Below are 144,179 nucleotides of genomic sequence, written 5' to 3'. Positions count from 1 at the left end.
ATCTCACAGCTTCTTTAAATGGGGGACAGACCATTTCACAGTTGGCTGGGTCAATCGGCAAAGGGGTTCTCCCCAAATCTATCGGAGTCTATGCATGCACAGATAACCTGGAACTGTTTAGGTGATTTATGACTGCTCTGTGAGCTGGTCTCCATTGCCAGTGCTGTTCAACCTGCCAGAAGCTTCTGCTTTGAGGAACTGAGGCACAGTAATGAGCAAGTTGCAATGTGTTTTGAGTAAAGCTGTACCAACTTGCTCACAGACTGTACGAGAAAAGCTTTCCAGGATTCACATGTCTACTGAACCAGTTCAAACATGAATCCTTAGTGTGTTTTCACAATGTATTTTCATACCATAGCATGCTATGATGCTATCACTAAGTGTATTGGAAACAAGTTTTGTCTATGAGGAAGGCTCTTGCTTATCCACCCCAAAACAGGTTACAAAGATAAAATAAAAGATCATTGTCTAGAAAGGATCTCTCTGAAACACAGATTTGGTTCAGAATTGCAACAGTAACCTAGAAGAATAATTCTGAAGACAGCATTTTTACAGCATTGTTTCAGCATGGCTCAGAAGGTAGAATAGAAGCCAGCCACAGAGGAGCAGTTCAATGGAGTTTATGAATCTGAATTAAAACAGCAGAAAACATAGACCTCTAGTAGCCTCTGGGCCAGGCCATCCTGAAAGCTAACCAACTGTATAACCATATAACTGTATAACCAACCATCAGTATACTGTATTCTGAGCTCTCCTATCCCTGATTCATCTTACTGTATGCTATATTTAGACTATATACTAACAAACAATGACAGTATGTCAGCCAAAGCTTAGGAATCCCCTCATATAAATATGGTGCTCTATAGAGAAAAGGAACTGTCCATCACTATCTGCATTAAGAAAACACTAACAGAAGCAAGTTCTGAATCACAACGTGATGTTCAGAAACTTTCATGTGTAGAAACTGCATGTGCTGTTCTTTTGTAACTCTGTTTCTAGGTAGGAAAATAATTTACTGGAATTTTTAGTTAGCAGAACAGGATAACTGTTCCAGAAAAACAGAGTTTGTCTTTTCCTCACTCCTTGTTTATTGATAAATCTAATCACTAGACAATCACTAATAACTAGGATTGAGAAGAGTATCAGTAAGTACTAAGTATCTCCAAGTACATTCTGTACACCAAGCAGGGTCATACAGAAAAATCTTTGCCCCTGCCACTAATCTATGAAAAATGTAAGTGTATATTTTTATAGTGGTTTCACCCTGGTCAATGACTAAGCACACACTGAGCAGCATATAGGAAGAATGCAAAAAGACTCATGAATCAAGATAAATACACTGAAATAGATATGTTAACACACTTGGAAAATGAGGAGAAGGTTAGAGACAGCCAACATGTTTTTATGATGGGAAAATCATGACTAAGCTAATGGCATCTTACAATGGAATGACTGCATCAATGGAGAAGGGAAGAAGGCTGTCATGAAGAGCTAAGACTTCTGTAAGGCCTTTGGTAAGAAGTCCTCCACAGTATTCTTGCTACTAAATTGAAAAGATGTGAGTTTGACGAATGGACTGTTAGATGGCCAAAGAGTTGGTTGGAGGGCCCCATCTAAGAATTGATCTAAAGAGTTGCAGTCCTCATATGGCTTGATGTGCCAGGTAACAAATGGTTACTGCCAGACCTCAAGGGTCTGGACCAGGACAAATTGTATTTAATATCTACGTCAACAACACAGACAGTGGGATCAAATGCACTCTCAGCAGCTTCCAGGTGACACCAACCTGAGCAGTGCAGTAGACTCACTGGAGGGAAGGGGTGCCATTCAGAATAGTGACCTTGTCATGCTTGAGAGGTGGGCCTGTGCAAACCTCATGAAATTCAAAAAAGACAAGTGCAAGGTACTGTACCTGGGTCATGACAATCCCAAGTGCATAAGTACAGGCTGGGCAGAGAATGGATCGAGAGCAGCCCTGAGAAGGGGTTAGGGATATCAGGAGACAAAGAGGCAGATGTGGCCTGGCAATGTGTGTTTGCAGCCCAGAAACCCAACTGCATTCTGGGTTGCATCACAAGTAGCATGGCCAGCAGGTTGAGGGAGATGATTCTGCCCCTCTACTCTGTTCTGGTGAGACCCCACCTGGAGTGCTGCATCTAGCTTTGGAGCCCTCAGTACAAGACACTGATGCTGATCTCTTAGAACAGGTCTAGAGAGGGTCATGAAGAAAAAACTATGCACAAAAGCAGAGCAAAATAAGGAATTAATTAGCTGCTTTAATTAGCAAAATAAGGAATTAATTAGTGACTGGCAGATGTTAGCCAACTCCAGGAAAGCAGGGCTCTATCAAGTGCCATGGTTACGGGGGATGAAAAATACCACAACCAGTGGAAGACCGACAATTTGTGCAAAATAAAATCAAAACACTATTTGGCAGTGGCCCAATGAAATGTTTCTGAATCATGTTTGTCCAGGAAATGCCAACAAGACCGTTAGAAAGAAACACTTTAAAAGAACATTTTTCACTATGATAGAATCACAGAATACCAACTTGGAGGAGAACCTCTAGGATCATCTGGTGCAACCTTACTTGGCAAAAGTATAGTTCAGACAATATGGCCCAGCACTCTGTCTAGATGAATCTCAAAAGTGTTCAGTGTTGGAGAATCCACCACTTCCATGGGGAGATTATTCCAATAGTTGATTGCTATCACCGTGAAAAAATTTTCTCTTGTGTCTGATAAGAGTCACCCCAAAAGAAACTTGTACCCATTGCCCCTCATCTTTTCTATGTGACTCTTTGTAAAAAGGGAATCTCCATCATCTTTGTAACCACCCTTTAAATACTGGTACATGGTGATAAGGGCTTATTAAAATTTCTTTTCTCTAGCTTTCTTTTCCCAAGAAAGCAAGAAAAGCTAGATATAGCGTATATCAATACCAGGGAGTAGCCTTTCATTCTGCTCAGGGCACCCAAACACCATGCCCTCCCTTTCCTCCCTCCCTGACTCTGAAGTCAGCAGGCTTGTCTATGGTCAAATAGACATCGAGCAGGTTGCTCTGCAGGACCTGCAGAAGAAAAACAGCCCCCCATGTGCTCCTCAGGCAGCCAGCTAAGGTCCAAGGTTACTTGGGAAGGGACAGTCTTTTGAGGGCTAAGGGGCAGAATTTGCCAAAAATGGTCATCTCAGGTCAGTTAAAGTTTTGGCCTGGTTTTGAACTGAAGCTCCCAGGGGAGCATGAAAACAGAGTTGCAAGCCAAGCCTTAATTCACTGTTTGGAAAGGCAAATAGTGACTTAGTCCTAATCAGATATTGTGAGCCCCTTTTAATGACCTGCCCATATGCTGCTGCACAGATCGTCTATTATTAAGTAAATATGCTCTCTGGGATTTGAGCTCAAAAAACAACACCAGGTAGCTATTTACTAATGAAGGGAAGTCGTACAGTCAAAATTTACTGAAGTCAGGTCATATAAGGTAAAAGCCATGATTAATTTGCTGTTTAGATAACAGTGGAGTGAAACTGTTACTTTTACTAAAGGGGATGTGCTCAGAGGATTCATCTGTAGTCACGAATGACATTACTGTTAGAGGGTAAGAGTAGCGGAAGAAAAGCACTATTCACTTCTGTAAAGCATGTTCTAGCTCTTTCAGTCTTCACCAGCATTGTAGGGGGGGATAATCTGCAAAACATAATTCGATTCCCAACTCAGAGCCACATCAGGACAACTGAAAACACAGGTGCAGCTGAAAGTAATCACATGAAGGCTACTCAGACTGTACATTGGATGACATGAATTAAACCTAATTTACTACTAGATGATGGAAGAGTCATCTGAGGTCAAACACAAGCCTTCAGTTTTATTAGAAGTCTTATGAACTCAACAGCACTTCTCTTTCGGTGAGACTCTTCCAAGTGAAACAGTACCAGAAGCTGCTGAAGAGATGTGGGCCATGTGTTGTGTTTGTGGCTGCATTTGATTTGGAACACCCTTCGTCCTGTGTATTAGAGCTCAGTGCTCACACCTGAGCCTTCTGAACAGTCCTGGTTCCTTGCAGAATTTCTTTGTATTGCTACGGACAGCCACACACACCAAATATAGACTCAGTATTTCAGGTCAAACACAAACCTTAGCTTCTTCAGGATTCACTGTCAGCAGACCAGGTGCCCCTGAGCGAATTGCATACTGACCTTCCTTTTTCAGCCACAGGACTGTATCTGAAGTTACACATCCCCCTACCTCCTGACTGTTGCATAGCAGACACCTAGACCAAGAAAAACCCTCTGTCAGAAACTAAGTATGGCCAGTCTTCGCGAATGAAGATTTAGGAAAGGTCATTACCCTTCTAGTCTGCGCAGTGGATTTTTTAGGTGAGACACAGTGTGCGCTGAACTGAGCCCACCCTTTAATCCTGAGGTTCAACTGCCGGGGCCAAGCAAGCTTGGACAGTGACAGTGAGGTCCTCTGTCCTCTGTCCAAACCAGTAGGTTTGTTCAGAGTGACCTACTCTTAGATGGATTGCCTTACAGGGCTGACAAGCTCCATCTGCCCGGGGGATTTTCCCTTGACCGGGAATCGAACCCGGGCCTCGGTGGTGAGAGCGCTGCATCCTAACCACTGGACCACCAGGGGTCAGAAACTATAATCCATGAAAAACCATCGAGGTATAGAGACTGAGCTGCACCCCAGAGCCTGCAGCCCAGGGGAGGGGTGGACTCAACTTGGAGGGGTCCCCTGAGAATTTATTTTTGTGGGAGGGACCCCACGGAGCAGGGGAAGGACTCAGAGCTTTGGCTCCCTTGTAATCCATGGTGAAGATCATGGTGAGGCGGGTTGTCCTCCTACAGTACATGAAGGACCATTGGGGTGCAGAGAACCCCCTCATCCCATAGAAGAGAGACCTTCAAGTGAGAGTAAAGAAGGGACTTCTCCTCCTGCACTGATGAAGTGGGAGAAGGGGTGGTCAGAAAGTGTGTTTAAGACTGTTTATTTTATTACTCTTTAGTTTCTATCCTGTTAGCAATACATTTTAATATTATCCTCATGTCGAGTCTGTCTTGCCTGTGTGACCTCTGCCAACTTTTAGCAATTTTGTTAGGTTTGAAATCTGGCCAGAGTAAACCCACGACACCCTTCACAGTCCTTAGCACCCTGTGAAGAAGCCTCAGTGCTCCCACATTCCTTTCCCCCCCCCTCCAGCCTTTCTCCCTTCTTTTTCGGGAATACATTGACTTGCCATCTTTGAAGAATATGTACTGAGGTGTTATTGGTAACATCAATATTCACATTTTGAGGGTCACTGAAAATTCCTGTGTAATTTAGAAAGACACAAACCAGCTTTAAACGGAGTAGGAATGCTAATGGCTTTATAACTAATGACTACTGAGCAAAGCTCTTCTTGGGAGAACCTACTTCTGCTTTGCAGAGCTATATTGCAGAAAAAACATAACTTCTGTGCAATTTCTCAGACAGCATTTGCAATTTTATGCTCCCTTTTGCAGTAATTCTGATGGTTGGTAAGTTTCTAGTAGAAAGAGAAATATTCCTCCAAAGAAGCAGTACAGTGACACAGCGCTGATGACAGCGAAGAAATATCCCTATTGCTAACAAAACATCTTCTTTACTCAGGTCAGTCATGCTTTTATGTCTGGAGGAATGGAAAATTAAAAATCCTTGCACGTGCGCTGTTGGCAAAAGCATCTGAGATGAGAACTTTCATTTTAGACCCTGCACCAAATTCAGGACCCTTCTTAAACTCCTACTGCTGCTGCCAGTAATGAGTGCTGTCACCTGCATGCCCACTGGTCACACAGATGTTCAGTAATAGCACAGCATAACCAAAAGGTTAAAATAAATTTTCCATCTATATTGAAAACCTTCTTCATCTGATAGGTTCCCACACCATCAGCAGGGAGACAGATACCTTTAGAAATATCTACACCATCCTAGAAGATTAAACACGTGGTCTTGCCACTATCAGGAGAATAAGGTTATTCCTCTTATAGCAACTGAGGCAGAGAAGATCCCTGTTTGCAGTCTTTTGTCATGACTTAAATGGAAAAGGAAGGCTGGGAAGAAAAGAGATCGTTGAAGCATATTTCACCACAGTCTGTTGCTGCTGTACTGCTGTTAAGAGTCCTGCTCTAGTCACAGAAGAAGGGAGGTTTCTATCAAGCTGGTTTGAGTATGTACAGTGTACATGTGTTTATGTTACCTTATACTCAGTAGGGAATGAATGATTTACTTTGACTCAATGTTTTTTCAGTCATTGAAGAGAGGTATTGTGTATTTCTCTTCTGTGCCAAACACCAATGTTTAAGAGTTGTTATGGAACAGTTTGTGCCTTGTTTAGAGATTGTGAGATGTTAAAGAAAGTGAGAGGGTACATTTAGTACTTTACAATGTACATACACAAAGTAGAAATGCTGTGACTACACTGGCTGTCAGCCCAAAGCAATAAGACGGAAATTTGAAAAACTAAGATCAAAGTCCTAAAGTTCCTATTTCATTATGTCAAAAAGCTAAAGGTGCTTCAGAAACGCCCATTCTGTAGTTCATCATACAGAAAATAGGACACAGAGAGTCTGCTCACAATTGTAACAGGATAATCCATCAATTCATCTTGAGTGTTGCTCCTGAATCTGTCTGACAGTGGCAGAAAATAGATAGACTTTTATATTACGTTATGTTTTTACTATTCGGAGAGAATTTAAACCATGTCTTTAGGCCTGTTGAAATTTCCTAATCCTGCAGTCTGTGCTGAATACCGGTTACACTTCTTCTCAAATGCCTCTTCATTCAAAAGTTATGGTACAGGGCTGTGAAGGATCAATATTTTCAAACTTCATTTCTATTATATTTTAAAAGCAATCCCTGATGCCCTCAAAAAGGGAGACAAAGGTTGTAAAGAAGAAACATTCGAAAAAATTGAAAAGCTTTTAACTTCACCACACAACTGAAACAGTCTGGAAAATACATTGTATTCTTATTAAATACCAGGATTTAGTCAGGGGAAATCTATTGGAAAAACAAAGTAAAAGACGCTCTTCTGCCATTCTTCTTCTCCCAATAAATCAACATTGGCATTTATAAAAAGAGAAAGTCTATTAACCACATGCTAATAATTCTGCCTTCATTTGGAATGGAAATTAGTCCCATTCATAGGAAGATTTTCATACAGATTGCCCATGTTCACAAGTGGGAATTAAACCCTGGTGAACTTTCCCTGGAGAAATGTCTTTAACCTGAAGGGCAGAAGCCACTGCGTGTTCAATCTGTTTCACCACAGCATTCCTACATTTTTCTCTTGCACAACACCCAACTGTCTAGCATCCGTGGCATTAAACCACTCCAAACTGTGGAGCTGCTTTTTGTACTCTATTCTTCTGCAGAAAGGGAAGATATTCCCGTAGGATTGTTATGGTGCAGTGCTTACAGTGTGTCAATGCTCTGAACAAAAAGGTAAGCTCAGCAGAAGTTGTTCTGCTCTTTTTGTGTCAAGAGGTTTTCTGGAAAAGGGCAACAGTATTTTACAGCCCACTCTGTAGACCTCGTTATCTACCTCAAAACCCCAGCTGTTTGTTTTTTTTTAAAGTAGTTCATGAAGCCATGATGACCTTGAAATAATTTTGTCTGAGTTCCACAAAACCATGTAAAAAATGGCCATAAGTCACAAGACTGAGTACAACATTTAGTCTTAGTTTATTTGACTATTTGGAAACAGCTGCTACAACAAAGTGTGAAATAACAGAGCTAACAATAGCTCCATGTTTAGCCATTACACATTGACAGTAGCACTGTAGTTAGCCTGTTAACAAATCCGCAGTTACAGATGTATTAACTTAAACCTCCAAGATCAGGCCTTCGCGCAGCAGCACTGCATCGGCATTAGACACTGGTCGCTTGAATAGCTTCTTCTTAATTTCCAGCACCAGCAGCATACTTTTATTGACTTGGTTATGTTACAGGAATTAAATTATAGACTAAATCAGCTAATGTGTGACATGCACTCTCTGTTTAACAGGAGTGAAATTGCTTGTAATATACAGGCCAAACCTTCCACAGCAGGGGCTACTGACTGTGTCTTATTTATTTGTATGGTTTTCACATGAAGCTGCAGATACGTTTCAGGGCTGCTGTGCTGATGCACTAAAAACTGATGCTAAATACCCTGACTATATCCTGTCCATCACCATACAGTTTGCATGCCTGTGCAAAGGAAGAAAATAAGGGGTTGCTGTTGTCAATCACAGAAATCAATGTGCACATATTAGGAGAGAATCTGATTCAGACTAATGTGGCACTAATTTTTGAGATTTTCACCATATTTCCCTGTGCAAAGCAGTATTGTACTTCATACAATAGTGCAACTGAAACACCAGTATTAAAACAGCCTTGCCCTTTGTGCAGCCCCCTCACTTCCAGCTGGAGCGATTTTCCCTCATAACTCTTCACCCACACAACAAATTATTGTCACGGAAGGCCAGAAGAAATGAGATGCCCCCATGGTATCCAGGATGGTGTCCTTTGTATTGATTTTAAGTGTTTATTTCACATACAAAGCTTTTGGCTGCATCCTGCAGAAATCCTTGACATTATTAATTTAGTTTAGTTCATCTACCCAATTTCCTTTTTGCTTTGATTCTACAGTCTGCAGTATGGTACTTAAATGCTCATTCTTCTGTCAGTTTATTTCAGTTTCACGTTTGTGTTTTATGTGAAAATAAAGATGCTCATTACAGTAGCTGAAAAGGAAGCCTTTTTATCATCCAGGCTTTCATACAGAACAGGGCTCTAGCTAAACAGGGTTCTCATTTCCATAGATCTGCAGTAATAGAGTTTTTATCAATCAGTGAGGCATATACCACCACAACTCTCCACCTGACAAAGTAAACTGGTAAACTGGCTAGTGAGGAACTTCTAAACTTGTTAGCAGTAAAATATCATTTCTGCACACAATCTGATATTTCAGAAAAGAAATAAGTTGAAGACTAGCTATTCGCTCTGCTTAAAATATTTAAAAAACCTGATTATTTTTTAATTCCTGACAAGAGGTATCTTTAAGAATGTTGTGTCTGAGATAAAGTCAGCAGACCTGAGATGCAAATCCAAACACATTTCTCCATTCTCCTTTTCTCTCCCATAGAAAGCTTTTTTTTTTTATCTTAACCCACATAAAATTATTGCATTTTAATATCAAGAAAATACTTCATTTTCAATGAAGCAGGGCATTGTGTTTCATTATACCAGTCTGCAACCAAAACTTTACATCGAGGTCATCAGCAGAAAAAGGAGATATATATAGATATATATAGATATATATATATATATAACAGAACCATAAAAATACAACTTGCTGTTGCTGTAGTGACAAGACAAACAAAAACGAGGCACTGAGAAACACTTTCAGACTGAGATTTCTTTCTGTCCAAAGTACACAGGAGGTTATTTGGCAGCTGTCTTATCAGCTGGGGTGTTCTGAGTGAGATGGGAGCCTGAGCAGCCACTGCTCACTGTGGTCACACAACAAATTGCTGCAGCCAGCAGCCTCAGTGTCTTACAGTCAACAGCTGCAGGTAGCTAGGGAATGAAATCTGTGCACAATTGAGAATCAGTTTGGATTTTGGCATGTAATAAGGAAAAGGAAGCTAAGGTGGAGTCCTGAAGCACTTTGCCTTGCAGTCAAAATGGTTCACCTAGTGTAAATATCTCTGGGAAATCAGTTTCCCCTCTCTTCTCTATTTATTTGATTAATTTTTTTTTTAAATCTTTTTTAACAATTTTAATATCAGTGATGTCATTTTGTCCTAATTTGAAATAAGTCCACCTTATGACAAAGACAGCATTTAAGTCAAATTTTCACTGTATGCCTTACTACCTAACAGAGAATTTGCAGCGAGTACCTGATGGGGGTTTTTTAAATACTAGTCACATGATCTGTTATCATTTAGCCCAATTAAGTCATACTAAAATTAAATCTTGTCATTTTACTGCATGCAAACTATTTCAATTTGACTTTATTTTTATTAATTTATATTTGTTTCTGCACTTTCAGAAGATTTATCATGGCATGCTTGCCTTACTCTGGCACAGATGTCATTACAGACATTATTTTAAGAATAACTAGGCTTCACTTACACTTAACACTAACTTAAAGATAGCCTGATTTAAACAGAAAAAATATGTAAATCATCCTGGCTCAAAAAATAAAACTTGAACAAACTAGACAACTTACAATAGAGAGAATATGACTAACAAGTAACATTTGTTTGCTAAACCTTTATGTCTAACTTAATGAACATAAAAAGTTTAGGATTTATGCTATCAAGGTTCTTCCATTTAGCAAAAAAGGCTCTAATTAAGACATTTCAGGCTTTCACAGGTCTTCATATTCCTCCATATGCTATTTAATTTTTCAAAAGTAAAAGAAGCTCCTTCTATTATCAGAGTTTAAGAAGAAAAATGCACAATAAGGTATATATTGCACAATTAATGTGAAGAAAATGCACATAAAATGTGAGGCTATTCAGGAAGTAGGTGTATATGTGAACTTTCCTGAAATTACATCATAAAAAACCTGAAAGTTGGTCATTCTTCTTTTCTCTCATCTCTGTAATATTGCTGTTCTAAAGTTTCATGGTCAATTGCTATTTAAAAAATGTGAGGCAACAGATCTTCCTACTAATACATTCACTGAATTACCTGTTTCCAAGCAGTAATACAAAAAAGTACTACCAAAAAACAGCACTTTAAAAATTTAAAACCTCATAAATTTAAATACAATCTTTAGCATGTTCTAAGTTATAGACACATTTTAGTATCTTGTAATCCTTTCCAAATATTTCTAGAATTCAGGCCAGGCAACTTTAAAAGCATACTTCATCTAGCAGACATCTTAAAAAAATTATGGAAAGATAGAAGTGAGCTATAAAAACTAATAGGAAAAAATTCAACAGTTCTGGTCTCTCAACTCAGAGCAGATTATGGTGTCAGACAGACCTAACAAAATGAGTGGGATGGAGTACTAGTACCAGGTCCACTAAAAAAAAAACCTCAAAAGAAACAAAACAAGAGAGAGGGGCATACCATTGATCTGGTGGCAGAACAGGTAGCATAGACTGTCAGTAAGTGCAGCTGGTCAGGACCTAGCAGAATGCATCTCAACAGCCAGCATGTACCAACAGTTTTCTGTTTACCATTTTATGGGGATCTTGCCCCCCATTCTTTCGCCTGTGGGCAGATGGAGTGCATTTCAACCACTTCGTCCATTTGGATCCTTACTTGATCTACACATGTGTCTTCTTCTCCAGATCATCACTCCATGACCAAAAGAGTAAAGAATTTTGTCTCTTGAAGCCCCGAGTGTGCTCACTGTATTTGCACGGAGACAAACTATGTAAACTATCCCCAACACTGATCTAACAAAAAGACTTAAATGTAGCTGTCCTAAAGTCCTATAGATTCAAGAGACCACCGTTGTTTTAAAGTATTTGTTCCAGCGCTCATAATACGAAAGTCAGAGATGGGACTCTAAATAGTTTTTGCTACTAAGAAAACCATCTATTCTAAGATCTAAGAAAGAGTATATAAATACCCCAAACAAAAACACACCTTTCTTTTATATGTCAAGTATGCCATAATTTTTCCTGGCATGAGAGAAAATGAAATAGTTAGAGTTGATTAAATTGCTCACAGTCCCTACCTACAAAACTGTGTTGTGTTTATCTCATAGATGTTGTCACCGATTAAATGGATTCTATCAGCAAACTGGTCAGGACCTCACAAATAATTTAAAAAAATTATCTGGTTTGTCTTTAATTCGTATTACTTAAACATCCCTCCCGTGTTTTGCTCCTGATTTTTCATTTTGGTTCTGTTCCTCAAAACATGGGTTCCAGTGACAAGTCACCCAATGTACAATTCATAAAGCCTGTCATAAGAGCACAATATAAAGAAAGTACCTTGGAAGTATTCTTTGTCAATGTTTACAAGTGAAGTTTTCCATTTGGGTAACAACAGATCATTTTTTTGAATACTTGTCAGCTTTCTATAGTAAATCTACAAAAGTTAAAGTGGACTCCAAAGAGAATGAAAAAAATAAAAACAAAAATAAACCAAACAAACTCATGTGAGATATTCAAACCAAACATTTATCTTTACCCCATTTTTTCACCAAGCCCATGTACCACTGTTCTTATGCTACTGTTATTTTTCAGTCCAATCTATGTCCTCTTTGTCATCTCTCAACATTCTATTTTCCTGTGCACAACCTATTCTGAAAATGCTTCCTGTTTTCACCAAGCCATACTTGTGCTAAAAAGAGCTGCTAAATTTTTCTGCAGTACCTCTCACCAACCTTCCATTTTATTTAAACTTTTTTATAAAATTATCAACTCAGAATTAGTCACAAGTTTTATAGCTATCAAATAAATTTATAAGCAACTCCTATTGCAATATAATACACAGGAAAGCAGAAATCTAGATTTCCTGCATTAATTTCTATGGAATTACTTTTGGATCTGCTCCTGTCTCACAGACATTTTATGTTGTATTTAAATGACACACCAGACTGCATTGGCTGTTGCAGGTGATATGTCTATCTATCTACAGATATATATACATAGACAGGTATGTGCGTATATACATACATATATATATCAACTTAAGAATATTTTCAGATGATTATCCAAAAGTTTCTTTTAATGTGATGATGCTTAACTAGACCTGGATCACTAAGATCCAAGTACTTTCATAAATTTATATGCCATGGAAATAAGAAGGGCAGGAGGGAAAGATACAGCGGAGTAAGAGATACAGTGGAGCAAAATAGGTCCACCAGTCAAAGGTCCATCCAGGCAAAATTTTAAGCATTGTTAAGCTGTTGTGACCATTTTCAGACATAGTTGTATTGAAAAAAAGTTACTGAGCTTTCTACTCAAAACTTGCATCTGCCCTAACATTCAGGCAGCCTTGATGGTCCCACATGTATATTTCATTCATTTCCCTTCACCACACACTCTAAATTAAGAAAACGACACAAACTCTGACAGTCTTTCATAATCCTTACTTGGTCTGTATTGTCTAAAGGAATTAATAAATTTAATTAATTAATAAGATTAGTATGTATAAGCAGAGACTAACTAAATTAAATAGGCTGTGAACTCACACAGACAATCCTGCCTTCCAATGAATTATTTTCTGCTTGACATAATTTTTCCCCTTTGATTTGAAAGTCTTCCTAATGTCTGCTTTTATATATTTTTATTTTGTATAAAAATCTGCCATCTTATTTTGCCCTTTCATTTACTTACACTAAGAACTTTGAATGACTCATGCTTATGCTAGTACATATTGAATCCAAAGGGTCTGGCAAGTTATGCTACTGATATATTGTGTACATCTTCCAGTTCATTTTTCCATAGAAGTCAGTTGCTGCCACCAGCATCTCCTGGGAAACAGCAAAAGCCAGCAGGTGCTCCTTTTCTGTATTCTGTGCAGAGCACTGGGAGTGGGAGAGTCTGTACTGCCTCACTCCACACAGATATTAACTCCCCTCTACAGAGTTTCCCATTAATGACATCCTGTACTCTTGAAACCAAGAATGAAAATGACATTTCTCCTTCATACAATACATTCAATGAATTTTTGAAAGGTGTATACGTGAATCATACAGAGATAAAACTACTAATACTACATAAAACTACTCAAACAGAGCACACAGAGAGTTGCACCTTAACAAGTGAAGGTCTTGGGAGATGTTCTGATTTAGGAAAGCATAGCATAACAACCCATTTTGGAAGGACATTAAGACAGAGCCTTGACTATGTCCACTTCCACAATGACAAGCCCCTTACAGGATGATTTCAGAGAATCTCTGAGATCACAGTATATGATCCATGAAGGATTTTTTGTGATGTTGTTCTCAATCTTCTCTGTGATTTGATATCCCCTTACCGTAACAGGACCTAAATTTGTTTGCAAGGACAAGGCTGTCATGTCACAGAAAGCAGAACTCAGGAGCAGAGGAACACAGGGGGTGAGAGAAGTGTTAGTACATATAAGCACAGAATCATCAAGGTTGGAAGACCTTCAAGGTCATTGAGTCCAACCGTCAACCCAGCACCACCATAATCACCCTGAAACCATATTCCTAAGTGTGACATCCAGATGCCTCCTGAACACTTCAAGAGATGGTGAATCCATCACCTCCCTAGGCAACTTATTCCAATGCCTAACAACTCTTTCAGTAAAAAAATAAATTCTAATATCTAACCTGAACCTTCCCTGGTACAACTTTAGGCCATTTCCTTTCACCCTTTCACTTGAAACATGGCTAAAGAGACGACCCCCTTTCTGGCTACAACCTTCTTTCATGTAGTTGTAGGGATCAATAAGGTCATCTTCTCCAGACTACAGAACCCCAGTTGCCTCAGACACTCATCACAGGACATGTGCTCCAGACCCTTTGTTGCACTTCTCTGGACTTGCTCCAGCAGCTCAATGTCTTTCTTGTAGTGAGGGGCCCAGAACTGGACACAGGATTTGAGGTTCAGCCTCCCCAGTGATGAGTACAGGAGGACAATCACTTCCCTGGTCCTGTCGGCCGCCCTGTTTTTTATAGTGGACAGGATGCTTTGGCCTTCTTGCCCACCTGGGCACATAGCCAGCCAGCTGTCAAACAGCACCCACAAATCCCTTTCTGCTGAGCATCTCTCAAGTCATTCTGCCCCAGGCCTGTAGCACTGCCTTGGCTTGTGACACCTGACAGGTGACACAAGTGCAGATCCAGCAGGGACTAACTAAATGAAACAGGTCGTTGCATAAAACTACAATAATAGAAGGGGTTTACAAATTCTGTTTTTATTGACAATTAAGTCTAGAGCACAGCAGAAGTTCTGGTAAATACTCTCTCAAGGTAGTGTGGGCTTTCACAACATGTCTACTTCATTCCTCTGTGTGTTTGTTACTAATTAGTAGCTGCCTAAAATCAACATTAATAGAATAATGTCCAACCATTAAGACATTTAGAAGTTTCTCCACATTTGTAGCCAAAAGATGATTCCAACAGATTCCCACATTACACTGCTCAAGAGTATCTTTAAGGCACCATTGCCCTTGGAGACAGCCATTTTCTGTTGTTATTTTGAATACACATTGTGATCTCAGCTCTTGGCTCAAAGATTTCTTCATTCTTCCATAACCTCCCGCACAAAGGTTTTTGTGCTTTAAAACAGAAGCCTAAGGGACTGTGTCATTGTCTCTGGATTCTGGGCTAGAGAAAGACAGAACCTCGCAGAGAGACTGAGCTCCTGGTGCTAAGTATGGAGGTTGTGTCCCCACTCTTCCGGGAGACTGTGGGGAGTGTCTTCCCAGGAGCTACTGGCTGGGTAGTAAGTTTTCACACAGGCTGTCTCCACTGCCAAGAACAAGTCAGGCAGGCTCCTCGTCAAAGGATGCTTTCATGCATGCCCTTTCCTAGCCAGCAATCCCACATACTAGCAAATAGAGCAAATCTTCCAAATTAGTAGCCATCTGAACAAGCTAGGTATCCAATTCTCTTCAATCTAACAAGGGAGAAACTATTCATCTGTTTCAGATAAACACATCACATCTATACCAAGTAGATGAATGCTGGCTGGACAGAGCAAAAAAGAGTCAAATACTGCCAGGCCATGGACTAGAAAGTCTTTTGGTACGGCCAAAATGGAGAGTTTCTCTGGAGATGATTCAGGATCATGTTACTGCTTTCACCATGGAATTGTCACTCCCAATTAATGACATTTATGGAGCCCCTTCCAGTAGAGTTGTCCAAGACAAATAAAAATTTATCTTGAGGATGGTAGAGGAAGATGGTCACAATCAGTTTTAAGAACTGATGGATAGTGACAGGGCATCCACAACACTTCTCCCTCCTCCCACCACCTCATACTTTACAATAAGTGGCAAATCTGGTCTCTTGGTGAGTTTATACCTACATCTGGAGTTTCACCACAGTAAGTCTATATCTGCTCTTTCAAGATTTGTTCACATGAGTAACACGAGTAACAGTGTTTCCAGCAAGCCCATTAATACATAAAAGCATTACTCACACATACAAGGTGTGCTGGATTAGATTCTTAATGACATAACCATGGAAACTCCAGTCTGGATTTGCCCAGATAAACACACTAAGGAAACAAAAGCTAGACAGCTGGCACGAAGAAAAGAAATGAAATAGAAAAAACAAAAATATCACTCCATATTAAGTAGTGCTGGTAGGATGTTCCATACCAGCTATTTCATAACCCACTTTCACAGTCCTGCAAATATTCAGCACCCTTCCCAAACCAAATTCAAACAATTAATGCTGAACAGTTAAGGCACAAAAGCCAGTCATCACAGACCAAATGCCCCTATGGCACAGTTTTTACAAGTTCCAATAAAAAATGTGCACCATGGTCACCCCTGGTGGAATTTATGCAACAGCTTGTCTCTTTCCTCACACTGAAGAAAGCCTCATTTTGTACTCCATTTGTGGGAACAGTGAGAACCCAGGACTTTTTTCTCACACAATTTCTTTCTTTTTAGTTTTAAATATATTTTATGGTACCTAAGTTATTAAGCATGAATATATAATATGAATACAGTTATGTAGCATTCTGTCAGGAATCTTCAAATTTTTGGAGGGTATCATCATCAGATATAGGACAAACACAAGGTACTTGTTATTTCTTACCTATTCCTTCTATTTCTCATCAAAAGCAGCATCTGTCAACAACTCCTGAAGTCGTTTGCAGGAATTCTTCAGAAAGCATCCATTCACTGTCACCAGTGGGTAGTGATAAATCACAGAGCATCATTACTGACAACAACATCACCACTATATCTAATGTTAGAGAAGAGTATTTGTTTGGAATACCATGTAAAATGATCGGCCATGCCATGATCTGTATCATCGTGCAGTCTGGTAATTCTTATGCAATTTTATTAATTAATCATGAGTTGATGAATGACAAATTATGAGTTCTAATGACTTAGAAATTGAGGAGAAAAATAGCTTAAAATACTTTCGGTGAAATACGATTCCAGTTCAAGGCAAGAAGGTTCAAGTTTTTCCCAGTTTCCATAAAGAAGGATTCTCACAGTTGGAAAGCCAAGCCTTTATAGCGTGCCAGAATTAGCATCACCTGACTCATATCACTATAATTCACTAGTAAGGAGAATATGAATACATCCTTCAAGCATAAGATTAGCAAGCCAAATGGCAGGGCAAAGAAGCAGTATGCTCCATATCAACATTGGTAAAAAAAAGAACTCTCTTTCATGAGAAGATAGATTTTCATCTGAGTCCTGAATTCTGGTGCCACATTTGCTCAAATCATCTGTGTGAAATTAGAAGAAGAACAACAAACAAGCTCTCATCAGTTGGGTATCAGATCACTCCATGGCCATGAACTAATAACATACATCAACCAGATGCAGCGAAGGCCAGAAGAGAAAGTAGTTTGAAATTAATTCCTTTTCTGCCTTCAGCTTTGAATCTGGCTCCCAAATGCTATGGGCAACATTTGGAAACCCAAAACTGTTGCAAAACACAGTGAGTTATGAGATGTTCAAAGTACCTGTGGCATATATTTCTTCCACAGTGCAAAGCCTCACAGAAATACTGTATATTCTGGAATGAGTCACTGCCGTATTTGACCTAATAAGGAAAAACATCACCCTGAATCCAGAGTCTTGAGTATCATCTTCTCAACAGAACAACCCAGAACACAGATTAGGATAATACGTTGAATCACAGACTTTGTCCACCCAAATATTTTCATTGCAATATCTTTTCGTTTTGTGGGGTGGGATGGATGGGAGGGTAGGGGAGGGCTGTAGGGTGGGGAGAATACTTACGTCAGTGTGCAGGCATCTTATACACCCTACTGATTAAGAGGTGCTGTAAGAGAAATTCCCAGCAAATAAGAAAGAGTAAGAATGCCACAGCTCAAATACATAATGTCTGTAATGTGCACTGACAGCTTTCTACTATGGATTTACAACACATCTTTGTTGTTTCTAATTTACTAGTGTATTTTGAACTTCAGATTTTTAACATTTCTTCTAAGAGCATAGACATATTTTAAAAAATAATAATGTTGCTGGGGTATGCTGGAGCAGATGGTCTAGTCAATACAGCTACAGTAATTTATATTTAGGAACATCTATTTGTTTATGCCTATGCTGTAATATACTCTACCAGCTTTTTTATCATCAGTTTGTATTTCAATTCATTTGGTCACTGCCATTTTTATATTTGAGCAAATTTTTGAAAAATGGGCAATTTGATGCACAGAATTCAGCTGAAAATATTCCACACAAATGAAAAAAACAAGTGAACAGGAATGCATTGGGCATTACAACTTCATTTTAAATAAACAAATCGATGGTGTTCTGTCTGTAACCTCAGCATGAAAGGTAATTGATATAGAATAAAAAATCAATGTCCCATGAACTTTCTGAAAGTTTAACTGATGCTCTCAAGTGGGATCATTGGCATGGTTTTAATGGGAAGGATAACAATATCTTTGCTTCAATCAGTTGCAAAACAGGAGTGGAGCATTATTAGAATGCTTAGACTCAAGGAATATCCTAAAATAACTTTGAGAAGAGAATAACATATGCAGTTAGAAGAAGTTAAATTGAAATTAATATTTCATAGTACTGATACAAACAGGCATCCATAACCTTTCATAAGTAATTTTCACATATAATTTATGTGGTGGCCTTAAGCTGAAGTACAACAGTCACCACCAGTATGCTTGATTCTTTAAAAAATTCTTGTTTTGTGTGAAAAATGTCTTTTCTTCTCTGTTGACTTTGGCACTTAGTTCCTTTCAAAATCCATCAAGTGCAGTACCTGCAGGAAATAAATTCCATTCCTAGAACAGTGCTGTCTTACATGTGTATTACATGTGCATATTCACATGCAGATACAACCATGTTACACAGATAATCAGGCCATCTGGGAGTACAACATGGAAAAACTACTTCCATCAAGTTCTGAATACCTATGAACTGGCATATCCCAGCATTAGTTTTGTTGGCCCTACTAGAAGAAAAGCCTTTTCTTGCTCTGACCTGTGATATGTGACTGAGTCAAAGAAGGAAGACAATTTCTTAATGGAAACAAGTTACCAGAAAATTTAAAGGCAAATGAGAATCTTTTATTCCTGAAAACAAAACAAACAAAAAACCCCCCCAAAACAAAACCCCAAACCAAACCAACAAACAAACAAAAAAAAACCAAAACAAAGACAAAAAAGACAAAACCAAAACAACAAAAAGACAACAACCCTAAAGAAAACATCCATGTCATTCTTCTTAAATGTAATTTGTTTCTTTAAGAATCAAACACAACAAAAATAATTAGTTCAGATCGAGGGAAATGCATAGGTGCATATGGACATACATAGAAATGTTATGAAACAGACACAAATAAATATTTGTCTGCTTTTCATTACCCAAAAATGTCTGCTGGAGCTGAGCTGCAGTCTCATATTGAATTGAAGGTTGGGGAGCATTTACTATTGATTCTACAAATGACTCTCACTGATGACAGGAAAGGAAAAAGCAAGTTCATGTAATAGAATTCTGAAACAGATTATGTAGAGAGCCCAATAATACAAATATAAAAGGCAAACCATGTTGCTTGCTTGAGAAAATGCGCGCAACTTACACTAAAAAGAATAACTACCAAAAGTAATTACCTACAACAATCATTGCATAATGCAGGATGTAGGACAATGCCACGGTCCTGAAGAAAAGCATTGCCACTGAAATGGTCACCAAGTGGAAAGTCACTTTTGAGAATTTTAGCAGGGCTTTAGCACTAAATACCTCCCTGCTCCCTGCCATGTCTGTGCGAAGGCCTAGGGGGACACTTTCTGAGAAGTACTCCCATCTGTCACATATTACAGAGGTCATGCCTTGAGAGCGTAAGTGTGCAACTGAAGGCAATACATCTGAGTCACAACCATCACTGGAACTGTGTTTAGTGACACACCATATCAGTCAACACTGTGTTTGCCCAAACTGGTGGGGTACAGCTTCTCCGAATGGCCAGGTCGCTCCAGGCAACACTGAAAGTGCTGGAGCTGCACATTTAAATGAACAGACTGTGGGTCCAAATTAAAAGCTATCTCACTGAGTTGCTCTTTAACTTTTAGAATCTAAACCCAAGACCAGTAGCTCCTGTTTTCTTCTTCCTCAGCCTGTAGGAATGAAGGAAAAAAGGTTAGACACACAGCATTATGAATAGGTCACGCTGAATTCTGAGAAGCACCATACCAGAATTCATCTATGACTTCCTACCCATTAAATCCAAGCATGAAACCCCCTTTAGTGCAACATTTTGAACTCCTGAGTTTGTAAATGTAATTTGTTTGTCACAGATACCATAAATGCACCATTAGACAACTGTTACAAATTAAGTGATGGAAAAAAATCAAGCAGCATGGAAAGAAACTAAAAGTTATCATTTATAGCGGTAAATCACCAGGTTTCAAAAACATAATGAAGTCACACCAGCTGTTTTAAATACATGAAGCTGGGGAAGGCTTAGTTAATAATTGATGAAGTACTAACAAGGAGGAGAGAAGGAGACAAATCTGAAGAACTAAATAACCAAAGTAAAAAAATTGTAGAAAACAGAAAAAAAAAAGGGGGAGGCATCTATTTCTATAGAGCAATTTTCATGTAAAAAGGGCAGTGTTTGCCATTTGATCACAGAAATATGCCTATTAAGTCAGTCAGAGATAACAACTCCTTGCATATTTTTGCTGACCCACTTTGTCTGCTGTTATTTCCATCCTGGAAGCATGTATTACCGTCTTGCTTCAAGCAATGTGTTTTCAGCAGTCACTCAGTTTTCAGTTCAGGCATTCAGTGTGTTCACATTCAGTAAAATTTTGCAAATAAGTAATTATTACTTAAAAAAACAAACTCAAAAAACCTTCCATTTTACATAATCTTTTAATTACTTTCTAAATAACCTTCTGGGGGAATCCAGTTGGACCCCTTATCCATATGAAAAGACTTCAGGCAAGACAAGCACAAATAAAAAATATGAACCAGATGTCTCTACAATCACACAAAAAGATTCAGGTCTTCTTGCCACCATGATAATACACTTAAATAGTCTTTGCTGTTGATGAAAGCATCAGTGAACTGGGCAAGAAGAGCCACTGGCTGGAGGTCACCAGGTCAGCTCCTCTGCTGCTGATCTGCCCTCTGCCACCAGCTCCATTCACAGTTCTTACTGGTGACTTAGTGACATCAACCAGTCCTTAGATTAAGGTCTCTGCTTTCTTTCTTTAAACTTTGAAATTCTCATGTAGGTGTTTTTCCTCTTGGATCCTTTCACACCTGATGGTTTTGTTACAACCATGCTCCCTCTGTTTGTAATCTTATCATTTTTATCTGCAGACTTTCTTTCTGCTCACCTTCGCACGCTCTTAGTGCTCACACTTCTCTGAGACAGGGCTGTGCAGCTGGGTGTGATCCAAGCTGGATCCTTATCTGCTAAGGATCCCATCTCAACAGCAAGGGTTACTGCTGTGACCCAGGGCTTCTCGTTTGGAGCAGGCACCTCTCCCTGGAACAAAGATCACTTTTCTTATGAGTGTCACAATCTTCTTCCACTAGCTTAGGGGAACGTCAAAGTCTTGGGAACAAAAGAAGAATCCCTTGTTAAGAGAATATGAGTTGAACGAAACTGTCAACTTTACAGGCTGGCCTGTAAAATATTCTTACAGAGACAGGAGGATGATCCCAATGCTTGAATTCAAGTTTTAGGAACAGTAAAATGGTAAAATTTTTTGCATAACAAAATGTTATTATTTACCTTACTTGACAATGAAGACTATATTAAAAATTCAAATTAGTTGTTTCAGAGAGTTTAAATCCGTAAGAATAATACATAGTTGAAATGATGAGAGGTAGGAGTGGCTCTAGTTTTCTACTGATTCATTTGACCCTCTCAACTTCCTGATTCCTGATTTTTTTTTTTAGGCCTCCATTATGCTTTTTCATGCATTTTGTGTTCTTTTCCACATTAAGATTCACAAGAAACTTATGTAAGCCAAGAGGAGAGAAGAAAATTCATCACCTGCTACAGTTTAGATTTAAGAGCAATGAATGCAACAAGGCATATCAGTGTAAACCTAAGCGTGTAGAGCTCAGTGAAGCTAGAGACAAATTTCCAGAATCTCAGGATTTTATTTAGGCATCTTATTACTCTTGAAATTACTAGGAAATCAGGCTGTAAAAATCTGTTCTCTTCTTAAATAAATCTATACCAGGAAAGCAACTTGGGCATAAACAACAACCTAAACCCAGTATCATGTAGAAAATGTTCCTAGCATTCAACATGATCCCAGGTGCAAGCTGCTATTTTTTGGCTAGTGATGACTGTGCTGTTTTAGTATTAACTGGGAAGACTTGCATAAACAGAGGCTCAAATCATATGCACTGAAACCATCAGATGGAGTGCATATGCAGACTGCCTGTGAAATCAGAGGCATGATTCCTTTCTCTGCCAGAACTGCTGCTCTGAAATGTAGTTAGAAACAGTTAAATGCATTCACAAATTAATATTCAGGATGATTCCTGTCTTTAGAAAAAGAGTAGGAAGCATCAATAGTTTCCTTTTCATAAGACTTCCCGATTCTTCAGTGGAGGGCACAGCAACACATTCTTGGACAAAGCAAATCCAGAAAAGTAATTTTATTGGGCTGAATTCACTCTTCCACCCCAGTGGAGATGTCTCAGATAAAGCACCTTAGATGAGGCTGAAGAGTTGTGTTTAATTAGCTCGGTTCCACTTTTACATTTTTATCACTGTTTTGCTGCAGAAAGTGTATTTTTCCATGATTCAGAGGAAGGCAACCTCTTTAATCTGGACTGAAGCTAGAAACTTCCAAAGCACTAAAACCTTCAGTTGAGAAAAGGAGAACAGACTCAGGACAAAAAGTTGTACTCTGTTTTATGAGAGTGAGAGGCAAAGAAAATCTTTTTGTGACCTCCTTTTCATAAGCACAATGCAGTAGTTAAGCATTAAATAACAGCTCAATAGGTTTTCATCAATGCAGAAAAATAATTACTTGGGAAAAGTTATATAACCTCCAACAAGGTCAAAGATTGAGATATTTTTACACGTGGTCTGTAAGATTCCCTCCTGCATGAAATAACTTCTTGAATAGAAAAAACTCAGCATCTTTACAGGGCTGGACATAGATGACCTGTTATTTTAGCACCCATTAATTTTCCTCCATGTGGAACCTAATAGGGAAATTCATTAAACAGTACCATTGGTTATTCTACTCTGCAAAAAGCATATCCATGAATCCATCCCGACCAACCAAACTGTATCTTTATTTCAAGAGCCAATTTAAAAGAGTTACTTTTTGTTCTTTACTTGAAACAAAATTTCATGGGGCTATCCCAGTCAGTTCACTGACTTATCTTTTCCCTGCTTCCTGGAACGTTTAATTATCACCCTTGTAACAGAAGAGATACCAGGACACAGTTAATCAAACTCACTGGTTAAGATCCTGCTAGCAGCCAAAATCCAGATATGAATAAAGGGCTGAACACCATGTCCTTGCAGTAGTACCTGTGAGTTTCAATTATTAACCTATCACAGATACTGCATTAAATAGATCGTTAATGTTCTCAGCAAACCATAATCAAGTCACCACCACATGCAATTTTAAATGCACCTTATCTTAGGACTGCTGCTTACCTGGCTCTACATATTACATCTTCAGGGTTGGTATGGAAACAATCCCGACACAACTTTCTCTCTTTGGGATGTTTCAGTCAGAGAAGTTTTATTTTCCTCTTGCTTAGGTTCTACCATTTTTGACACTAAGCATAGACTTCCCAGGCAAAATAATGCCTTCCTTTAAACCAGCTGAAGTGTTACAATTGGGCTCAGCGCGGTCAGTGTTTATGCTGCTGAGCCTGAGACTTCCCATTCAAGGGTGTGTAGAGTAAAAGGTGCTGTGGCAAATACCAGAGCTGAAAGATCTAGAAAAAGCGGTATTTTTCAGTCTTTCTGAAGGCCCTTGATAGGTTTGGGGCATCTCTGCATAGATATTCCCAGTTTAAGCCTAGAGCTGTGAGCCAACAGAAAGAAATTCTGGGTGACATATTTGGATGATGTCCTGGCAGTCATTTCCTACCACCTCCCTCCCAACCATCTGGTCCTGACAAACTGGAGCTCGGCCTTGGGCTGACAGTTAGACCACATTAGCAAAGAGTAACGTATGATAAATTTCCAGATAAATAGAAAGATTGGAGTTCTTCACATCACTCATATTTGTGCCTGAAACATAAGGGTACAGGATTCAAGCTCAAGAACAGCTACAATGGAATTTTCAGCTGATAACTATGATCCATTTTCTACACTAGCTACATCAAAACCAAATCCCATCTCAGTTTTTCATCAGCTGACCCAAAGTCTTTGATAAACCCAGACATGACTATAAATTTTTAAAACATGCTTCAGTTTTCTTTAAATATTTTAACATTACTCTTGTGATATTTTCAAGACCAAATACAACTCTCCTGGTCAACTCTCTATCAGATCCAGTATGTTGTTACAAAATTCTACATTGACCCACTTGAACATTTTTATTGAATTACATTGGCTCTGGAATTAGAGCCTTTCCAGTCCTACTTTCTATTAATTTACTATTAAGGAGGGAAAACTGCATCCCTTTCTTCCACTGAGTATCTCACAATAGCTTATATACTTTAAATCCACTAAACAATTTATATAGCTTCATAATTCTCTCTTTTAAATGAAGTGATGCAATTAGTGAGCAACATAAGCAGTCTCACACTCAACAAGGTGCCAGCCAGAGAAGGTTGAAACCTCTATGCTTTGCATAGAGCAGGACATCATATGTTTGGTCATTAAGGCAATTGTGAGCTGGTAGCTCCCATGCTAAGTGCTCCAGTGGTGCCGTTGGTAAACAGCTGGGGGTCAGTCCTTTTCCTCATTGTGCTGGGAAGTAGCACCTTACTGGATGACAAGTACTACATGCCTACCCTGAAGAAAACATTCAAGATTTTGAGCCTGGAAGGACTAAATTTCATAGTCTTAATTGAGGTGACATGTAAGACCTAAGAAAGTTCAGTTAACTAGTGTACATGGCCAATTTGTCTGAGAACTGTTTGTAAGCAGTCTACTTGTATTTTTTTCCTTATTTTGTACAGAGACATTTGTTAATCTCAGTGGATGTTCAGACAACAAAATATTTAAAGTTCTATCAGCCAGAGCTCTTCTAAGTTAAGAAACCACTACTTTGAATAAAATCGTGACACAAAAAAATTTCTAAATATATATATGCACACACATATACATATATATATATACACACACATATATATATCTCCGAGAAATCTCTCAGGGGAACACTACAGTGTGATTGTTTCTATGACTAAAACAGTTTTGGTGCTTCTTTGTTCCTTTGACTGAACTAATTTTATCATATGTATTCTCTAGTAGTTGCTACCATGTGGAAAGGATGCACTTCTACTAACATCTTCCTGCACATCAGCCACAACATATGGCAGGTTATCCCTTGTCCATGATAAGCATCTTGTTGTCCCTCCAGTGTTTGAGGGGGTAGGGCCTGAGGACTAAGATCATCTGCAACTAAGCTCAGCTTTCTTTTTAACTCTACTTAGAGGTCACTGGCCACTTCCAGAATACCAACAGTCATTTTTGGAGCTCTTTGAAGTCCAAAGCCTCTACTCTCAGCTCCTCTCTCAATGAGCCATCCTGCAACGTGACAACCCCATGATGCAGTTCACGCTTCTTCTCATCTCTTGAGGTGTGCCTGACCCAGCCCCACACAGTCCAGCAGCACACTGGCATTTAACCTGCCTTTGCTCTGCTGCACCATGTGATGTGGAGCACTATGGGATGGGATCCCTGCTGATGACAATCGGGCACCAGCTTTATGGGCTAGACCAGTCCTGTTTCTCCAATCTGAGCTGTAATTCCTTTTGAACAGAAACAAGTGGCTCTCACATATTGCCAGGCAAGTAGAGGGTATTATCTGGTCCATTTCATTCCCTAAAGCAAAAAGTATATATAATATAGATTCTAGGGTTTCAAGTATCATTATAATTTTGACTTATCAGAGTGCGTTAAAATGCAACATTTGTATGCAGTAAGCAATAATTATGTAATAAGAAAAGATAGAGAATAGCTTTAATAATGTGCAAATGTACCTATGGTAATGAAAAGGAGTTTATCCCTTTAATGGCTCAAACTGTGTAGTTGGATTCACATCACAACTACACTTTGGCTGAACAATATACGTTTGGATGAAAAGTAGGCATTTACTCTGGTCCCTTGAAGGCCAGAGAGCCCTGATGGCACCACTGGACTGATCACCCCTTAAAGCATTTGAACCACTCATCAATTATTTTTCCATAACAGTAGTTTCAGGGTATGTTTACAGCACAGCTGCTGGACATTTTCATTGAGCAGATGATAAGGGGTGCGTTACTTTTAGTCGGTTTGGCTACAAGGAAAATTTATGCTTTACAAATCTGATTCAGATCTGCCCTACTTGACTTGATCACTAAAGCAAAGGCAGCTGCTTACTATAGTTGTCTTAACTCCAGTTACATATTTTGCCTGCTAAAGTAGTAATTATAGGTCTTTGGGAAAAGCAAGGAAGGAAACAATAATTATACAGATAGAGAGGGAAGATATTCCAGCTGCAATTCAGATTTATTTTCCTACATTGCCTACCTTAGGAGACTACCAAAAAAGCATATAATACAGATACTATGTCTCTCAAGAACCGTGTTTAGCTTTAACTATTACCTGTCTTTCAGAATGTGAAAGCTGCTTGCCTAATGCCACAGCATAACCTGAAGGTGGTTTTTTGGGGTAACTCAGCTTCGCAGAAGACACCTCCTTTTGTTTTATTTTTGTGGTGTGTCTGCTTAATCTAAACTGAGTTTTAGGGATTAAAATGGACCAGTTTAAATCCCTGGTGTGTTTGTAAGACATGTGGAAGACAGTCTGTTGTTTAATGAAAATAGAAAGAAGATTGCCTTGCAGATGTCCTCGCTGATTTGTAAGTGATAGAGCACAATTTCCCCAAGCTCCTTGTTATCCGCAGAAACACCTAGGCAGAAATTTTCTTGATCTCTCTTGAGCTGAAGTTTTCTTGACCTCTCATGCACTGTAAGTACTAGAAGAGTGACTCCAGAGCATCAGAAAGGCAATGCCAAGCCTTCCTGCTTCCTGAGACAGGATAGCATAGTGATGTGTAGCTACTAAAGTTTTCAGTCAGATACCTTTGCTCATGCTCACTTTCTGGGTTGTCAGCAACCACACATAGCACTGCTTATGCAGTGTTTTACCATCGGTCTTGCACACACTTTCTGCTTTTTTGGGAACCACATGGGTTGTTGACATGGATTCTGTCTTTTCCAGCTTCCATCTCCCTCTGCCAAGCACATTTTCTTAATTAAATAATGCTTGGCAGTGTACACAAGCAAACAATTACCCACACAAATTTGGTGCAAGCAAGTGTAAGACCACATCAACAGTGGAGAGGAAGTCGGGTTTAATCATTAAAACGTGTAAAGTGTTGGTTCGACAATTGTTTTTGTTCAATAAACCATACGATTTTATTGTGTGGTTACCTTTCCTGGGCCAAGGCTTGAGCCTAATTCAATATTTAATAAAAGGCACGGCTTTTGTAAAAAATGGAGAACCACGTCCCTATTTCTGACCCTTCTCTCCTGTTCTGACCCTTTCTCACACATGAGGGCTGAATTACCCATGATTTTGAGACTTTACTGCATTGAAGACATAGCTAATGCTGTGTTGAGGATCAAATACAATTAACAAGGAGGTTATCTTCCCAAAGATCCAGCAGCAAATAGGTTAAGGAAATTAATTTTGGCCCTCCAACCCTTAAAGTTGTTTTGTATTCTGTTGTTTTAGGTGCTTCCATGTGTATCATTCTCACCTGGCCTTACTACTTCACCCAGCAGCTGGCCAGTGCAATCTGCTTGACTAAACTTTTAGCTACAGCAGTGTTCCTGAGATTTTGATTAAGAGTTAATTCTCATGCAAAAAGTTGAACATGGAAAAATTTCCCCATGGTAATTTGAGAAGCAGTCCTGCATCCAAATTAAGTCATACCCAATGCTAATGAAACAGCTTTAGAAACCAAAGGGGTAACCAAATACCTCAGGCCATTTTATCATCTGAGGTACATGAGTAAATATGAAAGGTCTGATGTAGATTAATAGGCATCACAGGTATGTAAATGATCTCTTAATTTGGCACTCTATAACTTGCTCTTAGATCTTAAAGTACCCTAAAGTTTGACTTTCTAACACTAGAAAAACTGTTCTTAATTCCTTACAAAAACACCATGTAATTTTAAAAGAAATTTAATTAGAAAACTTTGTAAATACTTTAAACTGTATATTAAAGATCAGAGGTTACTTGGAAAAAAATCTTGCTTCAGGTTTCACTATAGATGAGAAATATTATCAGAAAAAAAAATAAAAGAACTAAAGTATCAGTTTTGTCTTCCCATTTTTCCCACTCTGCACTGCTGTAATCCTGCAGCTCTCAGGAATGGTAGTTTGATTTACCTAGGCACGTGTGTCTGTACTTGCTACTCCTATTGTGGTAACTCCAGTTCCTTCACAAAGAGTAGCACCCAACAGCCCATACTTTCAAAAACAACTGGCTAGAATTGTATCTTGGCAATTCAACTAAATTTTACCACCTGCAATAAGCTAAATGCAGGTTGTCTTTTGCCCAAGTATATGTGTTGCATCCTTTGCTTTTACTTAGGGATCTTCCCAGCTCAGGTCACACAGTGGCTTCTGGGCACAGCCTCACTACTACTCTAAAATTTACATGAAAAAAATTCTCAGTGCATTGACAGCAGGTGCCCCAAACAAGAACTCTCCCCCCAAAAGAGCTATTGAATTATGTAATTCTTAGTCTGCAAGTGCCTGTCCCCCCATCCCACAAGGAAGAAACAAAACACTGCAATAGGCAGGATGCTGCAGAAAGGTTACTGTGATTTGTACCATAACCTACCTAGAAGTTGCTTACATGCATGCACAGACAGACTCACACAGAGGTTTTACGTGTCTCTTGGCCTTTTCACTTTCCGGCTGTAAGTTAATGGGTTGTGAGAACAATGTCAATATGTGCCAGTTTAAGAACAATGTTTTATGTAACTCAGATTAAAATTTAACAGGGCTGTTTCACTATTCAGTGTGTGCAGCCTTTTCAACTGGATCTGATAAAGATCAGTTTTGCTGGAACTTGTTTTCATAGCACTTACAAAAGCAGCCTCCCTGCTACTGGCACTTGGAGCAAAAGAAGCTGCAAAATCTGCTGCATTTGAGAATGAAGGTAATATGCTTAGCATGCTTTTATACATGCAATAAATAAATAAGGCAAAAAGATTCTGGAAGGATTTGTGGCACCGTGTCAGTTGCTAATCTTGCTTTAGCTGCATTATAACACTAGCTCAACTCATAGTCCTGTAGGTTACCACTTCAGTGGCCTGACAACTGCAAATAGCTGTCAGCTACTAAAGGATACCTGAAGCAACCTGGAAGTGTGATTGACAAACCTTACTCAGCTCTATGTTCGCATAACGGACTCTTATCACCAGAAAGTCCAGCCTTCCAAGCTGCAGTTGGCATGAGAGGCAACAGGAGAGCTGCAAAATCCTCATTTAAATTGTGGAGAAACAGAGGATCAACCTTCAGTTCCGTTAAATCTCTTGTTTAAGCATGTGCCTCTCACATACTGACAAAAAAAGGTGAATTTATAGAAACCTGGTAGGTAATGATATTTGGACTGTACTGTAAGTAGTAAGCAAGCCTCAAAGACAACCCAGATATCTCCTGATAACAGGTTGTCATTTCTGCAAGAAACAGCTCACTGGCTGTAAGAGTTCACACATGTATCAGCCCAGTCCACTGGGAATTCCTGTGAGCTTCTATCAACAACAGCCAAGACTGAGGCCTTTGAAGTCCCTGTACCTAAGATGAAGCATGCATATAGCAAATAAGCTGCAGTACAGTTGCATATTTTGATATCAGTCTTTTTAACGTACTTTAGAAGCAAGCTACAAGAGCCAGATGCCCTGAGCTGATTAGGAGTCTGTCCTTCAAGACAAGCATTTAGGAGACATTACTCTAGGAGTTCAAGACTATCAAACTTCAAATTTTAGATCCTTGCCAAAAACTCTTAAGACATGTTATCAAAGTAAGATGTGACACTTGGCTATAAAGATCCTGTTAATGAGTAACAGAAGAATTTGTGATCAGCTACAAACTAATTTGAAATCAGACTAAGGAACACAGTTTTCAGAGGAGAAACCAAGTTTCTTACCCTGCACACCACCATGTATACCTGTGTATATTCCTCAGGACTGCAACAAAAAACTGTTTATGGATGTGCAATAAAGCACTTACATGCATTACATATATGGTTTGCAAAAGGACTGCAAAACCTGTGAAAAGACACACTTGCAGGGAGAAACTCATGTCTTTCTTCCCAAACCTTTATGCCTTTCCTAAACCTTCAGAGAAAGCTTCATATGCGGCTTCTTAAAAGCCTATCAGTAAGCAAGTAGAAGCTGCACCCTTACTGCTTTTCATAGCAGAGATTAAAAGATCAGATGTTGGCTTCTCATAGAGGTGATCAGTAAAGATTTCTTCATAACCTTACTAAAATTACAATTTTGCAAGGGATAAACTTACAGACAGTGACAGGCACAGATGACTTTTTACTCTCTCTGCAAAAGAGTTCTGTTGAGGACACTTTTTTTTTTTGGAGGCATGTTTTTGGAAAGCTTATATCCCTATGGATATTTTCAGAGTCATATTTTTATTTTAAAGCACTCATTTTGTCATGGCCAGTATTAACCATTTTGGATTTAATGCATGTTTTGTTGAATCTTGTGGCTTTCAATAATGTTCAAAAGCACTAAAAAGAGGGTCAGAATAGGGTAACTGTTCAAGCTACTGGTATGTGGTTTTTTTGCTTGGGAATACATCACTGCAGACATTTTAAATATACCAGAAGTTAAAATAACATTCTCCTGATTGAATAATTTCTATTAGGCTACTGATCTGAGCTGAAAACCAGTGACAGGCTCCAGTGGTTGTTAGTTTTGGAGTGCTCGAGTTCCTTTAAAGCTCTGCAACCCATGCTGTTTAAGATTTACCTTGATTCTCTAGTGCTATCTAGTGGCTACTACTGAAAATTATTAATGTGTAGAAATGCAGCTACACTAAAGTCAGCTTCTGTGGACCAATCTAGGTACTTCTTCCATGGCTAGTCTGACTTCAAGGTGTCTAAGTGGGGTTGGGTAGTAAAGACAAATAGCCTCTCCCACAAAGGTTCAGCACCCAAAGCTTCCAGGCTAAATGCCCAAGCTGAAATCAGCAGCTGTCTGCGTAAGCAGTTTCGTATTGAAAAAACCCAAACCAACCAAACAAAAAAACCACTCATGAAGCCACCTCCAGACCTATTTGTGTCTAAATAGGCGAGCACTTCCCCTCTTCTGTTACCTATCAATTTAACTTATCCTTCTCCTGTTATTGCAATGCACTTTTGAATTGAAAGTTCACACTAGGGCAGCTCCAGCCCCCTTTCAATAGAGAGAAAAGCATACAGGCTTCCAGGTGTCAGTATACATACCTGCCTCTTTGCTGTTGGCTGCCCAAGATTTTTGCTTGGTTCATCTTCTCCTTGACATTGAGAAGGAAAACAACCCAGTTAAGGGTTGCCACTTTTGGGCTTGATCAGAGATCCGCTAGCTTGGCCAACAGATACAAGGTTTAAACTCAAGTGTGAGGGTCAATAACACATGTATATGAGTTCAAACTATCAACTAAGTAAAACTGAGTATGGTTCCTATATATAGAAGGAACAATCCTATAAATGCTCTTTCACATGGGCCTAAACAAAGAGCTTCTAGCAGTGAGGAAGTCTGGAGTGTATTCATACTTCATGAGGTGATCCTAGCCCCACAAACATGGCATCAGTATCCCAGACTCAAACATTTTTTAACTTCAAATAGGATTTGATTGTCCTGGAAGCACAAACTGAAATGTGCTCCAAACTTAAACACAGCAGGCTAATAGAAAAGATGTATACTCCCATTAGAAGAAGGTGCATTGGGAATCACAATTTTCCTGGAAGGAAATATCAGCAGTCCAAGGGTTAGCACTTACACAGTACTATTCCCAAATCCACACATAAGCACAGACACACACAGACTTTGACACACTCCCCTCACACATAATAACTGCCCCCCACCAGCCCAAGACACACATACCAATTAAAAGAAATGGGAGAAGTGCTGACCAGAATGGTTTGGCTGCTGGCAAATTAAAGAGCTTTGAAGAGACTCTGACTTCTAAAGTGGAAAGAAGAGAACAATATATGACAGCAAACGGTAAACTGTTAATGACTTATTTCTATTAAATGTTAATATTCCATAAATCTGCACTTAAAACAAAGGTCCAATCATATTTTTTTCTTCCAGCTCTAGTAACCACAATAGAAAGGCTTTTTTTTCCAGAGGGAGACTATATACACAGAATCCTGATGGTGAGCTGCCATTCGAAACAAACAAAAGCCAATTTATTCCTAGGGAGATAAGGCTTAGATTGAAAAAAGAGCATACTTAGTCATAATAGGAAAATCAGCTCAGACCAGGAGATTTCCACCTTGTCTCCAGCAATTCACTCTCTTGCCCAGATTTATCCTTATTGCAAAGGTGTTTTTAGACACACAATTTAACATGAAGGCAATCACTGCTGTCATTCACTGTTGTGAAAGAGGTTGTAAAAGCTTTGCCAAGAGACCGTGTCCACAAACATTTTTGTGAAGTAATCAACATACATATTTGGTTAGAACAAACTCTGAGCCTACATTAACAACAAATTTGAGTGGATTACTTCTCCTTCTGTAGATGCTTAAAAACAGAAGTATCTGATAGAACTGGAGAAAAAGGTAGAACTAAAGTAGCTCCTCTGAATAATCTTTAAATTAAAGCCAAGATGTTCAAGGCTAGATTTTTTAAAAAATCCCCCAGTCAACCAACCACCTTGATTTCCAGGACTGCAAGTGAAGATTGTCAGATTTGTGGTACACACCCATATACAGGACTTAAAACTGCATCAATCCCACCAAGGAGTGACTCTGCTACACCCAGAGGTGGGTTCCTAACCACCACACCTGTCAGGGAGCAAGTCTTCAGGAACAGCAAGTGAGCTTTTGTCTACCTTTTTCATTAACACCACTCTACTCCTCCACATTGAATAGCTGAGAGGTAAGCAAAGTTAAAAGAAAGGGATGGATATCTGACCAGAAAATGGGTATAAGGCTTTTGAGAGACCCTGTTCTCTGAGTCACAGGCTCCATGGCTCACTGTTGATCCCTCATGGCAAGTCCCATGCTTGAAGGAGTGCTTTTTAAACAGACTGAAAAATGAATAATGATCTCTGGCACAAAAAAGCAAGACAGCTTCATAGTTTCATGGATTTGCAATGAGTTTGCAAGTGAAGATAAAATCTTAAAAAAAAAATAAATTAAGGTTCACATAAGTGTAATGCCTTTTTATAACTATGAAATTATTTTGAATTCATCTTTCGCAACAGAATGAACAATTCAAGCATGCCATTGTAAAGCAATTAGGAACACACCTGCAACTTTACTTCTTTATCATGACAGTTTGGAATTTATTTATTTAAATCCCACATTGTGACACAAAAGCAGTAACAAAATAGCTGTAAACTACTTCTGTTACAAATATAGATACTATGTAAAGTGACTTTACATATTCTAATGTAGGCAATTCTCACACTATGCAAGAAATAAGTATAAAAGAGCAATTCAATAACAGCAGCATCCAGTAATGGTACCATGTGATTTCTTCCATCTTAGCCTACCACAGTGTAACTTCTAGAGCAGTTAAAATGACAAAGGGGTGGATTTTTTGTTAATTCGCTTACACTTAGCTATCAATTTGTTAATACTATTTGACAGACACTTCTAATACTGCTTTTGTGACCCCACTAAAACAAATGCTAGTCTTTTGTGTTCTCCCATAATGATGGCCTGAACATTGCCTGCATTTTCAGTTTGGATTTCTCTTAAATGACAACTGACATGGTAGCCTTCTTGCTAAATTTTTTTGGCTAATCAACACAAGGGATCTTTCTGCTAATTAGCATGCTAGTTAGCTAGGTATCTTTCTCCCTCAAAAGACTTAGTGAAATTTTTCTGCAGAAAATAAATCACGGGGAAAGCGTGCTTTATCTGCCAGATTCCTAGAAGCAAGGCAGGCAAAGGCAGGCAAAGGCAGGCAGGCTACAATCAGCTAAGAGCTTCATTGAGTGCTACTTTTACATAAAGTTTTAGTGAGGAAAAAGTGATACATTTACTGACCACACTGCTGAACAAAGAACAGCTCCATGGTTGCATTGTACTTACTAGACACATCTTGCATTTGTGCCTCTAAAATCAATATCCCCAAAAAAATAGTTGTGGCTCTCAAATCTCTTCTGCTTATTAATGATGCAAGCGTTCACTGCTGTCTTACTCTTCACCTCCACTGGGAGGAATTTTCAGGCCTTTACCCATCCTCAACACATTAGTCCTGGTTTTATGTCTCCTCAGTTCAAGGAGGACTCTACCTTTGCTGCTGTTGGTAACAGCAGCAACACCGTAACATCAACTTCTTCCACACTGGCCTAAAAGATATCCAGACATCTGTCGGCAGCCAAGTAAACCTGCTCTGAGCAGTTTGTTCACAGCTCTGATTCATGCAGCTTAAAGAAATGTCTGCATTGAGCCTGTAGTTAGTCTTGCACATTGGAAGAGAACAACCTTTGCTTACAGACATTTCATACTGGGAAGGTAGTTTTCACATCCATATACACTAGAAAATACTACTATTATAAAAGTCTAGTTCTTCTAATACTGCAGTTGCTGGGCATTCTCATTCACCAGGAACAGTTTCCACTAGCACTGAATTTTCTGGCCCTGAGCACAAGTCCTCTCCTTTTGAAACAAACACACAAGTCTCAACTCCCTGCCAAAAACCCACATAAACAAAACCCCCAAACCCAAACCAACAAATGAGAAACAAACAAAGCAATAAAACAAACAAACATACAAACATCAAAACAAAACAAAAAACCCCTCAAATCTAAGTCAAAATGAAACACAGTTTTCGCTTTTTTGGGGATACACCATGATTTAGGAAATTTAAACATATAAACAGACAAGCAAACTAACCCATCCAAGTACCCACCCATCCCCTCCTACTTGATCATAGAATGGTTTGGGTTGGAAGGGACCTTAAAGATCATCTAGTTACAAATAACCATCTAAGTCCATTAATAATCAGCCTCCAGATTACATACTCTTCCCTCTATCCCCCAAGTCTCTATTGTATTAGTACTTTTTTTCTTCAGTAACCTTATTCCTGTTTTCTGATTACTGCTACCCATGCAACCCCCTTGTTGACTTCGTGAATTTGTAATTTTTCCAACATTATTCAAACATCCAAAGTCTGTTAGCAAAACATTTCAGTTTTGTTGTGTGGTTATTAATGCAAACATTCTTTTTTCTTTTTTTCCCTGCTGACTTACTAATAGGAAAAATATCCATCTCTTTCCATAGCTGACATAACTTCATCCCAGTGGTTTGACAGTAAGAGAAGTACTTCTATTGTATACAGAAATATGGTTAAATGTTACTTTTCTTCAGTGCTGTAACCCAGTCCTGTGAATCTGGAAGAGCAAGAAGACTATACAAACATTTCCATTCTCTTTACTATGTGGAAAGTAAATAATACAGTCTTATTGACCCTAACCCTTCAAGCAGCCAGTTCATGACAATACAGTCAAAGTGACTGATCCTTTTGTCCTTTTCAGAATAGCAACTGCTTCCTCATGAGTCACCCCTTCCAAGCTCTGCCCATTCACAGCAATGATCTGATCGCCCCTCTTCAGGCGTCCATCTTCTGCTGCTGCACCCTGAAACGATACAACACATAACTGCAGACTCATGCATTTCTTTTTCTTCCTGACACACAGTCCTTATGGTTTAAGATTGGTACAGTGTACAAACCCCTTGAAACATTTTTGATTTTCAATGATTCCAATACAGTCAATTGTAGTACAACTGTACTACAGTGCAGTCGTCTGCCCTGCCCTAAGTTTCACAATATCTACAAATCAGACCTACAGGATTTTTTGTTCCCTTAACTCTGTTTGTCCAGCTAGTAAAACATTTAAACCCTGCTATCATAGAATTAGCATTTTCAAGACCCGAGGAAGTTTTCAGCAACTTGTTTAAGAAATTCAGTCACTAACACCCAGCTATACACTCTGATTTACTATAAAAATTTAGGATTCTTCATTCCAGTTTTCTCTGACTCAGGGCTGTTTCCCACAGCAGTCCAAACTATTAAACTCACGTTAGTATTTGAACTACTCCAAAGGTCCAATCTCAGTTCAATAACATAGTTCCCTCTACTACCTGAAGAAAACACACTCTAAATATAAGGCAAGGGAAATGTTTTTCTAAGTATGTGCACAATTCCAGTTTTGAGACGTGGAAAAGAATGCCATATGCTGGATCACATGTATTTAGAAATTCTGAATCTTTTGAAGACTACAGCTTTCAATTACTGGAGGCACATTTTGACCAGCACTTACACTAAAAAGGAAAACCTGTAACAATCTTTTGGCTGCCAACTAAGGCCATGATTTGGTCTGAGTGAACTAATAAATGGACTGACTGAACAAACCTACACCTACCTTTGCAAACACCGTCTTCACATAAATGGGTAAGTCTCCATGGGGACTGCCGTAGCCACCCACAATACTAAAGCCAAGGCCGTCCGGTCCTCTGTCCAGAGTAATAGTCTTGTACTGAGGAGGTCTAAGAAAAGGGAAAAGAGTATCGTGATGTTGTCTGAACTTTGGATTTAACATGTATAATATTTCTTTTATGCTAATCAACACATTTCCCTTTCTACTCTAACTATAAATACTTTTATTGCAATGAACTGGTTATTTAAGTTTGTGTTAAACACTGTAAATGTCTAATACCTATATTATTACGTAAAAGTAGCTACTTCAAACACACAGGACTTCAAGACATAGTTATGGATGCTATGTGCTTACCAGTGAAGTACAGATGCAATGCCAGTACCTCAAGTTTCCATAACATCTACTTCAAAAATCCTGTAATGCCTAAAATTAGCGCCATCAGTTTATGCTATAACGTTTGATTGCTTCTCTCTTCCTCTAATAGATATACGTGTATTTGCATGTACATGTTTATACATATCATCTGTAGGTATATTCCCCCACATATACTTCGATTGTATGAAATTTTGAAATTCTACCTTTCGAAGTAGATACGTGTGGCTACAGAACCCTGTTCTCTCTTTGCCTGTTCCTAAAAGAAAAGTGCCTCAGATCTATGACAGAGATTGAGGCAAAATTGTTTACGTAATGTACCTTGCAAGTGTATTAGAAGCAAGGTATATCAAAAACATCCGATACTCATGATATCCAAGCACTAGAAAGCACATTACGGAAACACAAGTACTACAGTGGAAAGGGACTTTTTCTGGTGTATCAATCCCAGCTACCAAATCTCAGTGAAACAATGGAGAACATAGAAGAAATCAAATCACACCATAACTCTACAGAAGTTCAAAAACAAATTGCAGCATAGCAAATCATATAATGAAAAATGCAGAAGAGAACCACTGGCCTACAGGTGCCACATAACACTAGTGTGTTAATCATGATTGTGCCAAACAATTCATCTATTATTTGCTAGAATTTGTATGATTTTTAGATTGAGTTCCATCTAAAACAACTGGCTACAGCAGTTGTATATTCTATAGTTACTGACCCTAAATCATCCTGAAAAATGCCAGTCGAAGTTAGTCCCGCAAATGAAAGACTGGATGTAGGCGGATCCTGCTGCTGACCAGTTATGACACTCACTTCTCCTCCAGCTACAACCTAGGAACAGAGTTCATAAACCAGTAAAATAAGAATGCTGACAGTAAAATAATTCATTGCAGCAGCTGGCAAAACAGTATTCAGAAAGTATTCAAAATGTCACTGAAGATTTTTTACCTGCAACTCAATAGTGCCTGAAGCATTTTTTAAGATATTAACAGCTTGGGAATGAGTCATGCCCTCAGTAGATGTTCCACAGATGCTAACAATCCTGTCCCCAACCTACAGAAGAAAAGGTAGAAAATCTAACTTAGTTAGACAAACAGATTTATTTGTCACTTCTTTCAACAACAGCAGATCTGTCTATTTGCATTTAGCCAGATTTGATCAGTAATATACGGCAGGAAGAAAGAAATTATCAACTGTACATTCACAGTCCTCTTGTAGGCAAAAAAACCCTTTTAACTGCATAATAACTTTCCCACTACAAAAGTGGGAAAGTCAACATCAGAATGAGCAAATTTCAACAGTTTAGCGTATTCAGTGTAAAAAAGTAATGATGGTTTACAGAATTGATCCTAACATTCTAGAAATGCACAGCATGTAAAAAACAGAGATGCTTTTTTGCACGTCACCTGAAGATAGACTCAAGTAGCAAATTATCATCAGAGATTCTGTGTTTGAATTCAGCTTGAAATAACACTGTCCACTTTCCAGGAGACCTGAGTCAAATTCAACTATGTCTGATACAGCTTGGATACAGTACACATTCAAATACAGTATCAGATAGGACCTCCCACTTCAACTCAGAACCCAAAAAGCACTATCTCTGTAACATAAGAGACAAAACATACTGCATACCCACAGTTGCAGGAACAACCACCACACAGCAATGGCACTCCCTTACAGAATGCATCCTTCTGAACCACTCTCTATGCTTTTAATTTTCAGAAGCTGACTAATTCTAAGATCCAAGATTGCTTTAGGACTTCCTTTCTTAAGTTAGTACATTTCAGCAATTTTCCCATGCTACCAATCTGAGTTGCTGTTTCATCAATTCAAACAGCAAGAACTCTTGACGCAGCCAGAAGCACTTATGACTATCACCCAACTGCTAATTTATTGCCTGTCTAGAGTAATTACTGTGCATTACCCATGCAATCTTTGCAGCCTTCTTAAAAATTAACTTACTCTTAGTTTCTGAGTCTGAGCTGCAACTCCGTTTGGGTGCATCATGGCAATAAATATAGGAACATCTCCAAGAGGACTTCCTACACCTCCAGCAATGCTCACTCCTAGTGAATCTGCAGGGCTCTGTTACAGTAATGAAAAAAAAATAAGATTTTTCTGGAAAGAAAAACACATACAGAGAACTTTACGCTTGCCTCAAAAAATCACTAAGCACCTTGTCACATGAAAATCAGAATTCCTGTGTCTCAAGCCATTTTTTAAGATAATACACTTTGCATCACTTCAAGAAAGCACGGAGACCACAAGAGATGTTTCTATTTCTCGGTGGTAGGTGAAAATTTGCCAATTTAGTTGTATATTTTATTAACTAAGCACAGAATTCAGCATCAGTCCCTTAATTCAGCATAGGAAGTCTGAGCAAGGAAAACCGAAGAGATGGGATTGCTGTCTTTAGTATTGTCTATATCAACTTCCTATCATGAACCTCCCAAACACTAGAATTAAGCTTTATGCTCCCCCTAGTGCCCCAGTGTTGAAGAGCACTGCACCACACCTGAATACCTCACTGCAAAAACTGATATTGTAAAACTGGTATTTACAGATTCTACTGTAAAAGAAAATGGCTAAAAACAATCCATGTAATCAAGTAAACCAGATGCCAGGCAAAGTCAAATAAATATAAATATTTTGGACCATAAGAAGCCGTCTGTGACTAAGTTCTCATGCATAATGAAAGTGACTGAATTTCACAGTTGAAAACCTCACAGCTGTATGTTTCATTAAAAATATGTGTGCAGAAAAATATTAAACACAAAAAAATAGCCTTCCAACTTTCTCTGACTTCATCAAAACAGAGTTTGGATTTAACTCAGTCTGGTAACAAAATTAGGTCCCACTATCTCTTAGTAAATCTTCCTTCCTTTGCTTTCAACACAGCTGACAAAAAGTGACAGAGTAAGTCACACTGATTTTACATAAAAATATAGGCAGTGGAGATCATATAGTCCTGACCTGAAAAGACAGACAAATTAACTTCTATTGCCATATCAATTCCTCTCTCAAAACAATGAATAGGTCTAGACTTTCTTTCTGTAAAGAAACCTACTGACAACATTTACAACATCTGTTCCTGATATATACCACTTCATGCTATAACTTACCTTTTTTATTTCAACTGTTCTTAGTCCCTGTATTTCAGAAGCTGCTGTCAAATGAATTAAAATAAATTTTAAAAAAAGTTAAAACTAGCATTCCTAGAAAACTTTCCTAATAAAGTTATCCAAACCATTATGATGATTCTAACTTTCTGCTGATTTGTTATATATATTTTAAGCCAATTTGAAAGTGGTTGTCATTACATTAATTGGATTGAAATACTCCTAGAGCAGGTGAGAGAATCAATCATTTTCTCCATTTAAATAACATTTGGAATAAAACTGCTCAGCATGCTCAAATAGAATAGGAAAAACTAATATTTGCTAGCAATACTTTGGTCAAAAGTAAGTTTGTTCTACATTTAAGCATAAGACAGCTATTCCGCATGTATTTTCATATAACTATACAATATCTGGATTTTTCTGAATGAGACAACTTGACTGAAGACGTATTTAGATTAAATAGAAAATTATGGCTCAATTTAGATTCTCAGCTGATACAAGAATTTGCTAGTTTCTTTTATAAAAAGGTATTACAGTATGCATGTGTGATGTACTGAGCAGTAACTGCCCCTGCCATTTCAATTACTAAGGGATCATTTTAAGGCCTACATCACATAATTTACAATATTCTAGAGACAGCAAAAGATCTCAGCTACAAGTTCACATGTATAAAATACTGAAAGCACCAACCCCCCCCCCCCCAAACTTACTGGTATTCTTCTTTAGACCACTTTCAAAGACCTCAGGTGCACTGGACCCAGAAATGGGGAAACTGAATGATGAGAGACTGCCACTTCCTTCACTGACCTAAACACAGTGTAAGACTGGGATTAGAGAGCCGCTTCAGTCATACAATTAATAAATGTAAAACTGTAACTAGCTGTATTCAGTGTATTTTCTGCTGCATTTTATTTTTTCTGTGCCCAGTTAAAGCTGATACAGAGAAAATCCACATATTTCTTGGTCACTCTAGAGGGTTCTTTGAAACATCCTTAGACCAATTTAGAGATTTCATGTTTATAACCCCATGCAAAGCTTTGAAGTGTTGCTTCCAAGGGCATGACTAGGCCATTATATTTGCACCTTCTATCATCTCGCAGAGATCTTCTAATGCAAGTTAGCCATAATTATCACAGTAGGGACAGAACACAAAAGACAGATCTTTATGCATTCTCATATGTACTTGTGAATATTCACCTACTGCATCAGCTAAAATTAAGACTACGCTCTCCACTCAGCTTCACACGCACAATTTCCAGAAAGATATTCACTATACCAGCAGGGTAGGTAAAGGAACAACATGGTTCCTGGCCAGACTAGTTAGTTCACTGATTGTTACACACTCTTCAAAACATTCAACATTGTGAGCTTCATCTTAGAATAAGACTAGACAGAGTCTGCATGTTTTCACCTTGTTTGACAATACCCATTTTGAAGAGAGCCTAACATTTCAGTCTTATCCTGTCTAACCCTGCTCACTTGATACTGTTTAATTATGATTTGTTTTAAAACTATTTATCTTCAGTACTTGAGATCTGCATACTCAGTTTACAACCAGAAAAAGTTCTAAGGTAACTTGTGAGCTCTTAGAAATGTAGCTCCTACTGAAGAGAATGACAATATAAGCTGCTACCACATGAAAAATGCTTTCAAATACAGAAATTGATATGAGTTTGTATCACATTAGCCAACAATCAAATAAAAAAGAGAAGCCTGATGGAAAGGGTGCAGGTTTCTTGCTTCTGGTGACCAAGATAATAGTAAAAACATGCAAAGAATGGAGAAATTCACTAAGTTTACTGGAACAGTATTCCATTGCATGCCAAGCACTCTGAAAGTAACAAAGAGGTTGACTAACTTCTTCTAGTATTGGTAAGAATTGGAGTTCTGTATGCTGTTCAGGCCGAAGCCTGGAGCAAAGCCATTTCTGGGCTACATTTTTAGTTGGATCCTGTCTATATCAGACACAATATGTTAAAGTCAATGTATAAAAATATGTTCTGAAAAGCTGCAGAATTTTTCCATCTTGGATCACACGGCTAGGCTTCACGAATGAAGATTTGGGAAGGGCTCATCTTGGATCAGGTACGTGGAAAACCTGATGTCATCATAAACCCACTTCTTTTTATTTGCTTTCATTATTTAACCATTATTTCTTCCAAACTAACCAGTTTTACAGTTATATACCTGGCTGCTCTGGGATGTTCTCCTCTCAGAGTGGAAGGGTCCAGCTTTTATTCTTCCGACCTCTAGTCTTACTGTACCTAAGGAACACTAAAGAACCAGTCACTTATAACACACCTCTTCTGTCTACAAAATTAAAGCCTACGACAATATTTAAGTCACTTATCTGCCAGTGGAATAAGAAAAAAATACAGACAGAGGGGAGAGTGATGGACTAGCAACCCTGAAATGAGTCCTTCGGAGAGTTCATGGCAGGACCAGAGACACACAGACTAAGTACACCATGATATTCAATACTGAGCAGGGTATTTTTTTTGATTAACCTGTATTACAATGCAGACATGAAAATCACACAAGAAGACTAACTCTGCTACTTCACAGAGTACCTTAATAAGGAGTAGTTCTGTCCTCTTGCAATGTCAACATCTATTTTCAAGTTGGCACTTTTCAAGGAATAATGAAACTGACCATTTTCACAATAAACACTAAAACCAGTGTAATACCTCAAAGTCTTAATCATTATTTCTCTTTATATGACTGAGAACATGATATTTAAACTGGAAGTTACTCGTCTCTCTCACAGTTTTGAAATTATCTGTTACTTTGGATAGACATCAACACAACTAAAGAAATTTTGGGCAGGAAATTTTCTAAACATCTATCTGTAGTTTAAGTGAACTTTCTGCATCTGACTCCCAGCAAGAAGCTGGGTGATATGGACTGATTGCACATGGTAAAGTCCTTTCACTACTCTTTAAGTTTTTAATTATACTGTCAAGTATCCACATATCTATATAAAAAGCATTTCTTAGAAGAAAATTCTATCAAATATTTAGAAACCAAGACATTATTTTGAAGAGACAGATAAGTTATTATCACAAACAAGATTTAGAAAATTGAATCTCCAAAATAATAAGTAGTGTCAAAAGAAGACATCTATCTGCAATGTATTCAAATACAGAAATTTCAAAGTTTTGTTGCTATTCTGCTTTTTTCTTTCACCATGAAGTTCTGTATACCAAGAACCTAATATAAGTTTGCCTTTATTTATCATGTTTTATCTTTATTACCTTAAGAGAGGATCATGTAATTGTCAGGAAAATTCACAGTAATACACCAATATGTCAAAAGTAACTGGACATATCCATTCGTCCCTCATTTGTTGTTATATTCTTAGAGTTGACACTAAAAAAGATTTATTACTAAATTGCTTTTTATTTTAAGTTATTCCTTTTTAATGTTGACTTCTCTATGTCCTGGAAAAGACTTGATCAAAGCTTGGGGAAAACCATTCTTTCCTGCTCCTATTAAACCATACAGACAACTCTTATTCAAAATGGAAAAATGGCGAAGTAATCTGTGTACCTAAAATTACCACATCCTCACATAAAATGCAAACCCACAAATCAGATTTTAAAATTAAAATGTGTGAAAGTTGGAAGTCATACTTTCCAACTGAACTGTGAATAAATCAATTTTCATTTAGTTTTATTGCACCTTCCCTTATTACTGTCTTCCTGAAATCTCCCATTCGATAAATCCATAAGTTAAGTAAGTGGAAAAACTGATAGTCTTTTCACATGTTGTAGGGATACTTCAAATAAACACTTCAAGAACTGGCAAAATTCTCAGACTTAAGACACATTCTATTGGTCCCATGCTACTAAAAATACACTGGAATTTCCCAAAGATTATAAATAATTTTCTAGTAAAATACATTTTAGGCAGTTCAAGAGAATTCACTCCTAGGTCTCATTCTCATAAATGAAAAGAGAATGGATACCTGAACTGGAAATGGTGACTGCGCTTCATTTCATTTATACTGTGTGAACAAAGCCATTGTTAACAATAATCTGTCTAAGGTATTTTTAAAAGCTTCATTTCTCAGGGCTAAGACAATTAATTACAAGTACTACTGAGCACGATGAAGTATTTAAAACATGAATATATGAATGGTAAGTGGGAACTAAGCATCTTCAATTAGATACTCCAAATGCCTGCCAAAATGAAAGAAACTTTCCACAAGAAATGGTATTTTTATTTAGAGGAGAGGTAAAAGTACAGTGTATGAAGAAGAAACACTGTGTTCTTAAATAAAATTAAAAAAGTATACCAGAGAATAATACACTAACAATTTCATTGTCGCAACACAGACTTAGTTCTGGCATTCTCACTATTGGGCACATGCTGAAAATACAGAAGTGCTCCTACATCCCCCTTACTATGCACTGCTCGCCCTCAGGACCCCTCTACGCCAATAAAAATAAAAGTTCAAGGAACTGTTCAAGATCTGGAAAAATATACCTTTGAATGAGAGTGTTAAGAACCATGACTGTGTGCCTATGTATCCAAGAGACAGCTACAGTTAGTGTCTGTTAAATTTTATCCAGTGGAACAGTTTTCCATTGGAAAGTGCTGACTCAATGGAATCCTTACTATGCAGCATACGTCTCAAAACTCTGGACTGAAAAACAGATGAGCTGGCTGACCAGCTGGACTTCCTGCCAGATCACAGGAAATGCTGTATGTCTGACTTCATTCTGATTTGGAAATAGGGGAAGGTCATCAGAAGCACATAATCTACTGAGAATAGAAATTCTGATTCCAACAGCTGCAGATATGAGTTTACTTAGTAAACTCTGAGAAAGCAATTTCTTATACTAAATGCCTTGGTCACTGAGAAATACATTGTAGTATTTAATGGATGTAAGGAGGCACTAGACAAACAGAGTTAAAAAAAGATTAACATTATCAGATATCACAGAATCATAGAACTGTAGAATCCCATAATTGTTTGGCTGGGAATGAACCATAAAGACTATCCAGTTCCTACCCATCCTGCCTTGGGCAGGAACATCTTCCACTACACCAGGTTGCTCAGAGCCCCATCCAACCTGGCCTTGAACACTTCCAGGGATGGGGCATTCACAGTTTCTCTGGGCAACCTATTCAAGTGCCTGACCACCCTCACAGCAAAGAATTTCTTCCTAATATCTGATCTAAAAATTTCTTTCTAATATCTAATCTAAATTTACTCTCAGTTTAAAACCATTCCCCCTTGTCTTATCCCTACAGGCCCTTGTAAATGAACTATGAAAGTAATCACTTTTGGCACAACTACTCCGATGAATTCTCAGTCATTTAAAGTCAGTTCTGAGTATCCTTCCAAAAACGTGAGATAGTTAACTAATTCTAAGTTTGCTAGAGAAAATACAGTGTTAACTTTAGGTTCTTCTAGGTAATGTTCTTCTACTGCCCTATAAACATATGGCATTCTGTACCACCACCACTCCCATTTTCATCAGGCAAAGTATCAAAATCTGAATGTTCTAGACTTCATGAAGCTTAAATCTGAATCCACAGCTCACCTCACTGACATTCCACTAATAGTCTGAACTCAGTCTGAATAAAATTAAAGCTTTCATAAAATCTGGACTTCAATTTTTCACTCTTATCCACCTTCTCTTTTGGCAATACCTTTAGCAAAGCTGCAACAGCTTCCTGGTTAGCATTTCGGACATCTTCTCCATTCACTGTCAATATCTGGTCTCCTTGCATCAATCTCCCATCTGTATCTGCTATTCCTCCTTTGACGATGTCTGACACAAACACGCCTGTATCATTTCTGCAAATACATACACGGATTTTGCATTACAGCATTGTTTGAGGGTCATTTTTATGGCTTGCTATTGGGAAGACAATAAACACTGTCTCATTTTTCTGAGTAACGGTGGGCTAGTTCCTTTAGGGAAGACCAATCAGCTTAGGTACAAAAATGATGTGTTTGGCCTTCAAGCCTGTGGGATCTGAGCACCAGATCATAACAGAAACATGAGCATGCCCACTAAGTTCCAGATATTGACTCTCGAGTTACATTACTTACCTTTTCCCAACAATACTCAGCCCAAGGCCTTTGCCAGGCTTCTTCTGAAGCTCTATATTGAGCACATCATACATGTCTTCCTCCTTGTACTGGGCCTCATCTCTGTACACAGTCAGACGAACCTTTTGGGGAGTCTGTCGGAGGACATTTATGGCTTCGTCATGTGTGGCATTCCTGAGGTCAATTCCGTTCACCTGCAATGAAAGCATACAATGGTAAATTGTGTAGCACCTTCCAGCAGACAAACAGAAGAGACCTTCTGTTCAATGAAAACAAAAGTGACTGTATTGGGTTTGCATGGCCAGGTTTTGGTAGCAGAGCTGGGGCTGCAGGAGTGGCTTCTGTGAGAAGCTGCCAGAAGATTTCCCCATGTCTTGTAGAGCCAATAACAGTTGTCTTCAGGATGGACCCACCACTGGCCAAAGCCGAGCCATCATGAATTACAGTAACACCTCTGTGATTACATCTTTAAGAAGGAAAAAAAGTTTTGTGAAGATGAAAATTGCAGCCAGAGAAGAGCAGAGTGAGAACATGTGAACAACTCCGCAGACACAAAGGTCAGTGGAGAGGGGAGAGGGGGAGGTGCTCCAGGCTGAGGTTCCCCTGCAGCCCGTGGTGCAGACCATGGTGGAGTAGCTGTGCCCCTGCAGCCCATGGAAGACCATCGGAGTGTAGAGATCCACCTGCAGCCAGTGGAGGAGACCCACACCAGATGGTGTGGGTGCCTGAAGGAGGCTGTGACCCCGTGGGAGGCCTGCTGGAGCAGGGTCCTGGCAGGGACCCATGGAGAGAGGGACCCATGCTAGAGGTTCTCCCGGTGGGACTTGTGGGGGACCCACACTGGAGCAGCCTGTGCCTGAAGAACATTGCACTCACCCCATGGAAAAATGATCTACACGGCAGCAGTTCATGGGAGGGACTTATGCTGGAGAAGTTCATGAAGAACTGTCCCCTGCAGGAGATGCCCCACAGGGAGCAGAGGAAGGACTCCTCTCCTTGTGCAACGGCAGAAACAACAACTGACTGTAACCCCCATTCCTGTTTCCCTGTGCCACTGTGGGGGAGGAGGTAGAAATTGGAAGGAGGGATGGGAGGAAGGTGTTTTTAAGGTTTGTTTTACTTCTCATTCTCCTGCTCTGACTCTATTTGTAAAAAATTTAATTAATATCCCCACTTCGAGTCTGTTTTGCCCATGATGGTGATCAGTAAGTGATCTCTCCCAGTCCTTAACTCATGAATCCTTTGTTATATTTTCTCTCCCCTGTCCAGTTGCAGAGGGGAGTGAGAGAGCAGCTTTGGCATCCAGCCAGGGTCAATCCACTACCAAAGAAATCGCCATACCTCTAATATCTGATCCCCAGCCCACAGTCTCCCATCTTTAGATGCTGCTCCTTCTTCATATACTTCATGGATAATGATTGCTCCCTGTGGACAAAAAAAAAAATTAAAAATCGCATGTTGCAAGAAAATACCCCATTTTGAAACAAGAGCAACTGAAAATTCCTACTATAATTTATCAATGATAAGCACAAGTCAGATGTATGATGAACAAATATTTAAGAAGTTTATGAAGTTTATTTATGAATCAAAATATTTAGGAAGTTCATTTATACTTTCAATTTTAGAAGTGCTTTTTTCTTTTTTTTTTTCCCTAAACTGGTTTCTTTGTGTCTTTCTATAAATGCTATAGAAAAAAATGACGAAAAAAGTCTCTTCTATCAGACACTTTAATTTCATTACTGTTATTTCACTTGAGTGACACACATATTTTTCCAACCAACCAGCAAAGTGTCTGCTCCTCCAACAATGCTCAGACCAAGACCAGTCCGCCCTTTGGAGATGTCAATGGTTGTTTCACATCCAGGAATGATGGGACAAGTAGCTGGGTCAGAGGCTAACATGGCTGGAGTTGAAGATCTGCTTGTGTCTAAAAAACAATTAAACATCCTGGTTACAGTAAGAGGGCTTGGTATTAGAAAAGTGACTTTAAAACAGCATTTTTCAGAGCTCATTGACAGCTGCACACCAAGAGCTGACCCACAGAGAATGATGCTGCCAATTTGCCCTTCCCCTCAGACAAGTACTGTCCTGTAGTTTTATTTACAAGTGTCCTGTTTTCATGCCATCAAGTACCTGGGTCATAGTCTGGACAGACAAAGAAGATATTGTACAAACATATTCTATTTAAGATACAATTTAAGTATCTATATGATGTGTGCATTACTCAAGTTATTAACTTCTTAGAATTGCGTTGCTTAACCAATAACCTTCATCCATCAGTAACATCTTCACTCTCCACTCTAAAGGAGAAGAATCAAATGCGACTACTTATAAATGGCAAGACAGTCTCAACCATCCCCTTTTCCTAGGAAAAATGACATGACTTTTCTCTGTCACTTTAAGGAATGCCTCTCACTTAGTTCCAGATAGCCATGAGGCACCTGCTGCCCAGTATTTAAGAGGGAGGAGAAGATCCATCCCTCCATTCTCCTGCCTCTGCAACAGGCTAGTGGGAAAGTATGGTGGTGGATGGTGGCACAATGCTTCTCTTAGAGGAACATGTAACCCAAAAGTATTAAAAAATGCAACTCACAAGACAGTTGAGTGCATACAAAAGGAGGAAATTTACAAGACAGGTAAATTTCTTTTAAGGCTACAACCTCAGTGAAGATAAGCACACAAGAAAAACATTACTTTTGACTGCTTCTGGTTCTGGTGAGCTGGAAGCAGGAATAGTTGCTGGAGGCTGCATATTCCTCTTGTCTGCTGGGGCAGTGCTGGAAGGGACTGGTGCTGCAGTCAGGTTATCCAACTCCGCTGAGTTGATTGTAAGCCTCACTGTAGTTTTGGATGTCTTCAGAAGACTTATAAACTGAAAAAAGAAAAGCTGATGAAGAGTGTAACTGGATTGTTTAGTTGCAAATCAAAAATAAAGCAGAATAACTATTCTGTAAACTGGAGCTACCAGTTACAATGCTGCAGGTTTACTTGGCAAGGAACAAAGACAAATATTGATGTTTTTTCTGAGAAACTTTTCTCCATAAAACTTTGCCAAACTATATCAGACGAGAATGAGGCAGACTTTCAATGTCCTCTCTGAACAAAAGATTCTATTTATAGCAATTATTAGAAAAACAGAAAACTTTTAATGCTGGATGGAGGTCAATTCTGATCTCACAGAAGTCAATATCAAAACATCTTAGAGAAATGTGCTACTACCATTCTAGAAGGAATATCCGAAAGTATTATCTGAACTATGGGAGGGAGAGAAGGAAACCAGGGTGTAACACAAAATCTAGTTTAAAGAGATACTGAAAAACCTTCAAAATCAATTGCCATCTCACAGAAAAGACACCAAATCCTTCTGAGACTTTACATTTCAGTAGAACTATTTTCAGAAATTACTTACTCAATCTCTCTTTTCTTCCAAAGCCTACTTATTTGTCTACAGACAACTTCACTGTCTCTTACTTATTTACTGCTTCAGAGATAGCAGTGCATCAAAGAGTAAGACTGATGCTTTCCTAATTGCCCTTTAACAAACAGAAAGTAATCTACTCATGCCTAAAGAATCACTTTTCTTGGTAGCAAGGCAAGTGCTAGAAAAAACCCTCCTTGATTCATTACAGAATTCAAATTGAGTGTGCAGAGCTTGAAGTTAGAAATAAATCTTGTTATTTAGGAACAGAGATATGTTTCTCCAAAGGGTTGAAATATCAGGCTTGGAATATAATGAGGCTGTTACTGCAAACAGTCCCCTTGGATAAGTGCAGTTCATGACCTGATTTACCACTGACACAACTCGCCCATGTAAATTTACACATATTAAATTTACTAGTTCTAATACTTTTAAAGTGGAGTAGCTATGCAGAGTCATTACTGAGCAATAGTTCACGGCTTTTATTGCACTACTAAGTGCCTCTCAGGCATCAGGTCTAAACCACAGAGAAAATAATATCAGATTTGTAGCACAGAGATAGATGATTCATGTAGTGAATGAATGTAAAATAACAGCTGAGCTTTAAATTTAGACTTTAGCTTATTCTGCAGTAGTTTCCTTATCCAGATAGTGCCTGCAGATCTTTGCTTTTTTAGCCAGTTTTGAAAATTAAGTCAGAGTACAGTCATGAAAACCTTGCTGGTTTAAGATACAATCACTCCCACATTAAGCACTGAGATTTCTGCAACATTCCTGACACTTCAGAGGCACCTTTTCTACAGGATATCCCACAACAATCTCATCATCCACTGCCAGAATCTGATCACCAACTTTGATTCGTCCATCCTGGAAAAAACATAGAATAAAAAATATGAGCTCTGGATGCTACTTCAAAAAAACATTTTTCATTCCCTAATTGAAATTTAAATATTCTCACACCTTTGCTGCTGCACCATTATCTGTTAAGCTCTTAATAACTACTCCATTAATCGTGTCTTCTTCACTAATGGCAATTCCAAAGCCTCCTTGATCCTAGGGCAAACAGAAAAATGCAAATGGTTAAGTACTGTGTATAACAAAATGTCAAAATACATTCACTAAAGACTAGTGAAGCCTGTTGACATAACAAAAGTTAGGTTTTTCACAATGCATCAATATTGTTGTTTTAAACTAATCTATTTCTGAAATAGGTTCCACCAGCCTACAAACAGTATACTGGCTACCAAGATAAATCTGAACCACTTCTAAATTCAAACCCACTCCTTCGAAACTTACAAGGTCAATTCAGTTGTTATTTTGAATAACTTAGGCAATGACTTTACCTGAGGAACCACCAAAAGTTTTTCAAACAGAACAAAAGACGACTTCTTCCAGAGACACAGAACAATTGGCAAATTTATGTGAAGTTAAAGCAACTCATGACTCAAAGACAGTCATCATGTGAGGAAAACTTTGGGGTCCATTCACAAATAGGAAGAGAAGACCTCTAGAAATCACTTTTCTAACTTTAGTACCTAAGAGACACATTTTGTTTCTCATAAGAGGGACTCCATTACAAAAACGGAGGCTAGTGAATACAAGCGTGACTGATATAAATTTAACTTTCATCACATACCTTAGGAAGTTCCACATACTGAATGTTTTTACATGAACTCAAGTCAGAAAAAGCACTAGAGTTTGCAACACTTGCATCAGTCTAAAAGAAAATGAAAATGTAACTGTAAGCAACTATTTCCAACATTTTGCATCAAAATAAAGTAGCTCATAAACGCTTAAAGTGAGTATGATAATTTTCTAGATTCATTTAAACTGCTATAACCCTATCAATGGGAAGTCAGACTTACTTCACAGTATAGAAGAATATAAAACGAAACAAAATTGAGCACAGATGTAATAAACTTAGTAGCCCAGAACAGAAGAAGAACTTTGTTCTTCTATTTGGTTTCTTTCTCTTTTATGGTATATTATAAGCAGACAGAGCACTCCTCTATCCAGAACAATGTTAGTATCTTGGTCAAATAAGAAAAACAAATATTTACTTTACCTCTTGATGCTGAAGTGTCCCTGAAGTACTTTGTGAAGCCTCTACTGACTTTGCAGGGCAAACAGCCATCTGATTTACTGCATCTTTATTTCTGTAACAAATTCAGTTAAAGAATGCAGTAAGAAGGCAGTAATATACCACAATATTTCTAAGGACAAGTTTAGGTCTAGTGCTTTATTTTACCTTATTTCTGGTTCTAACAATAGAAGTATCAAAACAAAAAACTCCAAGGCATATTTAACAACTACTAAGATTGTGATCAAAAGCACATATACCTTACCAAAATTAAACAAACAAACAAAAAAACTCTCTGCAAAACTTGAGCACATTAAAAAATAAACCTTTTTAGTCAAACTTTTACCAGAACTTACCTGATAAAGATCACTTTTACTTTAGATGGTGTGCACTTGATTATTGAGGAAGCATTCTGATGAGTCCTTCCATAAAGTATTTGCCCATTTATCTAAAGAAAAGTAGCAATTATTTATCAAAATATTTTAACTACTTATATTTAAACTAATTTTTAAACCTTAAAAAAAAATCATTCATTCCACATCACTTGCTAAAGCAGCAACTGTATTAAAATAAGAGAGTATGTTGTGTCCTGCTTTCCCTCCCTTCTTACAGTAAAAATATTCACTACAGTTTGATTTCAAACTAACATTGTCACAGTGCTAAAAATGCCATTCTCTGAATTATACTGGGTTGACGTGGTACATCATCTATTTTCACTTGCCATTGATCACTTCATGACTGATGTGGTGATAAAGCAGGGCTATGGGAAATTCTAACCATAACAGACATTGAATTGCTTATATCCGGGAATGAGATTGCTATTATTTATTGAATCTCAGCCACTTTGAATCCCTGAGCAAGACACTTTACACATAGAGGTCTGAACACTGGAACATTTAGCAGAGTTTTAAACCAGATTTGGTGAGGGAAGGGAATGTACTTTTGTGTGTCAGAGAGGAATGAGGAAACACCAACACTTTAAGAAGCAGCAGGGAAATACTTGTAAGTCATCTCAAAGGAATTAAGAAGGGTTCCTCTCAAAAGGTGAAGAGGTCAATAGCCCAGTTCAAGTGCTTTTACACCAATGCGGGCAGCATGGGTGCTGGAAACCATGGTGCAATTAGAAAACTATGACCTAATTGCTCTCAGAGAAACAGGTGGGATGAGTTACACAACTGGAAAACTGCAATTGAGGGCTAAAAGCTCCAGAGAAGAGAGAGGCTGGGAAGGAAGGGTGGGTGTGTTGTGCTCTGTGTTAAGGAATGGATAGATTGTGAAGAGCTGCCTCTGAGGAACAGCCACAAACAGGTCGAGAGCCTGTGGGTAAAAACCAAAGACAGGACCAACGAGGGACATCATGTGATTGGTGTCCACCACAGGCTACCTTGGTCAGGGGAGCCTGTTGACAAGACTTCTTGTTTCAGATACAAGGAGAACTGTGCTCATAAGCTCTCATCCTGATAGGGATTTCAACCACCCCTGTCTGCTGGGAAAGCAGCCGACTGCAAGCAATACAGGAGACACCTGGAGTGCATTGAGGACAACTTCCTGGTTCAGGTATTGGACACACCAACCAGAAGAGAAGCTTTACTGGACCCCACGCTCACCAGTGTGGATGAGTTCATCAGAGAGATTAAGATTGGAGGCAGCCTGGGCTGTAGCAACCATGCCCTGGTTGAGTTACTAATCTCAATGAAAAAAGGCCAGAAAAAGAGCAGAGTTAGGATCGACCCTGAAACTTAGAATAATGAAATACCAGCTGTTTAAAGAATTAGGGGATGAGATTCCCTGGGAAACTGTTCTTAAGGACAGAGGAACTGACCAGAGGTGGCAGCTCTTTGAGGACACTTAGAGCCCAAGTGTCCATCCCCATGTGTAAGAAAACAAGCAAGGCAGGTCAGAAACCAGCACGGCTGAGCAAGGATCTGCTCTTCAGACTGAAGAGTGCAAGGGGGGTACTTTAGAATTAGATGATCAATGGAGCATAGAGGCGTGAGAAAGTAATTACATTAGGATGTGAAACCAACCAGAGTATTGTACAATGTAACTTTATGGCACAAGTTAACTGTAAGGCCCATTGCATTCTTTTAGCAAGTCAACTAGATGTCCCCTGTTATCAGAGCTGAGTTCCTCCTTGGCTTAGCTCCCTACTGCAAGATGGATACAAATATCCTTGAAACACAGTGCTAGAGGTCGTACATAGGGGCGAGAAAGATGATGGTGAGAGGAAGATTACGTGGGCAGGGGTCGTTTGCCCCTTGCCCTACAGCAGGGCATGCACAGGCTGTTGCCATTAGGTAATGAACAGGTGGTGTTTGGCTGCCACTCAAGCATCCCCTTGTACTACGTACTGGCCCTACGTAGTACAATGTAGAGCTGATAAAAACAGGGTGTCGGGACTGCTGAGTCGAGCAATACTCATCCTTCCATCGAGACCGTGTTGCTCCGTGGGGACGCCCACTAAGCACGGGTACCAACCAGCTGCTGCAGATCCTGGTAGCCCTGGCCTGTCTGTGGGGGTAAGCACAGTTTCTTGATAGGAAACAACAGAGAAAACAAGTGTTTTTCTATTCTTTTTGGTATCCCTTTAATTCCCTTTTTACTAGTTAATACTGTATTAAAAGCTGTCCGTAGTATTGTTTTATTATCCTTTTTTAGTGTCCTTTTAATTCCCTTTTTACCAGTTAATACCGTAATAAAAGCTGTTCATAGTATAGTATGAATGCCAACCGGTAAAGTAGTTATTTTATATTCTTTTTTAGCTTTTGCTTCTCTTTGCTAGTTTTTATTCTCACTGCAATAAAAGATTTTTTGTAGTGTTTGAATGTCTGTTGTACTTATCTTTATTCCAGGCATGTATCCTAACAGACCAATACATAAATTGGCGTAGTTGGCAGGATACATGGTGGAATAAAGCAGTACTGTATAGGGAAATTCGCTGGTGGAATGCTTAGCCAATGAAGCTGTGTCCCTGCATGAGTGGTGGGGAGATCTTCAGGTGGAGTGCACAGCCTGTAGAGCTGCGTCCTCGAATGAGTTGTGTGAGAAGGGAGACTCTCAGGTGGAGAGCATAGCCTGTGAAGCCGTGTCCCTATATGGGGTGTGAAACATAGAGTTCAATTAACCCTGTGGGGGGGGGGGGTGCCGAAGGTGCTGATGTCTGTGTTTTATATGTTTTGTTTGTTTTTTTGCCTGTTTTGAACCAGTTTTTGTTGATTAAGTTACTATATGGGAAGTACTTCTGAGCAATTATTGTTGGTTTATGTCTTTTTGAGGATCCATTTAGAGCTATTGTAGAGTGTGTATTCTGTGGTTGGTATATACACAGACTTTAGATTTGATGTGTATGTGTGGTTAGATTCATTTGTGGTGTAAGGGCCACATTTTGTGGATTGGTGTGTGCTGTTGTGTTCAGCCTGAAACTACGTTCAGTAGATTAAAATGAAGAAGTGGTTAGGAGGGTTGGCCGCAGGTGGCAATAAACCCAAGAAAACCACTGCTCCTCCCTGTGAATTAGCAGAATGGGGGCAGGAGTCATGGAATACCTTATGGAATAAATGGGAAACATGTACAAAGATTCCCTCTGAATACTGGGGACAGCAGACCCCTATGGAGGTATTGCAATATTGGGAACAGCTTACACAAATCCCTACTACTAAATCAAGCATTTGTTTGGAACATGCTGGACATATGGGGGGTGCGCTGCTTGCTGCATGTAAGTTAACTGTAGAAAACTTGCAAAAGGAATTAGAAAAGAACAACAAACTGCAGGAGCAGCTGAATGCTGTAAGAGCCACTCAACTGGTACAATGCCAGGCTTTACTTGACCTTCAAACTAAAAAGAACAGGGTAGAAGATAAATGTGTTACTTTAGCTGAAAAATATGTTGGAAGAACTATTCAGTGCAGGCAAAGGAAAATAGAACAAAGTGATTGGGGGCCACGGGTGCGTGCTGTAGTCACTTCCCCTGATTGGAACCCAGAGAAGTGGGATGGTAATATATGGAGTAGTAGTGATGACTCTGATGAGGATGATTCTATAGAAAATTCAGGGAAGCCATCAAGAACAGATGAGTTGACACAGGAAGTAAGGGCAGCTCCTGTTGTACGGCGGAAGGCAGTGGTGGATAGTCAGGGTAAACAAGTGAGACAGGATGAGATTGTTGATTTCTCCCCAGAAGACATTAACAATCTTTTATCTAAATATTCTCAGCAACCTGGGGAACGAGCACAAATGTGGATGGTTCGATTAACGGAGCACAGGGCTGACTCTGTGATAGCAGACAATGTTGATGACATGAAGTTTTTAGGGTTAACTAATGATGCATATGTACAAAATGGTCTTCGGCGTTTAAAACAAACACCAGGAGTTAGTAAAACTTTAGTTTCAGTCACTGATGAAGGTCTTAGTGACCGTTTTACTAATGATGGATCATGGCAGGATGAAAATTCATCCTGGGTAACTCTTCATCAAGCAATCAGGAAAGGGGAAGCGATGAAATTTGCTATTGAATTGCAGAGCCCCGAACTTTACATGCAACAGCCTTTAACCTCAGTCATGCGAAACAAATTATTAGAAGGCTGTCCTTTACCCTGGAAACCATATATTATTCCGCTGTTGGTGTCTAACCCAGGGGTGCCCACAGAAGAGACTGTAGAGAGGTTGCAGCAACTCGGTGACCTTCCAGGTCTCTCACACACAGACAAAGCAGCCAATCATGGGAATAAACGAGACAATAATGAAAACCGGAGAGGAGGGAAAAGAGAAAAAGGGGAATGAACTAAGTTATTTCCAGATTTACTTAAAAAAGGAGTTCCAAAAAAAGATATTGTTGGGCAGTCAACAGAAGCCTTACGGAGGTTAGCCTGACAGCACCAAATTAGAAGAGCAACAAAACAAGAACAGATATATCTCTGGGTTGAGATGCAGAAGACAGTCGATTGGTTCCTTAACACAGATCCAGTACTTTCAGGGTTTGAGGCAGCAAAGGCTAATGCTCCTCCGGACGAGGGGAACCATAAACTTGAATAGGGATGTGGCCAAGCCCTAGTGCAGTCCCCCAATGCTTGCTGTGTTCGTAAGGATCAACGATCTTTTACCACTTGTACAATACATTGGTCCACTAAGAACAAGCAAACTGTGCTAGCATTAGTTAATATTATGGCAGAGATCACTATTATTCATGGCAATCCTGACAAACATAAGGGGGACCCAGCACCTGTATGGGGCCTTGGAGAACAGGCAGTTCAGGGGTGTATGCTTGAAATAACACTACAAATAGCAGACAATCCACCAAAACCTTACAGAGTAATGGTAGTAAAAATATTTGAATATATAATAGGGATTGATCTTATTAGAGGAATGGACTTATGGATTGACAACACCCTGTGGTCATTTGGGTCCACGCAGTGGCGCATACAAGCCATGCAAGTAGGAAAGATACAGGAAGAGGCAAACATTCCTATTTGTACGCAAATTGCCAACCTTAAACAGTATAAGATTCCAGGTGGAGACGAGGAAATTCAAACAACAGTCCAAGAACTACTTGAGGCACAAGTAGTGAGGTACACTCATTCCCCATTTAACTCCCACATATGGCCCGTGAAAAAATCAGATGGGTCATGGCAAATGATCGTAGATTATAGGGGTGTTAATAAAGCTACTCCACCAATTACAGCTGCTGTACCTACTGTTACAGATTTAGTTCATGAAATCCAAAACCACCCAGGTGATTGGTATGCAGTAACAGATGTAGCTAAAGTCTTTTTTACCATTCCCATACCACAGGCAGCACAGGATCAATTTGCCTTTACCTGGAAGGGTATTCAATATAAATTCACAAGGCTCCCGCAAGGGTATAAACACAGTCCAACCTATTGTCACCAGGCTATACATCAAACCCTGAAGCAGCTTCCAAATCTGAACCCCTCAGTCCAGACAGTACAGTATGTAGACGACATAATAATCCATGGCAATACAGAGCAAGAGCCAGGTGATGCTCTCGAGAAAGTAGTAGACATACTGAAAAAAGATGGGTGGGCTGTCAACCCTAAAAAGATACAGGGGCCAGTTATGAGTGTAAAATATCTAGGGATAACTGGCATGCTGGGAAACAAGAAGTACCAGAGCAGACAAGGCAGGTCATAAAGGAATGGCCAACACCCACAACTAAATGAGAAATGTAGCGATTTCTAGGAGCTGTTGGGTTTTGACTGTCGTACCTGCCAGGGTTAGTCATTTTATTAAAACCATTGCACACAGTGACAAGGAAAAAAGCTGTGTTTGAATGGGGCAGTGAGCAACAGGTAGCGTTTGAGGGAGCCAAAAATCTGATACAAGAGCACATGGAACTACACCCCATTTAGGCAGGACCCATTGAATTACAGGTGTCAGTAGAACAAGATGTTGCTCTACGGAGTTTATGGTAACTACAAGATGGGCAATGCAGGCCACTTGAATTTTTGTCCCAACGATTTCGGGGAGCAGAGGAAAAGCACACTCCCTTTGAAAAACAGTTAGTAGCTGTGTATTGGGGACTGCTAGACACAGAGGATTGGACAGCAGGACACGAGGTAATAGGACTCTATCTCCAGTTGTATCCTGAGCTCTAGGACCTACAGCAACCAATAAAATCGGTAGTGCACAAGGACAGACAGTAGTAAAAATGAGGTGGTACATTCAGGAGCATGCAAAAGCTGGGGCTTGTTGCCATGGAGTTTTTGACTTTTTAATTTTTATAGGCTTTAGAAGTAGTTATGTAGTGAATGTAGATTTTAAAGTAGCTGTATTATCCCTCACCCTTTAGCACAGTAGTTTATACATCTTCCCAACACTGCTCCCCTTCCCACATCAATTCCGTTAATTCCGTTAGTTTGTTTAGACTTCCCTCAAGACTTCCCTTAGGCCTTCATGCTGTTTAAGACCATCTGCACCCTGGCCTGGACAACAAGATACCGCACAGGCACAGCGACCTTCAAACCCAGAACTTTGGAGGAGCTCCAAGGACTGGACGTGCTGTGACGAGGAGGAGGATGAGGAAGAGGGGGTCCCAGAGGCCCCTGCCTCAATTACTGGAGGGGTGTGCCAGAGGGGCAGAAGGGGGCAGAACCAGGGGGCGGACAGACCTGGATTGGATGGGTTAACACCTTAAATTGTGGAACCCCCTGAACATGGTGCACGCAACGGATGTATTCCTGGAGCCTGGTGGCTCATTAAAGCTTTCTGCTTTCTTATCTTATCTTATACCCTAATTTGGCCTGGAGTTTCTTTTTCAGTAGTGTCTTTAGGCAACAGTCTGGCTCACCAAACGGTGGAAATTGGAATCCAGCACTCTAGAACACCTGGATCTCCTGATTGGGAAATTTCATCCTGCAGGAAATTCTTCTTTGGCTGGCATATTTTGAAGAATTCCCTGCAGTGATCTTGGTGAGATAAAGAAAGCAGTCACTTTGGGTAATTTTGCTAGCAATTATAAAGGGGAGTTTTTCCCGGAAATTGGGAATATGGTGGGACTGGGAAGGGAACTTAGACTTGGGCCCAGAAGTTGCAAGAAGTCAGTGTTTTCCCAGTCTGTGGGTGAAAGGATTTTGCCGGGAAGGGCAGTTGGACTGTCCTTAAGGCTTCAGTAAAGGCAGGGCAGAGAGAAGCTCAGGAGTTTTGTGTTTCATGCTGGCCAGGTACAGCCATGAGGGGAGGGACGCCTCCCTGTGTGGTAAAATAGGTTGTTCTTATGTGAAGCTGTTGGTGGCGCTCTGGGAAAGAGCTTTGTACAGTGTTCCTGAGGCTGTGAATTCTTATCCCAGTGCTGTTAAGTTTTTCCTTGCCTGTTTGTCATAATGGGCTGCATACAATCTAGAGAGGAAGAAATCCGTAAGGGGTCTCCTCTGGCTTCGGTTTTGTGACACTGGAGGCATTTGGCTGGCCCTAACACATCTTTAAAAAGGCAGAAGTTATGTAAGCTGTCTATACATATATGGCCTTTGTATGGCAGACTCAGAGAAGAGGTTTAGCCGAAGTTCGGCTCTTTTGAAATAAATACAGTGTTGCAGTGGGAGCCCGCGGCTGCAGGGGGCTTCCAGTCCCATGCGGCCGGAAGCCTCGGCTGCCGGGGGCTCTCCCGCGCCGCGTGCGCTCCGTGGTTGAGCCCTCAGGTACGGCCATGGCAGAAGAAAGGAAAGAGAAGGGGAGCCTTGCCGGCAGGTACTGCACCCCATGAAAGAGGAGAGGGAAGCTTCGGAGCACACAGAGGTTTGCTGTTCAAGGTTTGGGGGGTGTAGGGGAGGTGGAGGGGGGATGGGGAGGATTAGGGTAGGGTGTTGAGCGTGCCGAGGGGCAGGAGGGAGAGCAGGACAATCCTGTGTGAAATGTCGCAGGTGAGCAGTGTGCCTGAAGATATGTGGAAACACAGTGGAGGAAGGATAAGGTCAGGGTGGACAGTGGGTTCTTTTAAAATAATGGGGGTCCTGGCCAGGCTGGGGCCATGAAAGGCACCCCTGCCTTGGATGGGTACTGGGGTCAGAATGATTGCCTTCTTTGTCTTTCTGTGTTGGTTTTTTTTTGTTTGGTTTGGTTTGTTTTTTTTTTTGTTGTTGTTCACCTGTGGCTACTGCCCAGGCTCAGCATGTTCTGGATATAGTTGCTTTGCTCTGTTACATCCTGAAATGGTGGACAGAACAAAGGGTTGTTCCTGGGTATCTCCCTCAGATTTGTTTATAGATAGGTGATAATAAAGTAGGAAATGAAAGACTTGCCCAAATCATTCTAACAGGAACGTAGTCTGTGTACCCCTTTGTGGTTGCGAGCTATATGGTATATGCCTCTGGTAGGGTCACCCATGCCAGACAGGTCAAATACGTAGGACCAGATTTAATACATTCTTGGGCAGGATGAGCTCGTTAGCCTTCTGGCAGTCATCCTAGGAGAAGGTCAACTCTGATCCCAAACCTGGGCAGATGGAGCTCGCTTAGCCCTGTAAGGCCATCCATCTAAGAGAAGGTCACTCTAATCAAACCTATGTCCTGGGGACCTCACTGCCACCGTCCAAGCTTGCTCGGCCCTGGCAGATGAACCTCAGGATTAAAGGGTGGGTTCAGTTCCCCGCATACTGCATCTCACCTAAAAAATCCACTGCGCAGGCTTGAAGGCTTTACCCACATGCAAAAAGTCCTATAGTGACGGGCGAGGGTTGAAACGGCAGGTGAAAGGTGCACTGGCAGCCGCAGACCCAACCCTGCATGCAGGCGGTTCAGGATATTGGTCATTTGAGACTGACTGGAGATGACAGTCTCTTGGGGCAGCACCCTGAACGACCAAGCAGCCTTTTCAAGGACAGCACTGCTTGCTCCACTCAGAGAGGGGCCTAGAAAAGGTGGCCTAAACAAAGCTCATCTCCACTTTCACCCGGTTGGTTAACCACAGACCACATTCTTCCAATGTGGTTGCACAAAGATCAAAAGACAAAGGCATGCACCTGCCTCCAAAGGTGTACCTAAATTAACTCTAGCATGTTGGAACATCAGAACCATGCTCGATTCTGTGGATAGTGGATGTCCTGAGCGACGTTCCGCCCTAATTGCCCATGAACTGGCTCATCTCAGCATCGACATTGCTGCTCTCAGTGAAGTTCGCCTTCATGAAGAAGGCAGCCTCAGAGAACATGGTGCCGGTTACACACTCTTTTGGTCAGGTAAGCCCAGAACCGAAAAACATCTCTCAGGTGTCGGCTTCATGATCAAAAACTCCATTCTTCCCAAACTCGAAAATCTGCCGACAGGTCACTCTGACTGCATTATCTCCCTACGCCTTCCACTCCACAACAAACAACACCTTGTCGTCTTTAGTATATACGCCCCAACCCTCCAAGCTGACCCTGCTGAAAAAGATAAATTTTACGCTGACCTGCGCTGCCTTACCCAAAAGGTGCCTGCAAATGATAAAATCATTATCCTTGGTGATTTCAACGCCAGAGTAGGTAAAAATTTTGAAGTCTGGAAAGGAATATTAGGCAAGCATGGTGTTGGAAACTGCAAAGATAATGGTCGACTTCTGCTAGAATTCTGTGCAGAGCAACAGCTCACCATCACTAATACTATCTTTCAGCAGAAAGATAGTCTGAAGACAACCTGGATGCACCCCAGATCTAAGCATTGGCACCTCATCGATTATGTCCTGGTGCGACAGAGAGATGTCCGCGATGTCCACCACACCCGCGTGATGCCCAGCGCAGAATGCCAAACAGACCATCGGCTTGTGCGCTGTAAACTCAACTTCAATCTTAAATTCAAACCTAAAAGCGGCAATATCTCAAGAAGACTCCAAGTTAACAATCTCCAATCAGCCACAGTAAGAGACAGATTCCAGGCAAACCTTCAAACTAGGCTTGAAAACCATTCCACAGATTCTGCAGATTCCTCTCCTGAAACAATTTGGCACCATATTAAAAACAGCATCCTGCAATCCTCCGAAGAATCCTTAGGGTTCTCCCTCAAGAAGAACAAGGACTGGTTTGACGAAACAATCAAGAAATCCAGGACTTGTTGAGGAAGAAGAGAACCGCCCACCAAGCACACCTTGCACTGCCATCCTGCCACACAAGAAAAGCAGCCTTTCGTCTCACATGCAGCAAGCTCCAACAGAAACCCCGTGACATCCAGAACAAATGGTGGATCGATCTAGCTGAAAAAACTCAATTATGCACAGATACAGGTGATCACAAAGGTTTCTCTGAGGCCTTGAAAACAGCATACAGGCCTACATACCAGGTACAAAGCCCTCTACTCAGCGCTGATGGTCAAACGCTTCTAACAGATAAAACCTTCATTCTGAATCGATGGTCTGAACATTTTCAGACTCTTTTCAGTACTAGCCGTGTAGTTCAAGACTCAGCAATTCAGTCCATCACACAACAACCAGTAAAATATGAACTGGATACTGCCCCCACTTTAGGAGAAACCCTCAAGGCCATGCAGCAGGTGAAAATCGGCAAGGCATCTGGGGTTGATGGAATTCCACCCGAAGTCTGGAAATATGGGGGCCTTGCACTCCATACCAAATTTCACGAGTCTGTGGTGCGCTGTTGGGAGCTCGGTGAACTACCATCAGACCTTCGTGATGCAGTCATCATCACTTTGTACAAGAAGAAAGGTATTAAATCAGACTGCTCAAACTACCGTGGTATTACTCTACTCTCCATTGCTGGTAAAATCCTGGCAAGAATACTCTTGAACAGACTAATACCCACTATAGCAGAAGGAATCCTACCTGAAAGTCAGTGTGGCTTCAGAGCCAACAGAAGTACCACAGACATGGTGTTTGTTCTCAGACAATTGCAAGAGAAGTGTAGGGAACAGAACAAAGGTCTCTAACCTTTGTTGACCTCACCAAGGCTTTTGATACTGTGAGCAGAAAAGGTCTGTGGCAGATTTTGTAATGTTTAGGTTGTCCCCCCAAGTTCCTTAAAATGATCACCTCACTCCATGAGGATCAGCACGGCCAAGTCAGATATGGCAGCACACTTTCTGAGCCCTTTTTAATTAAGAATGGTGTGAAACAAGGCTGCGTTCTCGCTCCTACCCTATTCACCGTCTTCTTTAGCATGATGCTCCAAAGGGCCACAGCAGACCTCGATGATCAGGACGGTATCTACATTCGATACCGTACTGATGGAAGCCTATTCAATCTAAGGCGACTGAAGGCCCACACCAAGACCTTAAACCATCTTGTCCGGGAGCTGCTTTATGCTGATGACGCTGCCCTTGTTGCTCACACAGAAGCAGCCCTGCAGCGTTTAACATCCTGCTTTGCAGATGCTGCTGAGCTCTTTGGGCTGGAAGTCAGCTTAAAGAAGACAGAGGTCCTCCATCAACCTGCACCTCAGGAAGTCCCCCATCATCCCCACATCACCATTGGCCAATCAGAGCTCAAATCAGTCCAGCAGTTTAATTACCTCGGTAGCCTCATCTCCTCGGATGGTAAGATCGACGGAGAGATAGACAACAGGTCAGCAAAGGCATACAGTGCTTTTGGAAAACTCCACAACAGTGCTTTTGGAAAACTCCACAAAAGAGTATGGCGTAATAAACACTTGAAGAAAAGTACCAAGATCAGTGTTTACAGAGCCATAGTGTTGTCTACTCTCTTGTATGGTTCTGAATCATACAAGGTGGTCATCTACCGCCACCACCTGCATCTCCTAGAACGCTTCCATCAACGCTGCCTCCGAACAATCCTAAACATCTACTGGTCAGATTATGTGACCAATACATCTGTTCTAGAGCAAGCAGCAGTCACAAGTACTGAGGCCATGTTACTGAGAACACAGCTGCGATGGGCAGGGCACGTCTCCAGGATGAAGGACCACCGCCTTCCTAAGATCTTGCTCTATGGTGAACTTGCCACTGGCTGCCGCATGAGAGGAGCCCCAAAGAAAAGATACAAGGACTCCCTGAAACAACATCTCAGCCTCGGCCATATTGATCATCATAACTGGTCTACTCTGGCCTCCAATCGGGAGGCCTGGAGACACACCATCTATAACGCAGCTGTCTCCTTTGAGAACGCACACAGGATCACCCTTGAGGAGAAAAGGCAACGCAGAAAGAACCGTGTCTTACAGAATATACCATCTAAGGAGTCTTTCTGCTGTGCCTTTTGCAATCGGATATGTCTGTCACGTATTGGCCTCATGAGCCACCAGCGCGCCTGCAACAAATGTGGATAGAGCCTTCCCAGATCTTCGTTCGCGAAGTCTAGCCATGACAGTGTTGCAGCTTATTTCGATCCTTCCTAAAGAGGAGCAATGGAACGAATTACTGTATGCCGAACTGTTTTTGGCTTTCTGCCAAATTTATATTACAAGCCCCAGAGATGAGAATTTAAATCTTCTAGCAGGCCCGATTTGCGAGGGGGTAGTCCGGGAGCCGTTCTGGCCCCGGGCGCAGGCACATTGGGTGCAGGTCCCGTCTGAGCAGCGGCCCCTCCTGCGGCTGACACTGGAGCAGTGGCGGTGGGGGCTGGGGCCACCCCTGGAGCAGGTCCTGCCGGTGCTGCGGGACAGACTGTACCGGCGATGCCTGCTGCGGTCGCGGTGGGGGCCCCGAGGGCTGCTGCCGAAGCTGTCCTGGGACCGGCCAGGCTACTGATGGACTGAGAGAACCACGCTTTGTCCCCCCACCTGTCAAGGCTGCCAGCAGGGTGGGACAGTGTGTTAGGTGATACAGCCGTTTTCTACACATGTACACGATGTCATCATCATCATGGCCGGGCTTCGCGAACGAAGATTTGGGAAGGGCTTTACCCACGTTTGTTACAAGCAAGCTGGGGGCTAAAAAGGCCAATACGAGACAGGCACGTCCAGTTGCAAAAGCCACACGTAAATTTAAGAAAACCCACATGATTCATTTCAAAGTAAAATAATCGGAGCAGTCGCTCTCCCTCCCAGGCAACCAGGGGCCGTTGGAGTGGGCGCGGTCGCACCGGGACAGGCAGGGCTCGTCCGGGCTGTTCCAACTGGAGCGGGGGGGGTGACCGTTCCCCCCGCACCTGTGGTTTTGGCCCCTGCCACCGCCGCGCCGGCGGGTGCAGGCGCGGTTGCTACGGCAACGGGAGCTGCCCCATGCGCAGGCGCTGTCGCGGCTCTGGAGCCGGCGGGAGCGGGGCAGTTGCTAGCTGGGGGGCGGTACCCCCCCGGGGGTGTGGGATCCATTCTGGATGAAGCCGCTCCGGGGACAGTGCCGACTGTCGGCGCGGTTACTACGGCAACGGGGGCTGCTGCCAGCACAGGCGTAATTGCCGGCGCGGACGAGTCTGTCCCTGCAGGGGCCGACGCGGCCCAGGGAAGGGGGCTGTAGGGGAGGTGCCGGCCCCTGGGGCCGGCGCAGTCCCCATGGCGATGGGAGGAGGAGCAGGGGCGGTGCCTGAAGCCGGGGTCCCTGTCCCAATCGACACGGGACCCCCCAGCTCCGCCATTATGGGCGGAGCCGGAGCTGCCCCCTTCCCCCTAGCACCCCGCTGTCCTTTATGGTCCGTACCGTCCCATCGGGTACGTGGGCGGCACGGTCATTCCGACTGCCTCCCTTTGGTATGCCCCTAGGGCTTCCCATTCTGAAGGGGGGGGGGGTGGGGGTGGGGCAGCGTCCAGGGGTGTTCCCAGCTTTTGCCCCATACCCTCAAGAACTAGGCATGCCAAGGAAAAGTAAATAATTCTCGGGGCAGGGTCTTCCTTACTATGACCCCTCAAGCGTGAAATGCGAAACTCGAGACAGTGATCTCACTGACACAGACACGGAGGTTTCTGGTGAGGAGTCAGGCAGTAACTCAGAAGAGGGGAAACATCAAGTAGCAGAACCAAGAGCAGCAAACTGGTCAAAGATGTATAAGGGAAAGCAAGACAAGACTGACTCCCCCAAAAAACAGTAACTGCCAGGAATGCTACAGACACAATGTCCACCACAAAAGCTGTGGATGCAATTGCCAACATGATAAGGCAAATGATAGGTGTTCTTTCTGTAGAAAGAAAGGATACTGGAGAAGGAGTTGTCCAGATTTGAAGAGAAGGGGATCGGAGGATTCTTCCCCAGCAGAACCTCTGGTTGTAGCTAAGCTGGGGGAATAGAAAAAACTATCTGTTGACCGCTGTATTCTAAGCCTGTTTCAGGCTCACAGCCTGTGAATGTCTCTGCCCTAATTCAGCTAAGGAGGCTGTGGGAAAAAAACAAAAGGGGGGGTACTGTTTTGTTCTGAGTGTGAACTAACAATGTGTTAGAAGTTGACTGTTTACAGAAGGTCCATTGCAGCTGACAGACCTGAAAGCTGTACCACAAAAACCCAGGGTGGGAGTAAAATGGGTGAAAATAACTTTCGTGCAGAAGTGAATGAATGCTTTAACAACTGCAAGTGAGATACACCAAGACAAGGAATTTTGGACTGCAATAAGAATTCCTGAAATGGGTCAGGAGTAAGTAAACAAGAAAGATCTATATAGAAAAGCTTCTGACACGGTTAAGAACTATTGAAAGGTCAGCCTGTGACTTCCAAAGGTGGTACATATACAAGAATCAAAACAGTGCCATGACTATTGTATTTGTTTTGTTATCTTCTGTCCTATGCTACTTTTAGGCTTCTCTTACTGTTAGTTTAATTGCAGAAGAACTGAAAGCTTACATTGTTTTTGCTACAATGATTGTTTTAAAGTTTGTAATGTTTATATTTGCATATATCTTGTCCCAGCAGTTTAACAGCAGTTTGTAAACACTGTTTGAAACATCTGTGTTTCCGTGGCTGCTGCAGCTTGTGAAAGAATTCCTCCTGGAGGGATGGTTTGATGGAAAGTCCACACAGGATTTTCATGTAATTGTGAGATCAGATTTATACACCTGATGCCTCTAAAATGCTTTCTCACCCAGTGTCATCTAGGAGCAAGTGAACGCTGCGTTTCACAGAAGAGAAGTCCTGTGTTAGGGGGGAAAGAGGGGTAAGAAGGCGGCTGCAGCACTGCAACGGCACTGGTTCTGTGGACTCCCCCATGGGGACTCTGAGACCTGATTGGCATCTTGCCTGCAATCTTTGAGACAAACTGGTAACGTGGTTGTTGGGACAATTTGTTTAGATTGCTTAAATGATTTGCTTAGAATCACTTCCTAGCTTTATTATAATATAGCTGTTTTCTTAGTATTCACATACACATGAGGATGCTTTTATCCATGGAGGCAAGAAGTACCTGCACTACCACTCCATGAATTAAGGATGATCGACTGCAGTCTGGGGCAGACTGTGGCAGGATGGCCTGTCCCCTGATAAGGCCTGGAATCTGTCCAGAGAGTGCAAACTCCCTGTGATGAGCTACTGGCACTGCCAGGGTGCTGTTTGGTGTTACATCCAGACGCAGCCTGCTTCTGGTAAGCTCCTGACTGGCCTATTAGATCTGTGACTGGCAGTCAAATCACTTTATGTGATAAAAGCACAAGTTCCTCTCACACAGTCAAGATGAAGGAATTCCAAGATTTGGGGTTCCTGTGAGATTGTCATCAGACAGAAAGTCACACTCCATCGACTTACAAAACACAAATAAACAGGGTTTGTCAAGAAACATCTATGATGTGGGTTCAGGCCTTGCATATAGCCATATTAAAGATCCACATACAATCCAAGGCAGAAAACAACATGCTCCCTATTTGCATAAAGGAAGGTTAATTTGCAAGATTGTTTAATAGTTTAAGCTCTGCTTTGCAGGAACTGCAGTGATTCATCATGTCATCTAGGCCTATGGGACTGGACACTCCTGTTCATCTGTTCCAGCCCAGAAACTGAGCCTATGTAAACAATGAGACCGAAACTCCCACAAGCCAAACAAAAGAACTGTTCCAAGTTCAGCAGACCATCTCCATCATGGTCAGAGTTGTTGGCAAAAACCCTGGATTTGCCACCCAGAAAGAAGAAAGCCTCTGTTCCTGAAACAAGTGAAGCAACAGAGACTGTTACAAGGACTGTTAAAATGATGTTTAAACTTTTTCTGTGTGTATTGTCTAATATCACCAGTAAGTATGAATTGAGTTTAGCACCAAAATTTACATTTGGCTTTAGTAAAATGCACCCAATATTCTTCATGAATGTGAGTGCTGAATTTGCACTATGGATTTGGCTGAAATTTGGCAACAAGTTTAAATTATATACATTGGGTAATTCCTGAAGATGTCTCATTAGGTTTACAGAGATATCTTCTACAGACTTACTTCATGGTTACCAAACTGGACCTGGATAAAACAGCTATTCATGTTAGTTGTATATAGTGCTAGATCTGCATAATAGCTTGTTGTATGGTTAGTGTTGTAAATATTAGTCATCTTACTAGTATGATGTTAAGTATAAGTGGTAGAGGCTAGACAAGATCTTTGAGTCTTGTCCAGTCTTTAAAGGGGGGACTTGTTGCCATGGAGTTTTTGACTTTTTAATTTTTATAGGCTTTAGAAGTAGTTATGTAGTGAATGTAGATTTTAAAGTAGCTGTATTATCCCTCACCCTTTAGCACAGTAGTTTATACACCTTCCCAACACTGCTCCCCTTCCCACATCAATTCCGTTAATTCCGTTAGCTTGTTTAGACTTCCCTCAAGGTAGGCCTTCATGCTGTTTAAGACCATCTGCACCCTGGCCTGGACAACAAGATACCGCACAGGCACAGCGACCTTCAAACCCAGAACTTTGGAGGAGCTCCAAGGACTGGACGTGCTGTGACGAGGAGGAGGATGAGGAAGAGGGGGTCCCAGAGGCCCCTGCCTCAATTACTGGAGGGGTGTGCCAGAGGGGCAGAAGGGGGCAGAACCAGGGGGCGGACAGACCTGGATTGGATGGGTTAACACCTTAAATTGTGGAACCCCCTGAACGGATGTGTTCCTGGAGCCTAGTGGCTCATTAAAGCTTTCTGCTTTCTTATCTTATACTCTAATTTGGCCTGGAGTCTCTTTTTCAGCCGTCTCTTTAGGCAACAGCTCGAAACTTACACACACTACATGAGCAAGTAAGCAGTAGTGTCAAGGATGCCAGTCTTCAAGAGAAAGAAAACCAGCTTATGCAAAACATACAGCTAGGGCGGTGGGGAGTGCCATATGAAAGCTTGTCAGATGAGCAGAAACACAATGCCTGGTTTACAGACGGTGGTAGTGCCCATCAGGGGAAATGGACTGCAGCTGCTATCAATCCCATGACAGGTACACGCCCGGTCACTAAAGGAGAGATGGGTAGTAGCCAACTGGCTGAGTTAGTTGCAGTATGGCAAGCCCTGGAGGCAACATCTCTAAATACTATATGTTACTTGTACACTGATTCATGGGCAGTAGCTCAGGGGCTAGTTCATTGGTTATCCATTTGGGAGAAAGCCCAGTGGAAAATTGGAAGCAAAACAGTTTGAGGACAACAATGGTGGGAAAAAATATATACCTTATTGCAAGGCCAGGATGTGTGGGTATATCATATGGATGCTCATATCACTAACACCACTCCCACACATATTTGTAATCAATTAGCAGACAAACTTACTACACAAGTAAGGGCCCATAAACAGTAGTGAAGAAACAGCATTAGCAATGTGGGCTCATGAAAAGGCAGGGCATGGAGGATGAGATGCCACCATTTAGTGGGGAAAACAGAGAGGAGTACATTTGTCTACTACCATTGTGTCTGACGTGATACAGAAATGCTCAGTTTGTCAGATAATCAAACAGCAAGCACTAAAAGTAGTTCCCCTAGGGTCCCTGAAGAAAGGGTCGAGTAGTGCAGAGAGATAGCAGTTTGACTTTATTGGGCCATTACCTGAGCACTGAAGGCAGCAATATGTGTGTACTGCAGTAGATACATACTCTGGAGTTTTTGTAGCTGTTCCCAGCTGGTATGCAAATGTGTTTACCACTGTTAGAATGTTAGATACCATTGAAACCTATTATGGGACTCCACTAGAAATACAGATAATGTGTCACACTTTAAAAACCACATGGTACAAGAATGGGCAGATGAGCGGCAAGTGCACTGGGTGTGGTACCTGCTTTATCACTCTCAGGGGGCTGGGCTGATTGAGCATATGAATGGGTTATTCAAATAACAACTGAAACGGTTAGGAGAAGGAAAGTTCACGCAGTGGGTGGACCATATAACAGAGGCGGTATGAGTTTTGAATAACTAAGCACTAACCCCCACCACAACTCCTCTGCTTCTAATGAAAAGAGAACCTCCTACAGTATGTAAAGTAAATATTAATGCAAAAGTATCTTACCAAGCAGGTCACCAGTATGGTGTAGTAGGTGAAGCCACAGTTTTTTACACACAGTTATGGGCCACAAGAAGTCAAATGGGAGCGACCTGATTGTCAGCTAAAAGCTCCATCAGTGCCCCTTGTGAAATTACTTGCTTTAACTCCACGAGCAGTAACCAAAGGCTTAACCTTGTTAAATCCAGTACAAGATGGTACTAAACCTGTGTTGTTGGGTATCAAAAACACTGCTGACCATACTGTTATTTTACACCCTGGCCCACTCTGTTCTTTAGTATACATTGCATCTATACCTCTAACACCCCCGTAGTAGTTGGGGGTATAAGACACAGTGTGTGGTATACCCCTCCAGGACAAAGTCCTGGAAATAGGGATGGCCCTGGTTACAAAAACTGTTAATCGGCTTGTTAGTAGTCGGATGTATAATAATATGTATATTGTGTGTAATTCCCTGTGTGCTAACATATGTATGTCGAATGATAAAACACCAAGATAAATGCATTACAATCTTGAGTAGTGCGCTATCACCCTCTTGCTGCCATTGTAGCTGCTGAAATCATTGCCACTGACCAATCACATGCTGTCACTACTGCAGTACCCGGAAACCTTGAGGGGGGGGGAGGTCCCCTAACAATTTTGGGTTTTTTTTGTCTGTTTCTTTTATTGTAGATATCGGCTATGCTTTGCTTCTTTGCTGACTACTGTTTCGGGTGTCAATGTGTGGACCACCCTGGCCAATGTGATGACGACTGATGTCATGTGTGTGTCCATGGCAACTCCCACGAGTCCTTTTTGCACCTGCTTAGTTGGAGTACCTATTGATGACAACCGGTGGGGAGCTCTATATAATGAGACCGTGTTAGCAAATTGCACACACCCAGGAACTCAACAACCTCTTTGGTGGTGCCAGGCATCATAGCAAGTTACAAGAGGGAAGGATGCTATTTGGTGTACTAAGTCTACAGCATATATGCATAATTTTCCTGCTTTACCCATTCAGCCACAAGAATTGGACATTGTAGGGACATTAACTGCAACTCGATGTTTTTACTTAAACTATACGTCAGGTACCAAGGTTGACAAAGGAGAAGTTGACATTTTTCCTAGGGATATATACTGGAATGCATCAGCCTGGTGCAATGAGACCATACAAGCACAATTTATTCCTGGATCCAATGCGATTGGCCTCCCAAATGATCTGTTTCTCATTTGTGGACAAAGGGTGTGGAAAGGTATTCTGGGAAAGGTCGTAGGAGGCCCTTGTACCTTTGGACAAATAACTTTATTTCATCTACATAAAATAACTAAGAACACGCAGACGAAACACACGACAGTTTACTTTGGACTGTAATTCTGATGTAACATTTTGGAATAAGGCTGAAAGGATATCTGCTAGTATAATAGCTCAGATAGGAACTGTTCATGCTTTAGTTTCTAGGTAATGCTACCTCCATTGCTTTGAGTGCATTGCTCACAGATGTAGACTCTGTTAGTCATGCAAGTTTACAAAATAGACCTGCTATTGATTTTTTGTTGTTAGCCCAAGGACATGGCTGTCAAGATTTTGAGGGCATGTGCTGCATGAATTTAAGTGATCATTCTCAGTCTGTTCATGCTAGCATCCAAAAATTGAAAGCCCTCACCCAACAGTTACCATGTTAATGATGAATGGAACCCCTCTGGCAATTCGAAATAGGTGTGGCCCTGGTTACAAAAACTGTTAATCGGCTTGTTAGTAGTCGGATGTATAATAATATGTATATTGTGTATAATTCCCTGTGTGCTAACATATGTATGTCGAATGATAAACACCAAGATAAATGCATTACAATCTTGAGTAGTGCACTGTCACCCTCTTGCTACCATTGATCATCCGGTGGCATGTAAGGGGGGTACTTCAGAATTAGATGATCAATGGAGCATAGAGGCGTGAGAAAGTAATTACATTAGGATGTGAAACCAACCAGAGTATTGTACAATGTAACTTTATGGCACAAGTTAACTGTAAGGTCCATTGCATTCTTTTAGCAAGTCAACTAGATGTCCCCTGTTATCAGAGCTGAGTTCCTCCTTGGCTTAGCTCCCTACTGCAAGATGGATACAAATATCCTTGAAACACAGTGCTAGAGGTCGTACATAGGGGCGAGAAAGATGATGGTGAGAGGAAGATTACGTGGGCAGGGGTCGTTTGCCCCTTGCCCTACAGCAGGGCATGCACAGGCTGTTGCCATTAGGTAATGAACAGGTGGTGTTTGGCTGCCACTCAAGCATCCCCTTGTACTACGTACTGGCCCTACGTAGTACAATGTAGAGCTGATAAAAACAGGGTGTCGGGACTGCTGAGTCGAGCAATACTCATCCTTCCATCGAGACCGTGTTGCTCCCTGGGGACGCCCACTAAGCACGGGTACCAACCAGCTGCTGCAGATCCTGGTAGCCCTGGCCTGTCTGTGTGGGTAAGCACAGTTTCTTGATAGGAAACAACAGAGAAAACAAGTGTTTTTCTATTCTTTTTGGAATCCCTTTAATTCCCTTTTTACTAGTTAATACTGTATTAAAAGCTGTCCGTAGTATTGTTTTATTATCCTTTTTTAGTGTCCCTTTAATTCCCTTTTTACTAGTTAATACTGTAATGAAAGCTGTTCATAGTATTGTATGAATAAAGTAGTTATTTTATATTCTTTTTTAGCTTTTGCTTCTCTTTGATAGTTCTTTTATTCTCACTGCAATATGTCTGTTGTACTTGTCTTTATTCCAGGCATGTATCCCAATGGACTAATACAAGAGTGTCCTAGTTAGGACAACTGAGACCAGTTCATCACTGGATGGGTGTAACCCAAAACTGTGTATTCTATAGCCTTCCGTGCCATTTCCCAGAAACGGTTATCAATGAACCATTTACACCATCTGCACACAGAGCCTGACTCTTCAGGCTATAATCTAGGTGCTAAGAGGCCTGCCAGATAGGAGTTGCTCTTGTCCTCACACCCATTAAGGAGCCCCCCACCCTGAGGGAGGTACTGAGCATTCCTGATTGAACTGGAAGATATATAATCTTGGAGCCTTGGGACCTTTTTAACCACTCGTGGGATCCAGAGGAAGACTGCAGGCCATCGCTCTCAACCAGACTGCAACCACCACTCTTGACTGGACTGCAACCACCACTTTTCAACCAGACTGCAATCATCACTCTTGACCAGACTGCAACAGCACTCTCACCAACAGGTTTTCCCCCTCCTTTTCCTTTGGACTTAGGGGGCTCGAAAAACACCACTCTGTTCATGCCCCAGTGTGCTGGGTTATATATTTGGGTTTTGTGGGTTAAAACCAATTGTTTGTCTGTATAATCGTACTTACTGTATTATTTTATTAAATTGTTATTCTGACTTATAATCTCTCTTTTGAGTTGAGTTCATTTCCTCTGCTGATTTACCTTTAAACCAGCACAAAGAGTCAGAAGGAAATGCACAGCCTGAACCAGGCATAGATGACCAGGGAAGAGTACAAGGATATGGTGCAGCTGCGTAGGGATGGGATCAGGAAAGCTAAGGCTTGGAATGGGACTTGGTGAGGGAAGCAAAGAGTTATCAGAATGGATATTATAGGTCAGAAAAGAAAGGCCAAGGAGAGTGTACCCTCCTGACAAATGAGAAGGGAATGTTGGTGACAATGGATATGGAGAAGGCTGAGGAACTCACAAGTTCTTCACCTCAGCCTTCACTGGCAGCCTGGCTTCCCACATCTCTCATGTTCCTGAACCTATAGTTGGAGGTTGGGGAAGTGAAGTCTCTCCCACTGTAACCAAAAAGCAGGGTCTAGAGTTCTCAGCACAAGATGTGGATCTGTCAGAACAGGTCCAGAAGAGGGCCACCAAGATGACAAGAGGGCTGAAGCACCCCTCCTGTAAAGACAGGCTGAGAGTTGTGGTTATTCAACCTGGAGAAAGCTCTGGGGAGACCTCATTGCAGCCTTCCAGTACTTAGAGGGGGCTTATAAAAAAGAGGGAGAGTGACTTTTTACATGGGGTGGTAGGAGTATGACAAGGGGCAAGACTGAAACTGAAAGGAGAGTTTTAGGTTAGATGTCAGGAAAAAATTCTTAATCCAGAGGATAGTGAGGCACTGGAACAAGTTGCCCAGAAAAGCTGTGGATGCTCCATCCCTGGAAGTGTTCAAAGCCAAGCTGAATGGGGCCTTGAGCTACTTGATCTAGTTAGTGGTTGGCCATCCGTCCCACTGCAGGAGACTTGGAACTAGATGATACTTAAGGTCCCTTCCGACTCAAGCCATTCTACGATTCTACATTTACTATCTGAAGTTTTGACCTGACAATCATTGTCTTCATTTGGCATGAGCAGGCTCAGTATAACGCCTTGAAGCACCTATGATTCAGATACAACTGGACATATCAGTATGAATTTGCAGACTAAGGCCATTACTTGCTCACATTTTATTAGCTGCCTTCTTTTGGAAATAGAAAACCACAGTGCAGAAGTCCATTTTAAGAAAAGAGAAATGACTGGAAAAGGACAGCTTGGACCCAGACAAAGGGAAAGTAACACAATACACACAGGTAGTATTAACAGAAGCAGAGACACAGTGAACAGTGAGCAACAGATGCAAATCACTGAATTGAGGGCTGAGCATAACAATTTCTCAGCTTCTAAGCAGGCTGTGTCCACCAGACATGGTCACAGGGATACTGAGCTCTGTCATTTACAGTGGAGTTGACAATCCAAATGCAGCACTTCCTGCAGTGTTTGCCATAGGCTTGTGGAAAACCCTGGTTAGGCTGCCAGGTGGGGGATGGGACATGACCCACAACAGCTGATGGACAGCTACTTGGGAATACAGGAAGCAAGCTCAGATGTCTCCTGTCAGAAGGGGTTGAGATAATTTCTTAGCATTAGTCTGTAGGTCTACAATGTGGACAGTAAGCATGAAATCACATGACAGCAGACTCAGACAGATGTGTTTCAGTATGTCCTCAGAATACTCCATAACTGCAACATGAAGATTTTAAAAACAGATGTTTCAAGAGAACTGTCAAGCAGGTAACACTGGGCTTTTCAACTAAGTTCCCTCCATGAGACTTGGTCCACGGCACCACAAATCTTTTAGTTTCTTTTTTAATCTGCAACTACCAGGCTATATAATTTACCCTCTTAATGTCAAGCTTTGTTCAGACTCACCATTCCCTCCCCTGTACCATCTCCCCAATACATCTGCAAATACCTCCACATACAGCTTTGAAGTTACACAAAGCATTTCCGTGATGGTAATGTTACCTATGGCTATCAGAAAATGAGAAATGCTGTAGCAGAGAAGACATCTCCAGGTATCATCAACTGAGCTGTGGTAATACAGAAATATCCTTTATGCTCATATACCTATTGGAAATGTTAGCTGCATATTTAGTGGTTTGGTCATTTCACTCCATTAGAAAACAGCACCCGAACATGTAATGATTAGAAGTATATAATAAAAATGGATCTGTTCCTGTTTCCCCAATTTAACTTCCATATTCCGGGTTACACAACATAAAAATATTCTGCTATTATCACACTTCTATAGCTAGGGAAGTAATCAGAGAGGTCTGGAGCACTCCAAAAACAGATGGACTAAAGGATTTCAGTATTTTTCATAGTCTGCAACTCATTGCCCTTCTATATGTCTTCATAACCCCAAAACTGCTGTTATCCCCCATTTTTTCCATTTTAAATACACAAACACACCTTTACTTAGCACTACTATAGCCAGAAAATCTGCAACTAATTGGCTTATATCAGAAGAAAAATCTCGTAGCATAGTGATACACTGGATAAACTGGGGATTTCAAAGTTCACTGAAGAACATCCATATTGCAGAAAGAATCCAGTATCTTACTGCATTTTAAATCAGTATGTTTGGGTTTCAGTATAAATTGAAAAAACTCACCTCTAGCAACTCATCTGCAATCTGTAACCTGCCATCTTTTCCAGCTGCTCCATTAGGATCAATTCCCACTATAAAGACACTCATCCTGGATCGGTCTTTGTTACCAGCAAGACTAAGTCCCAGACCTGTCCTTCCTTTTTCCAGCTCAATCATGTGTAACTCCCCTGGTAGATTTCCATAGCGCTGCACGATCTTTTCTAAATGTAAAAGTGTGGGCAGCAGAGGTTGGATTTATATTAGAAAGTTTCACAAGTCACCTAGAGTCAAGATCAGTGTCCAGTGGGCAGTATCTGACAGAAAAATCACAAACTGGATGAGAAAATTTTCAGTGTAAACCACACCTTCTTTTAAGCTAAGCCTTAGGTGATTTACAATATTATTTCTAGTTTCCTGTTTTCCTTATAATTTCAGAAAACATTAAAACTTTTCTTAAAAAAAGACTTTTCACACATAAAAGCAATAATATTCTCTCCAGTAACGCCTTCAGGTAACAGAAACTATCACATCAATCATTGTCATCAGTTAATAGGAGTACAATGAAATTCTCTGAGTAGTACTACATGTGAAACAATGAATTTAGACCATGGAGAAAAACAGAGATTGTAGTACAATGATCAAGAAAAAATGCGTTTCATATCTTACCATGAGCACTTAACCAAGCACAACTAAAAGAGCAACACTTAACATCCAAACCACGAAGCACATGATAAAGAAGCAGTTCAAACAGGATGACCCCACTCCCATATCTTATGCAGTGCTATTTTAACACCGAGTATTGCAAACATTATCACAAAGGATAAACTTACTCCAGCTGTAACCAAACTCATCCTCCTTCTCCACATCTTCTGGCACTCTGGTGGAACATGACTGTGCAACATCACAGCTCATTCCTGAAAATGCTGAAGGAGGGGGCAGAGGCAAATTACAAAGTGAAGTCTTTTCTGGTTCTACATTGGACTGACCGAATGCCTGTGGAGAATAAAAAAAATGCAGTGGCTAAGAAAATGTAGACTCTGTGAAGGGCAAACTAGTATACAAAAACATCAAAATGGTAATGACTACGGCTTTGAAGTTTAAATATCAAGCAACTGAAACTCTAAATTAATAACACAACACAGAAAGGCTGAAAGAGATCATAGACAGAAACAAACACCAGGCAAGGTAAGAGAGAACATCACTCCAAAATGTATTTGGAAACAAACAAAACTCACAATAAAAGCCCAATTCAGTAAAGTTTTATGTGCCACTTTATATTTCTGAAAAAGTCTCTTACAAAGACTCAAGTGATTTTTTTTTTTAATGCTCTAATTGCAAAAGACTTATACCTCATTTTATTTTTAAAAGCCACTGCATATAATTTCTTCCTATCATATGCTTTGGAAGCCAAATACGAGAACAGGGAAAGGAAACAAAAAACTAGATGCTTTCAAAAATGCCTCCAGGAAGAAAAGAATAACTGGCATATTAACTGAAAGAAAAATTAAAAACCAAAATGAAACAGATGATAATTGACGAAATCTACAGTGACTGGACTTTTTCAGTCTTATTTACTAGTTTCCAATAAAGTGCACAGAGGAGATCAAACAAAGAAAGATACATATTAAACCACAAGAGACAGATACTTTTAGTCTTGATGTGGTCTATTCATATTCATAAAAAAGTAAGAAGTACAAACACGCGACTACTGCAATGTAATGGTTAAATGCCCAAATCCGCAATATGGCAAGCCTCCGTTCAAGTAATTTCCCCTGAGGAATATGGACTCTGATCAGGGATTTCACTAAGTGTTTTTAATTTGTATGATTCTGTCTTGCTTAGAGTAAACATCTAAGCAAGAAACTTGTGTCTGAATATCATAATTCTGAAGCTTATGCATGCCCAAGAGACTTTGATACTGGAAGATCGGCTATTGATATAAGCAACAAAAACTTTAAAAGAAAACCAACTATTTTTTCAACAGTAGAATTTTCAGGTGTGTTGCCCTAGCTTCATAGCCCTGTTCTCATCATTTCAGCTTTCACTACTTCCATTAGCAAAAGTCTGAATACAGTATTTCAGATTGCGTCTCTAGGTGCCAAAAACACTCAGATAATTTCTTCATCAAAGGCAACCGACTGAAATGAATAACAACGTACATCTTCCAAATTGAAGGTGTTGAAAAACTTGGGAAGTTACCAATTTAGTCATATTGAGATTTAAGAAAGGTCCCATCTCCCAGTGAAGATGACTTATCTGAATTCTGTAACTCCAAAGATTTAAAGAAATTGCAAATGCCCTGTTTCAGTTCTCTCATTCTGCTTGTGCTTGAAAAACATTTTCCTTTCATTTAGGAACTTGTTCTATGAACTTAACTAAGAAGTCATTAAATGTTAAAAGTGTGGGAAGTTTTCATATAACACCCAAACTAATAATTTTTATAAAAAATGCAAATAAATGCTATATGACTTCATATCTTTAGTAACCTTGTCTCATGCTTCCAATCTAAGACAATGTCATCCTGCTGAGATGATACCTAGCATCTCAAAACTGAAGCAGCAAAATTCTAGCAAAGACATTGTCACCCATCAGAATGAGAGCAGGGTGGAAACCCTATCTAGTAACATTCAAAGTGATTTTTCACAATCAAAATTCGTGTGTCCACCATAAAGAAAAGTTGTAACATACCTCCACATATCAAGGAGGAGTGAAAGGGAGAGTAATTCTAGAAACGCTATTTTTTCAGAGTGCTTCCTAGAGTTTAACTAGAAAGCTACATAATATACTGAAAAAATGAGGAAATACAGTGTTGTGGTGGGTAGACCTTGGCCAGTGGCCAGCTGCCCATCAAAGCTGCTCTATCACTCCCCTCTTCAGCTGGACATGGGAGAAAAAAACAAGATAAAAGCCACCCCATAGTCCCCACAGCTACCACCACCTTGCCACGCAAACCGATAGCAAGTGTGAGAGCAAACCAGATCAGCAAACCTTACAGTAGTCTCTCTGTTTTAAAACCAGAATTAACATATTAATTTAGGGGTACTCTTTGCAAATGACAGTGTCCAAGAATAGCAAATTTAATGAAAACATGACTAAAAAACCAAACAAAATATTGGTCAAGGACATCTGGAAAATCTGTAAGGTATGGACATATGGCTACATCCTGACAGATTAACATTTATTAACTGCAGCCACCATAATCTGATTGACAAAAAATGCTTCTTTCTGTACCTTTGTACACATGTACCTAAATCTGAATATTTCTGAAGGAAATGCTGAAATGAAAGTAAAAGCAAGGCTCCTTTGTGGGAAGGGTGAAAAGCATGCTACAATGCCATTTGTGTGGAAGGGAACACATCCTGCCTCCAAAACTCAACCTGACACACGTGCGCAGCCAGAAGCAGAAGCTGGCCTCCACAGTTTACACACACATAAGACTTTTGCTCCCTGAATCGGGCAACACACAGAAAACCTAAAATACTTTAACTCATGAAATACTTTCAGTGTGCCACAGCACAGTATTTCATTTAAAATGCAAAGCATCAGAGAGTGCGTGAACCAATTCGGCTACCAGGGTCACTCTGATCACGGCCAAGCAAATACTGAAAATGGCAGCAAGTCTGGAGCTTGAAAAAATGAAGGCACAGGCAGAGGAAGAAGCAGTACTCTGGAAGGTATCACAGGCCATGTACAAATGTAGAGCACACATACAGTAGGACCCACTGATGGGAATCAAGACAAACCTTGAATGGTGTGGGAGCAAAGGGGTTAGTTGGGGAACAACGGAAGGTAACCCTAACTGGATTCGATACCTCCTACAGTAACAGAAAACAGCAATCCACATGTTACAGCACCTTTGGCAATACACAGTACTGTTAATGAATAACTCGTTTTCAATTATGGATTCATTTTACTAATTGCAGCAACTTTATTAGTTCTATTTATAAACAGACAAAAGTATTTAATGGTTATTAAGGACCCTGATTCAGCAAAGTAACTTACTGTACACGAACCTTAGTTCAGCAAGAGAACAGAGATGACAAAAGGCCATTCTTATATTAATGCTAAAAAAGAAATTACGCAGAAACTGCAAGACCATTATGTATTCTTTTAAAATATGTGCCCTATTTTTCAGAAATACTTTTGAAAATATAGAAAGTACAAGCCATCATTTATATTACATATCTGTTCCCTTTCCTCAGATACAAAACTGTAACAAACATGAAAAACAGTTTTAAGAACACACATGCAATTATATACTACATGTATTATCACAGATGTTCATTGCACATATGACGTATTTGACAACATGGGAAAACAGAAGGGCACAATCACTTCCAAGATGTAAAACCAGCTAGAAATTATTTTATTAAATCAGAAATGCATGCAAAGAAGAATTAAGCTTTTATTTATTACTGTGTCAGAGGGTAACTGTTCCCATTGTGAACAACATGCAGTAAGCACTAATCACCAAAAAAAAAAAAAAAAAAATCTAACTTTTTTAATATTTCCGAAGATGTCAGCATCTTGTTCATGGTGCATTAAAAGATTTTTCAAGAAGTAGAGGGAAAATATTTTCAGCATCATAAACTGAAAGCTGCTAATGTTTGGATTTTTTCATGCAAAAATAAAAGTAAGATATTAAAGCTGTAAAGTTTTAACCACGTAAAAGAAGTACATAGCAGCAAAACACTTCACACACTGATGAGAGAGTTACACTCATGGGGATACTTTAACATATACCACAGGGACTGATCTTGTATTTGAGAACCTACTCCTTTGGTAGCTCTGAATAGCTCAGATTTAGTAGTTATGACTAATAGAGCTGGCGTTTTCCACTTCTCTGTAACTTTCCTTTGTGTATATTTGTCTGTCATTTTAATTCCCACTCTCATCAGCATAGTATTTTACCCAAACTTGTATAAAAGAATTTGAATGCAGAGAGACACAAATGGCAAAGAAGCACACATATTGTGTTTGGTGAGTCAAAAGCAGACAGTGTGTCATCCTCCCACCTTGCTGGTGTTGAACTGAGAAGAATCAGCAAATGGGTTAGTGCTGCTGAAGACACCTGGCCTACAGAAAACAGTGTTCTGCGGGAAAGATGGAGAAGAGTTCTAAAAGGAAAGCATAATAGAAACTAAGCAAAACCAATTTTAAATTAACCCTTTTTACTCATGAAGCAAAACATATTTATGTAGTTGTTTGGGCTAACTAAACAAGGTCCACTTCCTGCACTTTGCTACAGATAGGTGAAAGTGGGCAAAACTGTATTTGCTCTGTGTTTCTATCAGCTTTGTTTAGCATAGCATAGAGGAAAAGCACTGATGCTCATATCTGTTCTCTACTCTTCACAAAGAACATCAAGTAGGGAATTGAGCAGCACAAAGATGAGTAAATTTATGTGCTATTTGTACAATTTTGTACAAGCATTTTTTACTTCGCAAAAGAGAAGGTTTAGTAATATTAGGCATCTCTAAGCAGCTTTCATATCTAATAATGACTTTTACTGAACACTTTGTATATGAGTGCATGCACCTATAATTGCTTGAATTTACAGTTTATTGAAACTAAATTCTCTGGTCTTCTGTTTTAGCGATGGAAGGTATTTCCTCATTATTATTTAATATGGAAACAGTTTACACATTTAGACGAAATTAAAGGATGTAATTCGATCATTTATATTCCTTACTCAGTTTTTGTACTGTACTCTATTTTGAGATCAAGACAAACTTAATTAAGAAGGACCAGCTCTGATCGCACAGTTTGTAGGAAATAAACCATGTATACATGATACAGATGTATCCATCTGTCAATAGCCTACAAGTCTTAGGTCTGTAAGTTAAACACTGCGGAAAACAAGAAGTATGGTAAATGGAAAGGAATGTGAAAAGCTTGCAGGATCGTTTATATCAAGAGTAATTTAATCCAAACGTACACTGCTGTTTAAAAATTTTCTTAAAGCATTTTGCTTTTTTCTAAATGCTTCTGAAAATAGTAAACGCATCCCTAAACATTTATTTTCAAAATTGCAAAAAAGTAATGTAATTTGATAAGACAATACAGGTCTTGACTTTACTGTGTCTTCAGCAGTGAGAAAGCAATGCCATGCATGAACAAGGTTTCTCACTGTCAAGTCACTCAAAGTCAACAGGCTGTAAGATTTTTTGTTTACACACGTCTTTTAGAGAAGTTTGCAACAAGTAATTTGTTACTGTAATGATCCTATTACACTTTAACACCTGCATTTGTCATCTGCGTAAAATTTTAAAATGTATCTTGATGGAATTTTAGGAAACTAAGAAAAGCATCACAAACCTTACATATATGAACAGTGAAATCCTAGTAAAAGAGGAAACAAATGTCAGCTACAGTCATTCAAAAGCTTGCCTTTTATATTTTTCATGATGGCATGGTTCCTAAAATACTAGTCCAAATTCTAGTCCATGCAACAGTATTGTGTCAATATGGACTGACTACTATAATAAAATATGGAGCATTTGAGTTTGCCTGAACAGTTCAGTTTAGCATACCTTCTTGCACAGAATAAGAAAAGCAAAGGTTAAAATAAAGGGCATTTTCCCTTTTGCTGTTTTTTTATTCAAATCAAAACCTAAATTAACAAGATTTTTTTTATCTTTTTTTTTCTTTTTTCAACTAACTTTTGTTCATAATTTTATTAATGTGTCCAAGATGCTAAGGTGTCAGAAACTAGCTAGCATTTCCTATAGCACAATGCTGTAGGCATAATACTATGGCATCATAATCACGGTGACATTTTATTTCTTACTCAGAAATAACCAGAGCAGTATTGGTAAGAAACACGGACTCAGTGGGTAACTCCTTATTAGCAAAATTATCCTTTGCTTAATTAGCTATTAGCAAAATAGCTTTTCACAGCCCATTTGCATTACTTGGACTATTCTGGAGTACTCAGGATCTCTTTATCTGCTAGATAAGCCTGAATGAAAAAAACAAAGCAGAACTGGACTCCTTAGCTACGTATCACTTGAAACTGACTTCCTGGCTAAATACAACCTGTATCATATTAAATATAGCTACTCTGTGCAGGCAGCTAGCTATTTGGGTGACTGCACATGAATGAAACCAGGAAATTTCCTTATAAGATCTCATTAGAAAGTACAGATGCAAGTTTCAAAAGATGAAGATAATAAATATAATGCCATTTACGAAGATCACAATGTAATGTATGTGTACAGCAAGAGCAATTGCAATGTTTCTTCTTACAGAGAAACAAGGGTTTGTTAGTACAGTCAAAAAAACCCAACAAGCTTAATAATTTGAAAATAGAACAAAGAACTACAATTAGAAATAGGAAAGGAGCATTCTCTAAACAAAAGTAAGTTGTGATAAAGCAATGGCATCACTCCCATCCCAACCTGGCCTAAGCATTCAGCAGTGGCAATTCTGTTCATATCACAGCAAACACAAAAGCCTTATTTTAGTAGTTTGAGTATCAAAAATCAACATTCAACAGAGCTTTTTCATGCAACTTTACCTTAGATGACTGACGATAAAATGGGTTAGTAGTTTTCTGCCCACAGGGAGCAGAAGCTGAAGAAGGGCTATAAAGAGACTCTGGCTGGGGAACAAGAGTTATGAGACAACTAGTAAATAAACACGCAGCTTACACAGACTCTACAAAGAGGAAGTTTAGTTTCTAGTGATGCAAGCAACTTATATTAAAGCTCAGTAGCTTTTGTCTGCAATGTCCATGCAGCTTAGTGACAGAAAACTTCTGTGTACTTCTAGGTCCTTTCATTAATGTCCAAAGAATTTTTTAACAGGTGCTGTATTTCTGCATTCGCTCCTCAGACACGCTGTCAATCTCTAAGAGTTGGTTTTAGTTAGACTCCTACTCTGCCCCCCAACAAATTATCTTTCTTGAGGCTTTTCAAAATAGTTTGTGGACGGCGTGCTGGAGGGTAATTCCAAATCCAAATCGATTTCATTCTAAATGGAAATAATACTTAAATCAAATCTTTGTTCCTAAAGTAGCTGAGATGGCACTTTCAGGATTAAATATCCCATTCCCAAACACCACCATCTTGAACATTTGTTTCATTTATTACTATGTATTACATCTCTTTCAATATTCTTAATGCTTACCCTTGGTCTGCTTATAATGCTCTGTACCATAAAGACTACAGGATTGCCTGCCTTCCGTATGGCTTCCACAGCTTGTTCATGGCTGGCATCTCTGAGGTCAATTCCATCCACCTGTAATTGGAAGGCCTCATCTTAACATTGCAAGAAGCTACAAGAATCATGAGTCAGTTTTGAGTTTTGGTTAGGAAACTTTGACTAAAACCTGAGCCCAAACCTCTGTTTCTAGTGGAAAGCTTTCTACTAACTTGGCCTAAAGTCCCTCACACACAGGTTTGAGATTTCCAAGAGCACTGAAAGGACATTAAATAAATATTCTCTTATTCTTCTGTTTTAAAAACAGGTTTTTCAACATTCTTGGTTCAGGCTCCATTCATTTTTTCCATAGGCAATATAACATAGCAGATATGATAACCTGAAGACAGTGGCAGTTTTTGCTAAATACTGCTTCCTGTAAATTCTATCTCAGAGAAATCTGTCTCCCAGGACTTTATGAGATTTACAAACGGAAACTTGTTAGGTGCTGTAGAGTCTTTCACAACGGTTTTTTGGGGGAGTTTGTTTGTTTGTTTGTTTGCTTTTGAAAAGCAAGATAAGACCAATTTTAGCTACTAGGCACTTTCTCCAGAAGTCAATTTTTTAGGTCAGAGCTGAAAAGCTTTCTCTCTTCTAGAAGAAGGCACTTACAAAGGATGGCTAAGGATAAATTTTTGCCTGGTTGTTTTTCTTCATGTCTTCATGTATTTTGGTGCGTGAAAAAAAACTGTCAGGTAAGAACAATGTTAAGGTGAGGTTAGCATCAGTAAAGTATTCTCACAAGGACCACAACAAAAGCTAAAAGCTAACACAGAAAGGTTATTTGTTAGTGGTAATTTTTGCACACAAAGTTATATGACTTTATATGACAACTTTTTAATTGTCTAACTCTACCTTAAACTTAACCATTCAATGTAAATAAGAGAGCACAAAAAGAACCTGAGAGAAATTCTAAACCTATGAGGAACTGAACAAAGGCTCTCCAACTCCCCGTGTCTGAAATACTGTATGCAATAGTGGAGATAAAGCTCAGATATGCCACAACCTGAGAAACTGAAATAATCCATTCAGAAACAGTCACATTAACATAACATTTTAATTTCACTCACCCATTCCAACTTCTGCAATTATCACTGTCAGAGTCAACTGCACTCATAAAAATCCAGTTATTCAAATAAAATGACTATTTTTATTTTGTGGCCATCAAGCAAAATTCCAACTCCCGTCTTGTTATAACAAACATCTTGTTATACAAAAAACTGTTCCATCCTATTGAAGAAAGTGCTACTTATACTAAGGTATTATTTCAAGATCCTTGATAGGGATCTTGTAGCAAACAGCAAACTGCAGCTCAGTGCCACTGTGTAAAGCAAGCCCAGTTTGATCCAGAATCACCATCTCCGTCAACCCCCCTTGTTACATTCTTACTGATGGACAGCCAGCTAAGGACATCCAGCAGGATGGAGGGCAGTTCCTAAGAGCCTGATGCTGGAGACAGGGTAATGCCTGACACTGATAACCATCACAGGGAAGACCTATTCTTTCAGCACGTTCATTCTTCAGTATCTTTAAGCAAGAAAGCAAAAGTGGCTGTATGAACACAGGACTGGCTAAGTAGAAGAGAAATCTAGATAAATCCCTTCATGCAACACCAATGGCTACCTCACCCTCAGGCATGGACACAAGTGTACTTACTTTCCCAAACATCAAACCCAGATTTCTTCATGTCAGGAATTAAAAAAAAAAAAGTGTCTCCCTTAATTACTGCACAAGATGCATAAGAATGATGTGATATGATTAAGATTTAAGAGAGAAATAAGCTTGGTATTTATTTGCATGATCTGCACTGGCCATTTCTGTTGCTACCCAATAAGCAATAGTGAAATCTTTTAGCTTCACCAAACTTAAGCTTTTTCCTACACATGCTGGCTTTAAAACAGGCAGGTTGAACTGCTGGCTTTGTAGTACCCTGCTCACATAGTCAGTCATCTATGCTTCAGGTTAGATATTCAACTTAACAGACAGCTGACTGCACATAAACATCAGCAGATGGTAGCACAGTCTGCATGGCTCAAGTGGTGTCAGCTGGAGCAATTACACAGCTGTCAGCCCAGAACTACAAATCCATCTCAGCGGCTCCTGAGATGCTGGGGGAATTGCAGCAAAAGGCATTCAGCTGGTACCTCTACAATTCGATCTCCAGTTTTCAGAGTTCCATTTTTGCCGGCTGGGCTGTCTTCCAGGATGTGCTTGATAAAGATCCCTCTCATCACTTCTCCATTACTCAGGCGGCTCCCCATCCCTCGTCCTCCAACAATGCTGATCCCCAATGACTTGCTAGGCTCTCTCCAGAGTTCAACCCTGTTGGGAAAAAACAAGGGTCAAAATAAATAAAAATCTGTTGTGATTATGACAATGCTGCACACTGAAGACACCTGGATTTGCACAATTATTTTATTCTAAAATAACCCTCCTTGCAAAGTTTTGTTTTTCAGTGGGAGTTATCATCTGAATTGCTCAGCAGGTCTGTAATTGAGTCTAGTGTTGGTCACTTTATTTTGGATTCTGATAAAAACGTTGAATACTTCTATTCATCTCTTCTTTCTGGATCCCAAAGAATCAGCCTGGGATAAGTAAAGGTAAATTACTAAAACAATCAAGACACTGTTAGATTTAGCCCAATGGCAGTAAAAATCAACTCCTGCAATGCACAACATACATAATTGCAGCAATTCTGCTGTTTTCTTACTCCTCTTAAAATATACTATGTGTTTCAAAATTTTTATATTTCATATGACATTTTATTCTGTGCAACTAGATCTGCACTTACTTTCTGGGCTGGTTCCAGTTACTGAAAGCTGCATTTTGAAATTCACTTTCTTCTCCCTCCCCCTCTTCACGTTCTGGAAGCTCTGAGAGTTCCCTAATGATGAACAGGAACATGCAATTCATTTTTAAAGAACTCATATAATGATTAGATTTTTCTGAAAAATTTCATGTATTGAATCACCCTGCCAGCACTAGAATTTGTACACAGGATTCACATAAGGAATTTCTTCTTCAGATGTCTGTTAGAATACATTTGGTGTTTGGGGATTCCCCATTCACTTTTTTCTGCAATGAAGTCGCTATCCACAACCACAGAATAAAAGACTATGCAATTTGGAACAAGAACCAAATCAGAGCTAAAGGTAATTACTGACTGTTTTCAAAATGGAATAAATAACAACAACAGCACTTAAAAAATGTCACTGCTTTTGGAGATGAATTTTAAAAAAACCCAAATATTATTAGTCACTTTGAAATTTTGGACTGTAACTGCAATGAATTTTTGAAACTCAAGGAAAGGATGGCAGAATTAGTTCTTTCCACTTACATTCTGGGAAGACCATCAATACTAAATTCTTATGTTGAAAATACTGAGTATTTGTGGCAACATGTAAATCAAACTCCATGGTATTTAAGAGAAATTTAGGATGAAACAGAATTCAATCTCCTTTTTGGGCAAATCAAACAGTATGAAACAGATCAAACCTTGAAAAAATGTTCAAAAAATTTTCTAGTCAAAGTAAAAATTGTATTCTGAACAGCTTTTTATTGTAATGGCTGCTGGTCTGAAGAAAATCACACATTTTTCATCTCTTCCAAACCAAAACTTATCTTCCCAATATAAGTAAAGCGTATGGGAAGAGCTGCGTCTGAGAGCTCTGTGGGAGAAAACCATAAGCCTTTTGACTCACCTGACAATATGTGATGGAAAAAGTTCAGGTGGCACAGCTCCCTCTGTCTCTTGTCCCAAACCGGCCCTGTACTCATCTAAATTTTCTGCTGGCACATATGTAATACTGCAATAAAATGGGACATGATTAAAGTAGCATGAGGACTGCTGGTCCTCCCTTTGGTGGGTGTGAGGTATGGATATGAGGAAGCCACTCAAGACTACTTCATTGACTTCAAAGGCACAATGCAAGTACATTGGGAGTAAGCTGTTATATGAATACCTTGTGACTTTGCAACAAATATGCATTTATAGTCAAATTAAGTAGCTGAACAGCACATATATTTCTGTAATTAAAATAAATGGTGCTTGAACAGTGACAAGAGTGTTGAGACAATCCAGCTTCAGTTAAATAGAGAGTCCTCAAGGAAAGACAAACACTGAAGGATCTGTGAAGTTTGAGGCACCATTACCACACTAAAGGACTGCTGAAAATGTTTCTGAAAGTTGGCTTGTAGGAGGTTTTGTGCTTTCCTATGTGTTTTTGTATTTATTTTGTCCACAGATTTGGACATACAAATGTGTTACAGCATACCACCTATGCTCCAGGGAGCAATCCCCTGCTCAACTCCTTCCTCCACCCCTTCATGCACTTCTAGGCAGTTTGGGACAGTCAGATAGTCATGTTTCACCAACCAAATGACATGCAGACTCTACTCGATGTTTGAATGCCAGAAACAGAAATGGTCCAATAGACTGGGGAGGGGGAAACAAAAGGAAGGAAAAAAAGATTAAGACATGAAGAATATTTCTTTAAAAACTCCACTCTATAGGCGAAAGGATACCATGATATAAACAGGGCTACTTAGATGGCCCTCCTTTAATGATGTTTTGTCTTCTTAAAAGCATCTAGCTGTACAAAAAGCAGCTTATTATCAGATCCAAGTCTGCCAAGAAGTAAGGTTAATGGAAAAAAGACAAGGGAAAAAAAAGTCTGTCTACTCATACATCACATTGTTAAAAGAAAAATTAACATATTTCCCCACAGAAGACACAGAGGAAAAAAAAAATCTGGACCACTTCACAAGGATGTGTAAGCTGCTGAGGAGAGACTCTTTCAGCTCTGAGGCTCGAACCTGGAGCTGTCTCCTGTCTGTCATTCCCTGACTGAAGTTCTCTGTCTGACCGTATCACTTTCCCAAAACCCAGAGACCTCCTGAAGAGGAAAAGTGAACTTCCAAACCCTTAGGGAGTCCTGAAATGCAACAGCAGCTAGAGAGAGAAAGAAAGGAGCTGAAAAACTCTGAATTGTCCTGAGAGCTGAACCAGGACGGAATGCAGAGGAGGTGGCCGTGCCCTCTGCTGCTGCTACCATGCTAGCAAGCTGAGAAAGGGCAGAGGAGCTCTGGTAAGACTGAACTGAAAGCTGCCTTAAATGCTCTAACCCAAGAGAAGTGAAGGTTTCCAAGAAAAATCCCCCGAAGGCTTGGACTCAGGATTGGAATTTCCACAAAATAAAAACAAAAATCCTGACTGCCATACTTAATCTGCTGCCTCAGAAAAATGAAGGACACTAACCAGTGCCACAAAAAACTGAAATGAAGAAACTGTGGCCTGAGGAGTGACAGAAAGACTTTTCTCTTTTCTTCTTAGACTTTTATTGAAGGAAAGGAGGAATTTAATTCAATGTAAATATATATATGCGTGTATAAATAAACCTTCGTAAATATTTTCCCCTTCCCCCAATAACGAATGGTTGTGTTTTGTCTGAAAACTCTCCACATGAAGTGAAGAAGATATCAAGTCCATACCATCGATAAACCCACTCACAGGGACAAACTGTGGGAGGGGAGCTTGAACTTAGAAATTAGATTCTTGAGAGTTTCAAACCACCACACTGTCACACCCTGACTGCCACTGATTCCCCCTCTCACTGGTTCTCTGCTGGATACAGCAAGCATCAAACAGCAGCTCATCATCATGGCTGGGCTTCGCGAACGAAGATTTGGGAAGGCTCTAATCGTATTTGTTACAGGCGCGCTGGTGGCTCATGAGGCCAATACGAGACAGACATATCCGATTGCAAAAGGCACAGTAGAAAGACTCTTTAGATGGTAAATTCTGCAAGACACGGTTCTTTCTGCGTTGCCTTTTCTCCTTGAGAGTGATCCTGCGTGTGTTCTCAAAGGAGACAGCAGCGTTATAGATGGTGTGTCTCCAGGCCTCCCGATTGGAGGCCAGAGTAGACCAGTTATGGTGATCAATATGGCCAAGGCTGAGATGTTGTTTCAGGGAGTCCTTGTATCTTCTCTTCGGGGCTCCTCTCATGCGGCAGCCAGTGGCAAGTTCACCATAAAGCAAGATCTTAGGGAGGCGGTGGTCCTTCATCCTGGAGACGTGCCCTGCCCATCGCAGCTGTGTTCTCATCAACATGGCTTCTATACTTGTGACTGCTGCTTGCTCTAGAACAGATGTATTGGTCACATAGTCTGACCAGTGGATGTTTAGGATTGTACGGAGGCAGCGTTGATGGAAGCGTTCTAAGAGACACAGGTGGTGGCGGTAGATGACCCGTGATTCGGAACCATACAGGAGAGTAGACAGCACCATGGCTCTGTAAACACTGATCTTGGTACTTTTCTTCAAATGTTTATTATGCCATACTCTTTTGTGGAGTTTTCCAAAAGCACTGTATGCCTTTGCCGACCTGTTGTCTATCTCTCCGTCAATCTTACCATCCGAGGAGATGAGGCTGCTGAACTTTTATATGACTAATGCTGTCAGTTCAAAGCACTCTACGAAAATTATCCTAATGACCACATTTATTTGTCATCTTTGTCTGTGTCCCAGCACATTCCCTACCTCCTCTCACATTTACCATATCTAGAAAAGTGCAAAGAGGGTCATTATGAAAGTGCTGAACAGAAGGAACTCCACAGCTTCTAATGGAAATTTCTGAAACATCCACATTATCACCAGCTTTTCCTTCAATCTCCTCCAGGTTCTACTTTGGCCCTTTTTTTCAAGCACTGAAGTGTTACTGTGCTTGACACAAAGTATTTTCCTTTTGAAGTGGTGGGAAGTTAGCATACACTAGAAAACAAACACTCAGCAGAAGGTCACTGACTCTTATCTGCCTTTCCTGAGGGCATTCTAGCACTGGGAAAGACTAATGACATGCAGCAGTTATTCTGTGAAGACCCAGCAGTGAAACATCAAGAAACAAGAGAGGAAAAAACTTTTGAAAATAATCACTACTACTTCTTAGCCACCTCAAACTCCAGGTGTGTTGAAATATAGCAAAGTGCTAGTACTATGCTCACAAAACTCTCACAGGTCAAATGCTGATGCAGAAGCTCCACCCAGTAAGCCCATAAGAATACCTTGCCTCTACAAAAGCTACAAGATGTGCAAGTTGCATTTCAATGTAAGAAAATGTAACATTCATTAAGTTACATTCATCAGTTTCACCCCAATCAAATTCATCAATTTTCATCCTATAAAAACAAGTAGGAAATAATGTATTTTCCCTTGGCAGACAGCTGCAGTAAAATAACCCAGAACTGCAAACAATGTTTCTGCTGACTGGAAGGCTCAGACAATCTCCTTTATGCTAAACTGCAGCTGTTCTAAGTATGGAAAGGAGAATGGCACACTCCTACAGAAGAAAGGGATAAGCCCAGATCCAGCCTGGATGTATACAGCAGAATGTGATCTCTGACAGTACAGTGACCAGTATCTATCAACTCTTGTCTAGTCCTTTTGTGCAAGGGGCACACAGCAAGCAATTATGCAGGGTGCCAAGGTTCAAAGGTAGTAGTAGTCCTTACCTCTCGTATGTCAGCATTAGAGGTCAGCTAAGGGTGAGGCAAACCATGTGCACTCCAAGTTCTGGGATATCCTACTGTTTTATATGATTTAGGAACTGATATTGTGCTGGAACATTTAATAGATATGACACAAAGGATGCTCTTAAAGAGCCTCATACACTACTTGGTAACATCTCCCAAAAGCTGCCTTACCTTCCCTTTCTGTGTACAGCACAGGAGCTAAGGAGGGAAGTTCACTCCACCATTTTTTAAAAAAGCATCTAAAATTGAGCAATTGAATTACCTAATTGATTTTCACAGATGGAGTAAAATTTAGATAGTCTCATTGGGAGTTGTTACATATTAGCTCTTTGGAAAAATACATTATTTCTATTCTAGTGCTTAACTACAGTTTGAATAGTGTATTTTAAAGCACTCAAAGGAACATCCAGCGTGTTTTTAACTGTTCATTCTTATCTACAACTAAATTTCAGTAATGCTTCAGCTATTTCACAAATATAAACCAGAACACTTGCATTTTGCAAAAAATAGCATAGAAAAGAAAACTAAATTACATGGATCAAATACGCGAAAAGTTATATGCTGCATAGTTCACCTTTGTTTCTTGCTCATGATTTCCAAAGTTCAGTTAATTGCAAAGGTTTCCCTACCTGCTCTTTTTATCTAAGCTGTATTATTGATGTGACTGTCCTCACTCTCTCCTTTTGCATGTTATTGTAATGAAAAGTTATACTTAAAAAACCTCTCTCTGCTGTAAATTACAGTTTTAGGAAATATGTATACCAGAAAGTAGTCTTTGCTATGAGGCATTCAACCTTGCCTTCTGTAACACTTGGCAAGGTCACATTGTATTAAAGACCTTCAATTTACATGAGTTTTTTCCCTGTTTAACATGAGCAGACGTGCTTTTCCCTGTACTCATGAGCAGACACTCCCCAGTTATAAAATCCATCACTTGCTGGATTGCTACTGTAGCTCACTTGGAGGTCCACAGTGAGGTCTGATGATATCCAGCATCATCCTGAACAGGTCAGCCTGTGACTGGGATGATGAGGGGCCCAGAAGTGCATCGGGCTCCTCTGACCGACTCTGTTGAACCTTGTGCTGTACAGTGGAAATAAAAATCCACTCTGGCACCTGAATGGTTTGTCTGCAAAATAGACTGGCAGTTGCCTTGATACAGTTACAGGGAAGACAGTAAGAGTAAAAAATGCCAGAAAACAGGGATGAAGACACAGAAAACAGGAAACAAGTAAATTACTGTTTTACTTCTGAGCTGTATATCCTAGCTGCAAGAAAAGTTGAAGTTCAACAACTTCAAAGGAAAGTATATGACGGGTTTAACCATCTCCTCTCTTTCACAGCTGTATAGCTTGAAAGAGAAAGTGTTCTGGTCTTCTTTCTTGAGAGATATAACCACTTCTACCCCAGAGGTATGCACTAGTAACTAAAGCAGTGACAATGGAAACACCAATGGTTGTACATATGAAAGTATCTTGTAAATATGACACCGCATGCAGTACAGAGGAACATTTATCACATGCTTGACTTAACAGCCACACGAAACCTTGAAACACCAACAAACCAAGTAACGAAGTATGGAAAATGTTCAGGACACATTACTCTAACAAACATTTAAGGTTTACTTTGAACCTCTTTATACATGAAGTAAAATGTAAGTGCCACAGAAAATATGACACTGAGATTAATCCAGATATCAGTACAAAGTACTCATGCCAATTCTAGCAGTGAACCTTGTACACATACACACACATGCACACGTGCTCTGAGCACATCTTGGGTGGCCGCCACAGATAAAATTTAAAAATATTAGCCATAATTTTTTAGAATACAGGACTTTCATTTCAGACTTAAAAAGTATGCTCCAATCTTCAAGTTGAAAACCATACATATAAATACGAGTATACACACACACTCATATCCTTTTTTAATCAAAAAAAAATATATATACATCCACATGTGCAGCCACATGTGCATGCACACACGAACATACGCAAGGAAAGAGAGAATATGTACCTATATCTGGATATATCCCTGACATTACTATTGATGTCATAAAAGCATGGAATGATTTTAGAGACAAGTTGCAACATAGAGCCATAATGAGTGTCTGAATTGCCAATACTCACACATAACAGAGGGCCTGATCATCAGCAGGTGCTGGAGAAGATCTAGAATGTGAAGCATACGATGCAGCATCTTTTTACAATGGTGTTAACAAATGTTAATGTCTCATGCTGAATGTGAGAGGTATATTTATGTAGTTAAAAGTGTGAGCTGCTTTTTTTTTGTCCTTTTTTTTCCCATTCCACCTCTGCTTCATCCCAGAAAGCATTTGCTCTTTATTATTGTCTATAGCAGTGATTATTAACAGGCATGGAAAATGGAATTGCAGTCTATCTTACTTCTTGATTAGGAATTCATCCCCACACTTCAGTCAGGTGAATTCTAATACACCTCTAGTAATTATCTGACAGATGTTACAAGCAGCTGCTGCTGAGCACAAAACACTGGCTATTATTACAGAAATATAAAAGCTCCTGGCAAGGTAGAGTGAGACACGGAACAGAATGCATTGTGGTAAGGCCATACATCTGGTTTACCACACATGAAGGGGAAAAAAATTAACTACCCAAATCTGAAGCTCAGATTGCTGATTCTTGACCTATTCAAAATCAAATTTCCTTTAATAAAATTTAACAAAGCCATTAAATGGCCAGTAGTAATGGCTTTGTATTTTCTCTGCAAATACTGTTTGCTGCTGAAATACAGCTTTGACAGTAAAGTATTCCTACTTAATCACTTTTTGGGGGCAACCTGCTAGCCAAAAGAAGCTCAGTCTAAAAGTCAAGGTGCCAATATTGCGATAAGGACAGAGAAGAATGATATCTCGATGGTCACATCCAAGTGCTAGTGTACCCTTGCTTCCCAAGGAAGACACTTAAGAGATCCAATTTAAATATTTGAAATGCTGGCCCTTGTATCACAAATGCTGCAAGGTGATGCACCACATTAGCTCTGAATTGACATATACAGATGTGTGTGTGTGTGTCTGTGTGTGTATCCCTCCCAGAAAACATGAATTATCAGGACACTCACTTTAAAACCTTATTATAGTAATAAATTGAAGAACATAAATACAAAAAACCCCCACAAAAATCTTAATTAAAAATATGAATAGCATCTGCCCCTTTTCTGCAAAATCTTTCAGAAAGAGGATGCACTTTTCTCTGGAAAATCTGAATATTCACATCTAAGGCAAGATTTTAGTATTTCCAACGTATCTGCAAAAGACTATAAAACAAAACTGAAGTCAAACAGTGTAGAACGCAGCAGCTATAAAAGAATAAACACAAATAATGAACACATCTGTAATTTGATCATGTAACTACAGCACTAATAAAGGACTCCTCATAGAAAAATGGTGCTGCAGCAGTTGTGTATCTAAGCAGATATATACACACACATGCACATGCACGTACCAACTGATACCAGTCACGACAGTTAGAATTACAGTTTGGAAGCCTACAATAATAACCAAGGACACATTTTATCAACACTGACTCATGTCAGTATATAAATACATGACAACACTGACAATAATGTAATTCATTATATGAGCATACCCCTTTTTTTCAACAACATTACATTAAATCATAATCCTAAAGGCATGACAACTATGGGGCAGACAATTAAACCTACAACCCACAGTGAAGGTACTTTGACCACCTGTTCCCAAAACGCCAGGTCTCTTCGAAGTAGAATACTTCTGCAGAAATATGGAATGCCCAGCTGTCCAATCTGAACTAATAGAAATCACAACTACCCGGAACCACACTGGGATTGGACTGATCTCTTTCAAAGCCACCATCTTAAATAAGCAGAGGCTTTCTATTACCCACAACTCCATTAATCCCATTTGTTTATCTGACCCAATCCATGTTACCACAGGTCTGAGAAAACCAGTCACTAGGTTTTGAAGTTGAAGTTGCAAAGCCAGCATTGGCATGTCTACAGCACCATCCACAGCTTCAGGAACAAGCTCATTTCTAGATGGTGTATGAGGGCAAAGTTAACTCCACAACAAAGACAGCAAGAAAGAAGTGTACTTTGAGGCAGAGTTAAAATTCTGCACATTGTGTGAACTTGAGAAGAAACTTTCTTATCAACTGGGTATCTCAAAACTTGTATTAATTACTACACATTTAAAACAGTACTCCCAAGAGCAGATATTTATGCACAAGAGCAAGAGTTTCTTTCTATGTACTGATAAAAAATTGGAACTGACTTCAGAAAACAGGGTGTTTCTGCTGTTTGTCACAGCTGTACTGATACGTTTTAATCATTATTTTTCTGCATTAACATCATATGTCATACTTTCTGTCTGGCAGTCAAAACCAAAACTCATTGTAGAGATCAAATGAAATCACTTGTGCAATGGCCAGGATAGTCCTCCTTTAAGAACCACAAACATCTTGAGGAAATAATTATTTTCTTTAGAAGAGTAATGAATGCAAAATTCTGACTAACCCCATTCTTTCAGTAAAACCATGCAGAGCAGTAATGATGATGCTTACTCATGACAGTAATTTTCCTAAGAACATCCAAAGTCTCACACAAGTGATTTTATCTTTGAAATTCATGAAAATGTAATCTGAAGGTGAATTATCCAGCTGAAGCTGTAACTTAAAGGTAAATTCATGTGTAAGAACATACAAAATTTTCACTTAAAATACTTGCATAGATAACCAATTTTCAATTATTAGCTTTTTCCTACCACAATTCAACATCTGGCTTTACCTACTTTATATCTGGTCCAATGAGTGAATGCCGTCTCAGCATAGCCCGGGCTTGTGCATTGGTTAAGTTAGTGGTTGACTCTTCATTAATGGACAGGATGCAGTCCCCCACACCAATCCGTCCATCACGACTGATTGAGCCTCCATGGATGACGCTGCGAACTATCATTCCCAAGCCATCTTTATTGGAGCTTACTGTCATCCCTAGAGTGAAAACACATGAACCAATTAATGTCTTTGAGCCTCAGCTCTGGGTGCCAAGACAAGGAAATGAAACCTGGGCCACAGGGGAGGTAAAAGTCAGTCAGCCAACCTGCCAATATAAGCAAACCTATAAATGTTGCTCTTACTCTCCCTTGCATTCCCTTGCTTTCTCCAACAGGAGACAGCAATTACAAATAGCAATCACAGTACCTTTACTTCACCTTGTTGTCATTTCACATACTAGGCTCTACATAAAAAAATTAAGACAGTGGAAAATTTAAGCAAAAAATAAACAAAAAAGGTAATGAAATTGCTTCAAATTCACCTCTTCTGATGGTTCACCGAGTTTATACGTTTCAGTTTAGTTTATGATGATTCTCTTTGGAAAAAGGGTGAAATGATTAAACAGGTAATTAGGAGCACAGGCCCAATACAAACACACACTTATTTTCAACAGAAAGCCTGAATCAGATCTCACTAAGATAGCGACTGCCTTACCACTCTCCTAGGTGGGCCACAGCTTAGGCCAGAAGACTGTCCTGATTTCTGTGAGAGTCTGTGCTTTGCTTGTGGATACAAGCAAAGCACTATTTGAGTTACACCATGGTCCCACCTGTGGCACAGCAGGACTCCAGTTCTCTATATTTACAAATACCCTTTAAAGCCACTTTCTTCTCACTAATGGGAAATGAGACAGATATTCTCTCACCACTCCTTCCCCAGGGGGAGCCCACAGGGACTTACTTGTGCTGGGCTTCACACGTCTGTGACTGCTCTTACATGCATGAGTTGTCACGGTTATTTGCAGGGCACTTGGTGCTCATGAAACAAACCCTGATAACAGTTTCAGGAAAAACTGTTCTTCACTAAAGCAGTGGAAAGGCAGCTGTAGGTTCAGGACCCTTAAATCTACCCAGAGGACTTCCACTATCTTACTACTGCCAAACATGGTACTTTTCTTTGTGCACTAACATAAAAGTTTTCATTTGCTAACAAGGTAAAGCCCCTGAAATAAGAGCATCTTATAGACGAATATGTATTGGAGAAGGAGGCAGTGACTACCCCACTGGGTTCTCCTGGTTTCCAATGTAAAACATCAGGCCAGCAAGCACTGGGAGTGCAGCTGTATGTCTGCAAGTGCTTACCTTACTGTCCAGACTGTGAGTGGACAGAAGATGATAGCTACCAGAGAAAAACCTCCAAGAATACTAGCTAAATAAATTCCAACAATTTATATACAAATATGGCTACAGAAGACACAGTCTGAACTCTTTATTTTGTGAACTTAGACTTGGGAAACAGACTGGTTGAACACAGTTTATAAGGCAGCTGTTAATTCCAGGCTACCCAGGCTCAGCCAACCATACAAACATCTGACTATATATTTGTCTCAGAAAAAAAAAAAAAAAATCCTGTAAACATTTAAAGAATAACCATAATTCAGATATTCATTTGTGGGTTTTAGGGCTCTTTTCAGAAAATAAGAATCTTTTAATAGTGCTAGTTCCTCACATCCCCTTGCAGTTGAGATCAACATAGTTGTCTAAAGCATGAGAAGGTAGCCCTGACTAGTAAACTGCTCAATAATGTTCTTAGACATAGGAATACATGTACTTCACTACTTGGGTATGTGGAAGTCAAGGTCTAACTTTGGAAAAACTGCAAAACCCATCTTCATGATGACCCTTTATATTAAACTGCTGAAAGGACATGGTGTTACTACTGACTGGAGATTTGTATGTATTATTTACCAGTTAATAATGTAGGTGTGGACAGGTGTAATTTAGAGATGAGTGTATCAGATTTGTAATACAGACACAAATGCCACTGATTTATTCCTTGCTACTAGAAAAAGCAGAGGCAAACTGTATATCATCTACTCCTCAGGTCAGTAACATTACAATACTAAGCACATCACAGGTGCCATCCCAGGGTGAGTGCCCCATTTTTTACATTCACATGTTCCTTCCAAGAACCATCTCTTGACAGAGCTGCTCATATACATTTTATTCAGTCAGATCTGAATTCAAACGTAACTGCAATAAGGTGATCTCCACCAGAATACAAGCAGTGTGCACAGAAAACTGCTAAGGAAAGAGGTAAAATGAGGTTTGAAATTCTGAACCTAACTTAGCTGTCTGGTTAAGACAGTAACAAACATGCATAACTGAGGGTAGTGTAATAGCACTTCAAAAAAAAATCACATGGACCCGTACAAACCCCTCCCCTGTTTCTATGCTGACATCATCATTACAAATCTGTAAGGCTGATGTCACACTTGGGACAGCTACAATCTCAGGTTAAAAATGCAAATACCACTGGTAAGTTGCCAAATGATTTATACAGGACAATGGCATTTCAGCTCTTTTTCTGCATTTGGGTGGTGTCTTCTTAAAAAATCACAGTCAAAATGTTAGCGTTCCAGCTGTGGCCGGATTTGAAGAGCTGCTGCAAACTGTAGGTGTCAGAGACTGAAACAGTTAATGATTTACACATTCCAAGATCACTAAAACACTTTTGCAAACTGAAAAGAAGCAGCTGCTCACCCAGCAAAGCCCAGCCCCCCCAGTACTGCTAAAGGATCAGATAAGTTCGTGCCATTGTCCAGCTATCCTGGGTGCAGATGCCTGCCTGAGGAAGGGAAGAGGCTAAGAGGCAAGTCCTGCAAGGTGGAAAATCCCTTTTATCATGCCAGTGTAATGCCTTTACATGAACTCTGCACATCTAGCCTGGGCTATACATCTCAAATGTTAGACCCTGATGGACCATGATTGATGCTGGTACAACAAGCAGCTGCAACAGTCTTTGGAGATGCTGGAGGCTCATGGCATGGCCCATGACACCATCCATTGTAAAACTCCCCACCCTGGGGAGCTACAAGGTGTTCCCACCTGAGAAGAAAGTGCATAATAACTCATAACTTCTTTGAGTTTTGAGCCCCAACGGATCAAGATCACCACTTCAACTAACACACAGACGCTGCAACTGCCAAGTTTCGTTGCTGGATCCAACAGGTGGTGACTATATAGATCTTTCCACCTTTATCCTTTCTTTCCCTCTCTCTCCCTTATGCATTTCCTTAAGTGCTATCTTTATGCTCTAATGATTGCTATATTACTATAGATGATATTGCTGTAGATGCCATAATACTGCTATGCTTTAATAATAGGGCTATACTGCTATGCTTTAATATTGCTAAGCTTTAATAGTCATATCGCTATGCTCTAATGTTGCTTTATTGCTATAGATGCTTTAATATTGCCATATTGCTACAGAATAACACCCAAAACAGCAACATATCTGTTTACCTTTTGAAACAAAATTGTTCCAAAATAAACCTACATATATATGTATTCAAACACCGATTATTCAGTGTCATTTCACTCTGGTCTACCCCAAAGGATTTATTAATAAGAACCAGGGTTATCCTCCCCTTTCTGGGGCAGGTAGCAACAATGGTGACACCGTTAAAAAGGAAAAAAGAAGTGCCAGTTCTCAGCTGAAGTAATTGATGCAGCTGCAGCTTTCAACATCATTCTCAGCTCTTGATTTATCTCCTTTGCAAAAATGAAAGTTAAGAGCAGTGCAGTCATGTGTGTAAATTGGTCACTGTGCCCAGGCTGCTTCCCAGGCCAGACCATACTTAGCCTGGAAGAAAAAGACTGGTCCAAAGCCAGGAGAAAGCGATATTCACATTCATATTTTGTATATATGAATAGAGACCAGTATTACTTTCATGCATATAATGTCTGCCAATGTGGACCGTCTTCCAAATTTGTATTTTCATGCTTGACATCAAATTTGCTTTGTATGTTCACTGTACTTAAAACACTCAAACAAAAAAATGAAAACCTGCTTTATTGAATTAACAGTTTTTTGCAAGGAAAACTTTTTTTACAAAATCCAGATGCTTGGAAATGCACTGTGACCTGCACTTTATACAGCCTGGCAGTGAGAACAGTAAAGGTAGTAGCTAGCCAAGCACGTCATACCAGTGAAAGGTAAACCTTAGACTTTTTCCACAGTTTTATATTTTGGAGACTTTGATTTTAAACCCGATCAGTTCCCAATCCAGTTTGAAGGATGGCTGTATCATGAAGGTGACAGGTGGCAGACTGAGCATCCAGTCATCAGTTTATTCCAGGTGAAAGAGTCCACTCAAATACAGCATCACAGCTGTAAAAAAACCCAACACCCACCTCTGCACAGCAGAGGAATCCTAAGTGGGAACTGTTTATAAACATCTGGTTCTGTGGACAGCCCATTTTAAAGCATTTGTGGAGTTTTTGCAAACAGCCAGCACCCACACAAAGTAGTGCCCTACCAACTCCAGAGAGTCTTCAAGGATGTGCAGCTGGCTGGAAGAAGCAGCATTAGAAACCAAACCAAACGAACATAGCAGCCACAAATGGGAAGGACGCACCACTGCCTCTCAACAAAAAGCCTTTCCCGCACTGGCTCTGAGAAGGTTCTGTTCCTGTTCTCCCCTTGGCACTGCCAAGGGCCACACCAGAGACTAGGACAGGACAACAACAAACATTACCATCTGTCGTGCCTGTTTGCTCCAAAATGTGTCTCTAGTCAGTATGCTCAGGAAGCTGCAGATTGCAGATATTTAAAAACTCTGAACTTCATTACAAAATGATAATATTGAGCCAAAAATACTACCTATTAAATTAATCAATTACATGATTTTTCAGAAATATTGCAGCACTTCAGATACAAGTACAAACTTGTAGCAAGGAAGTGAACAGCTTGTTTAGACCCTTCTGACCATCCTCAGGAAGCAAGATCATTTTGTGCTTGCAAACATTTGAAATTCTAGTCTGAAGTTCTTTGGCCAAAGTGTTCTTCTATGGCACTCCTTGGCTACTATCTTGTTTTTCCACTATATTAGTACAGACATAAAAAACCAGTGCATTAAAATTGTTCTGTTAATAGTTTGAAAGACTAACCTTCTTTATGGGAAAACAAATTCTCAGTGAGACTGGACACTTCACTTTTGTGTCCACAGTGACAGCACATGGATTCAGTGCCATGACAGTCAAAAAGGGCAAAAGCAGCAAAGAACGAATATCCTATCCCCACCAAATGGAAAATATTTAGTCTTTACTACTAAAACATACAAGGAAAATGGAAAGCCATATTCCCTACAACATTACAGAAAATGTTAGCTAACTTACCTAGACTCGAATTGCCTTTTGCAATTGTGATAGTCTTCTCATACATGTTTTTGACTGAATTTGGGATTGTGAAACTTCCCTCCAAAGATACTGGGCATCTCTTCTCCATTAAAAGCAATTGATCCTAACACAAGGGAAAATAACATTAGTTCAGAATACTGACATAAAAACAAAAATATAATTGGTCATACTGATCTCAACTCACTTTACCTTACACAAAAGCTATGTGCATAATTAAGACAGATTCCTTACACTGACATAGAAAAAGTCAATCCATCAAAGATCAAACCAACATACCTGAGATTTGTGTTTTCATTCAGGTAATATACCAAATCTGTCACAAAGTATACTTTTAATTTAGAAACATTAGTTACACTCTTAAAATTGGTAGGATGAATTCAAGGGCTTCAGACTTGTTCACCACAGATGTCTGACAATCTGCCAGTACTAAAGTAACGAATATTGTAAGAAATTGCAGCTCTTTCAAGCATTTCTTAATAAATCACTGAATGGAATAAATAAGAAATACGTCACAGTGACTATCATATAAAGATTATGCAGCATCACAGGTCAGTTTGTGAGTTGACCTGCATAGGCTTGCATGAACACCATGATGCAAGACATTCATACCACTCCCCCTCGGCTTCCTAGGCCTGTTTCCAGCTGGGCACCTCCTTCTTGCACTCATGTCCCTGGGAAGGTTAATAGGGGATAAGAAAATCCCCCTGTCCTGCCCAGTGGGTACACTGTGGCCCTGCAGTATCTAACAATGTGAGGTCTGAGCAGACTTTTATACACCATTGTATTGCCAGCCTCTCAGAAACTATCTTGATGCCATAAATTATGTCCTGTTTTGGAAAGGTCTAAATTCTGCAGTTTTGATGTGAGATAACACATCTGATGAACATTAATAATCAAAGAACTATGCACAGCTGCTGGCAGTCACAATTTCTGTAGGATATGTTACAGTCTAATAGAGCCTTTCTGTAGGTTTTTTTAAATTATTACTTAAAAAAAATAAATAGCTTTACTTTTCCTTGGGGATCAAGCTGCATGGTAGTAGCAAGGCTTGTATTTAGTGCAACTTCTGATGCTGTCTGAGATTCAGTCCATGTTGCTGTGTTTTCACTTTCATTTTGGTTGATATTCGAAACATCCGGAGGCAGTAGATCCGTTTTAGTAAAACCAGTTGCAGTTTCCAGGCTACTGCCCACTACACACTTTTGCTCTCTCATTCTCTGATTCAGATCCATGTTGTACAGATTCTTGTCAGATACATGGAAATCAGCTGCAGTATTTTCACATTCCTCTCCAATAGCCTGTTTAACACAGGAGACAATGAACAATCACCATTCATTCGTAGTATAATTCAAAAACATATTTCATGCTAAAACCTTAAACAAAAAATAATCTCACAGAATGTAAACATCTCTGTTGTACAATCAGTAACAATCAACCTCGCCTTTAGTTCCCTATAGGCATTCATTCTTCTATAAGGTGAACTTGATTTCTTAGACGACTTCTTTTGTTTTAAAATACCAGAAATCACTGAAAATAAGTTACTGCTGAAGGCCAAATTCTAACTTAGTACTCTGCAGTAACTCTCTACTAACTTTAGAAAAGTAACATCCACTCACACATTCTTAAAATAGACATAAGCCCATTAAGTTTTTAAAATTAAAGTATCCAATTGTTTTTCTCGAAAAAACTTTGCAAGACCAAGGTCTTTACTTTCAACACACTTAGCAAGTAAGAAAGAATTTCAAGCAGCTCAGACCATAAAAATGCAATATAATCATTCATTTAACTGAGCAGAAACATATTTAGATATCCCTTTCATGTGAAAGCAAAACTAGGTCAAACCTCAGTAAAAAATGAACATGAAGGATTTGAAGTAGGACAACAACAACAACACAGAATGATGAAGTTACAGCATCTTAGCAGTTAGTACTTATTACAAGTCTACCTTTTATGGCTGCAGCACTATGATTAAGCTCTCTGCACATTTGTTTAGACTTCCAAGATTCTAAGGCCCTGCCTTTAAAATGTTTCAAGGGATTTCAATAATCACAACACTCTGACAAATCTTCAAATATTCTCTAGCTGAGCTTTCAAAGTAAGTTATTTTAAAAATATGTAGGCCATTAGATATTACAAAGATGCATCAAGGACTTGGAAGTTGGATTTAGAGGCTCTGTATCAATACTAGGGATTTTTCTCAGAAATTTAATACAAGTGCTACCTAGGTAGCCTCATCTCCTCGGATGGTAAGATTGATGGGGAGATAGACAACAGGTTAGCAAAGGCATACAGTGTTTTCAGAAAGCTTCATAAAAGAGTTTGGCAAAACAAACACCTGAAGAAAAGTACAAAGATCAGTGTTTACAGAGCCATAGTGCTGTCTACTCTCTTATACGGATCTGAATCATGGGTCATCTACCGCCACCACCTGCGTCTCCTACAATGCTTCCATCAACGCTGTCTCCGTACAATCCTAAACATCCACTGGTCAGATTATGTGACTAATATGTCTGTTCTTGAACAAGCAGCAGTCACAAGCATTGAGGCCATGTTGATGAGAACACAGCTGCGATGGGCAGGTCACGTCTCCAGGATGAAGGACCACCGCCTCCCTAAGATCTTGCTTTACGGTGAACTTGCCACTGGCTGCTGCAAGAGAGGAGCCCCGAAGAAAAGATACAAGGGCTCCCTGAAACAACATCTCAGCCTTGGCCGTATTGATCATCATAACTGGTCTACTCTGGCCTCCAGTCGGGAGACCTGAAGACACACCATCTATAACGCTGCTGATGCTTTTGTGAAAGCACACAGGACGACCCTTGAGGAAAAAGGCAACACAGAAAGAATCATGCCTTGCAGAATATACCATCTAAGGAGTCTTTCTGCTGTGCCTTTTGCAACCAGACGTGCCTGTCTCGTATTGGACTTTTTAGCCACCAACGCGCTTGCAACAAACGTGGGTAGAGCCCTTCCCAAATCTTCGTTCGCGAAGCCTAGCCATGATAATACAAGTGTCAAAACCAACTGCCTTCATCTGTCTTTCCACTGGTCCTATTAATTGTTCTATTACTTTTCCAAAAAGTTGGGAAACATGTTTCCCAGAATCTGGGGATATTTTGCAGTGTTTAGTCTCAAGGGTCTTAGAATTAGTTTTTGTCAGCTTTTATTAAGTGCATACATGTATGCTCTGTCACTAGCCAAGAATCAAAAAAGGTTTACCTGTAAATAAATGGTTTAAGTAACAGCTGAGAAGATAATTGAGCAAAGCCTAAATACCACTAATCTGCATGATATAATCAGTGACATAATTTCCTACCTTTCTGAGAACAGAACACCAGTACGATAATCTATTTAAATTATTTCACGTTTCCAATACAATTGGGACATATACTTTTAAGTCTGCTTTTTATCCATTTCCAGATCAGTGAAAACAAGCCTCAGATCATACTCAACATTTATTTCACATGCCATATGTACATATAAGAGTCACAGTATATGCCCATTTTTATTTCTGTTTCACTTAAAGAAAAGCCAATGCTGTAATTTTTGAAGAAAAACACGATTTCAGGAATTTGTAACTACAGCAATATGTGGCCTGAGCATTTGCATTACTTTAAGTATGCTTTTCATCATTATTTTAAACATGACACCAAAGTGACATTCAGAACATGTCAAGTGCCCTGCAGCCAGAAATAGTTGAAATACATCTGCATTCCTCACAACATCAAATAGCACTGTTTCAATTTTTACTGCATTTCACTTGATTCAGAAGTCTTCTTTTATGACCAGATTTTCTCCCTGTGTTTGTTTTGTGAAGTCACTCTTAACCACAGAGTATGTTACTTGATGAGAACTTAATATTCACTTCATACTGGTGCACAGAGATGAATACTAAAAAGTCAGGACCATAGTATTTTATAAAAAACATATAAACCAAAGCCATCTTTAAGTCAATGCTGAAAATAGCTTAAGACTTTCTAGAGCCTCTCAATGCGATATATAATGTAAATCCAGTCTCTATCTCATAAAATGCTCCTAAGCATGCAAAACGCATAATCCATTTAAGTAACAATTACAGAGTTAAACAATGCAATCTGTCCCACTGGCACTGCAGAGATGTGTTCTTCTGTGGATTAGGAGTAACCATTAGAAGATGAATCTAGTTTTCTAACAAGTGCCTGATAAAGGCTGAATATACTCCAGAAGGCGTAAAGGGAGTTTACTGAAGCTCAGGTGTGCAGGAAAAAGCAGCAGCTACTCTATTCTAAAGTCCAAAGACTGCAAACCCAGGAAGAAATTTCTACAATGTGGCTTTCAAAGATGACTGCTGGGAGAATGGAACTGGAAGGCTCTGGGTTAGCAAAATAAATGTACAGATTCTCAAGAAAAAAGAACACAAAAAACCATGGAGAGAAACAAAACACATCTCTGATACTAACAATCAAGTCATTATGGGTATGTGACCAGCAACAAATAGCTACTGATTTTTGTAATACTCTTAAATAAATCTTCATTTATTGACTTTAAATACGATTAGAAGCAGAGTTTTGATATATACTTATTTATTTTTAATTTCATTCAAAACATACTAACATACTAACTATGGAGCATAAAAGCACAACTTAAGATGAAAACTTACACTTGTTTTCATAGTAAAATACCGTAGAACAACACAGTCATTTTGTGTTACCACTCCTTACTATGCCTTAAATAACAATTAAGTTTTTCTACCAACTGCTCACCATAGCTTTAATACTGCAAACATCTCACCACACTTTATATGGCTAAATCATGCTTTATCTAAGAAAAATCCAAGCTTTCAGCCTTCTATCTGCCTCTCTCTTCATCAGAGATCTGTAAGACATCAGCAATACTCCAAACAAAACTTTAACCTGGTAACAAATAGCGCATTTTGAACCAAGATGACATGAAACATTTCTATCTAACAATATAGCCTGTTCACACTTATAATCAAAGTTTGTCTTCGATAAAACCATCCTCCTTTTTACCTTGGAAGTCGATAATGCAAGAGAGAAGCTGTCGTTCACCTCACCGCTACAGGCGCTGTGATGCAAAGCTGCCACTGAATCCTGGAAGACGTCTCTCTCTAGAGAATACTGTGATTCAAAGGTGGACTCATCTGCTAGATCTGCCTCTCCGGAGTCCACCTAACAACAAAAGCAATTCAATCAGCCAGGCTGTTACCATCACACCACATAAGCCCCAAACACATGCACATCAGCCACTCCATACTGACTGACACTTTTCTTGTTTTTTTTTCTTTTTTTCACTCCATGTTTTACACTGAGGTTACATTTGCACAGCACAGTAGGAAAATTTTCTGCTTCAGTAACAATCTGTGTTACCACATCTTTAAATGCTGCAAAGAATATCTGAAGTAAAGCAAGAGTCTCAACCAGAATAAGTTGCGGGGCTAAGGCAGGGTCATGCCTGTTAATAGAAGTACAAGGTGTTGGGAGAATTCTGGTGTATTTCCTGATGTGAATATTTGGATTTCTTTAGGGCTTCTTTTTATTTTTCTTTTGAATTTTCTGTTACAAAAATTAACATGGAAAAAATAATGAGCTTCATTTGGTACCACCTGTCAGGAATGTTCTCTCGACTCAACTTCTTAGGCTCAGTTATTTTTTATACTCTTTTAAAAACAATCATTTGGAAATTATAATGCTTTACAGTACATTTATAAGAAAAATTTATTACATGATTTTTTTATGATTTTTACATTTGACGACAAGATTATTATGGACATTTCTATATTTCTTCTATTCCTCTTATATGAGAAATAAAGTTTTTAAAAGAGTTTCAGACATGGACATGGGTAGTATCTTTTGCCCCTTTTTTAAATGAAACATGATTTTTTTTCAAGACTCACATACTTTCAAATACTAGAATAAAATTAAGTCATAAAAGACCTAATTTATGGTGTTTTTAACTACACTTTGATTATAATTTCATCTCCCCTGGTAGACCTCCAGAAAGTAGCGTATGCTAACAAAATGATCAGAGAATTTAGAGCCATGACATACCATAAACTTGTATATAAGCACTCATCTGTAGAGATGGGATCTAACTTGTTTTCCAGCCCCTCTAGTTAATCACATTGTGAATTCATTATAGTAAATGCACAACAGCAATAGCAACAATCTGCAGAGATCCGACACACTGATTCCTTTTTGTGGTAAAAACGATCAATTTTTTTATTATTTCGAGCCTAAAGACTTAATAGCTAATTCAAATTGCTCCTTCGCTGTAACTTACTCTCAGCTTATTGTCTGGAAAATGCACACTAACGTTACCAAAGCTACGCCCTAAAAGGTATTGTGAAAATTCAGATCTGTAGAATCTCAGTGCAGATCTATCTATGAAAACCAGGATCTCATAAGTGCACTCTGTAACCACATCAACTGGGTGACTGCATATTTAGTTTCATATTTTGCATATTTAATTAGACAGCTGACAACTCTATTAATGTCATATATTTTCACTGCTTTTTTCACAAGTTTAATTTTTTTAAATATGAATCAGATGAAAGTCGAGTTTTTTAAATACTTTAGTTTTAATCTGATCTTTTCAACACATCTTTAATTACGGGTTATTTATAATATACAGTGTGTCTTCTTCATGCTTCTTAATGAACGGAATAAGACAAATACTATTATCTAACTACTATACAAAGATAAAAAACTGCAGAATTAAAACCAGGCAGTCTTGTTTAAAGGCAAGTTATTAAACCAGCTTGACATTTGCAAGAGTGAAAAAACAACAAATCTACTGGAAGTAGCAATGCAGATATTTTCATCCTGGAAGAATCCATTTCAGGTTTTTTTTTTTGGTTTTGTGTTTTTTTCCTAACGAACTGAGTCCTGGTGTTTAGTAGAAACTGCTTCTCTGCTAAAGTCCTCAAAAAGACAGTATAATGACTTCAAAAGGGGTTGGAAGGGGTTTTTTTTGCTTTTTTGTAGAGTCCTATTTCCTGTGCCTTTTTAATCTGAGTTCTTATTGGTAACTTCTAGGCTATGTAAGGCACTGAATGCTCAGGTAAGCCGCATTGTTTATACAAGTGAACAACTTTTGACCTTGCAAATCTCATAATCACTGATTGATGTTGAAGGCTGAAGAATATTATTAGAAGGAAGCGTTTGCAGCTTTTGAAGATAGACAGCATTCCTTGTAAGGCTGGATTACATGCAAAAAGGGAGTACCAAAAAGTTTTCAAGGTAGAGAAATGATACATAGGGAAATAAGCACATGAACATTTCTCTACACAAGGTGAGATTTCCAAAGGGACGCTCAGTGCATGCAAGGAGATGTGGATAGCCATGCACTTTTGAAAACATCAGCAAAATACTTTTTTTCCCCAGCAATTAATGTCTCACAGATTCACAGCTCATGCAAACATCTCTAGATACCAGTTTCTACCATGTCAGGATCCATCCCACCTATGGTAGATGAGTAATGTGGTGAGAGTAAACACTAAAAAAAAAGCATGAATAGTGAAAAAGCAACTCCTTTCATTATAAAACGCAAAGACTGAAGAAATCTTTGGTAAGTTGGGCCACTAACCAGAGCCAGCTCAGCATGGAAGAGGGCTGCATCAGCTGGCCCCTCCTCCTCAAGTGACTGGGCAGTGTAGAAAAAACAATCTTCCTTAGCAGAGACATAGCCCTCCTCAGGTGAAAGCTGCAGAAAGAACGAAGCTCTGAGTCGGATGAGTGGCCTGGACACAGGAGGTGCAGACTGCATTCTGGAGGGAGGGGTCAGGGGGTGTTTAGAAAAGCAAATGGATTCCAAATGCAGCAGAGTTCATTTCAATCACAGTCACAGTACGGGGCAGTTAAAGAGACAATTTTTTTTTTCAGATTTACTGAATTGATTCAGCTTCACACCTTGTTTTACAACCCCAAGTAATGAAAAAGGCCTATCCAGGTATATCACAGAGCCCACAACTTAGTCTAAACTCATTTTCAATTTCTGTTCTTAATAAAAACATTCTAAAACTGCCACCACAGCTGCCACCAGAGAAAGAGCCTAACAGCAGGGATCTTGAAATTCTTGCTAGCCACAGAGCAATCTTATTTGCAGGCAGAAAGACTTCATCCACTGTGTTTTACTATTGTATCTGCCAGGTGGAACAGCCTCTAGAGGACAAAACATAATTCTGACTATAAACAAATAGCTTTTTCTAATATAATTTGATGGTAGGTGCATTTGTCCAGTACTGCAAAAAACCAGTGATTATTTGCAATGTTTAATTACTTGGCAAGCATAATATATGAAATATTGAAGTGCAAATGCTGAATGTTTACCACTGTTTGCAACAAAAATAAAACCCCCCATGCATTTTCTCTTTTAGAATGGTATCTTCGGTGTAAAATTTTTGACTTACAAGACACTTCATTAATATAGTGTCCATTACAAAAAAAGAATTTAACAAAGCAAGTTAAAAAGTGCCCTCTTACTGTGAAAAGGGACCTAAACAAGTCATTCCCTCTCACTCTCTCCACAGAGATCTACTAAGAATGAAAATTTGATATTTGCATCCACAAGGATTATAAGATTATCAATTCATGAAAAGCAAAAACGAATCTCTAAGACTGTACTTGAGCTTGCTTACAAATATAGAGAAAAGTATCTTCCTTGTATGTATGAACTAATGCCATTTTACTGGTTTGAATTTAGCACACCAGGGACATTAGTTCACTAGCATCCTTACTGATACATTATCTTGGTCACCTTAGGTCTCATTCAACCTCCTTTTTTGAATCGTTACAGGTTACTGTCTAAAATCAAGCCTGAAAAAATCAGTTAGATGTATACAAACTGAAGACTACACACTATTACATAAACAAAGTGTGCAGTCTAAATACAAAGACTGCATATACACTATGCCTTGCAAAGCAAAGGAATAGGTAAATTCCAGGCAAACCACATAAACCTAACTTTATGTCCCCATCAAACACATTCAGAGAACCACGTAAAGTGTACAGTGTACAAAACTGTGCCTGTCAACTTTCAGCCCTGAAAGACTCTGCTGGTTGCAAGATGCTTTGCTGTTTTCTCAGCTGCAAGACAGGTGTGCTAGGTCAGGCAATCACTACATCAGTCATACACTACCCGGGCCGCTCCTACATGCAACGAAATAACTGGGCCACTCAGTTATACCCCAGAACATACAAAGTGTATGCAGAAGACAGGATCAGCATGTACCAGCTTAAATGACAGGAAAAGTACCCATTGAATTCCCAAATCCTTACAGGCAGTGGTTTGGCAACTCCTATTTTAACTGTTCCAGTTGGAGCTCCTTTCAGTGCTTGTACTGCTTCCTCCAGGCTGCCATTTTCCAAATTGATATCGTTGACAAACATAAGCCGATCTCCAGGAAGAAGTCTGCCATCTTGCTCAGCCACACCTCCAGGAACTAATGAGCGAATCACAATTACAGTGTTTGCTGGATCAACAGGATCCTAATTAGATAAAAGGAAGAAAAGCATTTAATTTTATTTACTCTTTTATGTCCTGAGAGGCAAATTTTTATTTATGAACTTTTACTAACCCAAGGGAGTTGGGTTATTAAGAAGCTAGAGCTCTCCTCCAGGTGAACCCTCAGCAGGAGCAAACCCTCCAGTCCGTACTGCCCATACATTTATACTTTCACCTATTTTTAATTCTTCAATGTGAAAATTATTACTCCTTTCTAGGTGATGCCCCATCATGTATCTCCAGTATAAAGTATTACTAAATTGTACAAGTCAACTTTTGAGCTTGCAAATCTCATAATCGCTGATTGATGTTGAAGGCTGAAGAATATTATTAATTGCAGAGTGTTGTCTGTACATATCAAAATTCAAGTACTTCCTACTGCAACGACATGTTGCAGACTCCATCCTCCTTTACACTCAGTGGTCTGAGGATACAAGTGGGCAATGCAGGCTAGGGCAAAGGTAACACGTGTATTTTAGTGGACAAAGGACTTTCAATAACTCTCTTATACTTCATGGCACCAGATCTTGCTCAACTAAGAAAGCACTTAAGAGGCAAGTTCTTGTGCATGACTAATTAAACACTTTATGTGAGAGAGGAACATACGGATACAGCACTCTAATCAACAAGACAAAACAAAATGGTGTTTGTTTCAAAAAAAATAAACCTGTTTTGAAGTTCCCATCCTCCGGTGCACCGATTTTTATAAAAAAGCTAACATCAAATACCAGTAACAGGAACATATGTTTCTGTCATAACAATTATCACAGGTGCAAAACATCTGTGTGATTCTTACAGAACTACATTTACAAGGCACATCATGTTAATAATTCCAAGACACAGTTCACCTGAATGCGCACACAAAAAAGAACACCAAGAAACATAATCATGGAACAGCTTTACTGATAGCAGAAGTAAGAGAAAACCAAACATCCACAAACAGGCACTAAGCTGTAACAAGTTTCCACGCCAAGACATATATCTGAAAAGATGGACACCATCAAGGCAACATGTAAAAACTGCAGAAACTGGGAGACTGCTGAAAGCTGGTGTGAGAGAGAAGTGTTGAGGGAGGGAAGGAGGAAAGGAGGGAAGGACACTGAAAAGAAGTGTTCCTGATGGCAGTTAATGGAGTAAGAAGAATGCCATGGAGTTATAAAACACTTCACAAGTGGTAATATCACTAACATTGCTGGAGATAGAGCTTGAGCTTGAACACCGAAATCTTTCTCACTATTTTAACAACAGATAATTACACTGTCACTTTAGATGACACTACATGTCACTTTTTTTTTTTTTAATAAATACCTCTCTAGTCAATGTGACAGTCTTCTTTAGGGTAAGAAATTATGCAGACTTTTCTAGAGGCCTGCCATTGTATAAAACACGAGGAATGTATTAGTATGGCTGTAACTATCCTTAACTGTAGTCACTGTTCATTGAAAATTAATTGAAAATTTGAAGAAAACAGTGAAATACAAAGATAAATCTCCCTGTAAATTTATTGTTCGCAATCTTAGGTGAAGGCAGAAACTTCAGTGGCAAACTGAAATTTTTTTACTGCGTGTCAAAGAAGACAACATAGGACAACGCAATACTATAACATCAAAAAAGGTAAGTTTCAGAAAGCCAACTAAAGCTGTAAGACAGAATCATATTCATATTTGAAAAATATATTAACCAATTTAAGGCAGTTTCCACAGCCCTTTAGTACTATTATCCATAAACAAAATCCAGTGACTTACGCACCCACAATTTGTGTTAATGCTCAGAAGAGGCTGAAGCAAAAATATACTTTACTGTGTACTGACACAGACTTCAAATACTCCAGCTCAGCTATGACATCTCACTGCACAGCATCATGAGTAACATATGAGAGAGTAGTCATTGTTTCATAAAACAGACACTTGACTATGCCTTTATCCTTCAGATTATTACAATACACTGCTCTTCACTTTTATCAGTGTGCAAATGCAAAATCTAAGGCATAGGCTAATTCTAAGCAGTGCCCTGGGGGCACAATTTCCATCTGGAAGTGATCTCCAGATGTAAATGCATATACTCCTAGGGACAAGATCCAGTAGAAACCTGGAAGGAGACTGGGTCCTGCACCACCACCAAACAGCTCACCAAAAGCCTATACTGACCACAGTATAGGGAGAAAATACTTGAAGTCAGATTAAAAGTTATCCACTGAACAACTGGGAACAGGAGGAACATTTGTTTTGGAGATCCTGACCAAGTGCAGGCAAGAGACAGACACTGACCTGCTTACTGGAACACATCAAGAATCATAGCTTACATATCCAGGAATTCTGAAGTCAAATACAAAATGAATGGAGATGTTTAAGCACATCCTGGACAAACTGCAGCTAAGCAAGGGATTTCGGAATTGCAGCTCTGGATTTTAGTAAATCCTTCTTTAAGCACCTAAGTCCTTTATTGGATCTTGCCCTAAACACCTCACTGCAGGTGCACAATACATGGCTGAATCCCTGAATATTCTGGCTACATCATTCATTGTCCCTGGGTCACTATTAGACAGCTTTCTGAAGACCCTATTATATAACGGATTATCAGTTTTTCTGGAACCAGTATTACCACCATCATTAGAACCTGTAGTCTTAATACAGAAAGAAGAATATGTAATGCAATTAGTGAGATGCCTAAAACTAATTAGTGATTAGTTTTACTCTATTGCTTGGTTTCCATTAACATTTACCCTTAAAATACATATTTGGGACACACTGTAAGATGCAAAAAATACGAAGTATTTTGCCCTCTATTCAAAGAAGTGCAGAAGTTACCTGATAGTCCAATATGCTAAATCCAAGCCCCATACTCCCTTTCTCCAGCTCAATGTTCTGTACTTCTGTTTCCCACATTGCCAAAGATGAGCTTTGCACCTCTTCCATACTCTGACCCTCGTCAGCTGCTTCCAAAGCTGTTCCCTCTGTGTCCGAGGAGCCAATGAATCCAAGTTCTATGTGAGCCTGAGAAAAACAGTAAATGTTTACCAATAAAATGTAAACCCTTGTGAATATGCAGAGACAAAACTCTGTTTATGAAAAAAAAGATCAGAACTAGACATAAAGGAAGTTCAAGCCCCCAGCAGATTTAATAAACAAGTCTGATAAACCTAGCACAGAATTCACATATCCTTTTAACAAAATAGCCCTGCTGTAAGTATATGAAAGTACTCCCTGAAAAAACTTTTACAAAATGGAATTTCTGTCAAACGAAAAACTTCAAAAAGCTTCATTAGTACATGCATTCAAATATACAGGAAATATCTGTTATTAAATGGTATGTCTAAATGTAATAATACTGATAGTAGTCAGAATATTCAATAAAAGAAAAAATACACGCACACATACACAGACATCTACGTTCTTCACTTGGTTTCATAGAAAAGCTTAGATCCTATAAACTGAATTTGGTGCCTTGCCCAGAACTCAAAATTAACTGTGTCTCTTTTCATATAAATGTTATTGCTTTGCATACTACACTGTAGGCCAGCCATTCCTACATATTTAATTCATCAGACTGCCAAGAGCTCTACAAGTATGAGTGACAGAAGCATCAGCCACTGAATGCACACAGAGTTCTGTGCAACACAAACCCAGAAAGCAAAGTTTAAAACCGGAATAAATATACTCAGATTCTAAACAACACACAGTTCGATTCGCCATACCTCTACCTCTCACCTACAGAACAGAAGTACATTACTCAGACAGACAGCCCTGCATCCCAGAATATTTCTGCCCATGACCAACCAGGATTGACATCTTCTGGTGGCCTAAAGAATGGCTGATAAACATAATTTGCCTTTTCCTATTTGTCCTACAATATTAAAACATATTTCTAATCTTGCAGAAGAACTCGATCTGTTTCTTCCTCAAGGAAACAGTAATTTTCAGTGATCTTTTAAAGACACAATACCTTTTCTGTGAGCTGAACCTCAGATAGACTTAGACTCTCTAGCACTTCTGGTTGAGTGATGAGGGGAGCTACTGGACGACAGCACACCATTGTCACCTTAATAGGCAGCTCTTTCAAGATACTGACCACATCCTTGTGGTTTTCCCCAATCAAAGAGATCTCATTCACCTCAATAAATAAAGGATACATACTGGTTAAAACTACAGAGTATTTAGAACAACAATGAACAAAAAAAGCCCCACAAACCTCAACTCACTAATCACCTCATTAAAAAAAAAAATTCCCATGCTAATAGACACTGTCAACCCTTAATTTCTATTCAGTTCAATGTTCAGAATGAGCACCAAGATAAGTACTGAACTGAATGTACAGTCTTATAAAATTGCATGACATCACCCTACAAGCCGCACATACTCTGCAACTTCATGTTTCTTGCATTCATGTAAACGAAATTCACATTTTAATTCTGAGAAAATAATTTAGAAAAATAATCCAGTGTTCAGTACCTTCACTGTGTAGGGATATTCCTATTAAATCCTAATACTTTTGCTACATATTCTTTTTTTGTGACTGTCCTGGTTTCAGTGGGGATAGAGTTCATTTATTCTCAGTAGCTGGTGCAGCATTGTGCTTTGGATTCAGTACGAGAATAATGTTGATAACACAGTGGTGTTTTGATTGCAACTAAGTGTATTTATCCTACAGAAAGGACTTTTTAGTGTCTTGTGCTCTGCCAGTGAGGAGGTACAAAAAAGAAAAAGTGGCTGCATGGTACTTAATTGCTAGCTGAGCTTAAACCATGACACAGACCTTGGACTGCATCTGAAAAATCCACTACCATCTGAGAAATAAATGTAGGTATATGCAGCCACATAAATACACATAACTGCACATGAAGTGACTGCTCAACCTCTAACTGGTATGCAATTAGATATGCCACATTCCCAAGGTCATAACCCATGAGAAGCAACTTACTGCTCAAAAACCTTACTGAATGCAGACTAAGCTAAGGTAGTATTTTTTCTTACTTCCAGCAGTTCATCTCCACTGAACAGCTTGCCACTGCGTCCAACTGGCCCCTCTGGTAAGATAGATCTGATGAAATGATGTCCCACTGTAGCTTCAAGGCTTATCCCCAACCCACTGCTTTCACTAAATTTGTTAACTACAGCCACCTAAAGTAAGATTAAGAAACAGTTACATTTGACGTATTTACAGCCATACCTGTTAGTTTCCATTTCAATTTACAAATTATGAGGTCGATATTCCAGAAGTGAGAAACCACAAGTATTGTCATGTGTAATGGGGCAGTCAGTTAAAAACTGGAACTTTGATCACATACCACTTCACAATACACAAGTAAGAACTGTATGACAATAATATATCTAATAATACACACTTCTGCAGACACATCACCTATGGCATATGTTTTTGCAGTAGCTCCTAAACTCAGATACCACTTTTCAACTGTATCTACAGTATATGTTCTATACATTTTTTACACCATTACATCAAACCATTTATTCAGTATGCAGAATGGGTATGAAATTTCAAATTCTAGCTAATGAGGGGAGCTTTGAGTTTCATATTAAATATTATTTTTTTCTATAATACACATTTGTTCTCTTGAAGCTAGGAAATCAGTGAAACAATACTCATAGGCACAGCAATCTAACAAGTCTATGATTGTTTGGCAAAATACAGAAAAATGTATATCCTCATACAAATATTATATAAAAATAATCTCAACAGACTAAGAGGCATATGTATAATTCTTATACATGAATGAACAAATACAATGCAAACATAGTTCCATCCATATGTTGTTAACATAACAGATGGGCAGATTAAAGGGCATTTAATAACAGTAAATAGAATTTACCTACCACTATTTCATAATTCGAACCCATAATCCTCTGCCACTTTATCTTTGTAGCTTCTTCTTCTGCAGTAGTTAGCTGGAAATCTAAAAATTATATGTGAGATTACTGTGACAAAGAATAAAATAATTAGTCTGTTCCTATAAGTGACAAAGTATATGGAACATACAAGATGGCACAATCAGGAACATACAACATGACACAACCCTTCCCATGATGCCAGAACTCTCCCAAATATGACTAAAAATCTGCCATGTTTTGTCTCATCAAGCTTGGGTTTACCAAAGGAAAAACCTGCAAAATACTATTAAGATTCCAACCCTGCAAAACTAATTGTGTATTTTGAAAGAAATGAAGTTCAGTCCAACAGTTTGGTGCGTGTAGCTGGGAAGAAAGGACACATATTTAAACTAGCCTCAGAGTTAGGTGAATTTTTTGCAATTTTTCAAGATAATAGGCACAAAAAATATTTAGAAGTTGCATGCATGCCCTGAGCATGTGTTAAATCAGACTGTATGTGGGCTGATTAGACTGATTCAGGGAGATGGCTGAAATACTGAAAAATGTAAACTGCATACTAATCCTTTCAGACAGGCACTGCATTTTACAGAGAGCATCCAAAGACACAATCTTGACATTTTGTATTTTCAAAACCATGAGCACAACTGTAAAAGATTTTTCTGAAACTGTAAGCCCTAGAGGACAGTGACAGAATGCAGGAAGTCCCACCTCTATTTTTTTTTTTATTATGTTAGACTCACATATGTGCACACACACAACGACATAAGATTCTAATAGCTAAAGAGTAGCAGTGAACTTGGAAAGAAAGGAAGTGGACAAAGTAATGATGTGGTGAAAATCACAGTGACAGGCTAGGCAGCAAACTCTGGCAACTCTTAACTTAATTGAAAGTTTATCTGCAGGCTGAAAAAACTGAGAAATGCTTTCTTCCTGCTCATTTTGCCCTCATTTACATTGTCTAGGCTCTATGGTAGGAAGAAATAAAAAGCAGTATTTAGATATAACAGCCAGCAAGCACAGCAGGTTTAAAAGAACCCTACATATTCAAGGGCCATGGTCTGGACTGTGCCTGTAGTAAATACCCAAATAAACCCTTCGGATATGAATGTTCATCACAGGCAAAGACAAGAATCTTCATCACAAAGTTGCCAAATCCCACTGATTCTAGTAAGAATATAAAATGTCTAACAGCCTTGAACAGTGTTTTAAGTCTAGTCATTACTTGGAAACATTACTACACATAAAGCCAGATGATGTGTGGCATTCAAATAGGACAATACTTTCCCCAAAGCAGAGACCCAGCAGCATCTGAAGGAAAGGCATTAAAAAGAAATTCCTTCATCTATCCAAGATAATAGAAAGCATGAATTATGAAAAGAAAAACATCACAAAACTCTTCAGTTCCCCTTTCGCTCTGGAAGTAGGAAAATGTCACAAAACACGCCATGTGCTGTCTCAATCTGGAAAACATATCATCACATAGGACTTCTGAAATGCAAAACAGTGTTCTAAGAGCTCAAGAGGGAAAAAAATACTCAGAAAATAAGACAGAGTATGGGAGAAGTTGGAGAAGAATATCAGTGCACTAGAACTGACTGAATTTCAAACGTTACCAGAGAACACAGATTGAAATTAATGCAAGCTCAGAAATTTGTGAAAAGGAAGTTTATCAAAAGAAGTGGAAGTCCTGGAACTGTAGCTGAGAAGATGTGGACAATTTGGAAGATAAAGTATATTGGGGAATGAGGAAGAAAAAAGCTTTTTCTAGACTAGACTAGAAAGAGTAGATACACAAAACTGGACTAAGAGAGGACCGAGCAAGTGGCAAAAGCAGACTGCTTCATATGACATCTTTGGCATATAATTATTTTCAGACACATATAGTAGTCAAGATCCTACAGCACTCATGATCAAGAGTACATGATTAAACATATAACTACTTTGACTTATTAGTTCTACCTCAGCTAAACAGCATACGAATGGAAAGACACAAAAAACATCTGATCTAAAAACATCTGATCTTAGTGTAAGCACACACAAGTGCATCTTCATAGAATAAAATATTAAACCTTGAGAACCTGTCTCCTGTTGTTTCATGTCATCTCCAATATTTACCACACTGGCACTGCATGGCAATGATGGGGATCCCTGTTCTGTTTCACTGTTATCTGGAAAAAAAGAAGAAATCTTTTCAGCTATTTTATGTTGTAATATTCATCAAGCTCACAGGTATGCTTCAGGGCATCAACTCTCTCTTCCATTGGACTTCAGAGTACAGTAGTCCCATTTGACAAATGGAATCTGGCATAGGGGGCCCAGAAGAAACATCACATTTCAAAGACATTGTCTCTCCTGTTAACACTTTGCCTTCTCCAAAGAGTTTTCAATAAAACAAATAAACAACAGAAAAGCACAACTACCAGTACCTGCATTTCTATCACTGAAAATATATCTAAATACATTCCTTAGCATTCTTGTATTAACTTTTTTTTTGTTTTTTTTCATGCAATTCAGGAAGTTGACACTGAAAACAAAAATGCTAGAGACTTGGAGACTTGCATAACTGAAATACTTTTCATTTGCAGAAAACCTCTACCACAAAGTTCTGTTATCTCTGTTGCTGACTGTCAGGTGTCTTGAACATCTATTGGCTGGAGAAACAGCACTGAGCATTTTGTCTTTATTTTTTGCTAAAGCTGGGAGCAAGAGGATGACATACAGATAACATACTACTGGGTGTTTGAAAATCTTGCACAAGGTGGGTATTATGCCACAGCTGATGAATTATGACGTACTTTTACTGATACCAAACTATAACACAAGTAACTGTTTGTGCATCCAGCCTCCGCTCAGGTATCCTGTGTTCAAGCACACTGACTTCCAATATCTGGCACATATACTTCAATATGTGCAGAGTATATAAGATTAAGCTTCACTAATCTCATGTTATCAGCAGCAAAATTAATATGGGTCTTTAGCTTATGAATATTGTACACACACATCAGATTATTAATAACCTCTAGGTGTAGGCCACACCTCTCGTACATGGAGCTTGTGACATGCAAGAGTGAAAGGAGCTAAGATTTGCTTTTGCTCATTGAGGAGGCTATCTCTCTGCTTGCTTTTGAATGCAGCTTTCACTCTTGAGCATGAATAAAAGATTTGCTACCTTCTTGCCATTTGAAGATTTGCAAGATCAAAATCTTGAAGCAATTCAGACAGAAGTGTGCAATGCAGGGCAGAAATTTCAACACTCAATTCGAAAATGTAGCAAATAATACCATTATGTCTACAAGATTAATCAAACCATAGCAGACCACATTCTGCCCTCATGTACAGCAGCTCTGCCCAGCAGCTCTGCCAACAGTAACAGCTACCCAGAATGAATCTGGCCTATTTTATTTCCAGTTTGCAATTGAGAAGAAAAATGTTTCAAGCCAACTTCAAAGCAAAGTCAGTTTTAATTACCTTTGGCTGTGCTACTATCCTTTGTTTGGAACTGTAAGTCCTTTTCAACAGAAGCACTGAAGTCCTCCTGGGGCGGAATATGATTTTCCTGCTTAAGACCTCTTCTGATCAAAGTGAGCCGAACCGTTTGTCCCGTGTGCCGCAAAACGTCAACTGCTTGCTGGTTAGTAAAACCCTGAAGATTTGTTCCATCCACCTGCAGAATTAAGCAGCTTTTCAGTCCACCCAGAAAAAAAAAGTCCAGGGCAAAATAATACGGTGAGCTCTCAGCATCTGTTAGCCTGAGCACAAAGCAAGTGTAGGAGCAAGAACAAAAGCTATATGACTTAATGAAATTGGATGAGCTAAGCACTTCCATTGGAGTACCGCACAGCTAGGCGACAACCAGCACTACACCGCAGAGAGGGGAAGCGCTCCAGGTGCCCACAACGGTGCGGCCGGGCAGATCTGCTCTGCAAAGTGGGAGAAGACATAGCACGTGCTGTCCAGGGCACACTGTGCAGCCTGTCTGCTTGACCATTTCAGCCATCTCTACCTCCAAGGAGAAAATACTGGGTGAATTAACCAACACAGCCATGGCTAGGAGTGCTGGGGACAGGAGGGTTAAGGAAAGATACACTGATCCATGGTGGTAAAAAGAACTGGAGAGCACAGTCATTCTGAGGCCAAGGAACCTCAGATACAGGGAATTCTACTACTGAACACCATGAAGTCCCATTTCCCAATCAAACACAGTCACAACCAACCACATGTTCTCACTGGTTCATCATTTTAATATTTTAAAGATAAGATTTTGGCCTCTTCTGTTTGAAACTATCTCATTATCTCATTAATTCAGTGTTTTTTTCTGGAACTCAAAACTTTGGCATTGTTCAATTTCATCCCATTATCCCTAGCACACACCCAATTTTATTCTTCTCCCTGCAAACTCTGTAATATCCTTTCTCAATTTACCCTTCTGTGCCTTAAATTTCTGAAATACTTCTAATAATACTATGTTCCTGTAGCTTTTCCTGTCTGTCTACACAACACATATATTTCATTATTTTAATTGCTCCTCCATGAAGAACGAATCCCTCTGGACTCTTGATCATTTTGTTGTTCTTCTCTTAATTTCTTCCACCTCTGGTGCTCTTCTAAGTATAAAGTAACCAAAAATCACATGGGGTTATTCAATTTTTTCTCCATGCTTAAGCAAACCATGTTTAAAAAATGTTTATTATTCTTTTGTCTGAGAACACTCAAATAATTTTCTTCTTCTGCATCTGCAGTAGAAGAAGCAAACAAACTGCAATAATCAAGTCCAGCCATTTGTATTCAGCATGTAAATCATTACCAAAAACATATACTTCCACAAACAAACATGCAGGCACATTTAGAGAGAGACATTAACTTGCTCTTAGTGCTGCCTAAGGAGAGATCTATGAGGGACACAAAAATGCACTCCCTCTGTTCATGACCTGATTTTCACTAAACAAATAACATTTTATGGATGAAAATATGTTCTTTTTTCTCTGAGCATCTAAAACTTTTATAACATACTTTTAAAAATCATTTTGAAAAGTTGTGCAAATTTAATCAAACTTTAAAACTTTGCACTTACTAAGATCCTACTGATAAGATACACACATGAAATACAGATTTTTTAAAGAAGTACAAGTTAGGAGTGGATAACATAATCAGAAAGAGAATGTGATCAAATATTCTATCAAAAAAGGCCTCATCCTTTCAATAGCATTTAAGTATTTTAAACAAGTACTATATAAGCATTTCTTTACAATTTAAAGAAGCAGAATTTTGCAGACAAGTGATCTTGCTTCCTTTTGTGTTTACTTACAACTATAATTTGATCTCCCACATGGATTCTGCCATCATGTTCAACAGCACTGCCTTTTGTAATGCTTTTCACAAAGATACCAGAAGGTTCTGGGATGAAGAAACAGGAAAAATTAAATTAACTAATTTATTAAGAAACAATTTAAATAATACAACAATCTCTAACTAATGGCACCAGTCAAAGACAGAAAAAAAAACAACCCACAATCTCAAAGTAAGATAAGAAAATAATCATGAAGAAAAGTAAAGATTTAAGTGAAACATAAATATTACTAAAGGATGAACTTCATTAATGTCACCTTGCATTGCACCAGCTTTCATTCAAAATCTTACAATGCCAAATTCACAATTCTTGCTGGAAAATAAAAAATATTCCAACTTACTTTAACCTAAATATTGAAACCAACATCAACAAGGAACGTATCTCTGACTTCTGTCAAATTTGGACAGAAAATTCAGCTTCAGTATACTAATCTGGTAAACTCTGAATTTTCTATGTACTTAATAATTGCTTAAGAAAATGCATGTTTGAATAACCAAATCCAGAAAATTATAAGCAAACAGGACCACAACTTACATTTGAACCAGCTTTTAAGTACAGATGCCAATATTAGATAAAACAAAAATTTTTTTAAAAAAACCAAAAAATCCCAAACCAAAAAAAAACAACAAAAAAAAAGCCACAAACAAACAAAAAACCCCTAAGACAGAACTATTTTAGACAGTTATTAATTTTGAATCAGAAAAGAAAGGAATATATAGAGAACATCTACAGAAGCGATGTTTTACTAAAAGAAATTCATTTCAGGAGAAACACACTTGTCTGTGAAACAACTTCAACAGCTCAATAAAGTGAAAATCTCTGGAGTTTCTACATGCTCATTTTGCACATCATACATGAAATTGAGAAAAATAACAGCATAAACAGGCATGAAATCAGGTCTGACAGTTACAGGCCTGTAACACTGATATCAGAAATCTCAAAAGAATCTACTTTCTCTCAACAAATGTTCCCACTGTTAAATGAATATGTTTGATATGAAGATAATTCACTACAAAATGCATTCTAAAAGTTGTCAGATCCTTTACAGACCTGAAGTTAACTTTTTACTGGCCTTATTATGACAAAAGTTAGCAGGAAGGAGGGCTAATGATCCAATTCAGCTTAGGAAAAATAAGATTACAAATATATTAAAGTCACATCACTGACAAGTCTCTTTTTTTTTTTTTTTTTTTTTTAAGCTGTTGTTTCCACAACAACTGGTCTTACTGAATTCAAGGTATTCTTATATCCTGTAACAGCTGTATGATAACACAAAAAGTTGTTATTTGTCATTCATGAAAGATTCAGCCATGGATCTTTTTGTCCAGTAGTTTTATTGCTACTTCTCTGACAGCAAAGTTATCCTGTAACTAAGTGTTAAGTCACAAAACTGAGTTACCTAATCAGTTCCTAGGTTAAGAATATTCTACATAGTTACACACAGCACAGTAATTTCAAATCAAAGACTCGTGATACCCAAACACTAAATCAGTTAAAATATGCTCTCAGATCTATCACATGTTCTGCATTTTAATTTGTCTCTTAAAGATTCAACTGGAAGCTGCTAAACAGTGGACTTGCACAAACTGTGACCATCCTGTCCTATGCAACAAGACTGTTAAAATTTAGTCCAGATTTTCCAAGTCGACAAACTAAGCTATATACTGCCAATAATGCAGAGTGCACCTATCCATACATTTTTCTAACAATATATATGTGGGTGCAAGTCAAAGCAATAGCTCTTTGAGAAGTTTTACAACACATTCAACAAATATCCCTTCATAGCAATACTGGATTTGCCAAATCCCCCCCAGGGAGGCCTAACAGAGTTCAGAATAATTTTTCAGAAGAATGCAGTGGAAACTGCAAAGTAAAAATACACAGAACCGTACATGAATATTGTTGCATGTGTTTATTTAAATAAACTTATTTATTGTCTGCCACGGTCCACGGGCCAACAAACATTTATTGTATCTATATCTATTGTATTCTTGATCTGCCAGCAGCACTATTCACATTGTTAACAATTTAATAACAATACCTTCTCAAACTACTCAAATGGCTAATGTATTACCTTGTAAGAGCCTTTTAAAAACGAAAATGTAATTTTAAAAGCCCGGCTATTTCTAACAAAGAGGGCTCAACCTATTTTAGAACTGTTTTTCAAAAACATATAAACATAAGCTTTAGCCAAAAGTGAAGATAAAAACTGATTTAAAAATAGAGGTGGGATTCTATAATAACACCAACTGCTTTTATTCTGAATGTCCTTCTCACTAAAGGAAAATAATTCTTTTTCCCTTACAAACTTTAAATAGATTTTCATATTGTCAAGGGTTCTTTTAAGAGATGCTATAGCAAAATTAAGTCTTGGATGCATATATACCATAGTATGCAATAGATTGTATAGTAAAGTGCAGAAATCTACCATTACCTGATGTTTTGTCTCCAATGTAACCAGCAATAGTTATTCCTAAACCTTGGTTGTTTTTAGTAAGTTCAACATTAAATTTCTCCCCATCTTCACAGCCATCAATAGAAGCATCTGCCTAATAAGAAAACAGTAATTAGATTTTTTTTTTCTTTAAAGATCCTTCACATTCTTTAATGTCATTAACATGTAAAATTAGATGCAATCATAAAAAAGAAAGTGCAAACTTTCCTTACACTCTTTGCTGTTCACCACAGAAATGAGAAATAGGTTAACACTCCTCATGGTGAAGCAATACGGGGCAGGTCATGTACTCTCCACCTCACTGCTCCAGTATATTACCTCTAACCTATAAAATCATTATTTGATGACTAAAATGATCGGTAGATTTGTACAAATTGAATAATGAATTGCTTGTACAGTAATTTAGACATATATGTATATGAATAAGTAGCTTGCTGCCCTTCTGGTGCCTTCTCTGAACCAGCTTTAGATGGCTGGGTTATTAAAAAGAAGAAAAAAAGTCATAATTCTATTTTGTATGCTATTTGTTTAAATTTCTCTGCAATAACTACAGCTATGTTTTTTAAACTTGTCAAAAATTTGGGAGTAAATAATTAATTTATTTACTGTTAATGGAAGTAAAATACATACTAAAATCCCATTTTTACAATAGTGGTTTTGTAAAAAACTGTAGAAAAAACTACTTATAAAAATTAATTTCAACTTTAAAAAAGTTTTGGATTTAATTTTTTCATCTTTCAGTTGTCTAAAACAGACAGTTTCTAGCCATTTCAATAACTGATATGTGATTACATATAAAAGGTTTTAATTTCATTGTATTTATATGGGCATCAATATTTATGCATACATTTAAAACAGGATTTCATAAAGTAAAAATCCATCAAGATCCTGCTATACTCTTCTTTTATTCTGTCCTTTCTGCATGCCAAGTAGCAGCTAATATTTTTTAAAGTGCAAATATGGCAACCAGACAGATACTAATCAAACCTAGTTTGACTAGATAAGTATGCATGTGCCTAAAGAAAGAAGATTTCAGGAGAGCTATGACGCTACTTGCCAAGAGAATCTGATTCCAGTTCTTTATCTGAACAACTCCAACCAAAACCAAAATTAAACACAAGAAAAAAAAATTGCTACTGCATTAGCCATCTCTCTACTTGATAATACAGGATTGCTTTGGCCAGAGGTAATACCACTAAAAAACTGATCTAATTTCTATAACCTCATGAATTTTTACAGGATAGACATCTACAGGTGAACATGACAAGAAGTGGCCATTTTGAAAAGCCATTCTGCTCTCAATAATAGCTGTAAGCACATCTTGAAGTCTTCACCCACACTGTATTTGATTACAAGAAACTAACAAACCAAGCTGTTTGCATCATCATCTTCACTTCAGACCCAAATCAGTAAGTCTTGCACAACTGTTAACAAGGTGCTCCTTCCAAGAACAAGACTTGCAGAAGTTTAAAAACAGCCTACGTTCTGCCAGAAGAGAGGTACCAGGAAGAAGGTATTGAAAAGTAAGGAAAAGGAGAAGAAGGTGTCAAAAAATTTAAATTTTGCCCCTTGGCTGCTTTGAGCTACTTCCTCAGTACTAGAAATCTTATACCTCCTGCAGCTGCAGATACTTCCTTCAACATTGCATCATATACTGGTGGTGAATGGTGTTGTATCCAGTTGTTGGCCAGTCACTAGTGGCATGCCTCAGGAATCAGCGTTGGGCCCAGTCCTGTTTAATATCTTTACTGATGATCTGGATGAGGTGATTGAGTCTACCATTAGCAAATTTGAAGATGGCAACCAGTTCAGAGGGAGTGTCAATATGCTGGAAGGTAGGAGGGCTCTGCAGAGGGACCTGGACAGGCTGGATCAATGGGCCAAATCCAGTGGTACGAGATTCAACAAGGCCAAGTGCCAGGTCACATGCCTTTTGGCCATAACAACCCCCTGCAGCACTACAGGTGGGGAGAGAGTGGCTGGACAGTGGCCAGACAGAAAGGGACCTGGGGATAATGATTGAGAGGAAGATGAACATGAGCCAGTAGTGAGCCCAGGTGGCCAAGAAGGCCAATGGCATTCTGGCCTGTATCAGGAACCGTGTGGCCAGCAGGACCAGGGAAGTGATTATTTCCCTGTATGCGGCACTGGTGAGGCCCTTGCTTGAATCCTGAGTCCATTTCTGGGCCCCTAAGTTCAGGAAGGATATTGAGGTGCTGGAGCAGGTCCAGAGAAGAGCAACGAGGCTGGTGAAGGGACTGGAGCACAAGTGCTATGAGGAGAGGCTGAGGGAGCTGGGGTTGTTTAGCCTGGAGAAGAGGAGGCTCAGGGGAGACCTCATCACTCTCTACAACTGCCTGAAAGGAGGTTGTAGCCAGCTGGAGGTCAGTTTTCTCTGCCAGGTAACCAGCAGTAGGACAAGGGGGCACGGTCTTAAGCTGTGCCAGAGGAGGTTTAGGTTGGACATTAGGAAGAGGTTCTTCACAGAAAGAGTCATTGGGCATTCAAATGGGCTGCCCAGGAAGGTGCTGGAGGCACCGTCCCTGGAGGTGTTTAAGGAAAGCCTGGATGTGGCACTTAGTGCCATGGTCTAGTTGACAGGGTTGTGTTTGGTCATAGGTTGGACTCGATCTCAGAGGTCTTTTCAAACCTAGTTGAGTTTGTGATAACCTCAAAAAGGCAAATGCTGAAGAAATATACACAGATTAACTGTGTATGTCAAATTCAGCTTTTGTTTTGAGACTGATGTTTTTCAGATAAGTAATACTAGGAATAAACATGGATCCTCTATCTAAAATGCAGAGAGGTTTTATGTCTCTCAGTGCTGTATTGCTTGCTTTTTTGATTTCTTTCTTTCTTTCTTTCTTTCTTTCTTTCTTTCTCTTTCTTTCTTTCCTTTCTTTCTTTTTCTTTCTTTCTCTACTCCTCTTTTCCTCTCTCTCTTTCCTCCTTTATTTTCCCTCATCTTCTCTTTTCCTTCCTCCCTTCCTTCCTTCCTCTCCTTTCCCTCCCTTTCTTTTCCTTTCTCTCTTATTTCTTTATTCTCTTTCTTTATTCCTTTCTCTCCTTTTTCTTTCCTTCCCTTATTTTCCTGCGTCCCCTCCCCTCACCCCTCGCTCTGCCCGCTCAGCGGCGCCGACACCGGGGCGCTTTCAGGGGGACGCGGTGAATTCCATCCGGAGCCCCCGTAGGCTGGCCGCGCTCTGCTATTCTTTCAGGGCTCCAGCCCTACTCTCTCTGCAGGAAACAGAGGAGCTGATCCAAGTTCAAAGTCACGTCGCCGTCCCTCCTAAGAAGTGCTTTATTTCCCTCTGAACCGCAAAACCTCTTTCCCCCATGTCACAGGGTAACAAGGGAAGGGAGCGAGGGAGGAAGGGGGGGGGAGCAGACGCACCGGCAGCCAGCCCCGCACTCTCTCGTCGGGCCACCGCCACAAACGCAGCCTGCGGCTTACGGCAGCTTTCGAGGGAGGAAAGCAAGCGGTCACCCAAAGTCGGTGCTAAATCGGTTTGTTGAAAGAAGTTTTTCAACAGGTTTCTGGAGGTGCCAGACCTGCAGAGCAAACGTCGGCTTTCCCGGGAAACCGTTCATGTCTTTGTAAGTTTTCCGAAATTCTCTTTAAAACTACTCTGCTCTTTTTCTTGCCGGCTGGTGGAGAGAGCTAGTGGGGGGGTCGGGGCGAGGGAAAGCAATTTCTTACTTCCCCTGGACTGTATCTACCGTCTTCGCCTGCTAGCCCCTTTTCCCCGGAGGTGTCAGCGCCCTCTGGGGAGTATCCGCGCCCCCTCCTTCCATCGCCCCCTCCTCGGTAGCCGTAGGTACCGCGGTGGGGGCGCAGGCTGTGGAGGATGCGGCTGGCGACGGCCTCATCGGAGAAAAAGAAGTTGAAGGACCCACCGTGGGGAAGGAGGGATAGGGAAAGGGGGAAGAGAGGGTCTTTCCCCCAAAATTCATCCTTCCCACAGAGTAACAGGGATGAGGTGCGGGCCGAGGAGGGGGCGTGCGGTTGGCCGGTAGCCTGGGAAGAAGAGGCCAGTTGAGCGGCATCACTTGCACCGTTGTCTGTATCACAGACACTCATAAATTCAACAAGCTCATCAACAGGATATTAAGTTGCAGGTTACCTTTGATGGTGCCGATTCGAGCCACTTCTAGGCCGTTCGACCTATGACCCGTGAAGACCACATGTGTTGTGCTGTAGCCTCCCTCTGTAAAACACACACTTCGGGACAAAAGTTCTTTGTCAGGCTCTACCGGCAGTGTAATGTAAAAGAAAAAGGGGAAATAATGAAAATCTCAGCCAAAGCTGTAACCTTCAAATACTTCTTAAAAAAAAAACAAAAACAAAAACCAAGCCAAAGCAAAACAACAACAACAAAAAAATCAAAACAAACCCACGCTAGGCAGAGCAGGGGCAGGAGGAAGGAGCACACTGCTTTCGTGCCATTAATATTTATTGTTTCTTCAGTTGCACTTATATATATGTATGTATAAAAGAAGTTGCTGTATAAAACCCCTCTCTCGGCAGTAATGGCGTGAGGCGGCGGGGGCGAGGAGCAGTGTAGCGTTTTTTTCCAGGACGGGAACCTTGGCCGAGTGGCAGCCGGTGCCTCTGCCCTGCCCAGCTGCGGTCGAGGGACGCGCAGAGCCGCGTACTTCGCGCGCCCCGCGCCCTTCCCTGCTGCGCGCCTCATTCTGCAGCCAGTGTAGACCCGGCGCAACGCCCCCAAAATGGGGTCTGCGGCCGCACTGCCGGGCTTTATTATATGCACCTTCTTCCATCTGGAGATGCCCACATAAACGTTAGAGGCATGGAAGAAGCGCCCCAATAAAGGGCGATGGACTTTGTAATACAATTTATGCCGTCATTCATAAATAACAATGCCATATGGTAACCATATTGCTTATACAAGTAAAGCCGTCAAAGTGTCACTATTTGATTTATCTCAACAGCTTCTTCCAACGGTGACGTTCAGCTACAGAGAGAGGGGAAGGGGGAGAGAGAGATCAGAGCAAAATTTGGCCTGGGTTTCCTGAGACCGCCTCTCTCTTTATCTCTTTATTTCTCTGTAGGCATAGATAAATAGAAAGATAGATAGATAGATAGATAGATAGATAGATAGATAGACAGAGAGAGAGAGAGAGAGAGAGAGAGAGAGAGAGAGAGAGAGACTGAAGGATGGAATTTTTTTTCCTTATTTTGTCCCTATTTGAGCAAACCCCGAAGGGATCCCTCTTTCCCTGGCAAGGCGCTCACTGAAAACAGCAGCTCCGAAACTTTTACTCGTAAATCCCTGTCCCAAAGATGTGGCGGGTCTCGGCCCCAGCAGCCCGACGTCGAGCACGGTGCCGGCACCCACTCGTGTCCGGGTGCCAGCCCTCGGGTTCCCACTCGGGTGCACAGAGTGACGACATTTGGCTCAGGAGAAGTTTAATTTTTAAGGGTATAAAATATCCATCCGCTGAGCCCCTCAATAAAGGAGGGATGTGGAGTCTCACTGCCACATGGCTCTCTCTTTCCCTTTCGTGCCCCTGGGCAGCCACCCACTCCCGCCCGAGCTTCCAGTTCCTTCATGTTATTCCTCCGATGGGATGGTGAGGAGGATACCGTGTTTACTCCCTGCCCGTGTCGGTCCCCACGGGGCTATGACTCGGGGCGCTCCCTCCTGGTACGGGCGAAATCCATCTCCAATCAAGCATGTTCACGGAGGGCACCGCGCCACGGGCTCCCCCATGCCGCAAGGCAGCCCCAGGAGCAAAGCAAGCCACTCGCGACGGGTCGGGAGGAGGGTAGGCTTTTTCAGCAGATTTGGGGGAGATTTGGAGGTCTTGCCAAGGAAAGCGGCAATCGCGCTCCCTTTCTAATGCTTCCCCAGAAGAATGCTTTACAAGTTATAAAATATTGCTCTCTGCTCCCTAACTATCAATAAGACGTGCATTAAAGACGATTGTTTGTAAATGGTGTTCATGATCATTAGCATACATTTACATAACGCAGCTCGCAGCACAACGTTTTAGTTAAATACCTTCTAAAGCCGATAGCCCGAGCTCGGTTTATAGAGGAAGCTTTATGAAACAAATCTGAAGGCTTCCAGGCTTCACCCCGCCTCTGCAGCCCCCCCCATGTCCTTTAGCAGATTTGCCGGCGAGCGGGGCACTGTGGGAGAGTTTCGCAGCCGGCTCCGCCACGGGAACAGGGTGCGTTCCGACCCCCGACGGGCGCTGCTGAGGTTTTTGGGGGGCTGAGGGGATAGCACAGTTCGCCTCCCTGTGTTGCAGGTCCAGAGGGCTGTAGCAGCCTGGGCCTGAGCTGGTATCGGTGAGTCAATGGGCTTTAAATTCTTGATGGCACTTTTGGAGATGGAAATGTCCAAAATTGTCCTGGCCCGCGCAGTCACCTTTGCTTTCTGGCTTTTTCAGCCAGTCCTAAAAATGGGCTAGTTTCCACCTGAGTCTCGATCAACCCCTCCCTCCCCACAGTCACAGGTCAGCTGCCTATTAGCCACCTATAAAATATTTTCATTGTTTTATAGCCTCTCATAAAAAGAAATTGATCGGGGGATATATTTGAGTTAAGACGTATTAAATCGATGACAGATACATATCACGCTGCTTTTAACAGGAGAGGGATGAGGAGCCGTGATGCTGTTCTTCATCTCCACAGCATCTCCTGTCAAACCATTCTGAACCTCAGTCCAGACACGTGCCCAGAATTTAGCGAGGGAAGGCACTGTTTGGACGGACGTATAGAAAACATACGTATATAAATACCCATACAGACGTACGGCTAGTTAGCGAGAAGTTTTTACTGTGCAATAAAACCATCAAGCAGTCCCTTTTAAAACCCGGGGATCATTTATTCCCGTTTCTTGCCTTGCAGAATCACTGAAACCCCCACCGCGGCCACTAGAGCTGGGAACAACGGTTCGGCTCGCGGGGGGGGGAGAGAGAAGAGGGAACCGGCGGGTCTCGCTCCCCCTTGAGCATTCCCTATAGCCTGTCCCACCCCTTCGGCAGCCGTGGGCCAAATCCTGCAAGTTTTCCTCGCGTGAGTACCGGCGGGAGGGAGGGAGGAGGGGGTTCTGGAGCCTGGCCCAGGAAATGCCGGACCAGCACGGGGCTTCCTTTAAACATGGCTCAGCGTAGGGAAAAGGACAAGACGAGCAGATGTAGTTTGGTCAAGGGGATTAGGTTGCCGGGGAGGGCCAGGGTGTGTGTGTATGGGCGTCCACTGGCATCCCCCACACCTCTTCCTCTCCTGGGATGGCGGAGGAGCGTCCCTCTCTGCCTCATAGGTAAGGAAGGGCAGGCAGCCTGCCTGCACTTTCCAAGGAGAGCAGGAGCTCAAGGCATTCCCAGGGGGACCAGTAGCCTAAAGAAAGCAGATGATATATCAATAAAAGCTACTTCTCCTCCCTCAGTCCTACAGAAAATTCACGACAATGCTCCTCTCCCCCTTTTGGCTCGGCAGGGAAATCCCGGCACTGCCTAGTCGTCCCCCTCGAACGACAGCATCCTTTGTGTCGACGGGGCAGCTTCGGCGCTCCACAAAGAGCTCCACTTTCGAGGACTACCACACCCCACACCCCAGGGGCGGTCCCAGCGCTTTCCCCGCCCGTTCCCCACCTCTGCCCCCTTTTAGGAGAGCTCCCACTCTTCCTCCCTTTTCGTCTAGGGCAGCAGCTCAGGGCTGACAGTCCCTAGGCGGAGACTCCCCCATTTCCCGTCCTACCTCCCCCCTCTGTCCCCTACATCCCAAAGCGTTTATGCTCCGGGCCGGTGTCACTGCGGCAGTTCCATCTCTATTTCGCCGTTGCAGAATTAAGGCTGAGGTGGAGGCAGCTGCTTGGGGTACGGCTGGCGGCCCCCTGAGGGTCAAGGGGCGCCGCGGCAAGGGGCTGCGGGAGGAGGAAGCCCCAAAGAGGCGGCGAGCGCAGGCTCCCAAAACTTGGCCCTAACATGTGCCACTTGCCCCCCTCCTCCTTCCCTCCCTGCTTACTCGTTTATTTTCTAAAGGAAAGGAATCCCAACCCCCGCCGTTTTCTTTTTAGGAAAACTTTGGCTGCCTTCCCCTAGTGTTACCTCAGGCGTGAGTACACACAGCCTCGGCCTCGCGTGGGTGTGGGGCTGGTACGTTGTATGAGGGCGTGCTTTCCCGCCTCATGCATGAATGAAGTGGCCCTCCAAAAAAAAGAAAAAAAGAAAAAGAAACCGAGTGCGGACCTGGGAAGCAGCCCCGCGCGTGGGCTCCTTCCAGGCGAGCAGAGAAACCCCACCGCCCCGCAAACGTAAACGCGGCGGCGCCTGCGAGCAGGGCGCCCCGTCCGGTGCCGGGGGAGCAGAGGCAGCTGCCGCCCGGTGCTGCCCGGTGCTGCCGGCGGGGGGCGGCGGGGGGAGGCGGCGGGTGCGCCCCGTCGGGCCCCGCGCGAAGTTTTGCAAGTGCAACTTCGGGGGGCGGCGCGGGGGGGGCGCGGGGGGCGGCGGGGGCGGATCCCCGCTGCGCCCGCGGCCTGAAAGGAAGCCAATCGCGCGGCCCCGGCCGCTGCCAATCATCGAGATCCGTCCAATCCCTCCGGCGCGGTGTCCGAGCCGTATTCCCCAGCGCGCCGCCGGAGTGTGGTGAGGGCTCTGCCAATCGCGGGCGGGCAGAGCGGGGCCAGGGATGCGCGGGGCTCGGAGCGCAGACAAAAGAAGTTAAAGAGCCGCTTAATATATACATGTTTTTGAAGGCGGGTAAAGGGAAAAAAATAACAACAGCGAGCGTAGATGGGCTTGGCTGTGTCGTTATGGAGCCCCCTTTGAGCAAGAGGAACCCGACACTGAGATTAGCGGATTTGGCAGCGTCTCAGCCCCATCCTCACCAGAACATGACAGGCTTCCCGGGGCTGGGGAACCACCACGTCCACCCCCACCACGCGGCCCACCTCCACCCCGGGGACGCCGGCGGCGACCCCGGCGGCGCCCTCACGCCGCTCGGACCCGAGCACATGGCGCAGCCCGCCGCCCTCAAGCTCACACCCGAGGCGCTCACCGCCGCCGCCTTCGCCGCGCCCGCCGCCACCACCACCGCCGCCACCGCCGCCGCCACCACCGCCGCCGCCACCACCGCCGCCGCCTACGCGCCGCCCGCCGCCGCCCTCCCGGGATACCCGTCGGGGGGGGCGGCGGGCCGGGACTTCCTCCTGCGGCGGGAGCTTCCCGCTGCCGCCGCCGCCGCCGTGCACGGGGCGCTGGGAGAGCAGCACCCGCCCGTCGGCTCCCCCCACCTTCCGCACCCGCCGCCCCACGGCGTCTTCATCTCGGCCGCGGGCACCTACGGCGCAAACGACGGGGCGCACGCCGCCTTCCCGCCGCCGCCGGCCGGCGAGCAAGGCGCGCCGGCCGGCCGCCACCCGCCGCTCAACGGGCAGATGCGCCTGGGGCTGGCGGCCGCCGCCGGGGAGCTCTACGGGCGCGCCGAGGCGCACTACGGGGCTGCCGCCGCTTCCTCCTCCTCGGCGTTGCAAGGCTACGGCTCCGTCAACCTCAACCTGGCGGCGGCCGGCCACGGGCACCCGCACCATCCCCATCCCCACCACCACCACCATCACCACCACCACCATGCCCACGTCGGGGCGGCGGCGGCGGCCGGGGCCTTCCTGCGGTACATGCGACAGCCCATCAAGCAAGAGCTGATCTGCAAATGGATCGACCGGGATCCGCCTCCGCCGCCTCCGCCGCCGCCACCGGGCGGTAGGAAGCCTTGCTCCAAAACTTTCAGCACGATGCAGGAGCTGGTGAGCCATGTCACCGTGGAGCACGTCGGCGGGCCCGAGCAGAGCAGCCACGTGTGCTACTGGGAGGAGTGTCCCCGCGAAGGCAAGCCCTTCAAAGCGAAATACAAACTCATCAACCACATCCGAGTGCACACGGGAGAGAAGCCCTTCCCCTGCCCCTTCCCTGGCTGCGGGAAGGTCTTCGCTCGTTCCGAAAACCTCAAGATCCACAAGCGGACTCATACAGGTAGGTTGTTCTTCCCCCCTCCCCCGCCCCTGCAAGGGTTTCCTTCTTTCTTCTTTCCCCCCCTCCCTTTCCTCCTCTTTTCCTCCTTTCCTGCGCACCGCCGGACATGTGACTTTTTCATGAATAAGTAATTCGGCAGCACACGGGCCACGCACACACAGCTACGCACACGCACCCGGCCCCTCTACCCTGCACACACGTGTCCCGTCGCCCCCCCCCCCCCAGCCCCCCCTGCACCTTGGGCAGCTCCCTCCCCACCCCCTCCGCCACCCACCTCCCCACATCCCGGCACCACCGGATAAATACATCGATTAATAAATAACGCAGAGCTGGGGGAAGATGAGCAGCAGCCCCTGCGGAAGAACGGGAAGAGGACGAGCACTCGCCCGTCCCGGCTCCCTCCGCCCCTGTCCAGGGCACCCCGGGGGGCTCACCCCGTGTCTAGGGAGCGCTCCGCTTTGCCACCTCCCTCCCCGCGCCGAGGAACGGCGATTCTGCTTTTCCTGCCGGTTCTGCCGGCGGGACGAAGCCGGACGGAGGACGCTTCGCCCGGCCGAGATGGGGCCGCGGGGGCTCTTGGGGGCGCAGTTCCCCTGCGCTGCGGGCGGCGGCAGCGCTCGGGGCTACCGGTACTACCGGGGTACCGGGCTGCCCCTGTGACCACCGCTCCTGGGGCTACCCTCCCTCCGGAGCTGTCCCTTCTGTTGGGACCACCGATACTGCCGGGGGTACCCCCTGCCTGACCTAACGATACTGCCGTAACTGCTGGGGATGCCGGCGGCCCTGCCGGGGCTGCTCGTGACGCTGGGTACGGGTACTGACCCCTGTCCCGAGGCTGCTGGTGCTGCCCGGGCTCCTCCCGCCTGCGGCGGTGTCCGCGGAGCCGGAGAGCACGGGGGAAGGCTCTCACCGGAGGACGCTTCACTCCCTTTGGTGATGGGAGAAGGAAACTTCAAAGTTGCTCCGACTGCCCGGCGGGGCTGCGGGAGGAGGAAGCGGCACCCGGGGGAGATGCCCTGGAGAGGCTCGGGCTGTGTATGAGCCCTTGAGTATTTTTTCTTTCTGTGTTTGTTTTGTTTTTTTTTTTTTTTTTTTTTTTTTTTCTTTTTTTTCTTTTTTTTTTCTTCTTTTTTTTTCTTTTTCTTTTTTTTTTCTTTTTTACTTTCTCCTCATTTGTCGCCACCCCCGAAATACGCATTTCCATCTGGGTGTAAAAACTCTGCCGAAAACGAACGAAGCCGGGATTTATAGTGGCAGATAAATATTATTCCTCGGAGGATACTTAAGGAAGTGGAGTTGCCGTAATTGCTTTCTTGATTTATTGTGTGCTGCTCGGGAAGAGAAAAGCGGCGACCGTGCAACGTGTTGTTCTGATGTAAAACCAAATGGCCCATGGCTGAAAGGATTATAGATTTTTATCTGCAGAATATGTCAGGCATGAGCCCGTAGGTAGCAGCGGAGCCTTGAGGGTGCCCGGCGCTCTGCACCCAGAGCCGCGGGTGGGGGAGGAAGTTTTCTCCTGGGGGGTCTGACACTTTCTGTTGTTATTCTTGTTGTATTAATGGCACCGTGGGATGAGTTAAGTGCTGGAGGCCCGTGGTTTTGTCATCTATAGCCTTCTCCATCTGCCTTGGTTTGAAAAACAAAACTTCACTGCAGACTTTCCTAGGCTTCTCAATTCCTTACCCATCTCAGCTCCAAGGAGGGGGCTGAGGGGGGGAAAGTGGGAACGAGTCCGGGAGAGGCTTGGGAGCGGTCAGAGAGATTCAGCGGGAGAAAGACACCCCCCCCCCCCAATAACCCAAATATATATTGGTCACAGTTTGCAGCTCTAAGCTGAGGTCGACCATTGGCCCGAGGCCCTGCGTGGGACATGGCCCTTTGCAAAGGAAATTTGGAGTTTTCAGCTTGCAGTCCCTGGGAGGGTGCCCACGCATGAGCCCACGGGGAAAGGCTAAATCCACTCAGAAGGGGTCGTTACAACAAAGCAGCCCTCGGGGCTCGGGGCAACAGCCCACCTAAAATGACAGCTCGGGCCCACGGGAGGACAAAGAGGTCATGAGTTGTTCCCCACGCAGAACCTTCGAGTGGACGAGGGATCCCAAACCTTCTGCCCATGCCTATCAGATTAATTGCTGTAATTTTGCTTCCTCAACTTTAATTTAGTCATGTGCAGCTTGGGAGCAGGAGAGATTTACAAACTATTCGTTTATTACAGGCATTCAGGGGTGTGTGGGGGGGAATAATAACACCATAATTGTATCATTAGGAGATTTTATGTGTTTCTGGTGATTCTGCAGGAAGAAGAGTATGTTGGTAAATTCAGGAGGAGTTTGCTTGCTTGTTTTGTGGTTTTTTTTTTTGTTTTGTCCTTTTTCCTCAAAAGCATTACCCTGGAAGCTGCACAGCCCACTCTGCAGCTCCTCTCCCATTTTGGGGACAAATTGCTGTTGCCACCCCTGTTGTGTCCTAACAGAAATGGTGATCCCCTCCCTCCTGCAACTTCGCTGCCCCCTCACCGAAGATGAGGCTTCCTTCCGATGACTTCCACACCCTGCCACCCTCTAAAAAAAGTGACCCCAAACCCCTTCTGTGTCCCTCCCCATCGCCGGCACTGCTGCTGCTGGGAGGAGTTATGGGATGGCACCTGGCATCTCGCCCCCTTCCTGGGGTTGAAACCACCTACAAATAGTTAAACTCTGACGTTATTCCTTCGTCAGCATAATGGGGACACACCGGGACCTTCCCCACTCCTGGATTTATGGGGAGTTGGATCATCGAGATCTGGAGACTGGTGAGGGTGCCACATGTGAACCCATGTGGAAAGACACTTCCCTAAAGCCCTGAATGAGTGGATGCAATTTGGTCCGACTGGTGAGAGCATCTCAGGGAGCATCTCAGGGCAGCTTGACTTGGGACTCTGCAGGCCACTGCCAGCAGCAGGATGTGTGAGCCTGCATCCTTGGAGTAACACAGATAGAAACCAGGCAAAACCTCTGGTAGATTCACTTTGTTTTACCAGAAAAGATAATAGTAATTAATGAACAAATGAAGTGACTGGAAATTTGTCTCGGGGGTGTGCAGGGGTTTTCGTGCACTTAAAACCCACGAGGTACAATTTTAATTCCTTTTTTCCTCCTCTCTCCCTTTTTTTTTTTAAAAGATAACCTTGCACTTTCTAGTGGTACCACATTGGTGGTGGCTGAGACGATTTTAATTGAAAAAACTGATGCGTAAATAGGCTGTGGAGGTGTATGTTTCTATAGTAACAGCCGAGAAACAGCTTTGGAAAATAAAAATAGTTTTCTTATCTCCATTGTTATTTTGCTAAACGCAATATGATTTTACAAATGTGAGGGGTAGTAAAAATTGCTTGGTGATAATGAGCAAATGTCCACCGAGAGAGCTGTTGGGTTGTTATTTCTGAAAATTCAGAGCAAAACAGATCTGAAAATATACACATCAGTCATTCCTAAACCGATTCAAGAGTTGCAATAGACATGACAAGGATTATCAGTGCAGGTCTGTCTCAGACTCACGTGTGCATGGCAGGGGAAGAAAAAGTTGCTGTAAGAAACTTCAGTACAGGGTTCGGACACTTTTTATTTTTCCCTCAGGTCAACAAGCAATAGGCATTTACCCAGCCCCATTCAGGAACTATGGGGAAGGGTCGGTCTGGGACACGACTATATGTACCAGAACGCATCTATTCCAGGGTACGTTATGTGTGGAGACGAGGGTGTGATTTTCACAACCCCTTTAACTGTTAAGCAGTGTGTAAAACTTAAAATAGAGAATCCGGACATTTTTAGACCCAAATTCGTCTTAGGTAAACAGCTACAGTAACAGCAGTCTGCTACCCTCATCTCCAGTGTTCGGGTTGGTCCCCCCAGCTTGCAGGTTCTCAATCTGAGCTGCTGGGTACTTCGTCTTTATATCGGGATGCTTAAACAGGTGTTACTTTTATTTTCCCCAAACTAATTATTCCCCCAGCGCAGTGCCCATTGGGAACGGATTACGCAGGAGATGTGCCAGCCGAGCCAGGCTGCCGGCAAACGCCAGCCCTCGCAGGCAAAGGCATTGAAAGGTTTTGTTTGGGCTCGGTCATTAGAGCGGTAATGAAGGTTTCTCGTGTGCGAGGGGAGCGCCGCTGAGGGCAAACAAGGCCGGGGGGGCCCTGCCGCCGCCGCCAGCCCGGGGCTTCGGGTCTGGGGGCTGCCAGCAGCGTGTCACAGGCAGCAAAACACGAGGAAGAGGTCGGAAGCCTCGGGCATGTCACGACTGTCGTGAGGGGGGAGGAAAAAGGGGAAAGGGGAGGAGAAGGAAGGAAGGGGAAGCTTTGCCCTGCCGCTCGTCCCCGGAGGCCGCGCTGCGGAGGGGCTGCGGTGCGGCGGGCGGGCTGCGGGCAGGGCCGAGCCCCCGCCCGCCGGTAACGGTGCCGTTGCTGTGTCCCGGCAGGGGAGAAGCCTTTCAAGTGCGAGTTTGACGGCTGCGAGAGGAAGTTCGCCAACAGCAGCGACCGCAAGAAGCACTCCCACGTCCATACCTCGGACAAGCCCTACTACTGCAAGATTCGCGGCTGCGACAAGTCCTACACCCACCCCAGCTCCCTGCGGAAGCACATGAAGATCCACTGCAAGTCCCCGCCGCCCTCCCCGCCGCCAGGCTCACAGGGCTATGCGGCGGCGGGGCCCCCCGACGGTCCGCTGCCTCCCGAGGCCGACCCGGTCGCCGAGGCGCCCCGCGGCCGCGCCGCCGCCCTGTCCCCGCCGGTCACCAACCTCAGCGAGTGGTACGTCTGCCAGGCCGGGGGGGCTCCCCGCCGGCCCCGCACCCCTTCCAGCCGCGACACCTCCCCGGCTTCCGAGGAGGACGAGCCCCATAGGACCTCGGGGGGCAGAACTGCTCCCTAGGGCCGTGCTGAGCCGTGCCGAGCTGCCGCCGGTGGCCCCAGCCCCACCACAGTGGCCTGGGCTGCAACAGCCACCTGGCATGGGGGTTGCTCTGGAAGTGTCATCAGGTTTGACTCACGCTATTTATTCCATGTACGAAACCCTATGGTGTTTATACGCTAACTAATTTAATTAAAGAGACTTGGACCTTTTTTTTTTTCCCTTTTGGTAAGAAAAAGCATTGTAATGCCAGGCTGGGCCCTCTCAGCCACCCGCGCTGCACGGTGTGCAGGGGGACAGTGCCAAGGGAGATATCCTTCTCCCATCCTGCCCGTGCCCACTGCTCTTATCAAGAGAGTTTGCTGGTGAAGGCTGCGAGCTGGCAGAGCCCAGCCTCTCTCTGGAGTGGCTCTTAAATACCTTAGCTGCCACTCAGCGCCTCCTCTTTGGCCTCGGTAAAGCCCCAGATCAGCAGCAGCCTCCTGACTGTAAAGCAGCACCTGCTAAAATCCAGCCAATCGAGGATAGGTTATGCATCCCTTAAAATAAAATTAAATAAATGCATTTTCCTACCCCTCTTGAAGTTCAGCTCCTTTGTAATTGATGGTTTCTCTCCCGAGTCAGTGGGTCCCACCTGCACCCGGCATTTTCTCTCCAGCCTTCTTTCTTTCTCCCTTAGCCCTAACCATGTGCAAACGATTTAGGGAAGGAAAGACAAAAGATGCAGGACTCGTTTATCACTCCTCCATAGTTTGTACGTGTATGGCTCCTAAAATGCAGCCAGAGAATAAGAGAAACCCGCTGCTATTTGACAACTGTGATACTGTGATACATTTTGGATATATTTTTTTTTAAACACGAAAACTGACAGCGAATTTCCCTTTTCTCGGGCTTGGTATTATTATTACTCTGGTTATTATTGTTTTTTTAAAGTTTGTCTCGCAGAGGAAGACTTTGTCTCATCCTCCCTCCAGCCCCTTCAGGGATTGGGAAGGGGAGCAGCCCCCCAGGCCCACCGAGTCCTGGGAGTAGGGGGCAGGGACAGAGGGACTGTCTTTTTATTATTATTTTTATATATATTATTTCCTCTCTCCAACCGAGCCGATGCCTGCGCGCTTTTCGCCATCCCCCTGAAATGGCTCGGCAGAGTCACCTGGGAGGAGGGGACAGGAGCTGCTGGGAAAGAAGCGAGGGGTGGGGAAGCAGGCTGCCGTCGGGGTGCCAACCGCCCCCCACCCCCCAACTGCCCAGCCCAGCGGCCGAGGGGCTGCGGGGCGCGGGGACACCCCGGCCTGTCGCCCATCCGTCAGGAGCCAGGAGCAGGGCGCAAATGAAGTAAAGAGCACTAATTCCTCCTCAGAGACCCTGAGAGGAGAAGCGGCAGCCTCCCTCCCCTCCCCCAGGGCTCGTGGAAATGTGTTTTGTGTGCCGTGAATGGTAGATGTCGTCTTGTCATTGTTAATAACGTGTATGTGAACGCGATTATTTTGTACAGTCGAATTAATTTATTTTCTGACATCACCCTTTTTCTTTCTTTTTTTTTTTCCTCCCCTGGAACAGTACAGAGCACACCAAAGAATTTTCTTATTAATTTTGGTGATAGATTGTTGTTTATGATGCTGTGGTTTGTAAAAAAAACAAAAAAAATTATATTTTTCAGCTTACTTGAATGACTGATGTAATGTGAAACAGACTCTTCCTGCATGTGCTCCGTGCGGTGTGTTGGTGCTGATATATATATGTATAGTTCATAGAGATATTATATTATTAGTACAGTGCATGGTGCTGTCACTCTGGAAGCCTTTAAACGTTGTCTTCATATTGTTGTGTTGGATCTAAAGAAGCAGATGTTACTTTAAAAACAAACAGAAAACTTGAATAGAAAATAATTTTTTAAAGTTCATTCGATTTGCTTTTTATTCGTTTTTCAAAGCCCATTTGAATAAATAGAAAATAATAAAGGAAGGTATGAACTTTTTAAAGAATAATTTATGTAATGTAATCTTATTAGAGATATATTGGTGCTGATTTATAAACGAACTTTTTAATTTATGCATTTTTTTAACAACAGATTGCACTATACATTACGACATGGCAGGGTTTATAAACTGTGGCTCGGGGGGATATATCACTATTTTTATGTACTTGATACACATAGGGTTACACAATTCCCCAACAATTTTATGACACATGATACCTCCTAAATAAAAAATGCTAATTTAAAATTTTTCATCTCTGTAAACCCCATAAAAAGCAAAAAAAAAAATTATCATGCAAATGAATAAAAATATTATTCCTATGTATTGCATGTGCCTTACTGACAGACAAGGGGCAGAGACAGACCAAAACATTCCCTTTTCCCCCCGAGGGTCAGTAGGTAGAGTCAGATATAGCCATAGCCTCATAGCGCAGCAGGAGCAGCACCGGGAGATTTTGGGGGTGGCTGAGATGCCCCGGCTTTCCGCAGAGAAACGTGTGAGTAAATACGGTTCTCCTTTGGATTTACGTTTGGGTTTGCAGCCAGGCAGAGGAGGGATGCTCTGGGCCGAGCCACCCTCGCGTCCCCCCCCGCGGCTGCAGGCCTTGCTCCTGGGGGGGTTTGCCCCTGAACCGGGCTAAGGGTGGGGGCATGGGGGCACGGGATTGGGGGGTGCTTTCTCATGATGGAGCAGTTGGTGATCTGCTGCTGGCTTCCCGGGCACAGGGGAAAGAGAGGGATAGACAGACAGATAAGACACAGACAAAGTCTGACATTCATACACACGACATTCTTCATTTCTCTCAAGGACAGCTAATCAGAGTATCAAATCAAATCAATTAAAATGTTAGTATTTCTGTTGGGAATTTAAAAAAAAAAAGAAAAGAGATGTTCCTGGCAGTCTCCTCTCTCAGATACTTGTGAGTTAAATAGCACTACTCTTCAGTAGTAGACACAGAAGCAAAACGGTATGTCAGAACATGATTCTGAAACAGTCAGGTCAGGCAAGAAATAACGCCAGGAGATCACTGGAATGAAGGAGAAAAAAAAAAAAAAAGTAGTTTTCTGGAGCTGAGGAGCAAGGACACAGGTTTCTCGTTTCTAGAGAGGAAAACTGAAAGAAACGCGTGAAAAAATCTGGACAGAATTGTGTGTCAGCATCCTTCAGGATTATTTTTTAATTTTTTAAAATAAAATCAATTAAATAAAACTAGCCCAGGGTGATTGCACTCCCCGTCCTGTAATTTACCAGTGCTCGAAAATGACTGGTCAAAATGTCAAGAACAGTTTCACCAAAAGGTTAGAGTGTTTTTTAAGTCAGTTTTGTTAAATGTGGTAAAGGTGAAACAGGTTGCAAAGAGTTGTTTCAAGCAGAATGACAATAACCAACATACGAAGCAGAAAAACACTCATAAATGAGGGCTCCAATCAATGGGAAAACTTATAGCTCCCTAATGAAGTTTCTTGTGAAAAGGAAGGCGACACAAAGCCACCGAGACATGAATCATTCATGGGAAATATAAAAGATAAAAGATATCTGACAATGAGCAGAACCTTGTATAGAGTGTCTAAAACAAGTTTCC

General features: G+C 41.1%; 2 protein-coding genes across 2 annotated transcripts; one reads left to right on the top strand and one right to left on the bottom strand.

Moving 5' to 3' along the window:
* Positions 1-33,756: 33,756 nt before the first annotated feature.
* MPDZ (multiple PDZ domain crumbs cell polarity complex component) lies at positions 33,757-131,139 on the bottom strand. Its single transcript, XM_039381950.1, has 48 exons — positions 131,009-131,139; positions 130,229-130,506; positions 129,849-129,932; positions 129,445-129,786; positions 129,119-129,223; positions 125,704-125,814; positions 123,228-123,316; positions 121,391-121,586; positions 119,992-120,090; positions 117,908-117,987; positions 117,050-117,196; positions 116,022-116,189; positions 114,887-115,072; positions 111,854-112,063; positions 110,163-110,279; positions 107,588-107,746; positions 103,589-103,876; positions 102,558-102,681; positions 97,176-97,374; positions 94,501-94,542; positions 88,543-88,647; positions 87,633-87,725; positions 86,986-87,163; positions 84,770-84,880; positions 84,159-84,242; positions 82,958-82,981; positions 81,655-81,756; positions 80,383-80,454; positions 77,470-77,632; positions 76,664-76,860; positions 52,328-52,419; positions 51,957-52,047; positions 51,528-51,608; positions 50,852-50,944; positions 50,684-50,758; positions 49,168-49,345; positions 48,255-48,400; positions 47,815-47,898; positions 46,474-46,667; positions 46,068-46,215; positions 42,594-42,680; positions 41,117-41,213; positions 40,410-40,453; positions 39,250-39,372; positions 38,236-38,340; positions 38,006-38,118; positions 36,895-37,018; positions 33,757-36,108 (listed from the first exon to the last, which is right to left on the bottom strand). Exons 1-48 carry the CDS (start codon positions 131,137-131,139, stop codon positions 35,962-35,964), a joined length of 6,306 nt encoding a protein of 2,101 aa, XP_039237884.1. The 3' UTR covers positions 33,757-35,961.
* Positions 131,140-134,299: 3,160 nt separating this feature from the next.
* On the top strand, positions 134,300-142,521 carry ZIC5 (Zic family member 5). The gene is given in 4 exon segments (XM_027741062.2): positions 134,300-134,773; positions 134,775-134,844; positions 134,847-135,726; positions 140,185-142,521. Coding segments are annotated over 4 exon segments (1,737 nt in total). The 5' UTR covers positions 134,300-134,441; the 3' UTR covers positions 140,640-142,521.
* The last annotated feature ends 1,658 nt before the right edge of the window (positions 142,522-144,179 follow it).

Source organism: Pipra filicauda, unplaced genomic scaffold (genome assembly GCF_003945595.2).
Source record: "Pipra filicauda isolate LSUMZ 115617 unplaced genomic scaffold, ASM394559v2 scaffold24_size8852520_pilon, whole genome shotgun sequence".
Classification (NCBI taxonomy): Eukaryota; Metazoa; Chordata; class Aves; order Passeriformes; family Pipridae; genus Pipra; species Pipra filicauda.
The sequence above is the reverse complement of the archived record's forward strand: the minus strand, read 5'-3'. Positions and strand labels throughout refer to the sequence as shown.

Coding starts and splice junctions, on each gene's coding strand:
- MPDZ (XM_039381950.1), bottom strand. CDS start 131,139: ATGTCGTCACTCTGTGCACCCGAGTGGGAACCCGAGGGCTGGCACCCG. Junction 123,317..125,703: donor CATTGGAGACAAAACATCAG/GTAATGGTAGAT, acceptor TCTTCATCCCAG/AACCTTCTGGTATCTTTGTG. Junction 50,945..51,527: donor AGTATGTGGAACTTCCTAAG/GTATGTGATGAA, acceptor TGTTTGCCCTAG/GATCAAGGAGGCTTTGGAAT.